This window comes from Dermacentor variabilis, chromosome 1 (genome assembly GCF_050947875.1).
Source record: "Dermacentor variabilis isolate Ectoservices chromosome 1, ASM5094787v1, whole genome shotgun sequence".
NCBI lineage: Eukaryota > Metazoa > Arthropoda > Arachnida > Ixodida > Ixodidae > Dermacentor > Dermacentor variabilis.
In genome coordinates this window covers 52,844,795-52,988,973 of record NC_134568.1, presented here as the reverse complement: position 1 = coordinate 52,988,973, position 144,179 = coordinate 52,844,795, and positions in this window count along the sequence as shown.

Here is a 144,179-nt window from a genome sequence, read left to right as displayed (position 1 = left end):
TTTTGCTGCACGCTGGCTCACTATATTAGGCCACGTTGTGTGCAAGGATGGTGTTCTTCCTGACCCCGAAAAGCTTCGAGCCTTCAACCAGTTTCTCAGGCTGACTACAATGAAGCAACTCCGCAGCTTTATCGGCCTTTGTTCGTATTTTCGATGATTTTCCCGCAATTTTTCCTCAATCATGCATTGCCCCATTGGCGTAATGTGTCGCGGACAACCAAGACGTTTCGGCTTGGTCTTCCACTTACGATGGCGCATTCGCCATTTTACACCATCTGCTAACTTACCCTTCTATTCTGCGCCATTTTGACCCGTGCGGTCCCACAGACATCCACACAGACGCTAGCAGTGTCGGCCTCGGTGCTATTCTTGCTCAGTACAAGTCTGGCTTCGACGAGTACGTCGTCTCTTACGCCAGCCGCACCCTCAGCAAAGCGGAAACAAACTTTTCTGTTACGGAGGAAGAACGTTTCGCCATTGTTTGGGCGAACAAAATTTTTACCTTATCTCTACGGCTGACCACTCGACCTTGTGACTGATCACGATGCCCTGTGCTGGTTGTCTTCCTTCAAGGATCCATCTGGTCGCCTGGATCTGTGGGCCCTACGTCTCTAAGACAATGACATTCATGTAGCCTACAAGTTCGGCCGCAAACATGCCAATGCCGACGCCCTTTCCCGCTCTCCTCTTCCCGATGTGCCTGGTGTTGCGACTGTCGTCAGCTACGATTATCTGTCCCTTACCAATGCCGATATGCTATCCGAGTAGCGCCAGGATCCTTGCATCGCCGCTCCTTGAGAGTTCCTGTCGCACCCGTCACCGCGAACCACCAACCGCACGCTTCGACGCACTGTTCATCACTTTACCATCCGCGATGGGCTTCTGTAGCCCGCTATTACTTATCTGGTGGCCGTAAATGGTTGCTGATGATTCCTCGTCGTCTACGTTTCGATACCTGTGGCTCCTTTCATGCGTACCCCCAATGCGTCCATGCGGAAGTATTAAAGGCCTACGCATGCCTGCGGATTCGGTACTACTGGAGCGGTATGTACCATTTCGTCCGGCAGTACGTCCGCTTGTGCTTCGAGTATCAACGCCGCAGGAGTCCACCTTACGTCACCAAAGGGTCATTCCAATCCCTGCCCTGACCCACCAGGTCTTCTATACTGATCTGTACATACCCCTTCCAAATTTTCCAAATGGCAACCACTGGGTTATCGTCGCTGTGGACCACCTTACGCGCTACGCCGAAACTAAAGTGCTTCCGTCTGCCACACCACGTGAACTCGTCTTGTTCATCCTCCATAACATCGCTCTTCGGCACGGTGCTCCTCGTGAGCTACTGAGCGATCCCGGACGTTCCTTCCTCTCCGAAGTTGTAGAAGCACTTCTACGCGAATGCAATATTGTGCATGCATCGCACTATAGTGTATATCATCCCCAACCCAATGGAGTTACAGAACGTTTTAATCGTACACTAGGCGGCATGCTTTCAATATACGTTTCCACTGACCATACTAACTTGGACCAGATACTACCCTTCATTACCAACGCTTTCCACAGCGCCACTCAGTCTACCACAGGATTTTCCCCGTTCTTCCTTCTGTACGGCCGTGAACCTTCCTACTTCAAGACCAAAAGAAAAATACTCAAAGCATCTTCGTCGTTGAGTCTGTGTAGCCTCAAGTCTGTGCCTCAACGCTGGCCGCATACACGCGTTCATAATAGTTCCAGAGGATTCTACCAACAACCTTCGTATTCTGATCAGGCAAGTTCTCCCTTTGTTTTACAACGAACCTTTCTTTGCTTCTTCTGCGCGTGGTTTAGCGTGTGTTAACGGTTTCTCGCTGGTTATATTTGTGGATATACGTGCGAACTTGGCATGTTCTCCCAATGCAGTTACCACAAATGTTCTTATTTACACCATGTAGGCTGACTACCACAATAGTACGTGTAAGCACGCCTGTGTTCTACATTATACAAAAATAAATCCCTACATAATACATGAAAACATATTGTCGGCGCCTAGGCATCTCTAAAGAACACCGATATTTTAATGGAATAGCCTGTTATATTTAACGTCTTCTTTGATTAACTGTCGCATGTACCGAATGGCTAGATCAGCCATTCGGTACGTGCGATTGAATGTGCGCCTACTGATGGTCGATCCTACAGAACGGTCATGTGCCACTGTGATATGAGAGTTATGGATGCCTTACACACATTTACAAGTAAATTTACCGCCAATGTGGTGCAAGGGTTATAGTAATTTTTACCGTTTCGGTGCATAAAAGTAACGTTTGCGTGCGATTACACGTTGGTTGGGATGAAGGTAAACACAAGTGCAATCGTTGTCGTTACTTGAATGCCCAATTATTTAACCACTTCATTCAACCTTCACTTCACGTAAATTCCCGCATGTGCCTTGAATGTGCATGTTTCTTTCTTTTATAAAACATCGCGCCTAATGGAACCAACGTAAAAGACAACACCAGAAAGAACATACTGATCATTGACGTTATCATGACTAATATTCGGCTGATAAAAATGAAAAGGGTCAGCACACACTTGTGACTTTTCCTGCTCTGAACTCAAGTTCAGGAGAACTCGGCAGAACTCACTTTTCTGAATGCGAACACTGAACCCAATTCTGGAAAGTCTGCAATCCTGCATGCGACCACGACAGCGAAACGGCAAAGAAAACGTCGTTGGTATGACGGTGATATTTCATTAAATTACACCTATATATAACAGCCAGAGGAACACTGAGAATGTCTGTTTCACTGAAAGCCGCTTCGAAAAGGCCTGCTGCACTGAGCACCACCTACGCCAAGTGACCCTATTGCCGGCTGTTGCGTCCTATACATACGTGCACAGACGTCAGAAATATCCGTATTTGCGTAGCGCACGGTACAAATTGCGCAAAAACTACATGCGTGCCACGCAGGGTGGCTGTATGGTTGCGCAATGGTTATCGCGTCCTGTTCCTAACTGCCTATATCATTTGCGGCTAGAGTTCAATTACGAGTGACGGCGGGCAATGATTTGTGTTTTCTTCGCCGTAATGTGAGGATGTCGGAATTGCATAGCGTGGCGACGACGACTGCGTAAAGGCTGACGTTGCCGGACGTAGAGAGCAAATGCTGGTTAGAGCTTGAAGTACCAAACAGTTTTTTTTCTTTTAAAGCTCCTGAGCTGCACCACCGCACCCGAAAAACTTGCCTAGCTTCGTTGGCCTTCTTTTCGAACCCATCGCAGTATAACTGCAGTTCCCCCTACACCTGAATTGACCCCTACACAAGCTAGAACATTTGCTGCTGCCTGCGTAGGGCGCAAACGGCAGAGGCGACCAGCGAAGTAAGGCAGTGACGATTTCGCAATGGTTGAGTGGGGGACAAAATTGCAGGTGCCACGGAGGGTTAAGATTGGCAGCTGGCCGCACGCTCTGCAATCTGTAGCCTGCTGCTATGAAGTAAGCTGGTACGACAACACCCCTCTCACTTCATCCCGGCTTCGACGTCCTCCGACAGCAACTTTGGCAGCTTATCAAAGTGTAACAGCTGCTTATTAGTCAGGGAGTAAGGGAGGCGAGGGCGCCAATTTGCTGCCGTTTTCCGCGCCAGCAAGACGAGCGAGGTTGGAAGCAATAAAGCCATATGAGACTTTCCCCATTTGCCTGGCTTCTGTCCGAGCTTGTGCAGAGTGCGTTATTAACGTAGGACAAATGGGGAAGGTGCAGGAACAGTAAGACACAATAAAAGGCAAATCACAGAGTACGTCACCAAATTACCACACGATTTGCGGTTTCCTGTATGAATTAGCGCGTTGTGCTTTCCTTCTAAGCGGCAACGCAACATGTGCTCGCATTACTTCAGTCAGCCTTCTCGATCGCGGTGTCGGCCGTACTGGAACGAATAGACGAAGATACGAGGATAACTCAGAGCTAGTCGGCTGAGGAGCCGTCACTCCTCGCCTTATGTTCTAAAGAAGCAATAGGGAAGTCAGCGCGAGGAATGCGATGGTTCTTTGTGCCCTGTAAACTATAGAAATGTTCAAATTTCACTCTAACCGAGACTACTTGTTGCCACACAACAAACTTGCGATAAAAATGAGCTACCAAATGTTAGTATTAAAAGTGGAAAGACCGTTCGATGTCTGAATGACATAGGCTAGCCTAAGTACTGTGTACTGTAACGTTGAGGTAGTTCATACTATTAAAAACCTCAAAGTGAAGGGTGGAATTGGGGAACTTAGCCTCCCTCCGAGTGCTTGCAGGGTGATTACCGCCGAGAGCATTCTGGCTGTACAGAAGACTGCGCTCATTCGACCTCTTCAATGCGGCTTAGCACACCGGCGCATACAACACCTTAGTGTCCCCATACGTACTATTTCAGCGCCTAACTACACCTTGAAGAGCTTATGGGAAACTACTTTTCGCAACACTGCAATCGAGCAACAAGCAGAAACAAAAAAAAAACATTCAATGAGACAGGTTCTCGGTCCCTCGAGCACGTGCGGGTACAATACCATTCTGTAATTTTATGAGGCAGCCTTATTGACTGCTTATGAAGAGCAGAGTGGTCTACAAGTAATCCTTCCGAGGTCACAGATCGAGAGTGTGCACACCAGGTTTAACCCTTTGATGGAGAGCAGGGCGTATCGGTTCCACTTTTCATGGCAACTTCACTGTGCATTAAGAGTGAACTATAACAAGTACGATTCGACTTTTCTGTGCAACGTATGTTTCTGAAGCTCGCTGCAACATTTTTTTTTAGTTCTGCGTTCATTGTGAAGACTCAACGGTTATTGTAGCGGTTGCATCGATTGTGCGCTTCCTCTTGCTTCCCCGACATGTTGGGATATTTCTTTCGTCTTTATTTTAGCCACCGCAACAACAAATTGGACTCTTTCTGGGCAAAAATGGCCAACACTAAATGAAAAACCTTTATTGAAGATGTGGTGACTTTTAGACATAAGAAAGGAGGAATGGGTATAAGGTAATTAGACGATGGATGCGCTTGACCAGAGCAAACAGCATCGTGTCCTGTTGTCGTTGGCTGGGGTGACCCATTCAGGCTTCTAAAAGAGGCCACATGTGACTAAGTATTTCTGCCAGAGGTATCTGCAGCAGTCCCATAGCATGTGTTGGCGGAAAGACGGGCGCCCATTGAGCACGGGGAACAAGTTACTGATTTGGTAGCCTTCCGCTTCTATCATGTCTTTAGTCTCTACGGCTGTGGCTGCACGCATTCCTTACGCGTCCCTCGTCTACTTAGTGGATAAGATGTCTTCCATCAGCCTGGCTACCCTCCGGCCCTTGTGTATGAATACTCGAGCACCGCGTGCTTAGTCTCTCTGGCAACGCATGCTCGTTCACCGGGACTTATGCTTTGAGGGGGCGGCGTCAGCCCTGCTTGGCCGCAGTTATTCGTACTGCGGCAGCAGGAGTTGCCCAGTGCGGACGTAAAATGGGGAGCCGAGGCGGAGCAGTCGTCTGATCCCTCGATAGTCGACGCATCCGCAACTTTGTATGACTTCTACGCGTATTAACTCGTGTGCACATCGGAATCCTCTCCGATTAGATTTGTGTTAGTTCATTTGTTTGTTCGTTCGTTGGTTCGTTTGTCTGTTCACTTATTTTGCAGGCTTAGTATGCTTCTGTTTGTGGGGTATATGTGAACATGCTCCATGGGGAAACAGGTACTGTTGATTTCTTAAGAGTGTCTCTCGACAGCCGGGCCTTACGTAGCCTAGCTTGTCATTTGTATTGTCACGGCTGGCATGTAGCACCCCGTGAAAAAGGGATGCTCGACCACCATGCCTCATCGAAATGAAGGGCGAATTCCTAATTCGCTATGGTTATCTTGAGTGGAGGCCGGTCTGGCGGACGCCCTGCAGTGTTCACAGGCCCCTTTGTGTTTGTGCTCCCTTTCCGTGAACTAGACAGGACCCCCGGACTCCCACCAGCGGAGACACGCTCGTGAAGACGTCAACTGGGACAATGGATCAGCCGCCTATGCACAACCAGACGCCCTTTCCGCGAACTGTCAAGCTCTCCAGGAGAACTTCCACGAACCAACGTCACCTAGAAGAAAGGATCAAGCCGCCCCTCCCGGACCTACCGGCTCACTGAAAGTGAGAGCAGCTGCAAAGCCACGACGAGGGCTTACCACGTCAACAGGGAGAATGGACCAGGCGCTCTTTCCGCGAACGGACGTCGCCTAGAAGAAAGGCTAAGCGCCTCTGGTGCCGGACCTGCCAGTTGGTACCTGCGGAGGCGGGCCCGTACCGCCTCACTGAAAGTGGGAGACGCCCATCCGCTAACCAGACTCAGTGCTGTCACGTGGCGTTGACGTGAGCAAGATCTTGCGCGCGATTCTAGAGAGCCTATTTAAAGGAGCTGCACAATGTACTTTCCCCTTCATTCTCTTCTTCTCATCCTTCACCAACCATTGAATAAACCGCGCAAGTTTCGCACTAGAAATCGTCTCGCCCTTGCCTGGTCCCCATGATCTACCGTATGCCTGCAGTGTGCCGATGACGCCACGCTACACAATAGTGCTGTCGGTCGAGCTTCGATAAACAGGCGTCACAACAACTCGGCAGCTGTGGGGTACGCCACCCTACCGAACGCAACAACTGGTTGGCAGCGATTGGGATACGCAACCCTAGAGACCCCAACTTTGGACGACGTCTACGAGATCGTAGCCTCTTCGTCCTGGTGACAATGTTCGGAAGGAAAGTTTCAGGATTCATGACTGGATATGGTGAGTGCACGGCTTTTCTTCACTGAGATATCCCTTGGCTTTACGTATATTTGGGGGGTGGAGATCAGTGATTTATCTTTAATCGTTTACGGAAGTTTGAGTACGTCAAGGGTGTTACGTCATAGAGTGAAGATTTAGTAGCACTAAGGACAGCCATGAACTTGAAGGCACAAAAGAAGCCGGAATTGTTGAGCTTGGCCAGAGAGTTTTGCCTCCAAATTGCCGAATCAAAGAGAAAGCCGGAGATCATAGAGGCGATCGAAACGACCGGGGCAGACGACAATGAACTGAAGGAATGCCTAGAGAGCATTGCGCATAAGAAGGAAGAGCGCAAGCGCCTAGAAGAAATGGAAGAGCGTAAGCGCCTAGAAGCCAAAGAATAGAGCAAGCGGGCAGCACGTGAGGCCAAAGAAGAGCGCGACATCGAAATGAAGCGCCTAAAGATTGAGCACCTGAAAGCTGAAAATATTGAAAGACCTAGCACAGAGGCACGTGAAAGCGAGCGCAGAATGACAGACTTGATGGCACCCTACGCAGCAGGAGGGGAATACGACTTTCTTTAGTGCAATTTGAGCGCAGGTGCGAGAAGGCAAAATTCGCGAGAAAGACGTGGCCGCGACGCTTTCTTAGTTACTGCCACGTGAGGTAGCTGATATCATTGCCCGCATGGGGAAAGAAGAAGCAGAGGACTGCGATGAAATCAAAGCAAATCTGCTTAAACAGTACAGGTTATCAGCAGAAGCATTCAGGCGAAAACTCAGGGAAGTCGAGAAGACCAATAGTGAGTCATACTCAAATTTTGCATATACCTTGGAGGTAAACCTGGAGGAACGGCTCAGAGAAGAGGGTGCACTCGGCGCCGCCGAGAAACAATGCAGTGCGTTGCTTTAGAACACTTCTACCGCCGGCTGCCAGTAAACATCAAGTATTGGGTTCAAGATAAGCCAGACGTAGACACTATCACAAGAGCGGCCAATCTCGCTGAGGAGTAGGTAACTCGCCGGGCATTCGAAGGCCACGAAGCTCCTAAGAAGGCGAGGAATAAATACAGACCCGACAAGCCAAAGCGATGCTCAAAGTCGAGTGCGTATAAATGAAAGGAAAGGTCAGATTCGGTGAAAAATAGTGACGAGTACAGCGACAAAAAGGAGAAGACACCCGAACGAAGGGCAGAAAGGCAAAATAAAAAAAGCTATCGAGGCCAAGAAACCAATAGTTTGCTACAACTTCCAGCAAACGGGGCATATCTCCGTGGGATGAAAAAATCCCAAACAAGTGTTGAGGTCATTAACTAGTAACGAGGAAAGTCTGAAATTGCTAGAACCGTACATTCGAGACCTCTCGGTAAACGGCAAACCATGTAGGGCGCTTCGCGACTCGGCAGCCACAATGGACGTGGTGCATCCATCGTACGTAGAGGAAGGCCAGTTGACTGGAGAATGTGCTTGGATAAGGCAAGCCGTAGAGACCTCCAGTGTATGTCTCTCTGTGGCCAAGATTCGCATTGAAGGCCCTTTTGGAGTATCTTTATTTGTTTTCTTACAAATCTGAGGATTTGTTGCGACGCAGGGGAATCGGGTTTAGTGAAGGAATAGTAGCCCTAAACTCCTTCCAAGGCAACCGAGCTCGCGGCCAAGGCAGTGTACGAATGTCCAGTGGTGGAAGAAACAGGTTCGACGGGGGATTCGTCAACCAGCGCCAAACGGACAGCCCTATAGTGGATTATGCGGAAAGTGCACTAGCTAATGAAGAGGTCAGGCAAGCGCAGGAGCCTGAATGGCCCGTGAGGCCGAATGCAGACGAAAGTTATTAAATGTGAGCCCTGCCACATTGATTGCTGAGGAGGAAAAGGATTCCACCCTGCGTAACCTAAGGCCGGGCGCTAAAGAAGATGTGGCCAAACAGAACGTAAAGTTCCTCAAGAGGGCAAGTGTCCTCTATAAAAAGTACACCAGTCGAAAGGGAGTGCGATTCTACCAACTCGCGGTGCCACATCCCTATCGTGAGCCGCTCCGGTACCTGGTCCACGGGAGCTTTTGGACATGGCATCTGGGCATTCGTAAAACAAAGGACCGCTTACTGCAGGAATTTTATTGGCCCGGCTGCTTTCGAGAAGTAGAAGCATTCGTAAGAAGCTGCGACACATGTCAATGCGTAGGCAAGCCCGGAGATAAGGCTAAAGCGCCAATGAAACTTGTTCCCATTATCATGGAGCCATTTTTCAGGCTCATAATAGACACAGTGGGACCACTTCCTGCAACACAGCCTGCATATTCTGACTGTACTATGCCCCGCAACGAAATTCCCAGAGGCAGTGCCCCTCAAAGAACTAACGTCGGTGGAGATCGTTAAAGCGCTTTTGTCTATCTTCGCACGAGTGGGGTTTTTCGCAGAAATCCAGTCAGATCAAGGGTCCGTCTTTACGAGCGCACTGACCTCGACGTTTGTGGAAACCTGCGGTATGAAAATTATTACAAAAGCAGTACGTTTGACTGCGTGTACCACACGCAGTTAAACGCGGTAGAGAAAGTCCACTCAGTCATGAAACGGCTTTTGCGAGCCCTTTGTTATGAGCACAAAGCCGATTGGGCAGTTTGCTTGCCTGCAGCAATGTTCGCGCTTTGAAGTGCACCGCACGAATCAACAGGTTCTTCACCTTCAGAGCTCGTTTACCGTCGCTGCCTTCGGTAACCTCTTTGAATTGTTTGAGAAGGTTGGGAAGGCCGGGGGGGGGGGGAGGGGGCGATCCTTCAGTTGTGGCATACGTGCTAGAGCTATTGGACCGTCTGCACACTTCTCATGAATTATCAGGGCAGGAAATGCGTAAGGCACTATGACAGGACGGCTCGAACGTGACGCTTCGAAGTTGGGGAAAAGGTAATGATCCTGAAACCCACATTGAAAAGCAAACTACGCGTTCAATGGGAAGGACCGATTGACATAATTGAGAAATTATCTGAAAAAACTACATAATCACGCTACCGGCAAGACGAAGGGGCTCCACAAGTGTACGATAGCAATCTACTTAGACACTACCGGCAGAGCGAGGCCATTTTGAATGTGTCCCTTAACCAACCTGAGGAAATATCTGTCGACTTTCCGGAGTTAACATCAGTCACGGGGGCAAAAGACATTCACGAGACCATTGACAAGCTAGTAGAGCCGGCGGAGTTGAATCCCAATCAAAGGGCCGAACTGAGGGATCTCGCGTTTGAATTTAAAGACCTATCTTCAGACAAACCTGGCATGACCACTCCGATCGTTCACGATATCGAGTCACCTCATCGGGCCCAGTTCGTTCGAAGGCGTATCGCGTTTCACCTCGTTAACGTCATGTCATGGCCGCTGAAATAAAAATGATGTTAGAGCTAGGTGTAACAGAGCCAGGAGAGAGTGATTATACCTCGTCTCTTATCTCGGTTGAGGTCCCAGGGAAGGAGCCCCGCCCATGTATCGACTACCGCAGGCTGAATTTAATCACGAAGGACCAGACTTATCCAATTCCGCATATCGACGAAAGGCTTGAGAAAGTGAGCAGTGCTAATTTCATCTCTATACTCGATTCAGTCAGAGGGTATTGGCAGGTTCCGTTGACCGAGAGGGCAAGCAGGCTTGCGGCGTTTATTTCCCCGATGGGGACCTTTCGTCCGAAAGTCCTGAGCTTTGGATTGAAGAATACTTCATATGGTTTCTCTAGCCTTATGGACCAGGTGCTACGAGGAATGGAGGACTTCGCACTTCCCTACCTCGATGACATAGCAATCTTTTCTTCATCATGGGCGGACCATATGCACCACCTGCGGACCGTGTTGTGTCGTCTACGAGAGGCCAACTTAACTGTCAAGGCTCCCAAATGCCATTTAGGGCGCGCTGAGGTAGCATATCTAGGTCATGTATTGGGTAAGGCTATCGTCGGCCTTCCGAGGTTAAACTGACTGCAAGAGACAACTTCCCGCAACCACGCACAAAGCGGGACATCAGGTCATTCCATGGCTTGGCAGGTTACTACCTAAAATATATCCCGCCTTATTCCGAGATTGCAAGTTCTTAAACAGATGCTCTGAGAAAAACAGAACCACAAACGGTAAAGTGGGATGACAGAAAAGAAAAGGCTTTTAGTATTCTGAAGAAAGCACCAACGAATCAACTTGTGCTGAACGCGCCCGACTAATCTAAGCCATTCATTCTTCAGTGTGATGCCAGCGACAGGGGTATGCGGGTGGTTGTGGGTTCGGTTCCCACCTGCGGCAAGTTGTTTTTTCATCCACTTTAATTTCCATTAATTTATCATTTCTTTATTTCATTTATTAAGAACGAGTAATTTCCCCTATGTTGTCCTTGGTGTCATTGTTTGTTGGCTTCTTATGATATGACTAATAAAAATCGGGACCCTCGGTTAACCCCCTCTCCTCGCTTATTACTTAACGAGGGTATCGAATCCGGCATCATTGATGCCTTCAGGTAGCATGTGTGGGTTTATTGACCAGTTGCCTTCACCCAAAAAAGATCCCGTTCTCATGACGCCTGCGGCAAAAAGGACGTTCCACGTCCGCCGCCAAGGTATTTAAGTGGTGGCGCTGGCTAACACTCCCAGGGTTCTACTAGGACACATAAATACCCAAATAAGTTGATGGGGAAACAGCGCCGCGGTAGCTCAATTGGTAGAGCATCGCATGCGAAATGCGAAGGTTGTGGGTTTGGTTCCCACCTGCGGCAAGTTGTTTCTTTATCCACTTCAATTTCCATTATTTATCATTTCTTTATTTCATTTATTTCCCCTATGTTGTCCTTGGTGTCGTTGTTTGTTGGCTTCTTATGATATGACTAATAAAAATCGGGACCCTCGGTTAACCCCCTCTCCTCGTTTATAATTACGCCAGGTAAATCCTCAAAGACTCCCGATTAGCTGTTGTCATTCGAGGGGGTTTGCAGGTTTGACGCTTCAAGGCTGAATTTCCAATGGCGGCGTGTTCGGAACCAGAGGTTTCTGGCGTCCTCGGCGGCGCAGCAGGTCTGACCGCCGCATCTGTCGGGCGTTCATCAGCCTCTGGGGACTGAGCCTGAGCCAAGGCTTACGGCGAGATTCTTGAAAGTACCGAATACTGGGTAGGTATAATGGGCCGATTCTATTCTAATGCGGCTTTTTCCTGTGCTGCGACAGTGAAATGGATGGTGCTCCAACTACTTTATCCCCACGATTAACCGGTTGTGACCAGGCAGTGATAAGAAAAGAATGCACTCGAGTGAACGGCATCCTTACGTAATACCTGCCCTGTTCTCACTAGGGAGTCTCTTGTCGTCGGTAAGTAAGCCTTCGTAATCTGGTTGCATATTGTAGTGTCTGGTGATCCGTCGGAGCAAGGAATGCTTCACCAACTGACGTGCAGCCATCTCGGATACTTACCATGCCTCAAGGATACTCAAGGCAAGTCAATCAATGTCACCTTAAGTCTTACAGACAAGCAGTCATGTTCCAGATCTGCGGCTTTTCGAACGCCCAGAAATGACAGCTCACTTCAAGACAACAGCGTCGCCCTCCGACTACCGCGAACGCGTCTCCCTATAATGACAGATTGACCGTCCGGGAGAGGCCACCAATTGATGACAGGGTCATTGTCAAGGACTTCCGGGGAAAGGACATTAACGGTGGATAGGCTCACGATTTGCCAAGTGGTTGCCTCGTATAGTGCAACGTTGGAGACACGAGAGCCGGGAAAGCAGTGGAACGTTGGCGAGAGGAGGTTTTAACGGTTCGGAGTTTGTAATTGGCCAATGAATTCCCTCGACAAGTCGAAGTGGGAAATAAACGGCATAAAATGCGGATCTTGACTGCTGTGGAGGAGAGACTCGGACGTAGACTGTAGCATGTGAAAGGAAAAAGGGAACAATTAGAGCTGTCGCAGAATGAGGAGAGGAGTTGGGAGAGGCAGGTAAGGCCAGAAAAATTATTGCATAAGAGCGCGAAGAACGAGAAAGTCTGCCGTCTCCTCATGATAGCGATAAGGACGGGCTAGGGAGTGCCTAATGTTTTTTTCTTCGTGTCACCAGAGCTCTCTCTAGTAAAAGTAAGTAGGTGCTAGGAAAGAATGTTTGAGTTTTCTGGTGGGCACCTGTTTTGGAAATTCTCCTTCTTTAAATAGCGAATTTTAGTTTCAAGGAAGGGGGAATTCTTAAGACAAGCAAATTCGCTATGGAGAAATTCAATGTGCAGGACCTCCTAATTTGCGAGGAGTTGGACATTTCCGGCGGCAGCGCAAAAATGAAAGTGGCCGTTCTCGAGGTCATGAAGGCAGAAGTGAATGTCGAGGAAGCTGACGAGGCTTGGGAAACCATTGTTGAAAGAAAGCAAAAAGCAGAGGAGTGCGAGAGGCGCAAGCGTGAAGCAGAAATGCGTTAGAGGCGCAAGGATGAAGAAGTAGAGAGGCGCGTGAGGTGCGAGCGTGAAGCAGAAACGCGCAATAAGCGAGGAGCAGAAGGCAGCGCAACGGCACGCTCTTAGGATGGAAGAGCCTGAGCGGAAAAGACAGATACTTAGATGGCAGAAAGCGCGACGCCAGCTGCACACTTTCAGGGCAGACGAAATTATATTTAATTTCTTCGCCGTTGTTGAACGCGCGTGTGAAAAAAAGGCTGCCAGCCGGGACTTGTGGACCGAGAGATTACCAGAGCTAATCTCGTTTAGTATCGTTGTTTCATGAACTGCTTGTCCGAGGAGAAAGCATGAGAGTACGATAGGGCTATGGATGCTTTATTCAGACACTTCGGTCTAGCATTTTACGCCGATTTCGAAGGCCAAAAAGAGAGCGCGGCAGAATTTGCCGACGATTACTGCCCACGCCGAAGTTACCGCAGTGCGCCGCGACGATTAGAGAAAAGCTACAAAGCGGTATTTGGTTCCGGTAAGCAAAAAAGGTAATAAGTCTTTCCATCAGAATGTTTAACCGGAGCCTTCCAATTCCCCCGGTACGCATCAGGAGAAAGCGGGTGACGCACAAAAGTAGCGCAAGAAACAAAGGCGCCCGCTGACGGTGTATGGGCGTTGGAGGCGCGGAAGAGAATTGTGTGTTACAACTGCGTAGAAAGAGGCCACACGGCAAGGGGCTGTGAGAAGCGGGTAGTATATGCCACAATTCAGGACTCCCACAACAAACTGCAACTGTTGAAACCGCATATGCGACAGCTTTCAGTGAACGGCCAAGTGTGTCCGGAGGTAGCAATTTCGGCCAGCCCGCCAGGGCAAGTCAGAAATGGCTCTTCAAATAAGTCGGAGCAAACGTTGACGGAACGAGGAGAATCCTACAATATGGGGGCTTTCAGGGCAAAAAAAAAAAAACGGGAGGAGACTCAGAGACTGATCGGCGTATGCCCTGTTGAGCAGAGATCAGAGGGCCATGGAACAATTTCCGAGGCAGCTGCGCGCACTGACGAGTCAAACGTGTTAGTGGCCGGAAGCGAAGGGAAGCCAGTAGAGAGCGGCGCTTCTGCCGCACAAGAAATGGAGGGCCCGTCAGGCAAAGTGTGTACGGAGGTGGCAAGTTCGGTGAGTTTGCCAGAAAGAGTCGCCTATGGCTGTTCGAATAGGTCAGACAAGATACTGAAGAAAAGGCGTAGGCGAAAGATAATAAAGGTGGTCGAGGCGTCTAAAATGAAACTTGCGAAGCGCCAAGGCGACAGAGGCAAATGCGCAAAGGTCAGGATCCAGCCGGAGACTGTGAAATAGCGAAGGAGGATAAACACCAAGCTTAGGCATTTGCGAAGATCGGGGATTGGAGCGACGCACGTCGCGAAAAGGCGAGTTTCGCGAAGGTTCGGGCGTAATAACCGTCGCCTAACCGCATTGTTGACGTTTCATTGTAAGCAGAGGGACAAAAGTAAGCACCCTGTAGGCTGCTACAAGAGCCGGTCACACGCGGGAACAAGGAATGGCAAATGACTTGCACATAAAGGGACAACGCGCGCACGCATCTGTGAATGTACCCCTCTCCTAGTACTTGGAGGCTGCTGTCCTCAAGTTGCAGCTACGAGGTGCGCCAGGCAGATTAGCGGCTTTTGCCTTCTTCGAGACCACCACCTTTCGAAAACCCCGGAATGCTCGACCCTCTCGAGCTCATCTGAAAGGATTGGTTTGAGGCCCGAAAAAGAAATCCGGAAGACGCATTGCAAATTGTTTTCTTTTTTTGTATTCATCGTGTATTCAGCTTAGTAGCGCGTTGAACGCTTGAGAAGCGTAAGGAATACCACAAAATTTAGTTCAGTTGTTAGCCACTTCGGCTCAGGTTAGAGCCCCTGTTTTTAATGGAAAGCTTACGTGACGACACGTGTAGCGTTGTAAAGCAAACAATGTCAGTGTTGCATACAGTTGGGCAGGTCACGCGCAGGTCGATAACTAATGTTTTTACGCAAGTTCATGACATGTCCTGTTTTGTTTGGCAGGAGTGTGTTTTTTTCTTAGCGGCACATTTTGTAGAAGGAGTTAATGAGCTTTAATTTCTTCGACAATATTATTTAGTTTTTAACGTTTAAGTTTTAGGAACTTTTGTTAAACAGAGAGAATAGTTGCTCTCTTCTGCTCGTAGTATAGCAGATTTTTGAGGTAGGTTGATGTTCACTTTTATAACAACGTGACAGCTGGTACTCGAGAGAGGAAAGCGTCAGTGTTTTCGTTTTCTTTAGTTACACGGAGATGTAGGCAAGTTCGCAAAACTTTTTTGAAGTTTTTTGTTATTTGTCAGATTGGTAATTTATTCTAATCACGCTGCGTCGTATTAGCACAATTTAGAAGTGCACTAGAAGAAAGGCGGAATAAGTCAGGCCTTCTGAGCCAACTTAGGAACGTGTTAAGGGTTAAAGGTGGTCTTCCCTTCGGTTTATTTCGCAATTGGGTATTATGGAATGATCATGTAGCTAACTTGTGCTGAGTGTTATGGATATGAATTAATATAGTCCATTTCTCCCTTCGGCCTCCTTGATCTGTGGAAGCTCTAATTAACAATTACTTAGCTTCATTACATAAACCCCGGTTGTGTCTATTTGCGCGCACACATATTTGGAAGTTTCTTGGTACTTGTCCAGATCAACGTGAAGCTCTGGTAAATGGCGGACTTGCTAAAGATATACGCCGCCGTTGGTGGTATTGTGTTACCCAGATTGGCCTTAGTCGCAGGGTTTTCCTTTATATAGGGGGTTGCCAGATTTTTTTTTAATTTGTCGATTCTGGCGATGAAAGTGGTGTGCATGTGGCGCTTGCTGCATTGTGTGGCTGGCAAAGCTCACTCCTTGGAGCTTGTCATCTTGCATTTATGCAGTCCAGTCAGAGCCCACCTATCAATATGCTTTTAGCCAGATGATCTTCATTCTTGGAAGCTGCAGCCCCATGGATTTGAACAGTGCAGGCATCAAGCCGGACGAACTGCATCGAACAACTCGACCTCCCAATGCACCATCTGGTGGCCAGGGTGTTGTTCTGCCTGTTGATCCCTCGAAGCAAAGGATGCTTCACCGGTAGACGATCAGCTTTCTCAGGTGCTGATCACGCCTCATCGTCCACTCAAGGTAACTCAGTCAGCTCACCTCAGTCTTACGGGCAATCAGAGCCGGCAAAACGGCGGAATTCTGGGGACAGGAAGTTTTCAACGGTTCGGCGTTTGTAGTTGCCAAGTCAGTTCCCTCGAAGAGTGCAAGAGGCATATAAACTGCATAAAAAGTGGACCTGGACTGCTGTGGAGGAGAGGCTCGGACATGCAAAGACTCTAGCATGTAGTGTGCACCGAGAGTTAGAGCCGATATTTTAAAACTTAATCATGTACTTTTGTTTATAAACCTCCTCCTCATCTCTTGAACATCACTCGGACCCTTTCTTTTTCCCGGCACCTGGCACGGCCCCATCCATGGAACCTTCGTGGCCGCACGGACCCCCGACTTCCTAACAACCTAGACCAGTACATAACCAACTGGCAATCGACGATTTTAAGTCCCAGGAATGTAGTAGCTTTGAGGGATAATCAGTATATCGAGGACCATTAGTACAGAAAGCATAGATTTTACCAACTTCTACTTCGTGGCGTCGCCATTTTTCTGGATCTGTATTCCTCTCCTCCACGCCATCTTTCTCTTCAGAAATGTGGAAATCGGTAGACGTGTGATTAAGAAGCCTGTATACGAGAAATATGTGCTCAGAAGTCCAGTGAAATTCTCATGAACAGTGAGACGTTGTGGAGATAGAGAAGAGCAGGATCTTGGAAGAAGGCTAATAAGGCGTACGTGCTGCTTAATGAGTATACCAAGATGAGCAGAAAAAGCGACAGCTCATTACAGGAACGTGCCCTTAAGCATCTTGTTGCAGAAATAGTCGCGGATTCTTGATTAGGCACTCTGGGAGCGAAATATTATGGTTACTTTCTAGCATGCTGCTATTGAAGTCACATATACGCCAAGGCTTCACATAGAGCCCACATGTTAAGAATGGCGCGTCTTTGCAGGCAATTTGCGTCTAATACCTGTCTGTCAAGCACTGAACAGTGTCGTACGTTTACACATTGTTCGAAACGTCTTAACTGAGAAATCCAACTGCTATGCTTTCTAGTTAATGATGTGTGCTGTAAACCTTCAAATAACACTTATTAATTGCTCACTGTGTTCCTGAGTGCACTTTACCGAGAAAAGAAGCATTGTAAGCAAAGCTTTCTGTGCTCTCTTCATTGATTGACGATATTTGGCGGTGATGTTGATGGCATACGACAGTCGTGAGGGGGATGATAAATGTTATCCTCCGTACACCACTTGCGTTTACCTACGTAGTTCCGAGAAAGCACGGTGAAACATGGTTGCTGGAAGCGCTGTTTTGCGTCATTGTTCGTAGCCTGCGAGTAGCTTAGCACTGTCATTGTCTCACATCGCACATCAAATCGTTGCTGACGTGTTGGTTAGCTTGCGTGTTACCATCTTGATGCTGCGGTCCTCTAATGCGGCTTTGGATCTGCATGTCCTGCATCAGTTGTCCGCATGGACAAACTGGCAGGGCATTTATTTTTTAGAATTAGCAGACACGTGTGATACCATACCTTGAATTGAAATTTTTCCAGTTTGTTCGCAAGTTTAGCCATGTCTATAAGTAGTATTTTCTTCATTATGAAGCCCCAAATGAGCCTTGCTTTCAGGGGAACCTATCCCTTTCCTTGCGATCCTCCCATGTACACAAGCTGTCATGAGCGAAGATTGACAACGTTGTTATGCACCCGTTTCAGGACGGCGTTGCTTTTACCCATTCTCTGTCTCCTCTCTATCTTCGCTATACACCATTCTATCTATCTTTTCTTGGACTGCTGCACGTGAGTACAAAGATAAGCGCTGCAGGTTCTGCAATGCCTTTACGAGGGGCTCACGAGTAATTACAGTCGTTCAAAGGGTATTTTGCCTTTGGCCACGGAGCTCCAGACGTCATTGTAACGACGCCGAGGGAGCTCTGGTTGAAGAGGTATGACATAACCCTCTCCCGGGCCCCTGCCGTGTACATTCCACACGATGTCTACCACCCCCTGAATCGGCGTGGCAGACAGCAGAAACAGCAGTCATGGAAAAGTCAAACGAAGGAGTGCAAAAAGTTCGCTTTAAGAGAGGGAAGGAGAAGGGAGGCTGGAAGGAAATATAGGAGAAAGTAAGGAAGAAAAAAGAAGGAAAGGAAGCAAGAAGGCAAGTAAAATAAGATTGAGTACGCTTAAGCTTCGCCTTTTAGAGTGGAATGCGATAGCATTCAAAGATCCCTGACTGCTGCTCACGCTTCCCTACAACTGGAGCGCATGTAACCGTAATGTCTAATGGGAAACGCTAGCCGCGAACACTATGCACGAAGGCGGGCTTTCTAGTAGAAACGCAGCCTCTTCTGTGGGCGGCAATGCGGCGGAGGCGAGCGCCGTGTGGAGGTATTGCAAGGAACCGAGCGCGCCGCGCCGTGGCCTCCAAGATACTCACGCGCGGGCGCGCGCAAATGTCGGACGCCGTGGCCGGTCTATGAATGGTATAAATGTTGGAAAAGGCGTTTCTTTGCGTTTACGCGTAGCAGTATTATGTTTTCTCGGATAGTGAAGTTACAATCCGACGCTTTGGTGTCTGTAGGTGGTGTGTAAGTCATAGCTTACAATTTTTCTACGTATTTTAGCTTGAGAAATTCAATTATTTCAGTAGCTTCCTTGCACCACATGGAGGGCCTGGGTTTGCTTGGTTGAAAAATCTTTTTTTCTGCCGAAAGGACAACCGACGTAGGATGCCGACGTCGGATTATCTGCGACACGGGGCCTTTGACGCTATCGTGTTAAATCTAATTACGTAGATCTCACCCACTAATTTGGCTCTTTGCTGTAGCTCCAACATAGCAAGTAGCTCAAGCGGAGCACGTTGGCCCAGCGTAGCACGTAGCTCCAGCGGATAGCAGCATTGCACGTAGCATCCAGCGTCGTTTGGGCTTTTCCAAAGCGTTACCAGATGGACGAAAGTGTTTGCATGAGGTGAGAAATTGCGTGTGCGATGCGAGCGCCTGTGTGACGGCAGTAGCAAGACAAGCAGGATGACCAGGATATTAGTATGATAGCGATGGTGATGCTATATGACGACTGATATTTTTTTACTGCGCAGCTAAAGCTGCGCGCTTATAGCCCCTTCCTGCGACGAGCGTCGGCGGCGTCGGCGTAGCCAAGCGCACGAGCGCCGCAAAGAATGAATGCGAAAGCGGAGCTCAGCCGGAGATGAAAGAAAGGCCATTGCGATCAGAGCAGGTGGAAATCGGAGGAGGAGCGCAGGGGCGATGGCCAGCGCATGCGCTGAGTTGCCGGCGGCCACAGTATCCGCAGCCATCTGGGCGATCTCATCAGCATGCCCTTCCGAAAGGAGGGAGGGAGTGGGCTCAGAGCTCAGGGCGCCTGGAGGTGGAGAGGGCTGCGCTTTTCCGTGGCGTGTGCCGCTGAGGTCAGTCCGCGGTACTAGCGTGTGACGGGGATCACTGCTGCTGCAAGGGGCATGGCGAGCGGCTACGAGTAAGGCTCGATGTGACGCTCCGTTGGGTGTTGTCGCTGCTGACACTGGTGGCTCGACTTCCCCGCGACGAAAGGCCGCTTCCTTCATTTGTGGAAGGAAAGCGTGAAAAGAAAAGCGTAGTGCCGCGTAAGACGGGCAGTGCGGCGATGATGGCTACGATATCGCGCGTCGTCTGTATGGAATAGCGCGCGTCGTCTCTATGGAAAGAGCACACAGGGCGCACAGGTTGTAATGTAGCGGTGCACAGAGTGGTACAGGCCTGGTCAGTAGAAGCTGCACCGTACGCGGTCGTAAGTACGCGATTCGCAGAGGTGGCCTGTAGTAGGGGTGTCGTGCAACTGCTCAAGAACTGCTCTCCGGAGATGGCGTGGAACAACGAATAAAAGTTCTGGTCCTTAAACGCGTGAGCGGGGACGGTGGAGAATTTCGTCGCGGGGCACGAACATGCGCAGCGTGGGCTTCGAATGTCCAGAAAGAGACAATGGATGAGAACACGTAAGCAGTCATCAAGCCGTTGTTTTGTGCGGATGTCGTGCAGGTCATAAATGGCCTGGACGAAAGTGTCGGTGTCATGTGCAACATATTCAGGGCGGTCGATAGGATGACGGCCTTGTACAAACGGCCTGACTTGTATAAACACCAAATGAATATACTTGGAGCCGTAGCGCCCACCTAACTAATCGTCCAGTGGGGTCTTTAAGCGAGGAGAGCCAGCACAAGGCGTGGTGAACGGTAACCACAAAAATGTGCGGCCGTGAGAGTACGGGGGGAATTTGGCGTCTGCCCAAACTAACGCCACGCACTCTCTTTCGGTAATTGAAAAATTCCTCTCGTTGGGTGACAGCAGGCAGCTGGCGTATGCAATTACGCGCTTTATGTTACGCTGTCATTGAACAAGTATGGTCCCGATTCCATGGTCAGTGGCATCCATGTGAAGTTCAGTGGCGCAAGATGGATCATAATGAGCCAGCAATGGGGCAGCCGTGAGTGTGTGTGTGTGTGAAGTGATTTTAGAAAAGGAAACGGAAGAGATAAGTGCAGCGCCGTAACTGTCTCTCACAGGAGGACACCTCAACAGCACTGCACGGGGAAGGGGGGAATTGGAAGAAAAAGATGAAGGAGAGAAAGACGAGACGAACGTGGCAAGGCGAAAAAAAAGTGAGTGCGGGGCTCAGAGCCGCGCTCTCAAGTGCGTCGCATTGCAGTAGTCTAGCAGTGCCGAAAAAGCGTGCTTCACGATGGACGAGTGGGCTGCAGGGAATAGCAGCGCGGTCGCCGTATCGCAAGTCAGTCCCAGTCGCCGACAGACTGTACACAAGTCCGTGCGCTCCACATCGAAGGCAGGGCAGCGAAGTAGCAAGTGGTCGAGCGTCTCCAAATCGGCGCAGTTGCTGCACGCGGGGTCGCCAATTCCCTGCAGCCTGTGTGTTCTAGCAGCCGTCTTGTAGCAGCCGACGCGCAGGCGAAGCAGGAAAGAGCGGTCCGCCCGGGAGAAGCCCACGCGGGGGAGGAGTCGAAGTGACGTACCTGCGGCGACGCGCTGGTCCGGGTGTTGCGCACGGAGCGTTCGCAGAATGGTTGTTTTGGCCACGTCGAAGCCGGTGACCGAGGTGGCGAGGGGGAAGCGCAGGGAGTGAGCCTGCTTTGCGAGAGCGTCGGCGGCTTCGTTCCCTTGCAGGCCGATGTGCGCTGGAACCCATTGCAACGCCAAATCGCAGCCCTGGCTGACGAGATGGTGGAGCTTTGAGCCGACGCGCTGCACCAACGGAGGTCCAAGGTAATCCTTCGCCAGCATACACAGTGCCGCGCGCGAGTCCGAAAGGATCGCGGCAGAAACAACACTGCGCTGTTGAAGCAGGAGATCAGCTGCTAGGTCGATCGCAGCAAGCTCGGCCACCGTCGACGACCACACAACACGAAGGCGGCACTGCCGTGCAGCGCAAATATCCGGCGCCGTGCACGCTGCAGCACCGGAACCATCACTCGCCACGGAGCCGTCGGTGTAAACGAGCAGCCGGCCCCCTAGGCGCTCGTGTAGCAGTGCGGCCGTTTCCGGCTGCATAGCACAAACAGCTGTTTGATGCTTGGACTTGACGCCTGGCACCGTGGTGTTTACATCGAGTAGCGCGGAGGTGTGCGGCGATACCGGCAGAGGTAGGAGTTGCGGCGTCGACGCGACGAGTGTGCTGAACTCGGTGGCACGCTGGCCCATGCCCGAGCCCTCGAGGGTGTGGAGGCGACAAACGAGGCGTTGTCCCTGTGGCGAACGTTGAAGGCGCTCGATGTGGTTCATCGCTTGCTTCCGTGCGCGAAGTGAGGGCGGCCAGTCTCCCGCTTCGGCGAGAGTTGCTCCTACTTGCGAGTTGCGAGGAAGCCCGTAAAGTTGGCGAATTACAGTGCGGTGCTCCATGTCGATGGCGTTCCAGTTGGTGGCTCTGGCGTTCGTGAGGGGAAGCGCATAGAGTGCTCGCGTTGTTGCGACCGAGTTGTAAACTCGAAGCGCAAGTTGCGGTGTACAACCACGACCACGGGCGAGCAGGGAGCGTGCGGCGCCAGCCACCTTCTTAGAATTCTTGCAGAGCTGGGAGACGGCGGCGTTAAAGTTGACCCGGCAGTCGATGTCAAGTCCGAGATAGCGCACTTTTTTCTGCCACGGGAGGGGGCTTCCGCGCAGCGTGAGACAAGGCATTTCGAAGCGCGCACGAGCACGGGGGTGTGCTAACAGCGCCTCAGTTTTTGACGCCGAGAGCTGGAGCCCTATGCTGGCGAGATATTCATCGACGGCGTTGATCGCCGACTGCAGGGATTCTCGCACTTGGAAGCCGAGGTCCGTGGGCCCGCACGCAAACAGTGCAATGTCATCGGCGTAGATCGCCAAGCGCACTTCGTGGGCTGTCATCTTGGGGATGTAGTCAGGTAGTCTTGCCAGAGCCAAGTTAAAAAGAAATGGGCTGATCACGCTGCCCTTGGGAACCCCGGAGGTCACGCTGCGAGGGGCACTGAGCGTGTCGCCAACTCGCACTCTGAGCGTGCGGTCACTGACGAAGGCCGCGATGTAGTCAAAGAGGCGGCCGGTGACACGTAGCTCACGGAGGGCTTGAATGATGGTGGTGTGAGGGATACCATCAAATGCGCGTTGCACATCGAGCAGCATGAGATATCCGGCTTCTTGGCGACTTGCTGCGTGCTCGAGCGTAGCCACGACGTCCGCGAGCGAGTCAGCTGCTGAGCGCAGTCGCCGGAAACCACTCTGTTCAGGGGCGAAAGCGTCGAGGGCGGAGGCAATCCACTCAAGGCGGCGCAAAGCCATGGCCTCCAGAGTTTTGTCGGCTACCGAAGTAAGCGATACTGGGCGATAGGAGCTGACGCTCGTGGCAGCTTTGCCGCGCTTGAGAATAGGGACGACTATCGCCTCTTTCCAGTCAGCAGGAATAATGCCACTGCGCCAGACGCTGTTGCGTTTCGCCTGCGACGCGCGGTTTTGCCGGCGCGACTGCGGCGGGGCGGCAGACATTTTGGCCCGTTCGGCGTCGCCGCAACGCTCCCCGCCAGGCGTTTCCAGGCGTTTCCAGGCATTTCCAGGCGTTTCCAGGCATGTTCCGATGCCACGTGTCTTCATGTGCGTGTGTGAGTGTATGTGCCATTGTGCCCGAACGGCGGCGATGCGACAGCAGGGGGTCACCCTCTCCTTCCAGTCATTGTGCCCGACCAGAGGCGCTTCGAGAGCCGAAGTTACCTTCTCCTCCCAGTCTTTGTGCCCGACTGGCGGCGCTACGACAGTGTGCATTGTACAATCACGTGCTCGTCTATTGAGGGGTTCCTTCTTGCCCTCAACGGCGAGAGTATAAAAACAGCTGCCCCCGGACGCCAAAAGGAGGGCTCCGATTTCTTCTGTTGAGTAAAGTGCACTCCCGTCTCTCTACTTCGGTCAACCTGACCGCCAACTCTTTGCAATGTTAAAATAAACAAGTTGTTTTGTTGTTACCAGTCGACTCATGCTTTGCCGGGACCTTCGGATGCTTCCAGTTGTACCCCAGGCCGCCAGGCCAACGCTACCCTTGGGGCTTGCGACCCAGGTACAACCACGGGCGTCAGCGCCGAGTTCCCAACAAATCGTACCAGCGGGTACGACCACAACAACTCGTACCAGCGGTGCGATTCAAACAACGCCGTTGAAGGCCTCGAGTAGGCAAGGGAGCTGCGCTGCATCGACGTTCCTGAGGACCTGATGTGTTAGTCCGTCGGCACCAGGCGCTGAGCGTCGTTTACGCGTGTTCAAAACAATGCGCAACTCACTGAGGGTAAACTCGGCCGAGCAAAGCACCTCAACGTGCTCCAAGATTGCCCTCGTAGGAAAGTAGCGCAGGGGAGCGAGGAGTTCAGCCTTGTTGTGCGGCGGTAGTTCGCAGGGTGCACTGACTGGGCGCACAGACGGTGGCGGTGGAGCGAAGGCATCGGCGAAGAGTTCGGCCAGTTGCTCTGTGCTCAAGCCCGTAGCCACCGCGATGGAGATTGCAGGATGGCGAGGGATCTTGGGACGGAGGAGGGAAGCGAGAATGCGCCAAGGGCGCGACTTGTCGCGAGTGTCCTCCAATGACACGCAGAGACTTTGCCAGCTCTGATTGCGGCGCTGCCTGGCGGGACGGCGACACGCAGCGTCCAGGCGGTTGTATAAAGTCCAATGCTCCACCTTGTCGCTCTTGATGGCACGGCGTTCGGCGCGACGACGGACAGCGCGCAGATTGAGAAGCTTGATGTCGGGGACCGGCGTTCCAGCAGGCACCGCGCACGATTTTGTAGCGGCATCCAGACACCTCGTAAGATGCGTAAGAAAGTTTGTATTTGCCGGAGGGGGTATGGCACAGAGGGACCGAAAATGAGACCAGTCCGTGACGCGGTACGTACATGTCCTCGTGCGGTTCCGGCCGAGCGGGTCGAGAGAGATCGGATAGTGATCCGACCCCTGCGTGTCAGGGCTGCGAACCCACTCGTAGTGGCATCGCTGACTCGCGAGCGACAAGTCTATCGCACTCCCGTGTACCCTCCGACGCACAAAAGTGGGACTTCCGGTGTTGATGATTAGCAGGACCGAAGCATGGATGGAACTTAGCAGGTCCCTGCCGTTCGGCTCACTGTGGGCGCTGCCCCACGCCGTGTGGTGGGAGTTGAAATCACCGCACACGACACAGTCACCACCGATGCGCGCGGTGAGGCTCTCGATGAAGGTCGTATCCCACCGTCGTACGGGTTGCACGTACACGCTGGCAACACAAGTGTCGGCCCCCCAACGCGCACGGTCACAGCCACACACTCTACGGAGGTGGGAACAATGTCGGCCACACGAACGACGGCTTGGGCAAGACGCGCACGGACGTAAATAGACGCGCGGGAGCGACCGGGTGGATGGAGCGGATCACAGCACTGCACGTTGGCGCAAGTCCGTAACTCGCAGGTGGTCGCACTGTGGTATCCCACGAATCCCGGAAGGTTGCACTCCCCGTCGCGCGTGTATGTCTCTTGCAACGCGAGCACGTCGTACTCGTGCAGAAGTAGGTGTTCGGAAAGTTCGGCGTGTCGTCGGCGCAGCGAGCGCACGTTCCACTGCAGGATGCGCGGCCGACGTTTTGCTGTGCGACTAGCCATGCTGATTATATTGCTGTTGACATGCCACTGCCTGCAGGCAGATGGCCCGGAGCGGATGGTCAGCTGGCAGCATGGTGATGACTGCTTGCATGGTGAGCAGCAGGTTTTCTACCAGCTGATCCATAGCAGTTTGGGCGGGTGGAGCAGCAGTATCCTGTGTCTGCTGGCGTTGAGAGGCACGAGGGGCTGGTACCGGACGCCTGGGTGCAGGACTGGGGCCCTTCAGCACGCTCGCATAGGACCGCACCGGAGATGAGAAGGACTGCTGTGGCTGCTTCTCCTCCCGTACTGCTGCCCTGACAGCACGCCTCGACAATGCCGAGGTGGAGGAAGCCATGATGGTGGCCACCTCCCGTTCTTCCTGCCATTTGGGGCAGGCGGGAGTGTCGGCCCTATGGGGCCCCCCGCAGTTCCTGCAGCGGACTTTCTGGCAGGAGGCGCCCTCCACGTGGCTTTTGCCGCAGGAGATGCAGTCGGTAGGCCATCTGCAGGACTCCAGCACGTGCCCGAAGCGACCGCACTGCCGACATTGCACTGGACGGGGCCTGGCAGGTCTCACCCTGAATCCGAGCTTGAAAAGGCGCACGTGTTCAGGGGGGACCGGTCCCGCGAATCGGATGGTGATGGTGCTCTCCTCCCTCGTTGCCGACAGCACGGGAACGCTCGACTCGATGGCTCCCAGCAGGTCTGCGTCCGCGGGTAACCCGACCACCCCGTGCACGAAGCCGGTGATCTTGCCGCGCTCGGCTGGTAGTCGGGCAGTCACTGGAATTCCGTGCAGCTCAGTGACTGCCAGCAGCTCCTCCAGGCACTCCCGGGTGGTAGTATCGGCGGCCACGATGTTGCGCTTATGGTTAACGCGAACCACTGCAACACCGGGCCGCGAAGAGAGGGTTGCAGCGAGTGAGAGGCGCGGTGCTTCTCGGAAGGTTCCGCCAGGCGCCGATGGACGGAAGAGCACCGTACCGACGACCGCTGGGTCAACCGGGAGTGCAGCAGTCTCCAGGGCTCGTGCACGGCGCCGGTCCCTCTTTGACTGCACCAGCGTGAAGTCGTACGTGGTGGACTCGCGGGCGGATGGTGTCACTCTCTGTACTGCGGCTGTAGGCACACTGGGGGTGACCAGGGTAGCGGGTGGGCGCCGCGAGTCGTCCGTTGCCCCGGGAGACGAACGGGAAACATGGGCAGGCTCCTTCCTCTTGTTCTGCTTCTTCTTCTGCCCCTTTGGCTTGGGTCGCGAAGCAGGCTGGCATGGTGGGTCCTTCAGGAACCGCGCCGCGGGGTGATCAGGGCCCTGATGTGACGAAACAGTGGGTGTTGCGTCCGTCACCTCCATCTCGTCGGCAGCGCTTTCGTTTGTAGCTGATTCGCTAGCAGACGCTGCAGGGGACGCGCCGCCATCAGGAGCAGACGGCGCGTCGAGGATGGGTCCGGGCGCGCCCTTGCTCGGAGGGGGCGCGGAGGCGGCGGCTGTAGACTCGGCGGGATGTCGAGAGGTGGCGCTCGCGCTTCTTGGAGGGCCTCCGTCTTGTGCGGCAGGCGGAGAGGAGGTGGCGGCTGGTTCGCCCGAGTGTGGGGAAATGGCGCTGCCGTGGTCCGGTTGCTGCACGTGGCTGCTGGCTGCCGTGTGCTGCTCCGGGCTGGGGGGAGAGCTCGACGGCTGCTTACGTCGCCCGGTTGGCTCCTCGTCCTCGCTCTCCGTCTCGCGGGCGCGTTTCCGGGAGCTGGACATATCCATGTCCTCGTCGTCGGAGGGGGGGAGCGGGACCGAAGCATGGGGCTCTTGTACTGGGTGGCCGTCCTGGAGAGGCTTCGAAGCGGTAGTAGGCAGGGGGGGATCCACAGGGAGATCGAGGGTGGCGGCCCGTTGACTGAGCCACTGGCCCAGCATACGAGTGGCACGTGCGGCATCGAGCGGTGTCGGACTCCTTTCACGCGCCGTGTGCCTGCTGCACGTGCGACAGGTGTTCTCCCCGGCGGACCGCCGTGGTCTTGCGCGGCGTTAGGCGTAGCAAGGCGCCGGGTGGTCGAAGATGAAGCTCGATATCTTGACCAAAACGCACTCACATTTAATGTAGGTGGTATCCGCTGGTTCCTTGAATCTTGCCGATTCTATCGGTGCAAAATGAAAGGGGTGGGTGGCCTTTCTAGTAGAAATGAACGCAGGACGCAGGAGCCCATATGAAATGAAAGAAATACGAGCATAGCCCAACAAAGCATCTTACATCTGCGGCGGAAGACGCAACAGGAAAGTTCTGGACAGCGCTAATCTTGTCAGGGTCGGGTTGAACACCACCTGCACTGACGAGATTTCCAAACACGGTAATATGACGTCGTCCAAAGTGGCACTTGGATGAGTTCAATTGCAGACCGGCGCGTCGGAAAACAGCAAGAATAACCGATAGACGCGTTAAATGACTCCTGAAAATTGGTGAAAAAACTATGACATCGTCTAGATAACACAGACATGTGGGCCAGTTATAGCCGCGAAGTAAGGAGTTCTTCAACATTCTTTCGAAGGTTGCCTATGCATTACGAAGGCCGAACGCCATAACCTTGAATTGGTAGAAGCCGCCAGATGTTACGAAGGGAATTTTCCCACGGTCCATGTCATCTACCGAGATTTGCCAATAGCCTGATCGGAGGTTTACCGATGAAACGTCGTTTGGTCCGTGCAAGCAGTCCAAGGTGTCATTTATACGCCGCAAGGGGTCCTTACGTGTGATTTTGTTGAGGTGTCTATAATCCACACAAAAGCGCCAACTGCCGTCATTATTCTTGACAAGGACAACAGGGGACGCCCACGGACTACATGACGGCTCGATAATGCCTTTAGTCAACATCTTAACGACTTCTAGTTGTATCACTTGTCGTTCAGAATGTGGAACACGGTACGGCCGGCGGCGTATCGGATTGACATCTCCGGTGTAAAAACGATGGGTGATCAGCGTTGTTTGGGCTAAAGGGCAGGCGTCAAGGTCAAACATGTCGCAGTAACTTTCTAAGAGACGGCGGAGGTCAGCAGCTTGTGCCAGAAGAAGATCAGGTGCAATCAATTTTCTAAGTTCCTCTGTGAGAGTCGGCGAATCGGAGGTTCCTGTAGGTGGCGACGGCATTTCGGCGTCAAGAGCCGATATCTCGCAGTCGTTCACAGGCGAGATGTCGCCCAAAGACATGCCTCTGGGAAAAATTTAAGTCAAGCAGGTAATGTTAAGGAGAGGAAGCGAAGTCTGATTGCCTCTAACAGTGAGGACGGAATGGGGAACGGCCAAATTTCTCTCAAGCAGTATGTCAGCGGTGGGACATAGTACATAGATGCCGTCAGGAACAGATGGGAATGACAGTAGAGTGACGTACGTAGTGGTTTGAGGCGACAAGCGGATGTGTTCGTGGACTATAGTAGCCATGGAGCAGTTCAGGCTCAATTACACTAGACGCTGAATTAAAGAGGGCTGAATGGTACAATAAAAAGTCTAAGCCGAGTATGACGTCTTAGGGGCATTGTTTCAAAACGCAAATAAAACAGTCGTTACGTGCCCCGCGGTGCCAATACGAGCGGTGCACATACCCAGCACCGTAAGCGTTCCTCCGTCGGCGATGCGGGGGTGCACGATCCAGCGGGTGAGCATGATCCAGCGGGTGTGATAACTTTGTTCAGGCGTCGACGCAATTGGGCACTCATCCCGGATACGTGCGCGCCAGTTTGAATCAGTGCTGCAACATTGCTGCTATCGACTAAAACGTCAATCAAGTTCTGGTTGGTCGGAAAAGTGATAATAGAGCTTTGCGGTGGAGTCGTCAATACAGTGTCACCTGCGGGAGCTGCATCGCTTAGTTTTCCGGAGTCGGTCTTCGGGGCTGCATCGGGGATGGTGGGCGACGAGCCTGCAGCGATAGGGACGATAGCCGACGCGCTGGTGGCGAACGGGACTAGCGACGCCGGATTGACGACGAGGGACTGTTGTTCCAAGGAGCACGAACGTCATTGTTTTGCTGTCGCGGCGCCAACGGAGGCTAGTAACGACACCCGCTCTGTTCGGGGCGATAATAAGTGGGAAATGGCGGTCGCACAGGGGAAGAGACAGTACGGTTGTTACAATGGCGAGCAACGTAACCGATACGCCGGCAGGCGAGACATATTGGCCGACCATCTACGGTTGGCCACTCGGCTGGATTTCGGCAGGGTGCAGGATACCTCGGACCAGTCTATGGACAAGGAGCATGACAACTGTGAAGCGGCAATGGCACATACAGAATGAACTTTAAGATTAGCTAGTTGTTCACGGACTATTGCCTCCACAAATGATGCTGTAGGTAAGTTGTTCGACTCACTTGGGCGGGATAAAAGGGCTGCAGGAGCCATGGCTTCAAGTTCTCGTCGCAGTATACGTGTCAGGTTATCTGATGATGATTGTCACTGCACTCCTAGCCAGTCGTCACAAGAGGATGTCGCAGCTGTGTTCGATAGACGTGTGAACCGCATTGAAATGCGACGGCTCTTGGCCTGCTCAAAGCATTGACACTCTTTTATGATGTCCTGTACTGTTGCACAATTTTTGCACAAGAGCAGGCGGAAAGCATCCTCAGCGATCCCCTTCAGTACATACCCAACCTTGCTGACTCAGCCATATCGCTGTCGGCTTTGTGGCACAGAGCCGCACGTCTTGGATTTAAGAGACGTATGATTCTGCGGACGTCTGGGCGCGGGTCGCTAGTTCGTTCTTATCTGTGTGCTTCCGCCCGGTGGGACGGCCGAACAAGTCCTTCAGCTTTTGTTTGCACGTGTCCACTCGTTAAGCTCTTTCTCGTGGTTGTCATGCCACATCTTTGCCGTGCCTTGTAGGTAAAAGACCAAGTTAGCCAACATAATCGTCGGATCCAATTTGTTGTAGACACCCACGAGCTCATACGTGATGATCAAGTCTTCCACGTCGAGGTGGTCGATGCCGCAGAACGTTCCTGGATCCCGCGGCTGAGCCAGCACTACCGTCGGGGTTCTAGACGTTGATGTGGGCCGCGCCATGTCGGGTCCTGCTTCTTCCGCCATGTTGTCCAGTCTGAGGTGACGACCACTGTGGAGCTCGGGTGTTGTTTATTGTGGGTACCCAGCACCTCCACGAATTTGTTACTTTGCAGAAGTCACATATAACGATGTACTTACAGTATTTACAGGAAAGACAACGATGCGTAAACAAGATGGCTGTTAAAACCGATTCCACTTACACACGTTAAACCGTCTATGATTGGCGCCACTCTTGGTTGCGCCGTAACAATATGAACGTGATTCTCATGCTCTCTAACATTGCGTTACTACATGTCTCACAACGTCATTTTGAAAAGTGCCCGAGTTTCTGTAATCGTGCGGCAGTTTTGGACATTGAAAAAAAGAGTATGAAGATCGCCTTGCAAATATAAAACGGCACTGCCCCCCACTCCCCCACTCCCCGGCTTTAGAGTCGTTGGCACGAAGCACAATCTGTCCCATTTAAATGGAACGGTGACGTTCATTGAGGTTATCGTGAAATGATGAATGGTTGCGAAGGTGAAAACTCCGTGCAAAGGAGACCGCCTGAGAGACCAGTATCAAGAACCGGTGCTTTCATTCGACCATCCAACGATCAACGTCCTCTACACGCTCCTTGATTTGCTAGAACTCTCGAAAAAAAAGAGAATGATCAGCAATGGACAGCGGGAAACTAACGAAAGCGACCCACACCAAACAACACAGTGGTTCCTTGACTTTACCAGATATTGCTTTTACGATCTCACGTTGTGCTAAGTTCTACAGGGAAAATTTGAAAGCGACTCATTAGAAAACAGCTTTGACAAATGCGGGTAGTCAGCTGGCGCGCAGAATCACGTGTCGGTCCCAACTGTCAAGATGATATTGTGCCGACTTCGAGGGTGCTCCAGACGTCATTGCGATGACCATCGATGGAAAGCTCCAAAAGAGTTTTCCGTGCTACCTTTCCTCTCTGCCACCCTCCTGCCATGTATATCCACCCCCTCCCGACGCGGCGTATAAGACAGCAGCAGCAGTGAGAAATTCGAAGGAATAGTCAAAGAAAGCTTCACTTTAAAATTCAAGAGAGCATAACCGCCGTAGGCGTTTGTCGTCTCGATATCGTTTTCTTTGTCCCTTACGCAGCCTCTAATCATGCTCGCATTGCCTAAATCTGGCAAGAAGTCATACGGCTTCTGGAAATGTTTCCAGTTTATCCTTGCTAGCCGGAGGCCCCGACTTTTTTTCTGACAGCACCGTATGCGCTGCCCTGTTAAGCACTTTTGGTAAACAATGAAGACATTTAGATGTATCGTTCCGTGTAGTTTGGTTTCTTGACAGTGTTAATTCTCGTGCGGCAATAAAAAATGTCGCATACCGGCATGATCGTGACGCGAGCAGGACCCACGGATAAACAGCAACGCAGGAGCATGGGCGGTGCAGGCATATTGGAAACCATAGGCTGATGTATTTATAATATGTGTAATATGTATAATATTGTCACGAGCTGTCATGAACCACGGCTGCCGCGCAGACAACCAGATGGAAGAAAGAGGAGAATGACGTTAGCCAAGCTGCTGCGGGACCGCTCTTCAAAAACCGCGCCTATCAACCAGATTCATCTGGTTCTGCATTAAACACCTCGTGTGTAACATTTGGTGGAGCTGTGCGGGGTAACTCCCACGACCTACAATGGACGAATCAGCACAAGAACTACGCCGAAGCCGTCGCCTCACCGGACTATCGCTGTCGCGCTCAATCATGGCCACAGAGCAAAACACCCTCACCAGCAGTGCCTTGGCGAGCCCAGTCCCTATTCAGCACTACCGAGAGCCACGCACGTTCTCGACGAAGACAGAGGAAGATTTGGATGAGTGGCTAACCCCTTACGAAAGGGTAAGCCAATACAATAATTGGAACGCTGCCAGTCAGCTTAGGAACGTCGTTTTCTTCTTGGCCTGCACGGCGTTGGTATGGTATGACAATCACACGGACATACTAACTACATGGACACGCTTCGTTGAGGAGATCAAGAAGTGTTTCGGTGACTCGGACGCAAAGAGGAAACGTGCGGAATTCACATTAGCCCAGAGAGCTCAGGTACCCGGCGAGACTTGCACTACCTATATCGAAGTAATTTTGAAGCTGCGCCGAACCGTCAATCCTCAAATGACAGAGGAATATAAAGTGGGGCACGTCGTAAAAAGAATAGCTGAAGACGTGTACTACTTCCTCATTGGTAAAGAGAACTTGAACACTGCATCAGACTGATACGGCAGTGCCGTACGTTCGAGGCGCTGAAGACTCGCCGAATTACACCAAAGTTTGGGCGGCTGGCCAATGTAACGACCGTAGCAAGTGTTGACACGAGTCCTCCGCTCCCAGACCTTTCGTCCGCCATCCGCCAGATAGTGCGCGAGGAGCTCCAGCGGCATGACGAAGAGGCACTTTATGCGGCACCACGTTGCAGCTCCACCGTTTTCCGAGACACTCTTTGGGAACCCCCTTCAGCTACTTGGAACCCTCGGTGAACGTCGCGGATCTTAACGGTTCCAGAGACGAACCGCATTACATTACGACCGAACCACCACGCAATGATTCGCGCCCTCAACGTTTTCATCCACGCCCACGCAACTTTCGTCCACGAAGATTTTCCGCTACCTACGACTTTCAACGGGAAGAGCCTCGTTACCCTCAACCGATGTCTTCGGCAGAATACTTCGATCTGCATTCTGAAGTTCGCCCTTTTCCAGTGTGTTACTGCTGCGGCATGCCTGGCCACATAGCTAGGTATTGTAGCCGACGCCGAGTATCGAACTACGGACCGTCAGCGCCGACTATGCGGTCAAGCGGTCGTACACTGCGCACTCAGTCACCAGGGGACTCGACTTCAGGAAGCCACTTCCCAGAGGACCGATGCACCGCCCAGGAGACTTACTTTGGAGAAGAAAAAACCCGGAGCCGCTACCGCTCCTCTGCCTTGGACCGTACTGTGACGCCACCACCAGCCTTCCGAGCCTCCCGATCACCGTCCCCTCGGCCGCGATTCATGTCACCATCGCCTCGGCGCCGTTTCGTGTCGCGCCGGCCGGGAAACCAGCCAGCGCGGCCGATGGAGGTGAGGTCGCTGGAAAATGTGTGCTACCGACTCAACTGCCTCCGACTATTTTCATGCTGAAGAATAAGGTTCATGTACTGATTGATGGGGTCTCTGCAATGGCTTTAGTTGACACGGGAGCAACTGTCTCGGTCATGAGTGTGGGGTTTAAAGGCCTTCTGTGCCGCAAGGTTATGTTTCATTGGGACCAGTGCAGAAGTTTCCATGGAGTCAGTGGTGCATCATTGTACCCTGTTGGTGTGTGTAACGTGGATGTGTCTTTGTATGGGAAAGTTTTTAATGCAGAGTTTATTGTTCTTCCTCGCTCGTCGCATGACGTGATTCTGGGGATTGACTTTTTGCAATTGTGTGGTGCCAGTGTTGACAGCCGGACGGGACAACTCAGTGTCGACACCAGTGTTTCGCCTGTGCTCTTTGAAGGTGCAGCTTGCTTGGAGAGTGTGTTGTGCGTGTCTACAGTTGTGCCCGCCTTATCCGCGATGCGTGTTGCCGTCGCCTGTTCATCTCCGACTCCTATATCGTTCGATGGTGCATTGGAACCTGTACATCAAAACTGCCTCAAGAAAAACGTGTTAGTTCCGCACTGCGTGGTCTCAGTGACCAATGGATGCGCGGGTCTGTGGGCGCTAAACTGTTCTACTGAAGCGGCAGTGCTACCTCAAGGCCTAAAGATTGCCACGTTTCAGGAAGACTCGCCCGTATCGGCGGCAGTACTTACAGAGCTACCCGATGGAGGAGCAACCAGTGTCTCGAGCCGCGGGAGCTCGAAGATACTTTCCATGATTGATAAATCACTCAGTGATCACGAGCGTCGAGTGTTGGTGGCCCTGCTTACGAAACACACCTCGGTATTCGACTTTGCGCAGCACGATGGCCCGCCATCAATTCCTGCGTCTAGAACTCGTCACCGCATCCACACAGGAGCCGACTAGCCAATCCGACAAAAACCCTACCGTGTGTCCCCGTCAAAACGCAAGATAATCAGTGATCAGGTCCAAGAAATGCTATTCAAAGGCGTCATTCGAGAATCATGTAGTCTTTGGGCAGCCCCCGTGATAGCGGTGAAGAAGAAAGACGGTACGTGGCGTTTCTCTGTTGATTATCGTCGCCTAAACGCCATTACTAAGAAAGACGTATATCCGCTCCCACGAATTGATGACGCCATCGACTGTCTCTTTGCGGCATCTTTTCCTCAATTGTTTTACGGTCAGGTTACTGGCAAATTCCTATACACAAGGACGACAGAGAAAAGACAGCATTTGTAACAATCGACAGACTATTCGAGTTTAACGTGATGCCTTTCGGGCTGTGTAACGCGCCCGCAACGTTCGAAAGGTTCATGGAGACGATATTACGCGGCTTAAAATGGGAAGTTTGCATGTGCTACTTAGACGACGTTGTGATCTTCGGGCGAACGTTTAGTGAGCCCAACAAACGTTTGGACTTGGTCTTCAACTGCTTGGAGAAAGCGGGTCTTGTGCTCAATTCAAGGAAATGCTGTTTTGGAGAACGACAAACTCTTGTGCTAGGACATCTGGTCGCTAAAGAAGGCATCCGACCAGATCCGCAAGAGACTCCGGCCGTAGAAGCATTTAAGGTACCCAACTCTGTCAAGCAGTTAAGAAGTTTCTTGGGCTTGTGCTCCTATTTTAGCCGATTTATTCCTCGGTTTGCTGACATGGCTCATCCCCTTACAAGCATTCTCCAGAAAGGCGTTCCCTTTGAGTGGACTGCTGTGCGACTCATCGTTTCGCCAGCTCAAGTTCCTGTTGACGTCCCAACCAATTCTTTGCCACTTTGATCCTTCATCACCAACTGAGATTCACACCGATGCCAGTGGCGTATGCATCGGTGCTGTGCTAGTTCAGCGTGTTGGCGACAGTGAGCACGTGATCTTGTACGCTAGCCCGTCCTTGAGCCGCTCCGAGCGCAACGACACAGTCACCGAACAAGAGTGTCTGGCGGTCATCTTCGCAGTGAAACGGTTTCGTTCGTATCTCTACGGGCACCCCTTCACTGTGATCACAGATCATCAATCGCTATGCTGGCTTGTGAATCTGCGGGATCCCTCAGGACGACTAGCGTGCTGGGCCCTCCGTCTACAGGAATACGATTTCGTTATTTGCTACAAAAGTGGCCGGCGACATGCTGACGCTGATTGTCTTTGTCGGATGCCACTTCAAATAACTGAATGTGATGCGGACAACTTTGATGAATACATCGCTTTTGTGTCTCCGGAACTTCCGGATATCGGTACTGTCATATCCGAGCAGCACAAGGACGACAGCTTACAACCGCTCTTCGCGGCAGAACAGGAGTCACCTGCAAGCAGTCGCTCTGTATAAGAAGAGCTACTCGACCACCGGTGCACGCTACCTTTTAGTTGTCCCCAAGAACCTTCGCCACCAAGTATTATACGCCATGCACGATGACCCAACTTCCGGTCATCTTGGTTCCACACGTACGCTCTACCGGGCCCAAGAACGTTTTTACTGGCCTAAGATGCGGAAGGATCTCGAACGGTACGTCACCAGCTGCTCTCAATGCCAGCGCTACAAGCGTCTGCCACAAGCGGCACACGGCCTGCTTCAACCAGTTCCCCCTTCTAGAGTCGACCCCCTTTGAGCAAGTTGGCATAGATTGTCTGGGCCCTTTCCCGCAATCCTCCAAGGCCAATCGTTGGGTTATCGTTTGCGTAGATCACCTTACCCTATCAACCAGATTCATCTGGTTCTGCATTAAACACCGCGTGTGTAACAATATGTATAGATAGGACACAAAATAGCCTGATGATGAAAGCGAGTGATCATTCACAGATATACATAAGTGGCAAAATAAAAGAAACATGACGACTGAAGCAGAAAACTTTGTCCTTTTCGCTCGGCGTGTAGTCCACCTTTTTTCTCCGCTTTTTTGTGTTCTCCATTTCTTACGAGCACTTAGCGAACGGGTTAGTCATCTGTGCTGCCACTTAGAGATGCATTGCTGTGCAGGTGATTGACGTCATTGTTTTCGGACGTGATTAATTGCTGCTTTAAGGTCAAGAGAGGGTGCTTGTGTTTCGGCGACTAAGCATGCCTAAGCGTGCGAAAACGTGCGCGCACCGTATCATAATATAGTCACTACACCAGCGTAAAATAACCGGGCGACACTAACGGCGATAAGAATAGATGTTAGCGTATTCTGGCTAGTTAATGAATAAAATACGTCAGACTCAGATACGCGTCTCCTACACATGCACCGCCCCGAAAGATTTGCAACCCGCTCTCGGTAGTTGCAACCAGTGCTTATCTCACGGACAGCGTCTGAGTGATGTGTTGCCTTTGCCCCTCTTCGCCTGCTTACAGCTTTAAGGCGATCCTGGCCAGTGGAGAAACATGGCAAACTCCTCACGCGCTGTGAACACGCTTCCGGGCTCTCTAACGTCTGCAGGATTTACCGAGGCTCTGTAAATAGCTCCAAATATGTGTGCGCGTGCTATGCCAGTTGCGTAGGTGTTTCCCGAGCGCGCATCATATCATATTTAACTCTACATCGTTAGCGACATTCAAGCCTTCCTGCCAGTCTAATGTCTTGCATGACACATAATGACCCATAAGGTCCGGAATATCTTTGCCTACGTAGAAATCCGAGAAAAGATTGATACCATAGCTTAAGAAGCTTTCCCTTAGTGCACTACTTGAGAACACCTTATCTCTCCTTTGTCACTGTGCAGTGCCTATTGCGAGATTGGACGTCCTTTCCTGCTTATTCTACCCCGCGTCATTGCCATATAAATTTGGCCGTACCCTTAGTTCCACTCCTTTCTTTTTAAAGATGTATTTTCTCTCAGGGGTTACAGCGTGGACTTGACTGGTCGCTCCGGATGCTGTCGTCTCAAGGTTGTGACTAATGAGGCGCATATTTCGATGGAAAATGCTCATCTATCATTTGTCTCCACTATAACTGAAGAGAGAGAGAAACGAAGAGGGAAACGTAGGGAGGATATCCAAGGACGTGCCCGGTTGGCTGCACTTGGGGAGGGAGAAAAGGAAAGAACATGTAAGGGAGCGGAAATGGGGAGGAAATGAAACCGCAAGCGCCTGCTACAAGAAATAATACGGGCATGCCCTACAACTTGAAGCGCAAATACTCGCACCTGTGCTTTCAATTCACACAGCTCGCAGATTCGCGCCATTTCCAGCGCGTGATCAATGAGACAACGAGTACAAGGCAATGGGAAGAGGAGCGGCAGAATATGCGGTCCAGCAAGATTATTCGCGTCGGTTGCAGGGAGAAAAAGAGGAAAGGAAGACTTATTTTGCAACACCATTGCCACTGCCTTCTCGCAAATTGTCGCTAATGCGAAGATACATTCGCTGCCATGTAATAATGACATTTTTTTAGCTGTAAGGACATCGTTCAGTCCGCGCATGGTCCGGAGCTATTGGCTGTACACCTGAGCGCGCAAAAGTTTGGAGACCACGACGGCAGCAAAAATTATTTTCTCCCATTTCAGTCATGTAGCTTGGAACTGGGACGTCCTCTGCATCGCGTTCAAGCACTCGTCTTTAGACCACATGTCGACGCTGCGAAATAAAACAAAAATGTTTCTTTTTTTTATGCCGGCGCGTATGGAACATTTGATATATGAGACTGCTCCTCTTGATCACTTTCTTCCGCATTGCCCCAATATCAGCTAGCGACTTATTTTCAAAACCGTGTAGCCTTAGAATGTCGGGCAATATTGTCTTTTCACGTCTTCTAAACCCAACCTTGTTTTTTTTTTCTTTTGTCAGCGCTATGAATATTCTCTGCCTCCTCACCATGCCGTGCTCTGAGCCAAAGCCATCTTGCCGCTATAGTGAAACGCGGACGCTGAATTAATACGTAAGCATAACGTATCGATACACTGAAAACTTAATTAGAACTTCGTAAACTGCTACTGACAAGTGTGTGAAGAAGGCCGCATCTACAAGTCAGGTAAGGCTCGTAGTATTCTGGCTATGAAAATATCGCTTGTTGAATCACGCATGCGTGGTTGCATAACAGACAACAGCCGAATTAATAACCAACGTTTACTTCGTAGTGCTTGGAAGCAAACATTACGCACCAAGCACAATATATTTTGGTGTATATCTACCAAACTTGGATTTTCTCACTTGGCAACCTGTGACGTCCATCGGTACACTAGGGCCACCATTTTCGGTTGTCATCGTGCTCGACCTCATCTTTCTATCTGATGTTTCTCCTTCGTGCTTATCTTGAAGTTAAGCCCCTTAAGTTGTATAAAATCCAGTGCAACTCATCGTATCTGCTAAGTTCCTCTCACTGCCAAGTAACAGTGTAAATCAAGTTGAACAGCAATTGATGAGATTATTTTCGTTCGTCGACGCCTTTATTGTGCTTTATTAGTGGATACTTCCGCGCTGCACTTTTTGTTATCCGCCGCAAGGGCATGTGAACCGAGCAAACAAAAACAGTAGCCTACACTACGAATGCACAGAGTGTGTGTGTCTGTGTGTCTGTGTCTGTGTGTCTGTGTGTCTGTGTGTGTGTGTGTCTGTGTGTCTGTGTGTGTGTCTGTGTGTGTGTCTCTGTTTGTGTGTGTCTGTGTGTGTGTGTGTCTGTGTGTGTGTGTGTCTGTGTCTGTGTCTGTGTGTGTGTGTGTGTGTGTGTGTGTGTGTGTGTGTGTGTCTGTGTGTGTCTGTGTGTGTGCGTGTGCGTGTGCGTGTGTGTGTGTCTGTGTGTGTGTCTGTGTGTGTGTCTGTGTGTGTGCGTGTGCGTGTGCGTGTGTGTGTCGCTGCATTACGCAATTCCTAATCGCTTTACCATCGACGGCTTGACGGACAATGGTACGATGACTAGTGTGTGAAAACGATGGCGCGTCCACGATGGCATGCCGAGAATCAGATGACGAAGGAGGGGCGGTAATCTAACGCTGAGTAGACCATAAATATCATCGCTTGGCGCAAATAAGAAGGAACGGAATGGAACAAGGCAAGCGCTTCCGTCCCTCCTTGTTTGCGCCAAGCGATCATATTTATGGTGTACGCAGCAATATGAACCGACTAGCGCAGCAGCATGAACTTCTGGGCAATGTAATGACCGCGACGGCATCACGGCGACTGTTCGACGATGACTGCATGATGATGAGTGTATGGCAACAGCGCAATGGCGATGATGGCATGACAATTGTATGAGAACAACGTGATGGCGACAAGTGTATGACGACAGTGGCGTCACGACAATGACCTGACGACAGTCGGATGACAAAGGTGGAACGATGACGATGGCATGACCACGACCACATGACAACGGCGGAATGACGACGGATGCATACTAGCGGATGTCTGACGACGACGCCATGTCGAAGATGACATGGCAACGGAGACATAATTACGATTGAAGGACGACCGCATGATTGCGTCAGAATGATAGAGGATTGGCGTAGATGGAGCGACGAAGCCCGTATGAAGACGACTGCATGACAAGAATGAGATGACGTTACTGAAATGATGACGAAGGTAAAACAGCAGCGTGGCGACGACTGTGTGATGAAGATGGTGTCATGGCGACGGCATGACGAGTGTCGAATGACGAAGTAAGAATGATGACGATATAACACGACCGTATGATTGCGTCAGAATGATAGAGGATTGGCGTAGATGGAGCGACGAAGCCCGTATGAAGACGACTGCATGACAAGAATGAGATGACGTTACTGAAATGATGACGAAGGTAAAACAGCAGCGTGGCGATGACTGTGTGACTAAGATGGTGTCATGGCGACGGCATGACGAGTGTCGAATGACGAAGTAAGAATGATGACGATATAACGACCGCGACGGCATCACAATGACTCGTTGACGAAAACGGAAAGACTACGAGGGCGTGAAAACGATATGAGGACAATGGGATGGACAAGACGATCATATGACAACAATGGTAGGACGACGACTGTATTACGAGGACTCTATGACGACGATGACGTGACGACGAAGGTGCGATGACAGTCGGAAGACGTAGCTGGAGTGATGACGATGGAACAACAATGGCGTCACGACGGTGGTGTGACAACTAATACATGACAGCTGTGTTACGACAACGACGTGATGACGACGGCATTAAGAGTGCCGGTTTACAAAGCTGGAATGACAACGATGCAACAACTACGACGACATCGGGACAACGAGCACCCACCTAGTGGCCAAAGCTACTAGACAAGTAAAACTCTTGCTTGGGCTAGTTGGTTCATACTTGAATTAGTAAAGGCAACGCGCGGAAGGCAAGGACTCAAGAAGAACAAAAACGACAGCACTGGCGCCTTTGAAGCCTTAGAATCTAGAAGCCTTAAAAGCCTTAGAGGCCTTAGCGCCGGTCCTGTCGTTTGTGTTCTTCTTGAGTCCTGGTCTTCTGCGCCTTGCCTTTACTACTAGACAACTTGGGTCACTGGGCACAGAGGAAAGAAAGCTTAGGAGAGGCCCCGGCCAGCACAGACGTGTTGGAGAAAGTGTGGCGATAGTCACGTGCTGTTTTTGCAAAGGAACGCTGGGACTGTAGTCCAAAACGTCAACGTTGCCAAAGCAACCGTGCTTCTCAATATCTCGCTGCAGCTCTTTGCCCCTGTAAACGAAGACATTTGCATATGGACATCGAACAAGTCTCTAGAAGTTGTCAACCATCGGCTGCAGGAAGCTTTGAACGCAATCGGTGATTATTTAAGAGAACGGGGCATGAAGATATCTTATGCCAAACCAGCGGTTCTGCCTTTCACAAGAAAAAAAGGTTCGAAATTTTGATCTTTCAACAGACGGCCATGAGATTGAGCTGGTTTGGAAACATTGTTTTGTCGGCGTGATTTTAAGCCACCAGCTTCGATGCACTCATTATTTGACCGCCCTGGAGGACCAAATTAGTTGTGTTATAAATGTTCTCCGCAGAATTGCAGCCACGAAGTGCGGTGGAACAATTGCATCCCTGCTTCACGTTCACTCCGCACTTGTGCGTCAGAGAATTGCTTACTCCGCCCCTATATTCCCCAAATTATCTGCGACGTCCCTCCATCGGCTACAGCTGTTGCAGGCTCGGAGTTTGCGAGTGTGCCTAGGAGTTCCGCAAGCTACGACCAGTCACCTCACCATTGCAGAAGTGCGGGAACCGCATTTAACGGTGATTCGCAGCCTGGAAACATGCCGACATCTCTTCAGAATTCCTACTCAGCATTCTGCGCACCCCCTTCCCTCCCTGATAGAGAACCGTCAGAGTGCACAAATACACGCCATGTTTCAAGAGCATAAATCACGACTCCCGCGATCACTTTTTTGGCACTCAGACCTTTACTACCCACCATGGCTTCTGCAAGCGCCGAAAATAGAAACGTCAATCGAAGCGCTTAAAAATAAAAGAGACGTTTGCACATTAGCAGCAAAACAATTAGCATTATATCACCTATTTGACAAGTACCAGGAATCTATTCACATCTATACGGACGGTTCTGTAATCAAAGAAAGTGCGACAGCAGCTTATGGTATACCATCCTTAGAGGTAGAGTACGCTTGTCGACTGGGACACACGTCGTTTTCACTTACACCATTATTTTCATGGGCGTATAGACTGGTGCTGCGGATTTCTGACCATATGAAGTGATTTCTTTTCATTTTGCTACTTATTTTTGTATTGTTTTTCCGCTATGAGAAAAGGAGTAGCCGTCACCATTATAAGGTGACTACGTCACTTTCTTTTATTTTCATTTCAAGTAGAAAGAAGATATTTCGGCCCGTGTCTTTCTCGCAGAATATTCTGTTCGCGAGAAAAGCTGACTTTGGAGTGCGGTGTGCAAGCTTGAAAGTTCTGTCTAGGGTCTACGAGTGTGAGTGTCAGCCAACAACAGACACACTCAAGTAATCACGGCGCGGGTCTTCATCGTCTTCTTCAACGTGTCATGGAAGAGCATAGGAGCCCGTCTGCGTCACTAAAACTGTTACAGAAGTTTCATAGGCTTTGTTCTGATGCGCGTCAGCAGCACACACTCTTGGCAGCTCGTAGCATTGAAAATTCAAAGCTCGCGCCTATTTCACCAACTGATTGAAGGCGCAAAGGGAGATGGCACACCAACATGGCTGCATTTCCGGCTTCAAAAACCGGGAGTCAGCACCTCTCCTATTTTGTTTCTTTCCTCCGTGGTAACTGGGTTATTGTAGAGGGCAGGACGAAGACAGCATGACGAGAGTCAGATCCCAAGTGGAATGACGACACTGGAACGGCCACGACGCATCGTTTGCGTGATGATCGTTTGCGTGAGCATGCGCACTGTGTCAAGAATAAGACTGGCAGTAATCTGACTGTTAATTGTGCAAAGTGTGGCAGTTGACCACTCCTGAACGACACACGTGGGTTGAAAAGGTACAGCAATCAGATGCCCAGAGGCATTTGAGGCATTGAGGCATTTTCCTCTTTGAGGCATTTTGAGGCATTTTCTCATATGCCTCAATTTGAATCTTTGAGGCATTTTCAATGTGTCAATTAGGAGCCACCTGTGTTATAGTTCCCCTTCCATAGCTCTTTGTGATAAAGAACTTAAGTTCCTTAGAAGTTAATCAGTTTGGCCTGTATCCACTATGTGTACGGTTACATTTGGATTGTTTAATGTTATTGACGCATGCGCAGCAGGAGTTGACCGACGATGACTCGCCTTGCCTTTCTTCTTTTACTCTCTTTATGCCAGTTGTGAAGTGTATATATTTCCGCAGGCTTCAATAAAGGTGTTGTCGGTAGTCAGCTCTCGTCCGGTGTCCTCCCTTGTCCGTGTTCTTTTTTTTGACGCTGTTTTAAATATCAATAATCCGTACCAACTAGTTCGCACCCAAACCATTCTGAATAAACACGCTCTGTTAGGAATGGCCTGCCTAGATGGCAACATTTTCTCAGCCAGCTGCAGCTGCGAGCGTTGCGAACTTCCCCGAAGAGAACATGGAAGCCTTCAACACCCACCGCGGTAACTCGTTTCGTAGGGGCGGCGAGGTGCCGCGTCAACAACCCCTCGGCGCCGCATGACTAAACGGGATCAGCTATGGTTAGTGAAATCGTCAACGCCTTCACGGTTCGACTGAAGCAGGGAGATTTCCTGGAAGGAGATGCCTTGCGGTGCCTTTTCACGGGCCTTTGAAGACGCCAGCCAATGGGCAGCGGCAGAGGCCACTGTGCGAGGTCCGCTCTGGAATTTAGAGGCGCCGGCTGGGGTCGGGCGTGACCACCTGGCTACGGGGACGCAGGACAATGGACAACACGACGGCCGCGTTGCGAAGGTCAACTCCGAGTGCAGTGAAAGTGCGTACGTGTGTGTGTTAACCGTCCCGCAGAGAGGCGGCTTGTTTACGATAACGTCGAACGACCTAGGGATCTAGGGAACACGAAGCGTTTAGAAAGGGCTGTTGTCGCCTGCTAGTTTGTGGTCGTCGTCATGCTCAGTGCTCGTGCTGAGTGTTTGAAGCTGTGTGCTCGTTTGCTGTATGTTCGTCTTGCGGGCTCCATTTGAGAGTCACGCTAAACTGTGTAAATGTATCCCATGTTTAAAATGTAAATACTGTAAATAAATCCTGCTCGCCTAAATCCCGACGAACAGTCAAGGTCCTCCCTATAGCTACGACTTGCAACTCTTACATCTGGATGGCAATGGTGAGAACGGCCTACGGCTCCTAGATCGGCCTACGACTCGGGAGACAGCAACGGTAGCTCACGGACTTTGGCACAAGGTGACCGACCGGTATCCTGATGAAGTTGGAGGTGACCTGGGATTGACCACCTCTTGCAACTGACTGGATACGGCGGAGAAGGACTGGTGATATGGTGCTGCTTCAGTGGGTAAGCGTTTGGTTTAGGCTGTGAGATTTACCAAGCTTCAATTTGTCTGTGTTTGCAGATTTGATTCGCTAGGGATCTTTTTACTTGTATTCTGATTTGCGTGAGTATCGCAGCAAGTATTGTGTTACAGCAGAGCCAAAGCTTAAAGTAGCGACCATGGTCCTAATGTGTTTGACGAGAGCTGACCTGTTGTGGTTGTGTGAAGAGATCAAGGTAGACGTAGAGGAGAACTTGACGGAATGAGAGATTCGTAAAACCATCCTAGAAAGTAACAATGATTTGAAATTCACTGAACAAATGGGCAAACGAATTCTAAGTAAAGAACAGGAACAGGAAGCAATTAGGCAAGAACAGGATCAATTTAAACAAAACAGGAAAAAGCTAGGCAGGAAATAAAAAGTATTTCACAGGAAGAAGGCCTAACAGAAGTAACGAGGCAGTACATTGATGCACTGAACAATGAGATTCAAGGTTTAGAGCAGGCAATCGAACTTAGTCAACAGCGGCTTGAGAAATCTGTAGGCAGGATGCAGCGAAAGTGGCAGGAAATTAATAGCAGATTTTGGTTGAAAGCCGAGAAAACTAGTAGTACCTGTGAGAGTAGCAGCACGTTCATAGGTGAACTCGAAGTGCTAGCAGCTAACAATGCCTTAGTGGCAGCAGAGGCCGGTAAAGGCCATAGTGAGAGCAACGTGGTGCTGTGCCAACAGAGCACTGTAGAGACAGCTAGGCCAGCTGTGAATGAATTGGCACAATTACCGCGCGTGTGCGTCGCTTGTAACGTTAGCGAGGTACAGGATACTGCGAACCCGACAGACGTGAGCACCCATGTCGAGTCAGATCTGCGCGCCAAAGTGAAGTGCGAGCTGGACGACGCAGTCGAGGGTAGTTCTCAGGATTGCGAGCTGCGCCGCTCAGATAGGCCAGCTGTGAATGAATTGGCACAATTACCGCGCGTGTGCGTCGCTTGTAACGTTAGCGAGGTACAGGATACTGCGAACCCGACAGACGCGAGCACCCATGTCGAGTCAGATCTGCGCGCCAAAGTGAAGTGCGAGCTGGACGACGCAGTCGAGGGTAGTTCTCAGGATTGCGAGCTGCGCCGCTCAGATAGGCCAGCTGTGAATGAATTGGCACAATTACCGCGCGTGAGCATCGCTTGTAACGTTAGCGAGGTATAGGATACTGCGGACTCGACATACGCGAGCACCCATGTCGAGTCAGATCTGCGCGCCAAAGTGAAGTGCGAGCTGGACGATGCAGTTGAGGGTAGTTCTCAGGATTGCGAGCTGCGCCGCTCAAGAGAAGACAACTGCATTGTCTAGGGATCGATCGGTGCAGCTCTCCGCCAATCTAGGTAGCCAAGAGAGGAATGATTTAGTTAGGAATCATTCAGACTGTGCGCGTGAGACAGCGATCGAGACCGACGGGCTGTGTGCCGAGGCACAGCGTGAGCTGGACGATGTAGTAGAGGGCAGTTCGCAAGAGTGCAAGTTGCATAGCTGGTGTAAAGACTGCTGCATTGTTCAAGAGTCGCTTGAACTCTCCGCCAGTTGAGGCAAAGAGAGAGTAGATTTAAATAATAATCACTCAGACTGTGCGGGTAAGAGACCGATCCGGGCCGACGAGATGTGTAACAGCCAGCACGAAGCGCGAGACGACGGCATGAAAGCGAGTTCAAAAAGAAAGGGCCGCAGAATTGAATTAAATTATAGGGTTTTACGTGCCAAAACCACTTTCTGATTATGAGGCACGCCGTAGTGGGGGACTCCGGAAATTTTGACCACCTGGGGTTCTTTAACGTGCGCCTAAATCTAAGTACACAGGTGTTTTCGCATTTCGCCCCCATCGAAATGCGGCCGCCGTAGCCGGGATTCGATCCCGCGACCTCGTGCTCAGCAGAATAACCCCATAGCCACTGAGCAACCACGGCGAATAGAAAGCGCCGCAGAAAGAAGCGCCGAAAAGATCAAAAAGCGGTAATTAAAATACTGCAGCCAACAAGGGCAAGAGGCGCGAAAACCCAAGGCGCGAGGAAAGGGAAGGAAAGGTCATCATTGACTATGTTGGCGCATCAAACACCATCGAGCCACCGGTCTAAAAGAGACCGAGGAGCATGTTCTGCACGGACGCGGACAAAGGGCACGGGGCAGTTACGTTCCCCGTCGTTCCGTCGTTCTTTTCGGAGTGCAGCATGTAATACGAAGAAGCGCAAGGTGGCAGGACGAGACGAGGTGATAAGGAGTTGCGACGCGGTCAGTCGAGTTCGTGATGAAAGCGGGGCGCCAGGACGCAAATTGGCAGGAGACTGTAACGTCTTGGAGGAGCTGATAGTGTGCCAGCCCTTTTGTTGTTCCTCGGTAGCCAGAGTTGCTTTCGAACAACGACCACCTCGAGTACGGCTCAAAAGTATAAGTCAGTGGTAAAGATTCGGAACTGGAGGCCAAGAGAGCTTCCGTAGAAGTGAAGCGTTTTGTTTTAATTTTGAGCACTTGGAAATTTTCGCGATTTCAGACTAGGATTTATTTCAATGTCTAAGGTATGAGCTTTATTGGTGTTTTCGTTTGAGAAGCTCCGAGGTTTGAAAGAGGTGTTGTATTTACACAATTAGTTTCGCGAGTGTCCATTAATGAGTAGATACGCTTTCTTTTTTGTATGCGTGAGTAACCTGAAGGTCAAGGTTATCGTTGAGAGGCCTATCGTAACTCGCGTGTGTATTAGTTTACCTTCCTTTTTATGTGTTTTTTTTATTTTCTAAGGTTAAGTGCGTAGGTTTTCAGAAAGTGCGTGATTTGCACTAGGAGTTCATAGTTCCATTAGCGCATGTCCTGTGCGGACGGAAGGAAGCAGAACGTTTATGACTGGGCTGCTCATGTGTGTTAAGGGCAGCCGTATTCTGACTTCTCTAGTACGCGGGCGTAGAACGAGTTATTAGCAGACGCAATTTTTTAAGGGTTCTGCGGAGTGCGTAAGTTACGCAAGTTTAGTTGTTCGTTTAAGGTACGTGTCCTGCATGGACTAGAGGAAGAAACGTAAGCGTGAAGAAACGTTTGGGTGCGACGCAAGCACGTGTTCTGAATAGGGACCACAAAGCAAGCGCGATTGTGATTACGTACCTGTGGAGTTGGCCAGACTGTTCAGTGGCAATAGTACATGAAATAGGTACGCCACTGCGATAAGGTAAGAAAAGGCTGTTCGTGAAGTTAGGCTGCTTATGTTCGGGTATTGTTGGTTGAGAGCCTTCGGTTTAGTTCTACGTAAACCTTTACTCTTATGCAGCGCGACGGTCAGGTTTGGTCGAACTCAAGGGGAACGTGAACGCTCGCTTTGGCGGCACAAAATTTTGGGGCGAAATTTGGGTTCCCAGTTGAGTGGTTTGCATTGAAAATTTTGATAGGAAGCCTGGTAGGTTAACAGCTGATTCCAGGCGTTTGCACGCTGAGCGGTATTGTGTTGCCGGGATAGACTCTTCTGTGCCGGTTGTTGTGAGATCGTTGCAGGCATTCCAAGTGCGCAGGGATTGCAGAGAGCAAAGCCATCTTCTTGCTCGCCAGCCATTCTCTTCCTGTCCAGCGGTTGTCAGCACTGGCCAGTCCAGATTTTCCGGGCCATGGAGGAACTGTTAGGAATGGCCTGCCGAGGTGGCAACATTTTCTCAGCCAGCTGCAGCTGCGAGCGTTGCGAGCTTCCCCGAAGAGAACATGGAAGCCTTCAACACCTGCCGCGGTGACTCGTTTCGTAGGGGCCGCGAGGTGCCGCGTCAACAACTCCTCGACGCCGCATGACTGAACGCGATCAGCTATGGTTAGTGAAATCACCAACGCCTTCACGGTACGACTGAAGCAGGGGGATTTCCTGGAAGGAGATGCCTTGCGGTGCCTTTTCACGGGCCTTTGAAGACGCCAGCCAATGGGCAGCGGCAGAGGCCACTGTGCGAGGTCCGCTCTGGAATTTAGAGGCGCCGGCTGGGGTCGGGCGGGACCACCTGGCTACGGGGACGCAAGACAGTGGACAACACGACGGCCGCGTTGCGAAGGTCAGCTCCGAGTGCAGTGAAAGTGCGTACGTGTGTGTGTTAACCGTCCCGCAGAGAGGCGCCTTGTTTACGACGACGTCGAACTTTTGGCCTGACCTAGGGATCTAGGGAACACGAAGTGTTTAAAAACGGCTGTTGTCGGCTGCTAGTGTGTGCTCGTCGTCATGCTCAGTGCTCGTGCTGAGTGTTGGGAGCTGTGTGCTCGTTTGCTGTATGTTCGTCTTGCGGGCTCCATTTGGGAGTCACGCTAGACAGTGTAAATGTATCCCATGTTTAAAATGTAAATACTGTAAATAAATCCTGTTCACCTAGTCCTGTCGCCCCAAGTTCCTCCGAATGGCTGACAACTCCTACAACTGGTAACAGCCGTGGGATCGTCCGCCAAATCTTACAGCTCGTGCACATGGATTTAGAAACCTAATCGGGAATTTCCCAGAAACATAATGCGCAATCTCCCACTACGGCGTGCCTCATAATCAGATCGTAGTTTCGGCACGCAATTTTCATAATTTATTTATTAGCAAAAGTACAGATAATTACATGTGCGTAGTATACATAAGGAGGTCCCATAGTCAAAGACTGTATCGGGACCTCCTGTTAAAGACACTTATGATGTTATACAATGTTTAAAGCAACAGTAGTACAGATGAGAGCTTAAAGTAATATCAAAACATGTTTATAGCATATGAGTAATAAGAACACTTGTTAACAGAATGATAATATAAAAAAGAAAAAATTATCAAGAAATGGACAATTTCAATATGTATTTAATATGAATGATTTTAGTTTTCTTTTAAATTGGTATAAATTTTTTGCATTTTTCATTATAGGTGGTAGAGTATTCCAAAGCGATATCGAGGAAAATTCTGCAGTCTGTTTACCATAGTTAGTTCGCACTTTAGGTAGACGGAAATTATTATTGAGTGCAAATTTAGTGTGACTATGAACTATCAGGTCGCAAGGTGGGAAGCAGATTGATGGTAGTTCCTTAGACATATATTTGTAGAATACAATCCCTAGATTATATTTGGCGAGTTCTGAAATGGTTAGGATGTTGTTTTCATGTAGTAGGGATTTTCTATTTGCTAAGCGTGAACTGCTTGTCATAATTCTTATGGATTGGTTCTGGATTACCTGGAGAGATGCCAAGTGAGTGTTATAAGTGTTACCCCAGCATAATATACCGTAGATAATATGGGAGTGAATGAATGAGTGGTATAGCGAGATTAATGTATTATGTGTAAACTAGGGACGAGTTTTAATTAGAACGCGAATACCGTATGCTATTTTCTTTTTGACGTGAGAAATGTGATATTTATATTTCAAGCTGCAGTCAAGAGAAATCCCAAGAAAAGATCAGCATGGACTGGGAGAGATAGAGTGTGAGCCAAAAGTTAAAGAAGGGGAGGATGCCGAATGTTGTTGATGTGAGGAAAGTACAACAAATTTAGTCTTGGTGGAATTAATAAATAGGTTAGCATTACACCATCTTAAAACATTTTCTAGATCTGTATTTAGCTTGTTAATAAGAAGTGACATGTTTTTATCAAAGGCAAATATGGTAGTATCATCAGCGTACAGAATGCACCTAGTAGAGCCGAATGCACTTAGCAATACTGCAGCTTCTGAAATTAATTCTTCCATCTCTTAGAGTAACTTACAAAAATATTATAGCTGGTTGATTTTATACCTGAAGTTTCCCTGAGAAATATTCAGAATAGGGGAAGCCATGGCGTTACTACGCAGAAAAGAAACAAAAATATTGGTGTGCACTGCACATGTCCATCGTGTGAGGAAGTCCCTTAGCACCGTAAATGGCACTGGTATTTCAGAGGAGCTCGACACGTGCAATAGAAAGAGCATCACCGCCTTAACGGCCTTGTGGCTTACAGAGCTGCCGGCTCCGTAACAACGGTTACGTTATTTTGGAACTACAGTAGGCATACAATGTACAGTCTACACACAAAAAAATGTTTCCATTGCTCGTACAGTGTTCATTCCTTGATGTTTCATAATAGTTGATCATCTCTTTCATATTTACGGCGTCTCGCTTCGATGACAGACGATGAGCAAAACCTCCACACTTTTCCAAATACATGCTCCATTCTCGGCAGTAGTGGACCTATACGAAGTAACTATAAAGAGACAACTTTTCATATCATGCGGGACAAGGGGCTTGGAAAACAACAACAATCGATATATGTGCCATGATTTTAGTAAAAGGCGTATTCGTACCTTTCAGACAATTGATAGAAAGGCCGTAATACTGCTTGAAGCTGGCAGCACATTTCTATTGTTCTTTTTTTTTGTTCTTTTTCGTTATTGTGAGGGGGGCTTATGCGGCCATTCAGATTTCGAAAAGGTACTGTGGACAACGGCAACCCGGAGTCCACCGTACCGGTTATACATATGTAAGCGCAGAAGTAGCCGGTACCTTCTATATATGCCAGCGTTTTTGTATACATGCATCGCATAATAATAGCAGAGCTGTGTTGACGGCTTAGCGCGTGAACTGCTGCATGCATCCCTCTTCTCTACGTTCTTGTCTGCCACTTTCGGTTGCCTATTTTCTAGTCTATGGTAAGAAGCCGCATGTTTCATCCTGGTCCTTTGCCTACCTTCTACCTATCTGTCTATTTGTTTCAATTTCGGGCAATAACAGTCAAGCAAAATTTTTTGCGCCGGCAATAGAGATCGAATAGGCTTATGAAGATGATGGACGAAGCACGACACAGATCGTTTGTCGAGAGTGGTTGGACTCTTCAGGGTTGTCACAAGAAGTATTTGTGCCGGCCGCTTCCAGTATTTAAAGGTCGCTCGCTTTGCTAAAGAAAAAGAATGAAAGAAAGCTAATTGAAAATTAGACCAAATAACAGGTGAGAGCTGGGGCCGCATAACGTAAAACTATTCTAAAATGTTTTTATTCCAATCTCCTGACGTCAAATTTGCGTAACCGCCGACGCAAGCATCGGGCGGTCACCCGCAGGGTTGTCTAAACAGACCAATTAAACGCTATCCTCGTTCATAGAAGGTCACTTTTCTTTGCTTCAAAAACGAATAACATTGCATACGTTGAGCGGCTTATCGTATCTAATTGGCTGACAAGAGGTGAGGAACACGCTCAAGTGGAGAGGGATTTGATGGGGCCGAGCCACTGCACTAATAATCGATAACCGGACGAAGCCCTTATTTAACTCGCGGTGGCTGGTCGAAAATCGCGGCGGCATGCAACAGAAGCTTAAGAATGACGCTAAAATGGATCCAAAGCAAAGAAGAGTTGGCAGAACGGTGTCGTTCACGTGGCGAAAGTGCTCGAAAACGTAACGCGGCCACACAAGAAGTTTTATTATACGGAAATAAACTCATGCTTTCCGGTAGGTGCGACTAGCCAGTGCCTCGGCGATCGGCGGCATCCATCTTTTATTCCTTACAACGGGGCAGCCTGCGGCTATTCAGAAGAAAGCTCAGTTTTTTTCTTGGCATATTAATGCATCTTTAACGCGTACACGTCAGTTCGACGAGGTGATTTCTTGTGGTTTTGTGATGTCGCGTGACAGGCAGGTGAAGTGGGTGCTGCCCGAAAGCATTTGACCAATAGACGACGGCTAACGGTGAAAGAAGTCTTATCAGAAATAACTATTTTTCTCTTGTTCGGTCAAGTCATGCATAATCAGTGGGCATACGTCATATCAGATGGGGAGCTATCGCGGTTTTCGTGACCTCCCGCGACAGCCAAGCGAAGTGGGGGTGGTTCAAAAATGTTTTTAACCAATCACGTAGGGCTGACTGCAGAAATCGAATAGAAATGTTTGAAATAGTTTTACGTTATAGCGCCCCTGATGCATTGTTTGCATGCTCTTGCTCAGTAAACAAAGCTAAGCCAAAACGCCTGAGGGTGCGGAAGATCGATTTCACGAGATTATGCCGCAAAGCATTCTAAGTGTAGTTGACGAATACTCTTACCATTCCAGCTGTTCTTTGTTTCTTTTCTTTTTATTTCTCATCACTCATCAGCCACCCCTAACTCATCACCCCCCCCCCCCCCATATGTTGTCATAACACATTTTTTTGTCTTTCCAGTCCACAAGAGACGCAACTAGCCAACTACACCACTTGTTAGGACTCAATCTGTGCCTGAGCCTATTTGACTGCTTCTCCGGTCTTTTAGCTAAGTTTTTGCATGCATCCACGGGACTACCATTTTCAACGTTCGCGTTGGGAATTGTTCCTGCCGTACAAACGTCCGGCTGTGTTCACTCGAATATCGCGCGGACATCAACTTCGTTACCAAATGGACCGCGCTCGCCTTTTAATTTATCCCGGCCTTTTCCCTTACACATTGAAAGGAAGGGGGGGGGGGACACGGCTCATTTCGTTACATTTCATTTACTGCATCGCCTTAAAGGCCCCAATCATTACTTAGGAAGGGGTACTGGTTTGGGCTAGTTGGTTACAATTCATGATCAATGTTATTAGCGCACCACTTGGAACGAGGACGAGGACTACCACGAGGACTACGAGGATGCACTACCAATAAAACCAGTTGAAAATTTGCACATGTGTTTGTCGTTTCCCAATCCTCGTTCCAAGTGGTGCGCAAATAACATCGATCGTTACATAAGGTGGGGGCTAATACAGGATAGTACAACTATATTCGTAAAATAAATACAGTGTGAAGAAATACAGGAATGGTGACACTAATTGTACAAGAGTAAGTATATAATTCAATCTTATAACAATCACGCAAGAATATATAGCGAGGAAATGTGAATTCGCAACGCAATAGTTTAGTAAAAAATAATTGCGTGTGTTAGCAAATTATCGGTGTTCAAGTAAGTTAGAAGGAAGTAATGACGAAGGTTGTCTTTTAATAAATGTGACTGCATAGTAATTGTCGGAAAGATGTTCGGTCGCTGCTCGAGGCGATGCTGTCAGGAAGGGTGTTCCACAAGGCTATAGCATTGCGAAAAGAGTTAGTCGCTCATTGCTGACGTGCGTCTACGAATGTGCGCTATAGGTATAGCTTGACTGCGGTTAAGACGCGATGATGTTCTTGGCGGTGATTTGAGTAAAGCGTGCCGAGACGGCGTGCTGTTAAAAAAGGAGTGCGAAAGGTAGACCGCGGGAAATGATTCTACGACGCGACCGAAATGGTTTTGGATCGCGCGTGCGTTTGAGTGCAGTGACGCCAGATCCAGGGGTATATCCAGAGGCGACAAGCCGCGGGGCGCCATTTTGCATATCTTCTATCGCATTAAACGTAAAGAAAGAAGTCACCGAGGGGCCCGATTTATGGAACGAGGATGTTCCACATTCACCGCCAAGGTTCGTGAGTTGTGGCGCTGGCTAACACTCCCAGGGTTCTAGTAGAAAACATAAATACCCAAGAAAGTGGATGGAGAAACGGCGCCGCAGCAGCTCAATTGGTTAGAGCGTCGCACGTGAAATGCGAAGACATGGGATCGTTCCCCACGTGCGGCAAGGTGTTTTTTCATCCACTTTCTTTGCCATTAATTTACCATTTGTTTAATTCAAGTACTAAGTACAAGTAATTTCCGTTGTGTTTTCCTTGATGTTTTGTTTAAAACTGATGGTAGCGCTAAAAAGGACGGACACACGATGAAAAGACGACACGACGACGAGGAAACTCTACTGACAACTGGTTTATTTTTCGAAAAAGCTCTATATGTAAAAGAATCACAACACATGCGCACAACCGAACTGCACAAGCCTTCTTTATCGCCATATCGAAAACATGCACGCGAAGTGAGATGATAAAACACCCGAGCAGCAAGAAGTGAACACATGACCAAATGAAGAAAAGCCATACCGTTACGGTTTTTCAAATTTCCCCAGAAGTGTGCGCTCAGCCGAGTACAAATTTATTGAAGCATCGCTGATGCACAGACCCGCCTTTTTTTGTATGTGGAAAGCTTCCAGCAAAACTCTAGCTTTAGCGCTTGCACTTCTGCCCAGAACCTTTGCTTCTTTAAACCGTGGCACGCACTCGCAAACCATCACATGCGAAACTAAATTCGCAAGTTTGTCTTGTTTTGTTAAGTTTTGAGAGTGTTCCCTTAGGCGGGCATTGAGGCAACGCCCCGTCTACCCGATATAGCACTTGCCGCAGGACAGGGGAATAAAGTATACCACTCCTAGGGCACACCTGACGAAGACATCTTCATGCTGCTTTTTGCAACCGCGCTGACCTTCACCGCAGATGCGGGTGCGCAGCCTCGCCAACTTGTTTGGCGCAGAAAAAACAAGCGGCACGTTGTGCCTGCTGGCCACCTTTTTGAGGTTGTGTGAAACCTTATGAATGTAAGGAATCACCTCAGGTTTGGTTTTCACGCGTTCAGGTGCAGCCTTCATTCGTCGGGGCCCAAATTTCTTGAGGAGGGTATCAGCGACAGCTACGAGGACCGAGCAAGGGAAGCCTGCGGCCAATAGCCTGCGAACCTGATAGTCGAAGCTAAAAAGCATTTCGTGCGGGCACGGCTTTTGAAGCGCCGATTCCATGCAGAGTGATGGAATCGGCGAATGAGCGATCGGCGCTTCAAAAGTCGTGTCCGTACGAAATGCTTTTTAGCTTCGACTATCAGGTTCGCAGGCTATTGGCCGCAGGCTTCCCTTGCTCGGTCCTCGTAGCTGTCGCTGATACCCTCCTCAAGAAATTTGGGCCCCGACGAATGAAGGCTGCACCTGAACGCGTGAAAACCAAACCTGAGGTGATTCCTTACATTCATAAGGTTTCACACAACCTCAAAAAGGTGGCCAGCAGGCACAACGTGCCGCTTGTTTTTTCTGCGCCAAACAAGTTGGCGAGGCTGCGCACCCGCATCTGCGGTGAAGGTCAGCGCGGTTGCAAAAAGCAGCATGAAGATGTCTTCGTCAGGTGTGCCCTAGGAGTGGTATACTTTATTCCCCTGTCCTGCGGCAAGTGCTATATCGGGTAGACGGGGCGTTGCCTCAATGCCCGCCTAAGGGAACACTCTCAAAACTTAACAAAACAAGACAAACTTGCGAATTTAGTTTCGCATGTGATGGTTTGCGAGTGCGTGCCACGGTTTAAAGAAGCAAAGGTTCTGGGCAGAAGTGCAAGCGCTAAAGCTAGAGTTTTGCTGGAAGCTTTCCACATACAAAAAAAGGCGGGTCTGTGCATCAGCGATGCTTCAATAAATTTGTACTCGGCTGAGCGCACACTTCTGGGGAAATTTGAAAAACCGTAACGGTATGGCTTTTCTTCATTTGGTCATGTGTTCACTTCTTGCTGCTCGGGTGTTTTATCATCTCACTTCGCGTGCATGTTTTCGATATGGCGATAAAGAAGGCTTGTGCAGTTCGGTTGTGCGCATGTGTTGTGATTCTTTTACATATAGAGCTTTTTCGAAAAATAAACCAGTTGTCAGTAGCGTTTCCTCGTCGTCGTTTCGTCTTTTCATCGTGTGTCCGTCCTTTTTAGCGCTACCATCAGTTTTAAAGAATGCATCACCAACTAGCCCAACACCAAGTTTTATTGATGTCTTGGTTTGTTGGCTTCTCATGATACAATTAATAAAAATCGGACCCCTTGGTTAACCCTCTTTCTTCTCGTTCTTACATAACGAGGGTCTCGAATCCAGCAACAACGATGCCTTCAGGTAGCTTGTGTGGATTTATTGACCACTTGCTTTCACCCAGAAGGATCACGTGCTCGTGACGCCTGCGGCAGAATGGATGCTCCCCATCCGCCGCCAAGGTTTTTGAGTAGTGGCGCTGGCTAACACTCGCAAGGTTAGGCATAGGAGTAATACATAAATACTCAAGAAAGTGGATGGGGAAACGGCGCCGCGGTAGCTCAACTGGTTAGAGCATCGCACGCGTAATGCGAAGACGTGGGATCGTTCCCCATCTCTGGGAAGTTGTTTTAGAGCGCAGCTCTTTGGCGTCCGTTCCTGGGTTTCGCGTCGTCGTCGGCGTTGTCGTCGGCCTCGTAACCAGCTCCGCCCCCTTTCATCCCCCCAGCGCTAGCAGCGACCGACTGATACCGCTGGATGCCGCTGACGCCGCTAGAGAGTCAAGATAACGTGACTGCATAGAACACCGTCGCCGCCATGCAGAAAGAGGAGGAAAGGGTCCCCCCCCCCCTGTTCTTGTGTGGCGGATAGGGTGCTCTTCAGTTGCCGACGCGCCGGTTATTTCACGTAGGCCCCGGCACGTAGACGAATACGTGACCACCTTCCCACGGCTAGACCTGGTTCTTAGCGCTGCGGAAGCGAGGGTATCATATTGTTTGTGTCGGCATCGGCGGCGTTGTCCCTGAAACCAACTCCGCAGCTGGGGTTGACTCACTATCGGCGTCAGCGGCATCAGTCAGTCGCTGCTATCTCTTCCCTCCTCTCTTTATCGTGTTGTCCGCTTGCTGCGCGCGCTTCTGCCCCCATCATTTGCCGCTGGGTGTACACGCCGCCCCCCTACCCCCTCTTCCTGCGAGTCTCCGGTTGTCAAAGCGCCGGCTCGAACTTAATTCCTTTCTTCGCTCCTCCTCCAATGCAACCCCTGTGCGGTGGCAATCAGAAAGCCAGATCGGTGGCGGCGGATCTGTATATGTGCACCGCCCGAGCCGAAATTGCCGCTGCCGTTCGCCCTGTGCGGTGGCAATCAGAGAGGCAGATCGGTGGCGGCGGATCTGTATATGTGCCCCGCCCGAGCCGAAATTGCCGCTGCCGTTCGCCACTGCGAAATTATCTGCCAGTTCTTTCTGAGCCATGAGCGAGACGACCGATGGAAGTCCTCCGTCTGCTGCTGCTGCTGCTGCTGCTGCTAAACGAGCTGCCAGAGCAGAGGCCCAGCGCCGTCGCCGTCAGAATCCAGAGGTGCGTGCCGCCGAAGCAGAAGCTTACCGTCGCCGCCGTCGAGATGATCCAGGAGTACGCGTCGCCGAAGCAGAGGCTAAGCGCCGCCATCTATCGAAAAGGTGAAACAGCTTATTTGCTGCGCTCAAATTTCGCATTAGGAAGTAACGTAATCGTCGGTAATTTTTTTCCTCCACTTTCATTGCCATTAATTTATGATTTCTTTATTTCAGTTAGTAAGTACAAGTAATTTCCCTGATGTTGTCCTTGGTGTCTTTGTCTAGCTGTTAGCTTCTCATGATACGTTTTATGATGTTGGGATCATAACTAGCAGCAGCATTTATGTAATAAAATGGATGTTATCTTAGTTCCCACCTTCATGATTTGTGTCTCCTTGTGCGAGGTCCTTGCGCAGAAACTTACCATTAGGATGCACTCTCGTTTCAGCCAAGGTCAACTGTTAGAAATCAAAAGTCACAGTCTTTTCTCCAAGCGGGTTCACAGAGGTGCGAAATTCAAACTGAATTTGTACTTAAATGTGTGCATATGAATTTACGAGGCCTAGTCGTAAGTGTAGGTTGTATTTCAATGTTTTGGCAAGGTCAGGGTCTTGGCATGAGTAATGCGAAAAGGTCAAACTTGCGCAACCCTTAGGTTATAAAGCCACCAAAAAGGACAGGTACGAAAAACAAGGTACAACTAACTTCCCAGTAAAACTTGAAGCAGTGCGAAGAAGACGAAGACAATATTAGAAAACAAACACAACAGGATGAGCGCTGTTATTTGTTGCTAACTGGTTATTCTTGCTAACAAGTTGTTGCTAACTTTTCAGAATCCACATCCTGTTAGGTATGGAATGCGCTAGCTCACCTGATATCCGTCGCAACGAACCGCGGCCAAAATGCGTAATGCGTAATAAATAATTAAAGAAACATTAAAATTGTCTAGTGGCAGGATTCAAACACAGAGCCCCTAGCACGGAAGCCCGACATTGAAACCATCAAGCCACGGTCGCATGCGCTGACAAGCAACATAGAACGCACTTATGAATCCATCACAGGCAAGCCAGTGCCCTGAGGCGCATGGCGCGTTTCGATTTGGCCCCCTCGAAACCCTGAACCGTTGCAATTAGTAGTGATTGTGCGGGTTGCAGCGTCTTCGGTACTTCTAAAAGTATATATTGCTCCGAAATTTATGACAATGAAGGCATACAAAGCATAATAAACGAAGCCAAAAGAACGTTTTAATCCCCAAGCACGAACATCGGACAAATCCATGTAGTTCCCATCATTCCCATGGTGGCTTAACGATTGCAGCGCCAAATTTTCCTATAGTAAATATTGGAGGAAACTATATTTCGTACTACGTTACGATTGAATTATTGTCATGTTGTTGTTCTTTGACGTCTTCAGGTCAGGTGATGGCACTGTAGACAACACAGACATCGGCAAGTAGCCTTAATTCTGTTTTTTATGCCGTTCGGCCGGTCGTTTCTGTAAATGAGAAACAATAGTGGCGAATACTAGCGTTTAAGAACGCCAGATGTAACGTTAGCCAGTGGGGAGTCGTAGTTGTTGTCGGACGTAAGTTGAACACGACCATTTAGAAAGCGTTCCAGCCAATTGAGTAAATTGTCGGGTAAGCCTAGACGCGAGAGTTTAATGAGCAATTCACCGCGGTGGCTTAGCGGCTATGGTGTTGCGCTGCTAAGAACAACTTCGCGGCATCAAATGTCGGCCGCGGCAGCCGCATTTCTATGGCGGCGGTATGCAAAAGGCCTGTGTCCCGTGCATTGGAGGCACATTAAAGATTCTTCGGTGGTCAAAATTAATCCCGAGTCACCCAATACCGTCGTGACTCATAATAAAATCTTAGTTATAGCCTGTTAACTCCCATAATATTATGAAGTGTTTAATGAGCAGATGGTTATACAATACAAAGTTGAACACTTTGGGAAAATCCGAAAAGATAGCGTCAATTTGTGCGTTGCCAGCCATGGATTGTAAGATATTGTGCTTAAGTTCAACGAGCTGAGGGTTCACCGGGATAGACGTTTCCCAAATCTGTGCTGGTGCTTGTAAAAGAATTCCATGGATTCTAATTTGCCTATTAGGTTGGAATGTATAACGTGCTTAAGTAGTTTCGAGCTTGTCAATGATACTGGGTGATAGTTACACTGGAAGCGTTGCCTGACTTGCGAATTTGGATTAGTTTTGCCTTTATCGAATCGTGGGGTACGCCACCGCTGTTCAGTGATTTCGTAAACAGGAGACACAGTATTTGGCTTGGCATTGGATTCGTATTTTTAACAACCTGCTCTTCATATGCTCCGAACCGGCAGAGGAGGAGAACTTAATGGTGTTGGTAAATTTAGCTATGCCAACGGGGTAGAAGTAAATTTCCGGCATTGCCACATCAGAGGAAGATGGGGCACTTTCAGGGGCGTGATCGTTTCTAGGTAATAAGACTGATGCAACATATTCGTTCACAGATGCAGCGCAATGGTCACTTTTTATAGGGTTCAAAAGCTGTCTTCAAATTAGAGGTGATAATGTTGCAAATTCGAGCAGAGGATCTGCCAAAACTTCCTGCGGTTGGAGCACAGAATAGAAAACGAGTTACAAATAGAGAATTTATCTTTAGAAGCAATCAATCCTTTGATATATCCCATAGCACGTAATTTGTATAGCTCCGATTAAACGTTATATCGTGACCTCGTTCGAGAAACACTGGCGCGTGTGCATGTTGGTTTTGATCGACAGGAAGCGGCTTCCTGTGCAGTCACCGCTGTTCTATTCTCTTTGAAAGAAAATGTTTCCAGACGCCATGGGTGCTGCATTGTTTCTGCTTGGTCCAGAGGCGATAGAGGAGTACGTGTGGCCAGATGCTGCAGACGCGCCTTGAACACCCCAAACGCGCCGTGGTGGCTAAGTGGCTATGGTGTTGCGCTTATAAGCAAGAAGTCGCGGAATCTAATGCGGGCCACAGCGGCCGCATTTCTATGAGGTCGAAATGCAGGAACGCCAGCGGCCTGTTCACTGTGGGCAGAATAAAGATCCCCAGGTGCTCAAAATTATTCCGGAGTCCCCCACGCCTCATAATCGAATCATGTTTTAAAGTGCAGCTCATAGGTACCCATTCGTGCGGCGAGCCTAGTCGTTTTCCGACGGCGTCGGCGTTGCCGAGCGAACGAGCGCCTCGAAGAATGAAAATGGACGCGGAGCGCAGCGGGATATGAAACAAAGGCGATAGCGGAGGAGGACGGTGCAGCGGAACCATGATGCTGAAAGCGGTGGAGGCGCGGAGGGGAGACGGTCCACGCATGCGTAAAGTTGCTGGCTACATAGGCACCCGCAGCCGCTTGGGCGATCTCATCTGCGCTCCCGAGGGAAGGGGGGCAGGGTGGCGTGAGGTGGGGAGGGCTACGCTCGTCCGCGGCGTCAGCTACTGAGGTCAGTCCGTGGTACTAGGGTGTATGACGGGGACCACTGCTCCCGCAAAGGGCAATAGCGAGCGTACGAGTAAAGCTTGATGTGACGCTCCCTTGGGTGTTGTCGCCGCTGACACTGGTGGCACGATTTCCCCGTGACGAAGGGCCGCTCTCGTCGTTGGAGAAACGAAAGCGTGAGGAGGAAATCGTAGTGCCACGCAAGATGGGCTGTGCGGAAACGATGGCTACGGTATGGCGCCAGAGTGGCGCACGTCGTCTCTATAGAAGCGAAGCGCTGCATGAGCGGAGGTCTGTCTGCGGCAGCTGCTCTGAATCGCTCTCACGCGTCACCCATGCCTGTGTCTTACGATCTCCAGATTAGTGAGACAGTCGCGCCACACTTCGCTCCATTTGGAACGTGCCGCACGAGACTGATTGTCAGCGCTAGCCAATATGTCGGAAATGGGTTCACGTATAGAGCTGCGCTCAAATTTTGCATTAGGGAGTAACGTAATCTTCGTGAATTTTTGGCACTTCAAATCCCAGAATTCAATTCCTTGAGTCTGAGAGCCTACACTTGCTTTCTGCAATACAAACTTCAATGAGCAAATGGTGCTCCCGAGGGGTAGCAGCGCGGATTGAGACTTGTGGAGGGCAATCGCGTCATGTGGTTTCACGTGGATGAGTTGCGAACTCTAAATGCGTATATATTCTTTACTCATTTTGTGCTCCCGTATTATTGAAGGCCGAGGACTGCAACGCCACCGCACGTAAGGGACGGAAAGCGCACTGCCATCGCGTATGTGCGCCTTCATAATCGGGCTTTATCAAGTTGAAGGCTCGAAAGAGAGAGCGCTCATTCGCATTTGCGCAAGTGCTAAGTGTAAACAACGTCTCATTACTTATCACACTTTGTTGGCCTCTCAAGGATACCAAAGGGGCAGCGGGGAAACCAAGATGGTGCTTGGACTGGACCGTTAGTTGAGTGTTGACTGAGGGCCGCCGCATGCCGGGGGTACATGGGCACAAGATCCCTAGTCCTAGATCGGCCCAAGATCGCTACTCGAACTGAGTAGTCCGGGGGTGCGGAGCACAACGACGAATCCACTGGCAGCATTCAGGATTACAAATACCTGCTAATCCTTGCCGGGAAGACCGGTTTTATGGAGCTTGGTCTTCTCCTTTGGCGAAATAGGAAAGCAACGCGGTTGACGACAGCACCGGTCCTGCCTCGTTCCTGCCGACAATGAGACGCCCGAAGGGATTTAAAGGGATACTGAAGCGAAACAATAAATCAGTTTAGACTGATGAAGCATTGTCTCTGAACCCTGCAGGCAGTGATTTAAAAAAAAATTCTTTGGTTATTAGATGAGAAAATGAAGGTCCAAGTATCAGTATTTGAATTTCGCGCCTAAACCCCAGCGCCGGTACGTCACGTGACGTCAGGGCTTCCAAAGTATGTTTTAGCATTTGGACCGCGTTGGCTGAATAAAGGTTCCCGAAACTTGCCATGTTTAATACTTGGTTCCTTTAGAACACAATGTGGTCAATCTGTACCGCTATATATAGTTAGTAGGCTCTAGAAGACGCCATAAATATCCATGACGTCACAGCCCCCAGGTGCGGGAACTTAAGTAGGCGTCGCCACCCGTATTTCGTTCTTGCGCTTTTTCTGGCTTACCAGACGTCTTATCGTTGTAAGAGTGGTGTTTTTGGTGTTGTAGAAAGGTAATTTACTGATGCAGAAGAAATCATTTTTCACTTTAGTGTCCCTTTAAGGCAGAGCCGGCCTATTGTTAGCGATAGAGTCGCCACTAACCACCCCGTCGATATGGTGCGCACTGCGGCTCCGCTACTGTATGCTATTACCTGCTATTTTGTACATGCAGTATAAAGCTTTTTGTCTCCTCCTCCTCCGCTTCAAGAGTCCATCTCTGGTCTTCCACCCCGAGCCGCAATTTTGAATGGCAGCTATGGGATTTGCGAAGCAGTATCTCAACAGCGGATGGCAAGCTGCGAGATATGAGGCCAGGAGACGCTTGATACACCGCTCGAAGGCAACGACGAGATCGACTGGCGTCAACCACTTCGGCTGGGTGAGTGCTTTCCTGCCGCAAGACCTCTCTATCGCAGACAGATGAGGGTGTTTTGTTTTTGTTTTTCGGTAGACTATGAATTAGTGGCAAGCAACACGAGGAACGAGATCGCGATGGAGAAATTCAAAGTTCAGAACCTCATTAAAATTTGAGAGGAGTTAGGCATCTCTGCCGGCTCCACAAAAACATGCAAAGCGATTCTCGATGTGATGCGTGTAGAGGACGTGACGGTCGAGAGGCGAGAGGCAACGCGACTGCACGCTCTTAGGATGAAGGAGCTTGATCGGGAAATTGAAGCGCAACATTGCCAGAGAGCCTGAGGCTATCTTCACACCTTCAGAACAGGCGGAGATATTGTTATATTTATCTATGATTTTGAATGAGTGTGTGAAGAAGTGTCAGCCGCGTTACGCGTCAGCCGGGACTTCTGGTCCAAGTAGTTGGTCACGTTGCTCCCGTCTAAAGCCACGAGTGTTTTGGAACACCTGCTTGGTGTGGAGAACCTTGATGTGGAGAGCCAAGCCGACTGCGAAGGCCAAGATAGCAACAACCGCCGAGCTTGTCGAGGACAGACGGCCTGTTGAGATAGCTAATAGCTGAGGAGGCGCAGGAAATTTTGCAGTGCCATGGGTAAACACGCTATGAGAGCAGCGCGAGCACAATGTTGTTTCGCTGTCTAGAGAGGCCGCTATAGAAACAGCGGCCGACAGTGGCTCATTTGATTTTGATGGCAGCTATAAAATCCGGCAATTTGAGGAAAGACCTCAGGGCGCACCGGCCAACGCAGATGGTGTCGGATGCAGTCAGGTTCTGTCAGAGGCACAGACACCTAGCAATGACCATGAGCCTGGCTTGGTTTTGCCGCCCGGACCGTTATCGTTGCGGCGAGAATTCAGCGTACCTGGGAGTACGAGTGCCGAGACCGCAAGCTTTGTCAGCCGCACCGAGGGCAAACGATGAAGGCGCAAGCCGAGAAAGTTGGACACGGGCGGCGTTCCAAACCGGGTCAAGCGCATCAGCCACCGAGACATTAAGAAAAAAAAAAGCCGAGCACGGTAAACCCTGAGCTTAGGCGGTTGTCGAAATCTAGAATAGGCGTGACGCGCGTCAGGAAAGAAATATTTTCACAGAAATACAACCGCCACAAATGCCGCCTATTCTCAGGGGTGTCAAAATATTGTAGACAGAGAAACGCAGCGACGCGTCGAGTATGCTCGAAAGTCCGCTTCAATCGCCGTTCCCGTCCTGTCGGAAAAGAAGGCGACTGCCTAGAGGACGAAGGGACAGCGTGTAGGCGGGTCCTTGAATGCTCCGCCCGTCCAGAATTTGGAGGCCGCAGGTCGAAGGTCGCAGGTGCTTCGGGCAACTTAGTTTTGTTCTTGTCTCGCGATTGGACAGTGCGCAGACTCACGATTGGTCGACCCACTTGAGCGCGTCTGAAAAGGTGTCTTTGCGCACACCGACCGATGCACGGTACGTTGAAAGCCCCATCTGTTATTTGTAATTTATGTATTCATTTCTTTTTTTTTTCTTTGCGCAAAGTTGAGTCCAATGTTGAGCGTATGAAAGGATTGAGGTGTTAAAAAGAACATACTGTTTTATGCTCTGGTCTTTTCTGTTCGCGAGACACAAATATTTTTTAGTTTGTGAGTGAGTGAGCGAAGCAACTTTATTATGAATGCCTGCAAAGCGATTAGCCTTCCCCTGTAAGGGAGACGTCACAGTGACGCGGCCATGATGTCTTCCCGGCGTGTGGCGCCTCTACTCCGGCCGTGGCCGCAGTACTCCTTTTGTTCGACGGCGCCTGCCCCTCTTTTGGAGTGGCAGCCTCCCTCCGGTTTCGCTCGGTCGTTGCCTTTCGAGGGCCGCCGAGATCTGCTGGACAGCCTGAATTTTTTTACTGAGATCTGTTTGCTGAAAGCTCGAGTAGAGAAAGCGGCAGTTTTCCTTTTCTTTGTTTTATTTACGCATATGTACGCTAGCAAGAGCCTAAATGCTTAATTTTGATTGTAACTTGATCTATATATCGTATGCTTTGGTTGGAAGTGTCAGTGTAGAATTTAGATTCACCTTTGTTCTTATGTCGTTCGTGGGAGTTTGAGTATTTGTTTCATTGTTTGGTAGAACAATTTCGTGCTTTAAAAATGTGGTACTCATTTTTCCGAATGCATTTCCGAATGCACTAAGCGCAGGGTTATTTCGATTGGTGCTTACAGTTGTAGGATGTCGTTCGGTACTTTTGCGAAGTGGCGCCCAAGCACACAGATTGGCAGCGCCCAACCTTTGCCTCATGGCTTTCGGGGGCAAAATGAAGTCATCTTGGGGAATCTTGCTTTTTAACAACCCACCCGCGTTACAGCCGAGAATCGCTTACAAAACCATTCAGATTGGATTGGTTCTGTCACGCGCTAAAAATTAGGGTACGTAAGGTATGAGGAATTTTCTCTCGGATACGCGTCTCGTGTTGTTGGAATCCATTTTTTTTTTTCGTTTAGCGCTGCCAGGTTTTGGACAGTTCTTTGTTTATTGATTTTTGTCTGGCGGTTTGAAGCGCATTCGGAGGGTGCTTGCTTTTGCCGAAGTGGTTTGGCGTTGTTGATTCTCGGTCGTTCCAGTGGACCTTCTCAGGGCCAAGCAGCAGGGAGGATCCCTGGCGCAAGAAGCGGCAAAGCCTCTGCATCCAATGCGTCAACGACGTCGCTCAACTAGCGCATCCGATCGTCCGAGCTGCGTTCGACAGCTCAACTTCTGGATGCATTATCGGGCGGCAGGGGTGCTGTTGTGCCCCATTGCGTGCCTACATCGAGGCAATGGGCGCTCCCCCCTCCCTACCTCGTTCTTCTGATGTGGATGCCCTTGGTGACAACCGGCGAAGTTCGAGGAAATTGCCGAACCTTTCCCGTGGGTCCAAATGAGTATCCCGGAGGCAGAGAGCACAACAACGAATCCACTGGCAGCATTCAGAATTACAAATAACTGCTGACCCTTGCCTGGGAGACCGGATTTATGTAGCTTGGACTTTTCCTTCGACGAAAGCGGAAAGCGGCGCAGTTGACGTATCAGTCCTGCCTCGTTCCTACCGGCAATGGGACGCCCAAAGGGGTTTAAGGCAGAGCCGGCCCATTGTTAGCGAGAGAGTCCCCACTAGCCGCCCCGTCGGTCAGCTGCGCTCGAAGGCACCGCTACCTGTTTGCTATTACCTGCTATATGTACATAATGTATAAAGCTTTTTCGTCTCCTCCTCGTCCGCTTCAAGAGTCCGTCACTCATCTTCGACCCCGAATAACAACATCTTACAGCCGAGCGCAAGCAGCAACTACGTACCGAGGATACGGCAGCCTACAAAGCAGTCGTTAAATGTACCATTGTGATTAACCCAGTGATGAACACCTGGGCCGTACGTTTCAGCTTTGCTGGTTAATCATCTGCGCGGAGTGCTTGGGCGCGGATTTTTTTATGTGTTTTTTACGTGTTTCACAGCGAGACAACGAGCATATCGAATGAGCTACTCGGGGCATTCACGTTGTAGGCACAAGGCGTGTCGGTGTGCTTCCCTTCCCTGCCCTGCAGTGGCGCTGTAGTCGTCAGTCGTCCGCAGTTGAATAACGACCACGACAAATGAAAAGAAATGAAAAAGGAAAAGATAGCCTAGGTAGCGAGAACAAACGTATAGCTTTAAAGTTTCGGAAGAATAATGATCGATAAGCGACAGCAGCAGCATACTTAAAAATTAACGAAAAGCAAATAACAGGGGACACAAAAAGCATACAGACAAAAATTGAGTCTTTCCTATCGGTCGGCGATTACAACTAACTGGTAGGTGTCACAAAGGAAGAGATAAGACCAACATGGTTAAAAAAGCGTTAGAATGGAAAGAGAAAACAGCGGGAGGGGTGGAACAAGGAAATAAAGCAAGCTATAGAAGAGCGTTAGCAGGAGTCTGGGGATAAACAGAGAAGCCGAAAACTAAGGCTTATATGTGGAAAAGGTACTGCTTAGATGGAACAAGTATCGGGAAAAGAACAGGGTGGCGAGTGAACTAGTGCAAGAAAAATATTAATGTACAAGATGGAAGGCGTTCGGCCGAAGGCTGCCGTGCCTGTCGGCGAGCGGCAAAGTGGAGATAAACTAAAGAGAAAGTTAACGAAGGCAGGGAAAATGCCCCCGCTCGCCAAGGAAGACGCCAAAATCATAATTCGCCCCATGGGCGGGCTCGAAGTATCCAGGGTCGGAGCAACCACCGTTGACAGAGCAGTAATGGAGGCGACAGGGATCAAGGATGCTAAGGCAGGGGCCGACGTAATCTGCCCGAACTTGCAGCAGAACATTGTGGTGGTCAGCACTCCAGATCGAGAGAATGCAATGAGGTACACCAGAATCAAGGTGATCGAAGTGGCGAACAACTCCTACGCAGTCAGCGCATACGAGGCGGTTCCGCATTGTACGTGCAAGGGTGTGTTCAGGGGCATCTCGTAGGTGACGGTTCGGGGAATCTAGACAGGAACAGCGTTCACGAAAGGAACCCCCTGGCGTTGGGTGCCAAGAGGATCAAGAACACGGGAACTCTCATCGTGGCTTTCGACGGCTTGAGGTTGCCGAACTTTGCGCGTTACGGACCAGTGGTAGTGCGATGCTTTTTTGTACCGCAAGAAGGTGGACAATTGCAACGCGTGTGGCAAGCTGGGTCATCGAGCCCGGCTTGGCTAAGTCATTTGCAGGTTTTGCGAGGTTATGGTAGGCTTGGCTAAGTTGTTTCTAGGTTTTGTGAGGTTATGCTAAGTTGCTGCCTTGGCGGGCTTGACGCTGGAAGTTTTCGAGCAGTCGCTGGCCGGGATCGCTTTCTTGGCGACGTCGAGCGTTCAGGCGTAAATTCTCGCGTTCCATGGACTGAAACTCGGGATCCTCGACTCGGCGTAGCCTCTTCTCAGCCAAACCTACGACACAGTGCTCCAGATCAACTCGGCGGCGACGCATCGCTTCTCGCTTGGCAGGACGGCGCACTTCCTGGTAAGCCGCTTCTTCTTCAAGCATCTGGACTTTCTTCAGTCTTCCCATGGCAGCAGCCCGCACGCACGGAGTAGAGGAGGCGAGAGGTGTGTCGCCGCGCCGGCTGTTCAGAGCTTTTACTCGCCTGTGACGTCACGACTCCGCCCTACGTGCGTGGGTGCTAGGAGGTTACGTGGCTCGGTGCTGTCGTAGGTGGATGCTAGGTAACGCGAGGCGATGCACAGCTGGGCTGAGTTTTCTGGTAACGCTCCATGGCGGAAATAAAAGCTTAAACAGCTCCGCTGTTAAAAATATGCGTCATCGGAAGCGTAACTTTTTAATAAAGCAAACCTTTCTGTGTACTTCCCTAACCAATAGGTAGGCACAAAAGATCAGACTATCGCCATCTCGCTGATTTGCCTAATGATGATAGGGCGACGTGCGTGCAAGGGAGAGGATTTCGCTGGATCCCAACAGCAAACACTTTTGTGTTTAAAAAACAGGGAATAAATTGATAAAACCCGAGTCGTTACAGGCATACGTCTCTACAATATTGATGTTGAGGAAGAAAGAAGATCCAGGAGGAGACAGGCGGAGTGCTAGACTCGGATAGCTGTAGTAAAACCTGATTGGTCCAAGCAGGCTATAGGTGTTTCTTGTCGCCGTCACGTTGCAAAGGGGATGTTAATAAAATGTTCATCACCATCGTTCTTGGAGCAGGTTGTCATATAGGCCTCCGGGGCACATATAAAGCAAATTAGAGGACCCAGTTAAAACCATTGTCGAGTAGGAAGATTAAATGCGCTTTCTTAGCGGTGTCACAGAGGCCGCGCTGGTCCATTGTTCAAGGTACAAATACATCTCACAGCACACGGCGTGATCTGCGACGTACCTTAAGTTAAATCGAGTAACAGCGCAAGAGCGAGGACGGACAGAAGGAAACGGACGAAGCGCTGGTTTCAACTGCGAAAGTGGTTCTGAGGTGTATAAGCCTGTTGCAAGGGTAGAATAAGTCAGCAAATCAGCTTGTCATCCCGTTTACTGCACACAGGGCAGGGGGCATGGTGGTGATCTTAACCGTCCAACTTTAGACAGGTAGTACTTTGGGCTTCCAACATTCGTAAAAATACGGCGTAGGCCGCAGGATCACGCGTGTGGAGATTACATGACCTTAATAACTGGTATACTGGACCATAAGGACGAATAAAGACCCTGCTGCTTCTCGCTGTCGGCCCCGATGGCACGCCTTTGAGTGCCGCACGGAAAAAGCACAACTGCTATAACGCCACTTTTAGAAAAAGATGTCGGGAGTTGCTTTGAAGACTTGTGCGCTGAACCATCAACACTGTCAGCGTGTACATTCGCCGCTATGCCAGTGTGACAAGGCAGTCACCGCTGTGCAATTTTGTGCAGCGAACCACAGGGTTCAGTATGCAAATAGTAAGGTGCTTGATAGGGTGTTTTGACTTCACACATAGAAGTGCGGTTCGACAGTCTGTAAAGATGCAGCATCAAAGACATGCCATTCATAAATACAAGCACTCATTATCTTCGACGAGAGTATGGCAGTTAGAATGCCTAAATCATGCTTACGACATGATTTGAGGGGCGGAAGAAAGCGCTATGTACCAATAAATAGGTAAATTCTAATAATTAACCATTGCTTATTTACTTTCGGCTCAATTTTTCTATAGCAGAGTTCACGCTTGGTGCCTGTCAAGCCACGTACACCTAACAGGAATTCCGAGGCCGCCAGCAATTTTCAAATATTAATCCGCCAACGTCTGCTGCAAAATACATTTGCGTGTCATTCTATATTTTTCCCTTATAGCTCATTCAAGCCCCGCTGGAGCACAAAACACAGTAGTGCACGTATTAGTGACGGTGACGAAAGCAGCAAAAATGGGAATGACGGAACTAGCGTTTTATTCTGTGAACCTATGCTCTCAAAAAAAAGCCACACTCAAAGTACGGCTGAAGCAGTGAACACAGTCGGCAATCGTCAAAAATCTGATCCGCCGGTCAACCGGGTCGGCTTTTATGCACAAGTCATCCAAGTTTCCAGAGAAATCGCTGGTGCCCGCATGTGTTTCAGAAAGCTCTACACAATTAGCGTCGCACACTCAATCACATAACACAAGCTTCGGTGACCACAGAACCATCGTTAACATTCGAGAAACTTCAGATACATGCGAACGCGTCCCGCGCTCAGCGATAAAATTTGTTAGACGGTGAAAAGTGCTCACCCGTAAAAGATAAACAAATCCACGTGTCAATGCCCCCTCTTAAAAAGCACCGTCCTGATGCTACAACTAGGCAAGCGAAACACAAAAGGACACTTAATAAACAAAAGTAACAAAACAACAAAGAAACAAAGTCCAAAGTAACATAATCCAAAAGAAATCTAAAGTTCAGCTATGCAAAACTCTAAAGTTCGTTAGCACTAGTAGAACGGCTTAAGTAACACAACATGGACTGCTTCAGGTCGTGAGCGGCGGCGCTGTGATAGCGAAATGCTGTCTGACATGACCTCATATAGTCGAGTGCGCCAATGTATCGGATGATCTTGTAGCGTCCGAAATAGTGGCGTAAAAGCTTCTCGCTAAGTCCTCGTTCGCGTATTGGGGTCCAAACCTAAACAAGGTGACCAGGCTGATACTCGACGTAGCGGCGCCGAAGGTTGTAGTGTCGGATATCGGTCTTCTGCTGGTTTTTGATCCGCAGGCGGGCGAGCTGTCAGGCTTCTTTGGCGCGCAGGAGTTAGGTGGCGACGCCAAGATTTTCTTCGTCGGTGACGCGCGCCAGCATAGCGTCGAGACTCGTCGTCGGGTTCCTGCCGTAAACCAGCTTGAACGGCATGATCTTTGTTGTTTCTTGCACCGCCATGTTGTAAGCGAAGGGTACATACGGCAGGATGGCATCCAACGTCTTATGCTGGACGTCGACGTACATTGCTATAGCACGTCGTCCAGGGCTTTATTCAGGCGCTCCTTAAGACTATTCGACTGCGTGTGGTAGGCAGCTGTCCCCGGCCTCGGAAACGCCGCCGCTTCAGTGGCAGAGGTAATTGGCGCCATCCATCAGGAGGGCGGGAAAGCAACTCCGCTTCCTTTGCACCACATCCTAGATCGGCACGGATGGGCGCGCGCCGATCTAGGAGGCCGTACCCTTTCGCCCCTGCTCTCAACTCATCTGCCCTTGCCCTCCCCCGCAACTCCCCTCACTCTACACTGTCCGCGCGCGCGCCCGCCAGCCACGCGAGCTTAGTCTGCTGCATGCAGTTTCATGTTTCGTTATCTGCTGTCATTGGGAAGCGTGCGCCATAGAGTAACGTAGTAAACGTAAATAGTGGACACGCCCATAGGCGCCTGCGGCCGACTTTGGCTCTCAGCGCACCTAGCGTAATCGGCGAAACGCGTCAGACTCCAAGATGGACGCGCACGCCGCCGAATCTCGGAGGCCCTAATTTCAGTTTCGCTTTTTTTTGTGACCCTTAATGTTGCTTAAATGGAGTGATCTTATGCAGGCGCTTGTGCCGCTGTTTATATGTTGTGACGACGAGCGCGCAAAGGTGTTTCACTTCATGTTAGTTTCATTTAAATTCGCATTTACTATTTCAAGCTGTAACTAAGCGCAACAATCATGCAAACTGTTGAGGAAGTAGAACTTTATCGTTGAAGATATTGTACGTGCAGTAACTCACGCCAAAAGGTGTATCGTAAATAAATATCTCATGTTCTTTAAAGGGCCACTAAAGGTTACTATTAAGTGAACGTGGGCTGTTGAAATACCATCCCAGAAACCTCGAAACGCTTGTTTCGGGCCAAGGAGAGACTTATTTTAAGAGAAAATGCGTTCTGAAGCATCCGCGTACCTCTAGCGCAGTTCAAATCGCCCGCCCTCCGATCGAGGAGTACTGACATCATGGTCTCATAGTGACGTTGCGCCATCGGTGAATAGAACGGCGTCCGCAGACGGCGCTACGGCTTTTCTGCGCAAAACGCAAACGCGTGGCCAGAAACAGAGCCAAGACAGAGCCGACAGCAGAGCGAAAGCGGGAGTATGGTGGCTAGCGGAAGGAGAAACGCGTGACCATAAGCTGGTACTTTATTCTATGACGCAAACTTCGACGATCGTCGCAATGGACCCTGACAACGACAGATTGGCTCGCGATGCTGGGCTCAACTTCCGCCATTTGAACACTGACGATCGCGACCTGCTGCTGAGGGCTCGCGCTGCCGGCGTCGTTGCGTACTACGACGGCGGCCTCGACACCGGCTCTCCGGAGCGGGAAAGCAACGAGGGCTTCCCACGACATCACAAGGACGTGGCATTCTCACTGTTTGTTCGAAATGAAAGTTTCGCGAGCCAGCAGAACCCGCCCAGCACGACGCGATAATGAAACTACTGAAACTCCAAAGCGTGCGCGGCGCAGAGTCGAGCGCGCAGAGTCGAGCGAAAACGAATTCGACCACCCATACTACTGAAGGGCAACGTCAAAATGTTTTTTTTCTTAGAATCGAATAGACGTAGAGAAGTAGCATTTTCTTCCGTCTTATAATCGAATGAAATGATATTTTAATACGAGTAGTTGAGTATTAGTAACACAAATTATGAGGAGTGCTTTCGTCATCGGGCTGGTACCGGAATGTCGCTGGGGGGTCTCAAATCGTGTCATGCATTTACCTCGATTTCTCGGTTACTAAAGCTCTGTTCGCGATTAGATTGACGCCTTAGACGTTCTAGAACATTGCTCTGCCACTTTAACTTGACTTTCTGGTAACCTTTAGTGTCCCTTTAAATATAAATCAACTTGATGCAAAGTCAATAACAGGAAAATAGCAGACAATGTATTGCAGAAAGACTGTAAGAAGCAGATACATCAAAACGGGAAGAACCAGCGAAATGCAATAGGGGTGTCACACGGTGCACTTTTAAACGCGATCAAGCCCAATCCAATTTGAATTTCTCGGTCGCGATTGGTTCTTTTGCACAAGCTGCACGACGGAGCCCATAGCAGTCGAGAATTTCGATCCATATCGGACTTGATCGCGGTCGAAAGTGGTCGTGTGACACCGGTATAATGGAGAATAGATGGAAATTAATGGCGTTATGGCAATAACTTTGCACAAGCAAAACGCATACAAGGCGTGTTGCCACTATCCAGATAATAAAAAAAAAAGATACTGCAAATACATTTAAGGCAGAAAGCTGGGCTAGTTGGTGGTTATTCGTATAAGTGGCCATTGCACTAGCGCGTAAAAAAGGACACTGAGAGGAACATAAAAAGGACACACCGAACGCTACTGGTCGGTGTTCTAGCGTTCAGTGTGTCTTTTTCCATGTTCCCGTCCGTATCCTTTTTTAGGCGCTAGTGCAATGTCCCTTCATACGAACATGCACATACACGCCAGCAATTAATTTGCCCAAACTGGGATTGTTTCCGAAAGAAAAAATTATGACATTTTTTTCTTCTATTTCTGCGAAGGAGGGTGAATTAGAGTAGTAAAATTATGTGAATGGTTGCGTGCCGAAATAAAATGGCTGCAACCAGCGTGCTCATCTCGAATAAGTAAGCCAGTGTGTCCGTCATTAAACAGCTGCAATTGAGCACTTAGTGTTGGAGGTCATCACCTGCTGTCTTCGAAGCCTTGCAATCGTCTTCTGATATTTGAAATTTTGCCATTGAGTATGCATGATGTCCTTTGGCTGTACAGTGTATTTTGAGGAAATGATGAGATTTCTGCAATACGTAAAATGACAGACAGAAGATAAGCAATACTGGAAGCTTCAAAGCTACTGAATGTAGACGCTACGTTCCTTCGTATAAGCAATACTGGAGCCTGCAAAGCTTTATAATGGAGATGCTGCGTTCGTTCATGCAATGCGTATTTTTTTTTTGTTAAGGAAGCACTGTTATAAAGGCTAAGAAACAAGGAACTTTCTACGGTGACGACTCCATACACAATTAAAACATGAGAACACGTATTTTCAGCCCAATGCAGAACAGCTAACAACGCTCGAGCGCACATAGCCTGCTACAGAGGTTGGGAGAGAGCGCATTATTGCCATACTGCAAATATTGCACGTGTACCGCTTTAGAAATAGCTGCATTTCTCTTGCAAAAGTAGAGCACTATACTTTTTTAAGCAGTCGCTGCGCGTAACATAAAGCTCTCTGCCCCGAACGGCATGTGTTCGTAGGGCGCATTTCTTAAGGAACCATTTTATTTTCTAACTACGTCATTGTATCGAACGTGCCTCGCAGCTCGAATGCTGCCGCGTCGCTGTTATCGATAGCATCACTGCTCATTGTTGGCATAAAAGAAAGAATGCGAAATGAAAGTCAGTGTAGCAAATGGGCAGCAGCTGCTCATGGCTGCAAGGCCGCCGTCACTCGTTCATGCGGCTAACAGTGACATAACGAAATGCGAAGAGAATAAGCCGTTAGCAACGCGCAGAAGAACTTGCTGTGGCCTTACCATGAAACGGCAACGAAGCAGACGCTGGCAGAAGAACCCAACAACAATCCTCAGGTGCATTTTACAGAAAGAGCTCCGGCGGCGCGGCCTGACTAGGCTTCGCACGTGTTGGGTCGTGCCCAGTGGTCGTGCTGCCTGTCAAGCTGCTAGTCGCAGCCACAGCCGCGTTTTTCTTGATGTGCTCTGCCACCTGGTGGAATCGGCGAAGCTCCATAGCTCGGCCGCGAAACGGCTCGAGTGTCCACTCTTGTCGTTCACTACGTTACTCCATGCGTGCGCTGCTGTGTCTTGACCAACGGGGGCAGTTTCGTCAGTTTCGTGGTTCTCTGCAGCTATGTGCTTCTGCTCCGCGATGTTTCTCCTGTTCCACCACTTGCACCGCTCTTGAATCGTGTATTGGTGCACGAGTACCTCAACAACACGCCCTGCAAGGTTCTTCCGGGAGCCTAAAGACAACAGCTGAGCGCGCAGACCCAAGGACATCAGGAGGCGCATGCACATTACACGAACACGGCCCTGTGCACGTGTGTGCTCCATGATGCTCCGTACATCGTTGCGCCTTGATTGTGCTACACTTCCCTCTTAGCGGTAGAGAAAGCTGACAAATACATGTTCCTCATCATTGTCACGTGGTCTATGACTTGTTTTTCTGTGCCACGTCTCATTCTTCAACTTCAGTAGCTCGCCCAGCTTTCAGTCCGCCCTCAGTGCTTTTTCTGTGTGTCACCGTTTTGCAGATGTACCAACAGCTGAAAAATTACTGTTCGTGTTTATGTATTATCTCTGTAATTGCCGATGGGAAAACTGCACGAACAACCTTCATGTGTAGGCATGATACGCTTTTTTTTTTCTGGAAAGCATGAGTATTGCAAGTGTCCTACATGCAGATATTTGCAGTTCGTGTTTATTACACAAAGGAGTACCCACTAGGTATGACTTAGTGCCTTAAGTGACGTAATTTTACGGCCAAGCATTGCATTCGTGGTGAAAGAAAAGTAGCGTCCTTGGCTTCTTTGACCTCGTCTTTAATTCATTGAAGAATAGGCCTTTCTGCGACCGTTTTCTATGTGCTGCTGTAAAAGCTGACTACCTTCTGTTCCCCTTTGCCGCCTTTACTCAAGTAGTGGCCAAGTGCAAAAGAATGTGGTAATGTGAATTTCCGTTTTTAGTACAATGGTATTTTTGTTCTGCCATGTCGTTTTCATTTTGTTCAGTATTATTGAACATGTCACGCATTTCATACGCGTTTGTGCAGGTTTACAAGTAAGTTTTTTTTTTCATGGTATGGCTGTAAATAAAACAATCTTGGCATTTCATTCAATTTTTTAAGTATTTTGCTTGTCATTGTTTTTGCCATTACCAGTGAATTTTCCCTTTCTTTAGTTGTCAAGGCATGTCATACACGTCGTCCGGTTTCGTGTAGTATCTCAGTAAGTATATCAGATTTTCTGAGTGCGCATGTCAAAAGCTCTTCTGCACTTTCGTCTTTACGTCATTATATAAAAATCTTTTACATGTCTGTACATGAAGCGGTCTTCGCATTTTCTTGAGTTTTATTTATTTTGTGTTGTTTTGTTTAGCAGTCATGTACATGTCATGCATGTCTCACGTTTGTTTATTTTCTGAGCGTGTATCATACCAAGTTATGCGAAAATATTTATTTTCGGATACGGAAATCAATAAAACGAGGCCAAAGATCTGTTGCGTTGGAAGTGCAATTTATATATGTTCTGGCATACGCTGGCATACTCAAAGTATGGACAAGACTGCGTGCGTTCTAACGCATGAAGAAGACACGGCGCCCCACGCCCCCAGTTCCAGTTCACAAACAATGCCTGGGGCAGCGCGCGCGCGATAAAAAAAAAAATACGAGCCGCCGCGCCGCGGACAGGCACAATATTGAAGGTCCGCGGTGCATGGGGAAGGGTGGAGAGGGAGAGGGTCGTCACAATAAAAAACAAAGACAAAAAGCAAATAGCGCTAGCGTGCGGAGGCCCCGCCGGGGCGTCTGCGTCAGCAGGCGCTTGGTGTGTTGCGACACCATGTACCCGAGCCCATGAGGCTTGGACCCTCCTGCGTGTAGCCGTGCGCGGCTTAGCCACGTCTGGGGAAAATGTGCTCCTGGGGGTTGAGCTGATTCCGAGTGTTCAGATCTTCAACGTCCCCCGGCGGAGGCAACACTCCTCTTTGGCCTCTGCTTCACACAGAGGGCAGCCCCGGACTGGCCCACCCAGGGAAAATCGGCAGTGGCCTTTTGCTGTCCCCCTATTCAATATTTTTCTTTCTTTCTCACTTTCAATCTATTCTGTCTTCTACTCACTTATTCTTACTTCCGAATTTCCGGGCGACAAGGATTTTCCCCTGTGAATATATGCAGCCTTGGGTATATACATTAGGTTATAGTGGCGGTGTATAGCTGGCGTCTGCAGGTTCTTTGGAACCTGTAGCGTCCCCTTGTTGGGCTCCGTGGTGGGTGGCTACCACCGTCACCGAATTTTGAAACCATCCAATGGCAGAAGCGTTGCCGCGACTTTCAGATCGCCCTCTGAAAAGAGGTCGCACCGAAGCAACTTTCCAGTTCTTTTTGAAACCAAACGAAGGCACATTTCCAACATACCATGTTCTCCCCAGTGAAGGCAACACAACCGTAAGTAAACTGTCACCATTTCTTGTTTCTAAATGCCTAGCAAACACGATTGGACCAGAGCTAAAAAAGCTCGCTGACCTCACCAGTATCGGTGACATGAAAGTGGCAATCTCTCCACATCGCTCCCTCAACACAAGCAGGGGTGTCATATCAGAAGAAGACTTCCTGAACCTCAGCGACGAAGAGCTCCTTAAAGGATTTCAGGAGAAAAACGTAATTAAGGTGCAAAGAATCACACTATGGCGAAATGACCAAAAGATCCCGACAAAATATATGATATAGAAATTGGGTAGCAGCACTGTACCTAGTTCACTTGACGCTGGATATCTTAAAATCAAAGTCAGACCGTACATTTCGAACCCGAGGCGGTGTTTCAAGTGCCAGAGGTTCGGGCATGCATCGCAATTAATACAGAAGCAAAGAAACATGCGCGAAATGTAGTGCCAATGACCATCCTTCTGATAACTGTAATGCTCCCCCACTATGTGTCAATTGCAAGGGCGATCATCCAGCTTACTCGCGGAGCTGCCTTTGCTGGAAAAGAGAAAAAGAAATAATCACAATCACTGTAAAGAAAAGATCTCATTCTAAGAAGCAAGGAAACGGCTAGGACCCTTACCTCAAGTGAGCTACGCCAGTGTGACACGGCAGGGGGCAGCGCCACACCTGTTCCAGGAGTGTATAGGGTCCACGCCTGGTATCCTTGTAGAAACACCACCCGCCACCTTTATGGCTGTAGCCAGTGCTGCTCCATCATCATCGAAGACGGGCAGGTACCACAGTGCCGCAGTGCCGCAGGGCCCGAAGTTTAACCGAACTTCACGGCGCGATACGCACGTCCCTGCGCCTGGCTCTGGATCATCCAGCGCCTCAGAGAAGGCGATGTAGGTCGACCCGAAAACCCCGGCGTCATTGACGCCAAAAGATCCGCGCTCCTTGGAGCGCTCCAAGAAGGAGAAACGTCTTGTAACTCGGCCGAGAAAAAGGGACAGGTGGTAACCTGAACGGTTACCGCCCTTCATAAGAGTAATCAGCTTTTTAATACATGTCACCTACAACTTCTATGCTCACACTAAGTATTTTTTTTTCAATTCCAATAAAATGGCATCCATCATTCATTAGAATTGCAGAGGCCTAATTCACAGTCTAGGTGACATCAAATACATTATAAATAAGTTATCACCAGTAGCATTATGCCTTCAAGAAATGAGCCTAGGCCCCAAAAATACACATTCTCTTATAGGCTCCACTGTCGTAAGAAAGGACCGCGAGCACTCCAGCCTTCTATCAGGAGGTGTCGTTATTGTTGTCCAAGGCGGCATCCCCACACGGAACCTTTTATTAAATACTCCGTACGAGCCAGTAGCTGTCACCGTTTTATCCTTTAAGACTGTCACCATCTGTTCCTTGTACATTCCTCCCCATAGCAATTCCAGGACTTGATACCTGGAAAATTTAATTGACCAGTCGCCAGAGCCTTTTGTTTTAGTTCGATATTTTAATGCTCATTGAACTCTTTTTGGCAGCGATAAGAATGACCAAAGAGGACAACTTACCGAAGATTTTATTTTGACAAACAACACCTGTATTTTTAAATCAGATGCGCCAACACATTTTTCACCGAGTTCACGTAATTTTAGCTGCCTTGATTTAACGTTTTGCTCTCCGGATATTTTTACCAATTTTAAATGGGACGTACTGGAGACTTCATGTGGCAGTGATCATCTACCTGCTATAATCAACCTTAAATCAACGCTACCCATTATATCCCATAAACAGTGCCATTGGAAATTACAAATGGCAGACTGGTCTGTTTTAACAAAAGTGCCAGGCTGGAGGAGCTCATTTTAACAGACCTAGGCATTGACAAAATTAATGAAAATTTTATAACTGTATAATTTCTGCAGCTGAAAAGACTATTCCTCAATCTTCTGGCTTTGTTCGGGAAAAGCTGAATCCTTGGTGGACACATGAATGCACCGAAGCAAAAACGCAGCAAACTAGTGACTGGAGAATCTTGCCTAGATACCCAACACATAACAACTTTCTGAATTTCAAACAAGCCAAAGCGAAAACTCGGTATATTCGGAGACAGGCAGAAAAATTGTCTTGGCAGAAATACATATCTACAATTAATAGCACCGTCCCATCCAAAAGGATGGGGGAACAGGTCGGGAAGTTTACGGGGGACTGCAATTATCACACACGATACCCTTAAACCTTCAGGCACTCAGACAACACTACAAGAGCAAGCGAATATACTTGGGAAGCATTTCAATAACGTGTCCAGCTCAGCTGATTGTTCAAACACATTCTTAAAATACAAACTGTCAGCAGAAAAGGAGAAACCACCAGCTCATTCTACGTCAAGGGAAGAATATAACGCTCCACTCACTTTACAGGAACTTAACAGGGTACTCTGTGCTGGCAAAAAAACTGCAGTAGGTCCAGACCGGATCCATTATTCCATGCTTGCACACCTGTCCCAAGCATCCGTAGATGCCCTGCTTAAATTTTTTCAACAAAGTATTTGAAACTGGAATCATGCCAAAAAGTTGGAAAAACGCAATGGTTGTGCCTTTTTTAAAAACAGGTAAATCCCCCCCATCCCCAAACAGCTTTCGACCCATTGCCCCGACAAGCTGTTTAGCTAAGTCGTACGAAAGTGTCGTAAATGCGAGCTTAACATTCACGCTTGCCATACCGAAATTAATTGATTTTCGTCAGTGCGGGTAGAAAAAAGGGTGTTCAATGACAGACCACCTCGTCCGACTTGAACACGAAATACGGGAAGAGCTCTTACACAAACAGCACTGCCTAGCAATGTTATTCGATCTAGAAAAAGGCTATGGCACCACTTGGAGATTTGGAATCTTACCTGACCTCGCTGCTTTAGGAATCCGTGACAAAATGCTAAACTGCCTCGCTGATTTTATGTCCAACAAAACATTCCAAATCTGTCTAGGCATTGTGCTCCGCGCATATTTATCCAGGAAAACGGCGTGCCACAAGGTAGCATACTTAGAAAAACACTCTTTATAGTAAAAATGAACTCTATTAACAAAGTCATTCTCCACTCTGTTATGCACTTCATATACGTCGATGATCTGCAAATAGCCTGCCGCGCCTCAAACTTACCAGCATGTGAAAGGTTGCTCCAGCTAACAATAAATAAACTAATAGAGTGGGCTGAGAAAAATAGCTTCCGCTTCTCTATTAAAAAACAGTTATAGTGTTATTCTCGCAAAAACAAGGATTGTGCTTAGACCCGGATTTAAAATTGAATGATGTCACGCTGCCGGTAAAACAAGAATATAAATTCTTGGGAGTAATATTTGACAAAAAACTGAACTTCCTAGCCCACATTAAAACACTAAAGATTAAGGCAAATAAAGCGTTGAATATCCTCAAAGTGTTATAAGCACTTGGGTTCTAACCGAACATCTCTTTTACGTATTTACTGGTCTCTTCTGCGTAGCCTTTTAGACTATGGCTTCATGGTTTATGGCACAGCCAGACAGTCCTACATCCGACGACTTGATCCAGTACATAACCTTGCACTGCGACTGTCAAGTGGTGCCTACAGAACGTTGCCTTTTCAAACTTTCTACGTTGAGTGTAATGAACCCTCCTTACCGGAGCGCAGAGCATTACTCCATTTTTCCCTAGGTACTCAGATTTCAACCATCACCGCAACACATATGCTACAACATTCTCACACAATGCAACTCGCGCTTACACTATACAAATAAACCGAACATGATGAGGCCGCTTGTCCTGTGATATGAGGAATATTGTCGGGATTTTGACATTCCTCATGAAGTCCTCCAGATTGCCAAAAAACCACAACGGTTGCCCTCGTGGTACCATTTCACAAAGTTATGTGACTGGACGTTAACACATCTAAAGAAAACAGACACCCCATACGAACACAGTATACAAGAATTCCGTGCTCTTCAGGACAAATATCAAAATAACATGAAATATCACACTGATGGCTCTAAAACAAAACACATGGGTGTGGGGGGCGGTAATCGAAAATTGGGAAACAAGTATTCGATTACCACAGCACGCCTCTGCTTTCACTGCTGAAGTTAACGCTATATGGGTGGTTGTTAAATATTATCACTGACAAAACACCCCCCCCCGCCCCCCAAAAAAATGCTGTAATATACATTGATTCCTTAAGCACACTGAAGGCTCTGCATCTGAAATGTGAGTGTGAACCCCTGAAAGGAGACATTTTAAACATGGTGGCGCTTAACAAATATGGGAGGTCAATTCGTTTCTGCTGGGTTCCAAGCCATATTGGGATATATACCGGGTAACGAAGCAGCTGATAGATGTGGATCGATGGCAGCGTACAAAGACATAACAAACACAACACTTCCATATAAAGATAGTATCCGTGCGATTAGGATAGCCTTAACGTCAAAATGACAACACGAATGGGACCGTTGTGCTGAGAACAAGCTACATCTCACTAAACGCATACTGGGTGAGTGGAAGTCATGTTATCACCAGGAGCGGTTCTTCGAAGTAGTTTTATGTCGACTACGCATTGGGCACACACGCCTCACACACAATTATTTGCTTACGAAGCAAACATGGGAGACATACCAAGAACCATTAAGAGTTATGCATATATTACTAACATGTACACATATTGAAATACACAGACGAAAGCTTTTGTACAACTTATATCAACTACACATACCCTTACACCCTGCTTTAATTTTAGGTGGTGATCCGCTACTCATATTATCTGGCGTGTGTAAATTTCTAGACGACACTGAATTTTTACATAAAATATAGATTATTAACAAAGACTTTTTCTTCCTAAACTGGATTTTAAACCACCTCGTGTTTGTTGCAGCATAGCTTTAGCCGCCATTGCGTCATTAAACCACATTTAACTAACTAGGGGGAGGAGGCGCCGTACAGCTGCTGTTCCTATTGCCATGAGAACGTAAATAATCGTGTGCGCCGCCATTTTGCCAAGGTATCACCCTCCTGCTAAGGCCTTACTGAAGGGGACCTTAGCGCTAGCGTCGAAAGAGTGTCTGCTTCAAAACAACCAATGGCAGCCATGCGGAGATTCACCCCTGGGGTTGTCCTCCTGTGGCGTCGGCTTTTATACACGATTTGATCGAAGGTTCCAGAGAAATCGGTGGTGCCTGCGTGTCTTCTAGAAAGTTCTACCCAATTCGCGTTGCACATTCAATAAGATTACACAAGCTTCGCTGACAACAGAACCATCGATAACATTCGAGAAACTTCCGATACATGTGGGTGCATCCCGCGCTGAGCGATAAAATTTGTTAGACGGTGAAAAGCGCTCACCCGTAAAAGATAATCAAGTCGACGTGACAGCACAAAAATGACGTTTTTTCCGGGAGAATTTGGAAAGAGGGCCGTTATTTACAGAAAACTCTTAAAGCCCAATTGTTTGTAAGGCGAAATTCCAACCAATCCTGACGTAGGACATATTATTAGCGCTGACGGCCAGCCAATGGCAAAGACCACATAAGAAATAAAATCTTTGTAAATTTGGCCCCAGATATCTCAAAAACGGCATTTGAAAAGGGGATCAAGTTCCCTTGTCGGAACGTTGGCTCTATTGGAATCGCTTGCTCGACCACTAGTGTTCCCTATGTGTATATGAGTTTCATAATGTTACGAGTTAGAGGGAACAGAGTTATTAAGTATAAGTGCGTGTGTGAAAGCGGCATATTCGTGGCCGCTGTAGTCAGGTCGTTTTACCGGGTACTGCATGCTGACGGCCCTTCCAGTCGAGTTATTTTACAGTTCTTTGTTTTGTAAAGCTTGATGTCCCGGTGCCAGGTAAACAATGCTTTCAAAATGGCTGCACTAAAGCTTTAGGAGCACGAAATCTAGCAACGCGTGTTTCATCGAAGCGTCGCTATTTACCTGGATTGGTATGTACGCTGAATCGGCCACCGCATGGAACAAGGAGAAACATATTGAAACACACGTTGCGCATGTGTTATGTATCAAAAATGTTCAGACTTGACTCGCCTGCTATAGCAAGCAGTCAAGTCTGAATGAACTATAGTTCATTCGCGGTCAGAGCTGTGGCAGCACCTCTAGGCCAGTCGCCTTTCGATACTGCGGCCATATTCAAGATTAATTTATTTCTCCAAGAGAAAAATAGAAATATTGAAGCTCACAGCTTATTAACGACACGCTAAGAAATTTGTCAATAGCTAAAACCTGGTGAGTCATCTCTGGAAAACGAGAAATCTTTGCAACTCGCCGTTAATAGCACGTTCGCGGTGCACCCTCCAGCGAGATCCCCCATACCAGCATGGCACCAGACAATAGGCTGCGCTGTGATCTTGATATAGTGGCGTACTCGATAAAATGGTCTATAAAGTAGTCTATAACACTCCACGGGACTGATTTTTCAGCCCAGGCCCGGCGCAGGCCCCGGCATTTATTAGTAAGCTTAGCCAGGGCCCGCGTGTTCATGGCCGCTTCCAGCCTGTAAGCAGAAAGAAAGCCATTCTTTACTGACAGATTTTACCGTATGTGCCAGCATCACCTTCGCTGGGTCCATCAGCTGCAGTGTATAAGCAATAAGAGACCGAAATCTTTGTTTCTCCCATGCGAACGTCAGTGATCTAACCCATTGCCTGTGCTGCTATTCTTGCCATGGTGGGCGTGATATATATATATATATATATATATATATACTTTAGCGCTAATGCCAGGCGTGTCTCTTTCTAATTGTGCGTTCACTTTATGCGGTGTGCTAGTGCATTTGCCTGTTCTATATATATATATATATATATATATATATATATATATATATATATATATACATAGCATAAGCGAATTCAGGAGCACACCGCATAAAATAAACGCACCAGTAGGAAGAGACACCCCTTGCATCAGCGCTAAATAGGGCATTGAGAGTTGTAATAGTGCAATCGGAAAAGCGGTAGTATGGAAATGGTTTGAGGAGCCATATTATATTTAAATTATTTTTTTACGCGGAAACAATGTTCGATTTTGTTGAAAAGACAAAAATTCAAACTTCATCTGTTTTTCTATTTGCTTTGCAAGGTATAATAAGAGCCAGCTCCTTGCGCGTGTCACATTATATTAGAATGCCTTGGACCATCCAATGGACAGTGTTCGTGTGTGCTCGAAGGCGTGACTTCGGCCCTTCAATGAGCGGGCCCGAGTCCGGCTCGGGCCCGTGACTTCAAGCTCAAGCCCGGCCCGCAGTCTCATGTATGAACCCCGCCCGGGCCTACTGAAAAACACTTCGGACGACCCAGGCTTTCGGGTCAGCCCGAGCTTTCGGGTGGCCGGGGCCTTCAGGTCGACCCGGGCCCGTTCAGTGCTTTATATAGGACACCAGATCAATGGCGTTGTCAATGCACGTACGGCCAAGTTTTGCACTGCTGAAGGTACTATTTGAGACGCGCGAGCATCATTGGTTCAATTAGCTTTCCTACGCAGCTGGTGTGCGGCTGGTGCTATATGCCGATATGATGCGCGCCCTTGCATTGCGACTGCACTCGTATTCTTGAGGAACAACATCGTCTTGTCATGACCTATGAAGGAGGTTTAGAAATGCTCATCATTCTTCTTGAGATATGTGGCGTAGGGCAGCGCATGTTATCTTGTCGGTCCTAGGGAAAACGAACGCCTACAGAGTGCCATAGGCTCTTCAAGATCATCGAAGGGGTTAACATCGCATCAGAAGGCCGGGCAAGCGCTACTGCGCTTCATGAGATCCACCGGTCTTTGTGGGCGCCTCTAGTTTGAATGCCCTTCCTGATACCTGCTAAAATTTCGTTATTCTTTCTTTCTCTTTTTGCTCTCTTTCCAACCAATATTTTCCCCACCCCAGTGCAGGGTAGCAAGCCGAAAACTTGCATCTGGTTAACCTCGACTCTTTATCTCTCTTTCTCTTTCTCTCTCTCCATAGAAAACGGAGTGTCCAAACTAGTGGTTCGTGTGGCAGGAAGATCGTGTGAAAGCACGTCGATGCGTAAAACTGTTCCCTCTGCAATTAAAAAAGTCGCAGACTCACCCGAAAGACGTACCATCAGCGCGATAGCAAATTATTAGATAGTTATAAGAATTAAGGATAATAGTGTTTTCGGCCGTATAAGCTTGTAAACATTCACTTATAACCAAATTAACAAGCATGGTGCCAGTGCCCACAAGCAAACATGCACATATCACACTCGATCATCGCGGACACTCGCTGTCAGAACGCTGGCCTGAGGAAGCATGGCAGCCGCGAGCAAACTGACCTTCGTGCTGTCTATCGCTTCAACGCAAACTGAGCTGCGAGAACACGGGATACGCAAGGCTACCAGCCGTCGGCACATCTAGATTCTGGCCCAAAAGCAGATCGCTTCCTAGATAGGGTACACGCGGCCGCGCTCAGCCGTGCAAACGCAGCCACAACCGGAATAGAACGCCCCCCAGGTGCCTTGCGCGGGACCGAAGATTGCGGGTTTCCTCCCCGCATTCCTATCTTGCACGCGCGAGATCAAGCCGCCATCCTCGGCTACCATCGCACGCTTTCACTCGCACACAAAGCATGCGGCGCGGCCACGATGTTATCGCAATTGGACTTTATAGGGAATATGACGGCGACGCCTGCCTTGGGAATGCGCCTGCAGTGTCCTTATAATTGCTATCGCAAACTATAATCTGTCGGTATCATGTACCTCACGATAGCTTTGATGCAAGGGCATTTAACTGGTGTATTTGGTGAGAAGAGCAAGACACTTTTTAATGAAATGTGTCTTCAGCGCTTACAGCTCCTTGAAAGCAACTTGAGCGTCCCTTCTTTAATTGGTTCGAGGATATTGAGAGACCTAGAAGATGCAACCACGTAACCAGCACTTAATACGTATCTGAACCTAGTGCTGTGAACTCGTGGGGAAAAGGTAGAAAGAGCACAAAAACAGAACAAGTGTAATATGTTGTGAGCGCTAATCGACAAACGAAAATACAAACACGTATACGAGCTGTCTTGCTCTTAGCCAGAAAGAAATGCCAGAGCACAACCAGAGAGAAAGGGACACTCCATCGAACTTTTGCACATCTATACAGCAAGCGTTATTCAAGTCACTGGAGAAATGACCATGGTCTGACCGTGGTGCACCTACAAAGGTCGCCTGTACACGTATGTACCTAAAGCATGTACTATAGCGCTCAGAATGAGCTACAACTCGAAAGCGTGTGGCAAAAAGCGATCGTGCGTTGTCGCTCACAGCGGTATGTGCGTCGTATATTTAAACGGAAGGCGCGTAAGTTTTACATTTTTTTATAAATTCAGTTCATGGAGCACCGCACCGCCTTTGCACTTCGGACTCGCCGCCGCTTAAGAAGCGGCGCACATTTTCCCTGAAAGCACGGCGCGTACATTACGGAAGAATTACGCCAACGTCGTCACCTCCCTCAAAAGCGATGGACCTCGCAAAGTGCGGCACTTCGTTAGGCGCGCGACGCCCAAGCCAGAAGGGCTGTCGCGGACTGCACCGGAGGAGGCATCAAATCTTACTTTTACTCGGTCTCAGGCGCTCTACACCCTTCTTCTTACGCAGGACACTACCGTGGGACAGTCCAAGTGCCGACCCTAATGCGAGGCAGTTCAGATGCCCGCGATATTTCTTCTTAGCCTTTCGTTTATTTTATGGGTCAAAGAATAAACCCCGACATGTTTACATCTTTCGGCGCTAGCCGTTTCCCTGGGATGCAATTTCACGTACTGTTCTTTATGGACTTCTTGATTCAGCCGCGAACGTTGAATGTTCCTCATATTTATAGACTGCGGAACTGCGCTCCTGAAATCTGAATAATAATAATAATAATAATAATAATAATAATAATAATAATAATAATAATAATAATAATAAGAAGAAGAAGAATAAGAAGAAGAAGAAGTAGAAGAAGAAGTACTTCGCGTCTCTGCGCGGAACGCGTAATTAGCCGCATGGCGAACTAGCCCTGGAGATAGTTGATAATAATGGAGCCTGTTCGACAAGGTGGCACTTTCGATTCCAGCTGCGGAGTCGAATCTCGGCAGAATATAACGTGTGTGGCATTTGAACATGGGCAGGAGATACTTGGGGTGGGAAAGGGTGTTAAGGGTTTGGTGTCGCACAAACGACAAACGTCTCTGTTGAGAAAAAAAAAACACGCAACAACAAAATAATTTGGCTCGCTGGTTTTTCCAAGCCTCGCCAGCGACACACAGGCCAAGTTTGTACTGCGAACGTTCCAAACGCGGGCCGTTGTGGTGGTTCGGCAGATTAACAACTGCGCCCTTTTGTTTTAATGCGTTCGCATTCTTGGGTATGAGCCATAATAGGAGGCCATCATCATCAGAAGAAGAAGAAGAGATTACACAGACAACATCGACGTTGACTGTCAATGTAAGCGAATAGCGAACCGCTTAAAAAAGGTTTTCCGTCTTTTTTTTTAAGAACGGTGCGCTTGACGGCGTTTATTTGTTGCATGTGAGCACACACATAGGTAGCGCTCGTTGTTTCACTGCATAATTCCGCAGAGAGGAGAGCCGTTGACCAGCACTTCTGTGGTGGGGGTATAGGCGGACAACAGCACGTGCATCTCAAAAAGCTCTTATAGTTGGCGTTCGGCAACGAACGCGCCCCGCAAGTCGATTACACGAGCGCAAGCGCCGCGTGCGTCGACGCCTTTGTACCGGCGGCGAAAGCCCAAACTTCGCGGCCACGAAGACGGGCGAAAGTGCCAAATGAGAACGCTATTAGCTTTACGATATTGAAGGCGCTCGCCGAAAATACCGCGGCGTAAGTTGGTATTCTAGAAGAGTTGATTGCTGGGCTAGTTGGTCGTCCATAATTGAAGAAGTAGCCTAGCGTGGTAAAAACACGGAAACAAGAAAGGTGGACAAGGACAAACGCTACTCACAACTGTTTAATGGAAAGAAGGATAGTGCATATATATAATCTTACCACGCATGCGCATACCAAGCAGAACAGGCACATGCACATCAAAGGCGGTTCCGCAAGAAGTCAAATTCAGCATCTAGTAATGCGATAGAAGGCTCACTTGTGAATAACGTGAATAAGGTGAACAAGAATTTCGTTCCTATTAGTAAGAGTGCCGTTAGAGTCAAGCCAAATTCATTGAGTTCTGCAAAAGTTTGAACTTGATCACCCTTGCTAAAAGAATCAAGAATAGCAAAGAAAGCTGTTTGACGGTTTTCTTTACCGCGAATACGCACGAGATATTCCTTTCCGAGCTATTGCTAGCGAGCGCGGGGCGTGGCAGCAATGCGTGAGCCTTTTTCATTTGAATAAGCTTAAGAAGCTACATGTGAACGATCTTCGGAGGTTGCGCAATTTGTTAAGTGTAATGACGGCATTTAAGTGTGGACGTAGTGTGGACGTAGATGTTAACTGTGGACGTAGAATATCTATTCTACTCAATTCCTCAGGGTAAGCTTCTGGTTTTCTTAAGGGAATGTATTGAGAACAACGACGTGGTCGACTTCCAGAACTCAGCGGGCCTTTCAGTGGACAGCTTTTTAACATTGCTCGAGTTTTATTTGAGTGTCACTTTTATTCTTCACAACGAGCAGCCATATGTGCAACGCCGGGGGGTGTGTATAAGGTCTCGCGTTGCTCCTATATTGTGCGACATTTTTTTGTCTTTTGTTGATAGGTCTTTGGAGAATGCTTTTTAATGAGGGACAGGTTTTAAAATCTTTTAGGTATGTTGATGATCTTTTAGCGCTTTTAAACAATAAGGGTGACTTTACATCCCCTGCTTTTATTCTAGAAGCTTTTACCAACCAAGGACTTGTTTTTACCCACGTACTTCCTGACGCCACAAGCCTGCAGTTCCTAGATTTAAAGCTGTCTTTGGAAGCTGGCCACATCTGCTGGGCATATCAACCGCGAGCCATGAAGCAATTGCTGCCGTACGATTGCGCACATTCTAAGGTGGTGAAGCGAGCAGTAGGTAGTCTTTGCTTGGAATCGGCTTTGCGGAAATCGTGCGTACACCAAATGCAGTCTAGTTTTGCGTACCAAGTTGGACGCCTTTTGGCTGGTTTCCCTTTGACTGTCGTCACCGCTATAGTAGAGTCTCTTCCACAAAAAGTAAAGCTTGGAGCACGAATGACGAGAGCAGAGGTCAAACGACCGAAGGTAAGACCAGAGGTTATACCCTAGGTGCACAAGGTGTCACACAACCTTAAGAAAGTTGCTAACCGTCATGGTATTCCTCTGATTTTTTCTGCGCCCAACAAGCTTTCGAAGCTGTGCTGTCGAGTTTGCTGTGAGAGCACGCGGGGCTGCCGCACGAGGCATGAGAAGCCCTTTGTTGAGTGCTCCAGAGGGGTTGTATATTCAATTCCCTTGACCCTTGTGGGTAGCTCTACATTGGACAAACCGAGCGTTGCGTGAATGACCGTTGTTGGAATCGCACCGCTGGCGCGAGTTGTTGGGAACTCGGCGCTGACGCCCGTGGTTGCACCTGGGTCGCAAGCCCCAAGGGTAGCGTTGGCCTGGCGGCCTGGGGTACAACTGGAAGCATCCGAAGGTCCCGGCAAAGCATGAGTCGACTGGTAACAACAAAACAACTTGTTTATTCTAACATCGCAAAAAGTTGGCGGTCAGGTTGACCGAAGTAGAGAGACGGGAGTGCACTTTACTCAACAGAAGAAATCGGAGCCCTCCTTTTGGCGTCCGGGGGCAGCTGCTTTTATACTCTCGCAGTTGAGGGCAAGAAGGAACCCCTCTATAGACGAGCACGTGACTGTGCCGCTCGGGCACAATGGGATAAGGTGACGCATACTGTCGTGTCGCCGCCGGTCGGGCACAATGGGGAGGAGAAGGTGGCTCACACTGTCGTGTCGCCGCCGGTCGGGCACAATGGGGAGGAGAAGGTGGCTCACACTGTCGTGTCGCCGCCGGTCGGGCACAATGGGGAGGAGAAGGTGGCTCACACTGTCGTGTCGCCGCCGGTCGGGCACAATGGGGAGGAGAAGGTGGCTCACACTGTCGTGTCGCCGCCGGTCGGGCACAATGGGGAGGAGAAGGTGGCTCATACTGTCGTGTCGCCGCCTGTCAGACCCCCTCGCTTCACAGTTGTTGGGAGCTCCTCTCCCCGGCTGCCGCGCTTCGACAAGCGTGGGCACCAATATGCACATACACTCACACACGCACATGAAGACACGTGGCATTGGAACATGCCTGGACGCGCTTGGCGGGGAGGCGTAGCGGCGACGCCGAACGGGCCAAAATGTCTGCCGCTTTGTTGCAGCCGCGCCGGCTAAACCGCGCGTCGTAGGCGAAACGTAACACCGTTTAAGGGAACATGCGCAAAAACTGAAGAAAAAGGAGGATAAGGGCGCACATTTGGTGGCTCATGTTAGAGCGTGTGGTTGTGACGCTCGATTTTCTGCGACTACTATTTTGGGCAAGAACGGCAGTGCCCCTTCCACGCTCGCTCTTGAGGCATTCTTTATCAAGAAGAATAGAGATAGGTGTATAACTGAGCCTTCTATCTCATTACTGGATGCCGAATTAGACTTCTTGCGCAACCACCTCTGATGTGCATGTGCCTGTTCTCTTCTGTTTGGTATGCGTATGCATGACAAGAGGACATATATGTACTATCCTTCCTGCCATTAAACAGTCAGTTGTGAATAGCGCTTGTCCTTGTCCACTTTTCTTGTTTCCGTGTTTTTATCGTGCTAAGTTACTTCTTCAATTAAGAAAGTTGGTATAGTTAACAGCTGACAGCCAAACTCGCACACCACAGTAATAAAAAAGAAGAAGGTAGAGCACGGTTTCAGAAATGCACTTAAGACTATATACAGGGTGTACCAGTTAAAAGTAGCGAATGTTGTCGAAACAACCGAGGGCGCTATAGGGGGCTGAAACAAACTCAATGGTGTTGAAGATCACGCTGCCTAGTCTACGGTATATATCTATTTTTTCGTTTTGCAAAGTCAATTAATTAGTGTAAACTAATCCGAATGTTTTTAAAATCTTGGCTTCACCAAGAAAGTGGCAATTTGAAAGCCGTATATCACATTTTAAAAAATTCAACAGCCCTTCCACTCTGTGAAGAAGGGCGAGCAGCTAATCAGTGGTACGTTTCACCTCAATCGATGCATCTGTGTATATATAGGTATTATTATTATTATTATTATTATTATTATTATTATTATTATTATTATTAGTGGACGACGTCCTCCCCTTGTCGACCAGTAAGCACGCGCACCGCTTTTTTTTTCTCCGCAAGACTACGGCAGCACTCAGCTACCCCGGGCAACGCTAGTGCGCGGGCGTCTCTACTTGCTGCGGGTTGCCGCTAAACGTAAAAGTGCCTGCCTCGCCCCCTGCTCGTCATAGTAGTCGCTCTGGACTGCTCTCTGCGATGCGACACAAGCTGCCAGTTCCAGTGACAGTTACGGCGCGCCAATAACGATTTCTGCGCTCGCCTGGTCAGCGATACTACGTGTGTGGGTTTCGACAAGAATTGCTTCAATGAACAGTTTTCCCCTTCTAACGCCTGTAGTGCAGATTAGTTTCCTGGCTGTTGTATATAAGCATATGTTTATATTATCTAACTTGTTTGCTTGTACAATGGGAAAAGATGACAGCTGCATTTCCTGTTATAAGGCTCTGCCTACTGATGGAAAAATAATGATGTGTGCTCAATGCAAATATTCGTATCATCTAGGACACTCATGTTCTGGAATAGCAGCTAACACTTTCACTACTATGGGGAATGCTAAGAGAGATGCGTGGGTCTGTAAAACGTGCAGAAGTAATAAGAAACTAAACAGCGGCACAGAGACTGAACTTGAGGAAAATAGTGGTTCCGAGTCTTCACTGTTGGATGAGCTAAGCGAAATCAGAAAAAGTTTGCAATCGTTGCCGATTCTGCATAAGAAGGTTGATTCTCTCCTAGGAAGAGTTCACGGCTGTATCGAAATCAGTTAAGGAACTAGAAGGATCGCTGTCGTTTTTGTCAGAGAAGTATGATTCTTTTTTGAAACAAAAACAGGTCATTCAAGAACGTCAAATGTCTGATTGCGCTGAACTGGAAGCTCTGAAAACAACGGTGTTAACTCAGGCAGTAGTAATATAAAAGCTAGAAGAAAACCAAAATGAAGGTGAGCAGTACAGCATACTAAGGAATCTTGAGATCCATGGTTAGCCAGTGAAAAGTAATGAAAGCGTAACACAAACAATCACACAAATGACAGCAAATCTGGACCTCTCAGGGTTTTCTTCTGACGATATTGCAGCCGTAAACCGCTTAAAAGTCAAACTCAGTGGTACACCTGTGGTCGTGATGCGCTTTTAATCTGTAATTCGGAAGGAAAAATGGCTTGAAGCGCGGGGAAAACTGAAGAAACTACGTGAAAGTGCATCATTTCCAATGATCTACTTCAATGATAACTTGACCAAAGTTAACCGTGATCTCTTCTGGGAAGCGAGAACGAATGCAAAGGAGGACGGTTATCGGTTTTGTTGGACGGAAGGAGGCAAGATCTTCGTGAAAAAGAATGAAACAGCGTCTCTTGTTCGAATTGGTAAACAAGCAGACCTGGAAAACATTGCTTAGCCAACATGCCTTTTTTATTCAGTGAACTACCGGACTTCAGTTCATTTAAACAAGAATTTCCGTGCTGTTCTGATGAAGATTTTACCATTGTGAGCGCTAATATTCGAAGTCTGCGTAAATACTGGGACGACTTTAAATTTCTGGCTGAATCGGCAGTTAACTTTGTAGACGTATTTGTGATTACAGAAATCAATGTTTCCCAGGCTTGCCTTGATACATTTACCTTGCAGGGCTTTTCCGCACATTTTGTCACACGAAGCGGGCGTCGTGGCGGAGCAATTGCTCTCTATGTAAACGGCAACTGTGAAGTATCTTCTGTTGATGCTTCTTTTGTACATGCCGAATCTATGATGGTCAAAGTTTGTAAGGGTTCGTTTTCTGTCCACATCTCATCGATTTATCGACCACCCTCATGCAGCCTTTCACGGTTTCTTGTTGAGCTTGAAGAAGCTCTGCGGCAGTGGAGCTCAGCGGACCAATTTTGCTTGATCGGAGACTTGAATATCAATATTTTATGCCCTGAAAAAGTGACTGTTTGTGATTATTTATCTACGTTGTCCGCTTATGGTCTGGAATGCACAATTGCGGCTCCTACTAGAGCGGAATTAATTAATAATAGCCTAGTGCAATCTTGTTTAGGTCACATAGCGGTGAGAGCTCCCAGCTGTTCATTTAGGTCATGTACTATTCTAAAACGGATGGCGGACCATTATTTTGTAGCATGCCGTTTTGTTTTACCAGACGCGTCTGGAACGTCATCGGTGGAAACTGGATCTGGGCAGCGTAAATACATTGTTCCTACTGTTAATCAATCCAAGCTAGATAACCTTATCGTTTTGTTTGACTGAGCATCCTTAACCAAAGGAGATTCTTCGGGCAAAGTATATGAAAGGTTCTGTATGCAAATGAAACATTTTGTATTACGTTGCACACGGCTGATAGCTAAGCCGATAAGAAAGAGTAACACATACCCACACTTGTCTCGTCTACACGCAATCTACCCAGACAGTTATACGTCCCGAACATGTCCCTGGTGTAGCAACCACACAGCGACACTCGCGCACATAACACACGAATGCACTGACCGTCCGGGCGACGCAATTTCGCCACGAGTCACAACACACACACTCACTACGTGGTCTTGGGAGGCGAGACTCTCCGAACTGGACCTGGGAAGCCAACTGGCGACCCTCGACCAGGCCCGGCGAGCCGCGATCGCCAGTGGAGCCCTGTCAGAGGGAACCACCCAGGAATAAACCGCGCCACGGTTTCTGCAATAATAAAGTTTCTCCTCCTCCTCCTCACTGCTGGATGAACACGGAAATTCTTGCTTCCATTTCGTATCGAGACAACTTGTGGAAACGCTGCAAAAGAAATCCCAGGAACCAAAGACTGCGATTAGAATACAAGTCGGCAAGAAATGGAGTTGTTGCTCTTCTGCGTGCCGCCAAACGCCGTTACTTCTTTTAGAAATTCCAAAATCTTCAAATAATGTAAGCAAAACTTGGTCTTTGGTAAATCATCTCAGAGGAGTGAGTTCCAATAGCCGGTCTATTTTCGGTGCTTTTCAACAACCTCCCACAGAATTGGCTGATGCTTTCAACAGGCACTTTGTTAAAGCGTCCCAAAGGGCCGTCTCTCCATATACAAGCACTCCGCCGTTAGGGCATTCCGTATCTGCGTCGGCTTTTCTTCCGAGAATTTTGAAGGGTGATCTGGAAGAAATTATTTTCAGTTTTCCGTCCTAACAAGCCCACTGGATATGATGGAATTTCTTTACACACCATCAGAAGGAATTTCAATGCGCTATCAGATATTATCCTGCATATACTGAATGGTTTTTTGGAAGGCGACGAAATTATAGAATGCTTAAAAACTGCAGTTGTTGTACCACTACACAAGTCAGGGAAGAAAGATCTATCGGCCAATTTGAATATTGCCGATCATTGCTCAGGTCTTAGAAAAATTTCTTTTCCACACTATGTCTTCTTTTCTTAACAAATTTTCTATCCTGACCAATCGACAGTTTGGCTTTATTTCAGGGCGTGGTACTGAGGCACTGCTTGAGGAATTTTCAGATGAACTGTTCTCGGCATTCGATCAGAATCTTTTCACATGTGCGCTATTTTTAGATGTAGCGAAAGTGTTTGACACCCTGAATCATCAAATCTTGTTAAGTAAACTGCATTTTTGGGGATTTCGTGGGCCTTTTTACAAAGTTCTCGAAAATTACTTGAGCAACAGGTTTCAGCTGTTCTCTACCGATGATAAGGGCGTATTTAGTTCTAAGCTGTCTGTAAAAGCTGGAGTTCCTCATGGGTCCATTGTGTCGCCATTGCTGTTTAATATCTTCGTTAACGACTTCCCTTTGGCAATTTCGAAATGTTCAGTATTCCAGTATGCTGACGACACTGTATTATTAGCGAAACACCTTTCTTATAAAAAGTCCACTCAAATGTTGCAAAATGACGTTTAGAAGGCAATGCTTTGGTTCTCTAATAATGTAATTGTTGTAAATGCCCAAAAAACAAAACTTGTTTGTTTTCGCTCCCCACTTAAGACTACTGTTATTAACATGCCTCTCTATATACTTGCATGAGTCAGACTGTGTTCATTGTAAATGTGCGCCTATTCCATGCGTGGATTGTGTGAAATATCTCGGAATCTATTTCGATAGTAATTTATCTTGGCAACATCACTTATCACTTATCTGTTCTAAACTGAGGTCAGTAGCGTGGCTGTTGTTTAATATCAAAAGTATTGCACCCTTGTCTGTAAAAAAGATTATAGCACATGCACTAGGTTACAGTGTGTTGAGGTACGGCATTACAGTCTTTGGCTTTTGTTCTGATCGTTGGAGATGCAGGGTAGACCGGATTATAAAAAACATTCTTAAAAATGTTGCATACAATTCCCCAATAGTAACATCTGCAAATATCTTCCGTTAACTTGGTCTACCGAACTTCCATTCACTACTTATAGAAACAGTTCTCGTTAAACATTTCTGGAATTCCGCTTTCAAACAAAGAAGTGCCGCCGCAAGGGAGCTTAGAAAACATGTCCGTTATGTAGTTCCGCGTTCAGCCACAAGGTATGGCGCGGCCAGACGCTGTGCTTATATTTAACAAATTGCCAGAAGAAATTTTTAACGCTACCTCAAAAAGCACGCTCAAACACTTCTTAAAGCAGCTACAGTAAAATTAACCTCCTGTACATTTTTTTTGCATCGCAATATTTACCGCTTCAACTTTTGTTATATGTACATAACCAAATGTTATCTTGTTCTTTTCAATTTCTTGCTATTCGTTCTTTTTTTCTTCATGTCTCATCAATTTATGTATATTTTTCTGCCTTGTCTATCTTATTCATTGGCACGGTCCTACAAGCCAACTAAGGCTTAGACCGGCCTGCTTGTGTTGTTTTGTATATTGTGTGGCAATAAGCATTATTATTATTATTATTATTATTATTATTATTATTATTATTATTATTATTATTATTATTATTATTATTATTATTATTATTATTATTATTATTATTATTATTATTATTATTATTATTATTATTATTATTATTATTTAAGGACACAGACAACGAATACATCTTCTGACTGTGGAGTGATTTATTCTTTTGTGAAAGAGGGATGTCTGCAAGTACCGCCGCACGGCGCAGACGGAAATTCCCCACTATTTACAACTTCACTGTGAACTACGTAATCAGGAAAAGTAGATTTAACTAGGCGTAATGTAACTAGGCGTAAGTATAATTTGTTAGCGTATAGTTTTGATAAAACAGTAGTTGCAGCCGTTTTCTTTAACCATACATCCTCAGTAGACGGCCATGTATTGACAGTGGACGGGAATTATGTAACGTTTACAACTTCACTGCGAACCAACTAATTATTACAAGCAAATAAAACTTGTCGTAATGATAGAGTCGTCTTAGCGGTCAATTTCAATATCATTTTTCCTAGATATCTGCGTCAGATCGAGAGCTACACAGCATTCACGAGAAACTGGAGACGAAAATTTTTCATTATCACCGCGACGCGTATACACGGACGGACATCGACCACCGCTGGAGGCTAACTATACATACAGCTTCGCTTTAAAATGGCTGACTCAAGTGTTTGCAATTAAGTACCATTGATGGCGCCTCTTCTGCTTACCTTTCATAAAAGCCGGCAAAACACAAGAACGAGCGCGTGATAGCAACACTGGGCTTCTTCGATTTTCACTTCTGGCTACCTGCGCGCTCTCAGAGCCAGCCAGAGCGCCTTCGTTTTTTACGGGTTGCCCCGCCCACCGCGCCACGCACTTCCGCCGGGCGTTCGTTTTACTCAAGCGGGACGGTTCTGGCTACCTGCAGGCTTCCAAAAGCAGCCAGGTTGGCCTAGCTGCTGGGCTTCTTCAATTTTCAGAGTTCTGGCAGCCCGCAGGAATCCAGACGGCAGCCAGCTAGTTCCGGTCCTGATAGGAAGTCACGTGGGTTGGGATCCCACGACAACCCGGAGCTGCCCGAAATTTGCAAAATCGAATGCCGGCGTAGCTGGCGCACGCCCGGTGTAGTCGGCCCATTTATGCGTTCCCAGCTTGAAAATATGTGTAGTTGCACTCAGGGATACGATCACTTTCGCGAAATTTCGCGTGACACGGCACAGGACGCTCACTGGGCCAACCGCGCTTTGCACAGCGCAACCGACGGCCTTCGACGTGTCCAACGGGAAGACGCGAAACCGCGCGTAGGTGATTGTATCCCAGAAAACGATCCCTCGACGAGGCCTACGCGCAGCGATCACATTGCCCACCGGCGACATTGATGAGCTGGTGTTTTGTCATCAGTTCGCAAGACATGAAAAAGCAGGATATTGGGTACGCCTTATACGGATAAAATTTCTGCGGACCTGCTTGGGCTTCGATTTGAAAAAAAAAATTTTCGGCTGATGGTGCTTCTCTTATAACCCTAAGGAGCTGGGGACGCAGCTGGAGCATGAAAATGCACGCCGTCTGTGTCCAGCGAGAAGTTCCACGCCCAAAACTATGTTGGTCGCGATCATGAGTGCAATAAGCTAATGTACGTATGTCTAATGCACTCAACTAGTGCATTCTTAACATAGAAGGCCTGCAATTCGAACACATATCGGTTTCGAGCTGCCACCAATGCACACGACGGAGCGAGCATGGGCTAGGTGCAACGCCTTCGCTTGCTGCAGAAAAAGGAGATATATCACCGCATATATACGTGAGATATGTGAACAGGAACACCACCACAGGGAGGTGAATCGAAAATGCACCGCAATGTGTGTGAATGAGCGTCTATACCTTGCGCGGAACACGATGCTGACAACATGCACGCGTCAGAGCGCGGCGCGCTTTGACCACACACACACACACACACACACACACACACACACACACACACACACACACACACACACACACACACACACACACACACACACACACACACGCACACACGCACGCACACACGCACACACAAACACGCACACACAAACACGCACGCACACACAAACACACACACACACACACACACACACATACGCAAAGTTTCAAATAGTTAACCACCGCTCGTGTCGCACCGCCGCTTAACAGCGGAGCGGTGCCTTAGAACCTAAGAAGATAATGCTAGAAGTAAGGAAATCCAAAGATGACTGTAGTCAGTTGGCTGAGAGAGGTAAAAATCATCAAGCGCCCGCGTTGCAAGGACAGAAGAAGGAGAGGCCAAGGAGCGTGTACGTTTTCATGTCGGCTCTGGCTTTCTCTAACGACTTCGCAGATTTTTTCTGTGATTACCTATCTAAAGTTCTCACCAAAGGATTCGTCAGGTTCTCCGGACTCTGTGGACGCCTCGTCTTCAGGTGGGACTTTCCATTTTGCTGGGAACCGCACTTTCTTTCCACACGCCACGTCGCCACCGCGCTATGCCTAGCTCGCCGGTCGTTAGGCCTCCGACTGCGCCGGCTGCGTCTCGGCGGCGCGTCGCGCCATGGCGCGCGCTGTTCACATCTCCCACTAGTGTGAGGCCGCACCTCTGTCTTCGCTATAGATATTTAGGTCGCCTGCCAGAATATTTCGCTGGAAGAAGTGACTGCCCAGTCTGACTGGCTCACTGCCCGATCCCACCGCTCAAAACGCGGCAGGGACAATTCAAGCCCGACCGATTAATCATCTCAAGCCCCAAGTAACCGGCCCCGCTCTCGGGCGAGGCAGCCCGTTAAAGCTCAAGTTTTGAAGGCAGGCCGCAAGCCACCGTTTCCGACGGAGGATATCAAGATTGTCTTCCGCCCCAAGGGCGCGCTTCATATAGCCAAGATCGGCAGTGCCGTGGTGACCGCAGCCATTCTCCAAGCAGCCAAACTCACGGACGAAGAAAGCTGAGAAGACGCTGCCTGCCCGAATATGCAACAGAATATCGTTGTCGTCAGCACACCTCATCCGGACTATGCAGACCTGTACGCTCGCATCCGCTCTCTCCAAGTGAACGATGTCACCCACGAGGTGAATGCCTATGAAACCGCAGCTGAGCACGCGACGAAGGGGGTCATCCGGGGGATCCCACTCCCGGAGACCACCCAGCAGATCCACAACAAAATTGACACTACCCGAGACCTGACAGCCTTGGCAGCCAAGCGCATCGCCTCTACTGCAACAGTGATCATCGCTTTTGACGGACTAGATGTGCCTTATCAGGTCCGCTACGGTTCCACGTTACTCCCATGTTCGCCATATCGGAAGAAAATTGACATTTGTTACCAATGTGGCCGCCTCGGGCACCGTATGCACGTTCATCCCTACCCAAATAACAAGATATGCCGGGGCTGCGGTGTCCTCAACCCACCCGCTGACCGCTATTGTAACCCTAAGTGCTCCCTCTGTGGTGGTCCCCATCTCACTGCAGACAAAAGCTGTGCCGCTCGTTATAAAACCTCGTGCGTCATCGGCAAGCATATCGGGAACGACGAGCAACTAGCCAAGCCACCTATCAACAAGCAGGCCCCTCCACCCTCAACACCAGAACCAGGCCACGCTCCCACACACCGTCAAGGGGGAGCCGTTCCCGCTCCAGAACTCCATCTCGATCCAGGCAACAACGCTCAAGATCCCGGTCGAAATCAGCTTCACGCATCACATCTACCAACAAGAACAAGTTCAGCTTCGCAGGGGCCCTCAAGGGCACCTCGCGAGAGGGTCGTAACATCACCAACACACAAGCCACATCCCCTCCTCTTTCACCAGATAACCCAGAAATAGCTCAGCTTAGGCGCGAGAACGCCATCCTACGCGATCTTCTAACTAAACTCACTCATGAAGTTAGAGACCTCAAACAATCCCCGAACACCAGCCCCTACACCTATCGCACAGAACGCCCCTGCCCCTAGTCAGGAGGCCCCCCCGACTCCCGCCCCCAAAAAGAGAGCCCTGCAAGTTGGAGCCACGAGCCAGGTCCGCTCTGAAGTTAAAGACATCCTCATTTCACTTCAAACAACTATTAGCCCTTTCCAACGTGCACTGGAGTCCATCCAGCACGCCTTCATTGGTATTGTCCAATGAGTGACCAACCTGGAAACTTGTACTCTCACGCCTCCCAGCCATGCACCCCCGTGTGCGGTCCTTCTGGGGTGCCGATAGCGACATCCACCATCTCTTATCGTGGCTCACACTAATCAAGACGCCCTCATTTGGCAGTGGAACTGCCGAGGCTTTCTCCAGAAACAACTGGTACTCAATCAATACCTATGCCAACATACCCGCCGCCCGGATGCTATCCTACTTCAAGAAACCAATAACGACCCCACCACGCTTCCCAGTTATCAAACCTTCCATATCACCCACCCTCTTCAGCGGATCTCCACCCTAGTACGGCGTCGTATCCCTGCATTCAACATGACCTCCATAGTCCTCACATCTAACGTCTATTCCACAAATTAATTCCTAATCGTAAACGGAAAGAATGCATCTTCTTTCTGAACATTTACAATAGCCCCAAGGACAAAGCGAAGTGTCGCTTTTTCACCCTCTTCAAGAAGCTCTTCACGTAGCTGGAACGCATCCCCTACTCATCAGCGGCAATTTCAACCTCGCCCATACAGGCTGGGGCTACGTACGCACGGAAGCTGCAGCTCGCAACCTCTGGCAAGATTACCACGACTTAGGCCACATGCTTATCACGGATCCCTCCTTTCGCACACGCCTCGGTACCTCCACTACCCGGGACTCTACCCCTTACCTCACCTTCATCAAACATATCAACAATGCACACTGGACCAATATCCAACAAGGCCTGGGCAGCGACCACTATATCCTTACTATCCCTTTACCCCAGCTCGCTGCCGCCCCTTCCCCCACTGAATAATTCACCATTACCGACTGGGATGTTTTTCGTAAGATACGCCATGGTGCTACCTCAGCAGAAGGCAATGCTGAGATTAACACCTGGATGCAAGCGCTACGCACTGACGTTCAAACAGCCACTTGCGTGGTAACTACAGATGCCCCAGTTGAATAGCAGCATGGATAGCTGCAGCATGGATAGCTGCCTCGCCCATCTTCTGGAGGCTCAGGCCTCCATCCTAGCTCGATGGCAGGAACAGCGCCTAAACCGTCGCCTCAGAAGCAGAATCTCTAAACTAAAAATTGAATAAATTGATGGGTTTAACGTGCCAAAACCACTTTCTGATTATGAGGCACGCCGTAGTGGAGGACTCCGGAAATTTCGACCACGTGGGGTTCTTTAACGGGCACCTAAATCTAAGTACACGGGTCTTTTCGCATTTCGCCCCCATCGAAATGCGGCCGCCGCGGCCGGGATTCGATCCCGCGACCTCGTGCTCAGCCGCCCAACACCATAGCCACTGAACAACCACGGCGGGTGAGATCTCTAAACTCAATACAACCATTGAGGAGCATTGTCAAACCCTCAGCCGGCAACAATGGACTGAGTTGCGTAACGCGGTTGATGGACAACTTCATCGCCCATCCTCGTGGAAAGTCCTCAAACATCTGCTTGACAATACCACCACCCGCAGCATCCAACAGGATCGGCTGCAATTCCTTTATACGAAGACCCTTAAGCAAGGTCTACAACAGGCGCTACCTCTGCACCAGGTATATCTCTAGGGGATAAGTCAGTCCACGCAGCAATTACATCGGTAATGCCAACCCTACCATCGGTAATGCCAACGCCGATTTCAGCGTATCTGAAATACATGCTGCCCTTCGCAAGCTTAACGGTCGTTCTGCTCCAGGCCGAGATAGGGACACTAACAAAACCCTTCGCAATCTCGATGACGAGTCCGTGTCCCATCTGGCTGACCACATCAACGACTGCTGGCGTAATGGCGCCCTCCCAGCTGCCTGGAAGACGTTATCTCAATCCCAAATTCTAGCAAGCAAACCATCTAGCCTCAACAACCTAAGGCCCATCTCCCTCACTTCATGCGTAGGCAAGGTGATAGAACACGCCTTCTTAGCACGCATCAACACTCACCTCGAAGACAGCTCTATCCCCACACCATCATTGGATTTCGCCCTTACCTTTCTACTGAAGACGCTATATTGCAGGTCAAACATCAAGTGCTAAACGACCGTTCCCGTAAAATGAAAGCCATCGTCGCACTCGACCTCACTCAAGTCTTTGACAGCACTTACCATGCAGCTATCCTAGACCAGGTCTCACACCTCCACCTGGCAGAACGGACCTACAATTACATCCGTTACTTCCTCTGCAATCGCACGGCCACCCTCTCGGCCGGGGATTTACGATCCAATCAGTTTCCCATTGGCAGCAAAGGCACCCTGCAGGGTTAAGTTATCTCTCCCATGCTCTTTAACTTAGTCATGATTGGCCTTGCCCAGCAACAACAACGAGTCGACAATATCAACCATACCATCTACGCCGACGACATCACCATCTGGGCGTACCGATGCAGTGATGGTCAAGTGGAGTCAGCCCTCCAAACGGCGATTGACATGGTTGAAGCCTATCTCCAAGGAACCAGACTGCGCTGTTCGCCGGCTAAATCGGAGCTTCTTCTCTACAAGTCCATTCAGCGGGGTCGCCTTCCTAAACACCACTCTGATCGCCGACCCTGTGACGCCCTCACTCTACGCTTTCAAGATGGCAGTCCTGTCCTACACATCCCTAGCATCCGGGTCCTCTGTCTCACCATATCTACCAACGGCTCAAAAGGCTTGGCTCTCAGCAAGATCTGTGCCCATTCTCGTGCAGTCCTTTGTCATATGTCATATTACCTACGTTGCTGCGTACCTCAACTGGTTCCGGGCTGAGCAAAACAAGCTCGACACCCTCATACGAGGGGTATAATAGAAGCAAGCGCTTGGCCTCCCGCATTACACCCGCACTGAGCTCTTCAACTAACTGGGAGTTCACAACACCCTTGCCGAACTCATTGAAGCCCAACAACACTCTCAGCTTGAACGGCTCACCCTTACTGAAACAGGGCGCTTTATTCTATCCACGCTTGGCTTCACCTACCATCAGCAACAGGGCCCCAAACAACCTATCCCGACTGACATTCGTAACTGGATCTCCACAGACCCTATCCCTAGAAACATGCACCCTGCATATGACAGGGCCCGGCGCAAAGCTCGGGCCGGAGCTACCATAAACGCCCTTGCTCACGTACCTGGCGTCACATTTGTTGATGTAGCATAATATTCCCATGGCACACGATTTGTGGCCGTCGCCACACGCGATGGAGTCCTACACCCCACCTCCAGCGTCACTACCCCCCCTGCCAAGACGGCTGAAGAAGTGGCCGTCGCTCTGGCCACTCAAAATCCCACTTCACCACACCATCGTGTGTGACTCTCGCTCAGCTGTCCTAACTTCAGCCAAGGCCGTATTTCTCCCCAAGCTATTCGCATCCTCTGCCAGGCACCACACTCTAAAGAGAGCATGATCTCCCTGACATAGATCCCGGCCCATGCGGGCCCTGTCCAGCCACACCTCCCCAATCTCAACGAAGTCACCCACTCCATCGCGCGAGGCCTAGTCAACCGCGCCGGAGTCACTGGAGACGAGTTGGACACCAGCGACAATCTGACCTCTTATAACGATCTCGTTAAGGCTTTTTACCTCAGTCGCCGAACCTTCCTCCCACCTCACCCCAAGTTCAGCCGGGCGCAGGCTACCACCCTGCGTCGGCTACAAACAAACACGTACCCTTCACCCGCCCGCCTCCACCTTGCATTCTCAGAGGTTTACATTACCCCCCACTGCCCGTACTGTGGCATTCACCCGGTTTCGCTTCCGCATTTGCTGTGGGAGCTCAGTACACACACATTAACACCACGACCCTCTCGTCGAGGTTACATGAGACTGCGGAGCTCCGCCCTCGACGACCAAACCTGGGCTATCCAGCACGCCCGTGAGGCGGCGGCGAGGCAAGCCCTCGACGTCCCCTCATGGAAAGCTTAGGCCCGGCCATCATAAAGTGCTGGTTCTACAATAAAAGTTTATCCCTCCCCGCCGCGTTGCAATCAGTCAAGTTCCCACAAACATGGCGGCGAGCACTCATCGCCTCTTTTAGTCGGCTGCTAGGAACTTTCAGAAAGCAGCCAGACCAGTCATCCTCGCTGGTTTTGGCAGGCCGCGGGTGGCCAGAACCGTCCAGCCCGATTGAAAGGAACGCCTGGCGGAAGTGCGTGGCGCAGTGGGCGGAGTAAAACGAGAAAAACGAAGGTGCTCTGACTGGCTCTGGCAGCCCGCGGGCAGCCAGAAGTGGAAAATCGAAGCCCACCATTTCAACGCTCCTAGACGACCGATCAAGAAACTAAATACACTCTTCTGTGCAGCGCTGTGCGGGAATGGCTTGGCGTTTCCGGATGCCGCAGGATACGCGCCAGCAACTCTCGCTAGTTAGATGTGATCATGAACGAATGGAAGAACATGACAATTGTATTTTCCATCCCAATTAGACAGTTCTGCGGTCAGCTTTTACGAAAGCCCAAGCTTTTTTTCTGTTTTTCATTCCCTTTGTGTGTTCCGGGTTCATTCCCCAAGCGGAGCGAATGGTATGTTTATGCACGGCCATTTGATAAAAAAAAAGGGGGGGGGTGCGACCTGCGGCGTGCATCGAAAATGGCGTGATCCACCGCGGCGCCACCAGTCGAGGACTGTTGTGTGGGATCGGCATAGAAGAAACCCAGGAACGCGCTTGGAACGCCGTCGCCCGTGAAAGCCGACGCGTCCAGTCATCGACAGGCAGCGCCGTTCGGGCCAGCCAAGCAGCCGCGAATGTACCTAAGTCTCTCACATTCACTCCCATTGCAGCCCGCCTGATGCAGCAGCCGGAACATTTACTATATTGACACTCCAGATGCATTTCTGCCGTCGGTTCCGAGAAGAGTCAGGGCGATAAAATTGTCGCCGCGCGCCGTGGGCTGCATGTGCGAGAGAAAGCGTGCGAGGGTGAACCGGCGATCGCGGCTCCATCTCGCGCACGCAACGGTGTAAACGGGGAGGAAGCGCACCGCCATGGAGGAAGGAAAAAACCGAAGAGCGGCCCTGAGGTCACTCTTTGTGAAACTAAGTGAAGTGAAGTTGGCGTTGCTCCGCCATCATGTCGGGCCAGTTAACCTTTTAACGCGATAGCGTTAAGGAGCTCGTGTCGCAGAAAAGCCGGTGTCGTCGGCGTCGGCGTCCGCGGCGTTGGCCGTGAGCGATAAATCACAGCAGGCACTTCATAAATAAAAAGCAACTTTCAAGATGGGCTGGGTGGGAATCGAACCAGGGTCTCCGGAGTGTGAGACGGAGACGTTACCACTGAGCCACGAGTTCGATCCTTCAAAGCGGTACAAAAGTGCCTCTAGTGAACGCGGTGTTGCCTTAGATACGAGCTGTTTCTAAGGCTCAGGCGTCCGTCGCTTGCTCAGGCGCACATTTCGTTGTCGCGCCGAACGCTGCGTTGCTCGACGCTCACCGCGTCCGATGCAGGGCGCGTAGTCGGTGCGCCGTAGCCCATTGTCTTACACCCCTTGGCGGGTCGACGGGAACGCTGGCGCGTTCCACTCTTGAAGGCGAAGCTTAAGCGTCCTCCAATTTTTTTCGTTTACATTTCTCGCGAAACCACGCCGCGCTGCGCGCAACCGGGCTGCTGCGACGCGCGCGCTCCGCAGTGATCTTATAGCAAGGTATGTAATTGATATGTCTCATCGCATTACTATTGTCGAAGTACATAGAAAGAAGTTCATAATGAACTTCTCAAATTGGGCCGTGAGGTCGGATCCACTGCTTTTACCGGCTTTTATAAAAACAAACATGCTTTGTCAGCCCTGTCATCTGAACTGTTCTCATCAACCGCAGGTACTGGCCGCTTCCCAGTTCTTGCGTGTATTTAAAAAAGATCCCCTTTATCGCTCCCCTCTACTTGCTTTTCTCTGTTTGGACTTCATGGGGCTCTCAGACAGACTTGCAAGCTTGACATCTGGCAATACGAAAAAATGTACGCATTGTCATGGCATTGCAAGAATGCACTGGAGACACGTACGACACACCGAACCATTTGCGATCCATCTGCAGTTTATGAGCACAAACACTTATTATCGCTGTGGCTTTAGGAATCGTCGTACTTTATTCAACAAATTTCGGGTCGCGCATCACTACTACCGCGCGCCGGTGAGGTATTTCTGACTCCGTGTTTAGATACATTGACGGTGACCTGAGGTGCCTTCTTCCCACGGTAAGCAAAGCTTCACGGAATCAAAGTTTTGGGATAGCCGGCGCACGGTGCCGAACAGTACGTGCGGAAACACGGCCTACGTGCGACCATGTAACAACCTTTTGCTCTGTTCGCAGGCGTGCGTTGTGGGGATTCTTGCTCATTATTGCAGCGCTTCCGCTTACCTTCGTTTTCGTGCGCTTCCGTGCACAAATAAGATACACATGCGGTAGGGAGGATCTGTTCCTTAATAAGTCAAAGCAGCCGTGCTTTCCTATATTCCCGGATGAAGCGTCGATTCTGCGTAAAGCTCTGTCAACACGTGTATTGTGGTACACCTGTGCAAGTGTGCATGACCCTCGAAAGTGGTCTGCTTAAAGGGCCTCTGAAACGGTTCGGACAAATTTTGTAGGCGCGTAGGGTACAGCTTAAGTAGAACATTTGCACCACAATTTAAGTGAAGCGTTACGTATTAATGGAGCTACAAGCGATTAGAAGCTACCCTCCTCCCTAGCCATGCTTTTCCTCCTCAACTCGTTCGCCGAGCGAGTGGGGCTAAGCTCCGCCTTCACTAGTTCAGCGTCACGATGCGACGTCACATCGTCCACTTCCGGTTGTTTTGGAGCCCGCCCCCGCACACGCGAGACCGCTCCGCTAGCCGCTTGGCCGTCGACCCCAAGCGAGAGCTATCGAAGCAGCGTGCGTTGCGAGCATTATGTCGTAGCGCCGAACGTGTCTTGTATTCCGGTAACCACAGGCAAGCTGGTCATTTCGGCAAATGACTGTAGGCATAAACTCAAGCTGATGAACGAACTTTAGCGTAGACGTACGTGAGTGGCCTGATCGGTCTGCACGGTCCATACACTTGTTGGTGCAGCGCTTAACCAGCCAAACAAAGCGCTAATATTGCTCTAACCAAGTGTAAAACATTTTAAACATTTATAAAAACAACGTGTTCATTATTACAGTCCTGCGAAAAATACACACCAGCAGCAAAGAAGAATACACTTCGTTGCTGCTACTGTGTATGGTTGAGCTCTGTGCCACCAGGTGGCTGCACCGTGCAGACCATTCGCATTTGCCCTTCTGCTCATCTCATGGCTCATCCCGTTACGGCAAAGTCAAGCGGCCAGACTCTGTCCCCTTGCGCTTGCGTTTTCCCTAATACCGGACTCGGGAAACGCTATTGCGTTAGTAATCTTCCGGTGTAAAGTGACGGCCACAAACGCGCAAATCCTGGCGCCGATCGGATAGCGGCAGTCCGATGCGCAGCAGCCAGTTCGCTCGTACGCCGCCTTGCAGAGGGACATGATGTCGCAGCTTGACATATTGCCAGTCCCTACGTTTGCATTCCACAAGGCAACAAAGTCGAATCATAGTGCTTGCGAAAAGACTGAGACCGACTCTGACCGCGGAGCTCTCTTCAAGATGGAGTACGTTGTAACACAAGCAGACGACACATGCTGTGTGCCGGAAGTGCTTAAGTGTACTGAAAAATTATTCTTGTGCATTCTCTTTATGTTACTTTCTTTTCATAAAAACAAATGAACTAACATTTCAACTATTACGAAGATCATTTGTTTACCATAAAGTTGGAAAAATTATCGATCACGCGCTCTTGTCAGCCAATCGGATAGCTCGCCCCACTGACGTCGTATGGGTGATTTCGGTCATATGGGTAGGGGCGGCTTAAAATTCCGCCGAGCAGTGCGCTGCGATCGGCAGCGATGTGCATATTTAAAACCTTATAATAAATTACACGCTTTACGCGGAGCACTTAGATGTGTCAATTAATGATCAGAATGACCTACTCTAACGACTCAATACGTTTGTAGAAAATCGTCAGAAGCGTTTCAGGGTCCCTTTAAAAAAGTTCGAGATTTCGCTAGTACTGCGAGAAAGAAACAACAGTTGAGCAAAATGTGCTTTAATGTGCACAAAAATTATAAAACCAGGATTACACATTCCTGAATAATGTGCGTTCTACGTGCCGCAAATGCACCATGCGCTGTCTAAAGCAGGAACCACTGACCTGCAAGGCGTTCATTGTACAGATTCTGAAACGCATTGGTTTCGGCTTGCGATGGCAGGTCAACATGCGCGTTCGTTTCAGGAGTTCTAGTTCCTCCTATCCCTCCTGGCCACAGAAACATCACGGTAACAGCACGGTCCAGATAAGACATCGGAATAAAATACGGAGACTATTATAAATAGTAGAACGCAAACCGCGTGTTCTACTACGAGCGGCCCGGCGCGTGGTAGAACGCTCCCCCCCCCCCCTCGCTCCCCGTAGCCTTGCGCACGATGGAAGGCGGCATGCTTCCTCCCCGTTTATGGCACATTCACACAGAAGGCGGAGCTCACAAGCGGATCCGGCCAAGCGGCCGCGGATGTTTTACGCTTTGCGGAAAATGCGCAGCCGCTTGGCCGGATCGCGCCCGGACCAAATTTTTCCGTGCGGACAAGTTGGCCGCTTTTGCCACATCCAGTCAGAACCCGACACTGCGGAAGCGCTGGTGAACGAATGCAAACGAATGTCTTTCTCTGAGCTTTTCGCTTCTGTTCTTGAAAAGCGTCAAAACGGCAAGTTGGGCCAGTTGGTTGGGATTCATAGTAAGGTTTGCTACAGCGCCACACAAAACAAGGACAAAAGAAGGTATAAAACGACGACAGGGCGCCATGTCGTCGCTTTGTACCTTCTTTTGTCCTTGTCTTGTGTTGCGCTGTAACAAATCTTGAAAAGCGACTAGACAAGTGCCGAGTAAAATGCCAACGATCACGTCTTCTTCGTCTGAACTTATCATTTTGCAGAAGTAGATAGCCGACGGGAGCGCGCCAACCCACGACGAAAAAAATATCGAAAGTGCGCGTACAAACCCAAAGTGCCGCGAGATGGCGGCACGTCCCTGAAATTGCTAAAGAAATTGCGAGATGCCCCGCCTTCTCGGCGGCGCAGGCAGCCAGACAACCCGGCTGGTCTGAACAGGCGCGGGCGCTCGCCGCCTCGCCGCTTTGAAAATCCGCTTGTCCACTTAGACTTGAAAATCCGCTTGTCCGCTTTCGGTGTGAATGTGCCTTTACTCTGTTGCGTGCGCAAGATTGAGCCGCGATACGATCGCCGGCTCACCTTCGCACGCTTTCACTAGCACATACCGCATACGGCGCGCGGCGACAATTTTGTCGCCCTTGGACTTTATACGGAACTTCACATCGGCGGCGACGCTGACGGCAGAAATGCGCCTGAAGTGTCCATATAATTGTTATCACAATAAAATTAGAAGTAAGAGAGAAGTTCACACTTTGCATTGCGGAACAGGGGCCCTGTAACGTAAAACTATTACAATCTGTTTTTATTCCAATCTCCTGATGTCAACTTTACGTAACCACCGACGCAAGCATCACGCGGTAACCCGCAGCGTCGAATGAAACGCGCAATCGAATGCGCTCCTCATTTATTGGAGCTCACTTTATTTTTCTTGCTTTCAAAGCGAGTAGCGTTGCCTACATTGAGCAGATTTCCTTATAGAATTGGCTGACAAGAGGCGGGGAGCACTCTCAAGTGGAGAGGGATTCGATGAGGCCGAGCCGGCACAGTGAGAGTAGATAACTGGCTGGAGAAGGTGGTGGTGGCGTCTGTGATTCATCCGCTTCCCCTTACTTAGCTTGCGGTGGCTGGTCGAAAATCGCGTCGTCGTGCAACAGAACGTTAAAAATGCTGCCAGAATGAATTCTTAGCAAAGAAGAGTTGGCAAAGTGATGTCGCATACGTGCCGAAAGGACTCGATAACGTTGCAGTGCCATGGAAACGTTTTTATTATGCTTAAATAAATCCATGCTTCGAGGCCGCTTGCAGTAGCTAGAGCCAGAAACATCGGTAGGCAGCCATCTTCTGTTCTTTTCAGAAGGGAGTAGTCTCCGGCTATGCGGAAAGAAATTCAGTTTTGTTCAGCATATTAATGCGTGTTGTCTTTATCGCGTACACGTCGGTTTGATGGTTGAGTTTTCGTGGTTTTGTGACATCGCGTGACAGACAGGCGAAGTGGGCGCTGCCCGAAAACGTTTGATCAATGGCAGAGTATTATGGCGAAAAAAGCGTCGAATGCGCAATAATTACTTTTCTTTCGTTCGGTCTAATCATGCATAATCAGTGTTCATACATCATATCAGTTGGGGGCGTTTTCGAGGTTTTCGTAACGTTGCGTGAGAGACAGGCCAAGTGGGGGTGGCCCGCAAATTTTTTGACCAATCATGGAGGGCTCATTGCAGAATTGGAATAGGAAAGTTTGGAATAGCTTTGCGTCATAGTTCCCCAGGACAATGTCATCTTCAAATAGGGGGCTGAGATATTCGCTGTTAATCCTCACCCCGGGAAGAGTGGCCATTCTACGTGCTTGATATTACACAAGAAGTATATTCTATAGGCAACGTTCAGAAAACTATACGGTACAGATATGCAGGATCACCCTTGTCGAGTTCACAGGCATGCGAAAACTGCCCATCGGGGCGTAGGGGCGGATAGGGCAGTAGTAATAATAGCCTGACTGGTGCAGCCAGACGCCCGCATTTGGTCAGCGTCCTTCTGATGAATGGCATTACTTATGATCATCGCAAGCACCGGCTAGATCGCGATACGGACCGTGATCCCTCTCTTATGATGCAACACCCAGTGGCATTGTCGTCGTTAGCTCTGCCATCAGCGGGTATTCATGCCCTCTGATCTCAATGCCATTGGTCGTATAAACAAAAGTATGTGGCCCTAATATGTTGGACATAATACGCGAAGGCGACTCCAGTAATTTCAGGTCACGCTCGCGTGTATACGATAGTATACTGACAGCCCCTCGATCGAGTGTCAGTAAATAGGCTTGGAGCTGCGGCAAAGCTACGAAGCTCTTTTCATTTAACGCCTGCCTTCCTTTCTTATCAATTAAACGTTCCTTTTTCTCCTTTTTAGATTATCATCATGCGTTGCTTCATAGACACTGTAACAACAGCGCATGGTGGCAGTCAATTAACTGATGGTGGTGTGCAGCGATAAGGGCGGGGAAATCGGTGTGATTTTCTTGGACATTGAAAGGGCATTCTACCTGACATTGCACCGAAGTTCAATCTTCAAGCTTCGATATATTCTGAAAACACTAGAAATGATACGATGGCTGGAAAGTTTCCTCCAACAGCGACATAGTAACGATATAAACGAGTTTACGTAGGCAGCCCTAAATCTCGCTTTGCTTTAGTTCACGGCGGGATTCCCCGCGCTATAGGCACTCGTGCAACTCCTTCTTGTACTTGTACTTATTGATTTGCAAGTAAGTTCTGCTGCGCTTTGTGACTTTTGCGCGCATGACGGCGACGAGTCGATTGATCAGTGAGGTAAAGATTAATTGGCGGACAACGATTATCTGGCAGCAGGTAAAGACTGAGGCTCCCGGAGCGAAAAAAAAAAACGAGACTGTCATACTACATTTGAATGTGCACGGATAATAGCGACCCGTGAAATAAAATCGTCAATTCACGCGCGTGGGCAAAGTCCACAGTATACGGCAGCCAAAGTTGTCGCATAGTTGAAGTGCATAGGAATAATAATTACCTACCTCTCCGCTAAACTTCAAAAATTAAAAGCTAACGTTCGTATTATCTACGGCCTCAGAAAAACTTGGTAGATTGCAGCGTTGCCTAAAGCACCACGCGACTAATATCGAATTTGTCAGACCGATGCTCCTAGTTAATGTCCTATTAACAAACACAGACGTCAGAGACGGCGGCACCAAACGAGATATTAAATAAACTCCTTTTGTTTTCTGTTTTCTTCAAAGACGAACATTCCACAACGTATTTTTCTTTTTTTTTTTTTTGAGATGCAAAGGAAGAGAAGAAATATCACAATTAGGAGTCGACGCCGGCTATGAGTACGAAGTTAAACATAACATTCAAAACGCGCACAGGGCATAACACTATAATATACTTCTACCTCACAGGGAGCAGGCCCTCATGTGTTAGTGGCCTTGATTATGCAGTTCCCTTCTCACATTTGAGTCACACAGCAATTAGTCCATCTGCAAACTCTGTTCAATATGCTCAAAACCGGACAAAACCACAATTCAGTACTTCCTTGTCATTTGCCAGAAACAGACATGCGAGAGAAAAATACGAACAGATTGTGACTTCTTCCGATCAGAACATCGGAACTCTTCGCCTGAACCATAGCTGTGTGAAAATCGCAGCTGCCTGAAATGGTAGAGGCAAGTTCGGTTATAACCAGTCGATTAATGTGTACCAGGTGCGAAGCCTGGTCATTCATAAATCACGAAGTTCTTCACTTTGCGCGCGTATCTGCATGACTTTGTTTACGGTTCCTTCCGTTCAGTCGCAAAGACGTGAAAGTCGCAGTGATAATGCTTTTTTGTTCATAACACCGTAGTTTCGGTTATTAGCTTTCCAGACATGCCCTATAATTGTGCTCGATGTGCTTCTTGCCTTTTAGCGTGCGTGCAATTTTCTTCTTATGCCCTTGTTTCGATTGGTAAAGACTTCAATCATTGCAGTTCAGTGCACTAAATCTTTGCCGGTCTTTTTTATTGCTATTAAATGTTTTGTTTGAAACATATATCTCGCTTCTTCTTCAACTCAGTTTACTTTTATGCCGTTTCGCATTGGTATTGTTTATTGCTTGAATTACGTTTTATTATTATTAATAGATAAGATGTTTAAATTTAAACAATTTTCTATTAAAGTTAAATGATGACCTGTTATTCCCATACATTCAAATTTAAAGGATAAAATGCGGTGGTTAACATTATGAAATTTAATCAACTGTCTTGTGGATGGTGCTTATATGGGCTTCGATTTAGATTTAACCAAGCGAACCTTGTCCTGGCCGCCAAATAAGTGGTATAAAAGGGAGTAGATGACTGAATAAATAAATAATAAATATGTCGCACTGATTTTAGGATTGTCGCAGTGGATTGAAGTAAGGTGGGAGTGCTCAGAATTATTGCCTGTTGAGCATTACATTAAATTCTCCATTCCGTCAAAATTGAGTGACAATAGAATAGCATAGCACATGCGCGTCACACTTTTCCGCAGAACTGATTGCGCTACTACAGTGCGCAGTGCCGCTGTGGCCGCGCTGATGAACATATCCAATACACCTCCGGCTCGAGTGCCCGTGACATGATGCTGCGTGGCGAAGACTAAAGGTTTAAAAATTATGTTCAAAAGGTACGTTCAGACTACGTACGCAATGTGCACATATTTCGCAAAAAGCGCAAGCGCAAACGCCAAAAGCGCAACTAAATTGTTCAGACTGCAAGCATTAAGAGCCCAACAGTCGTCTCACACGCGAGCGTATTTGTTGGGAGGCTGGATACTTTTACAGATAGAGAAACGACAATTATGACGTGGCCAACAAGCGCCGTAGTTTCGGTTGTAATTTTCCCGTGACGCGACTTCCGACATCCCCAGTTAGAGCAACGGAGCAAAAGCCATGACTGCGTATCCACTGAGACGCAAGTCGCTAGCTCACGTTTTGATTGGCCGGTCTTAAGAAGCGTACCGCATGCAACTGAAATTGAAAACGATCAACATTGTTAACGGCCATGGAATATTGGTAACGATGACAAGTTGGCGCTTTGCTATAGCGTTACGACCACAGTCTGAATATACCTATGGACGCCTCGATCGGTATCCCTGACGAGAAGTGCTTGGCCCATGGCCCGAGATGCAGCTACAGCAAAGGTCACCCACGACATTAAAAATATTTTGATAACACTAGAACATTATCCTCATACTAAATGTTTAAACCTGAGTCCACTACAAAAATCATTTGACTACCACCGATCGTACTTCTGTTGTTCACGTTTTATTTTGTTTTCACTGTAGCGAGCGGCAACTTTTTTGCCGACTTGAATGAATAATGGGCGACAGTTTAGCGACCTCAAATTCAGAAAAGTTCCTTCATCGTTGGCCTTCTAGATCGCAGTTTATTATTCAAAAGCTCAATGTAGGAGGCCGAAATTTGCTGTACGACACATAAAGGCTCCGTTACGGCGATGAAGCAAAGTTTGCCTTCACATAGTGATTGTGCTTCAACGCACAAGGGTCCATCACAGACTTGCCTCTGCATTCAGAAAATTGATGTGTTTTTATTTGTCACAAAACCGATTTGCCTGAGTTTAAACGTGTGAGTTCTGCGGTGTTAATAAATGGATTCAGTTGGTGGACCTTCGCAAGTGTAGCAGTAAATTAATTTACCAAGACCGATTGGAATGAATATGTTCACATTTGGGACACAATATGTGAACAGGACCGATCGACTGTATAGAAATACATTGTAGGAGCGGCTGAGCTTGTTCACCTGAATTTCAATAACTTGCCTCTCTTTCTAACAGCCTTCGGACGAATCAATGATTCACGGCGAAACCCGCCGCGGTTGCATAGCGGCTATAGTGTTGGGTTGCTAAGCACGAGGTCGCGGGATCGAATACCGGCCACCGCGACCGCATTTCGATGGGCGCAAAATGCAAAAACACCCGCGTACTTAAATTTAGGTACTCATTAAAGAACGCCAGGTGGCCTAAATTATTCCGGAGTCCCCCACTACGGCGTGCCACATAATCAGATCGGGGTTTTGGCACGTAAAACCTCAAAATGTCTTCACGGGGCCTTTCAGGTAAATCAAAGGTGGTAGCGTATTATTTGTAAAGCTCGGGTAATGGTCATCGCCGTGCTTACAACATGCCCACAGGCGCATTCCGCCGAATTTAGTTCTATCACGAACGTCGAGGCGCAGAATAAATGAGATAATATAGATTGGCTGTCTTTGTGTGCTCGGAAAATGATGTCTTTTGTGTTCTTTCGAATCACGCTGTATCTATAACCTGACAATTCGAGAGTGAAATGAAAATTGAAGCTGTCATCATCTGTTATGTATACATAGTAAGGTAAAAGCCCTTTATACCCTGCTGGCTAATTCGCTGCTTATCGGTCAACTTCACCGACATTTAAAAAAAAAACTGAAGTGTCTAGGTACGCAATTTAGTTCGTTAGCCCATATTATATAGGCATAGTTCGCCACAACGCCTACATTGTTTAATTTGCACTTGACAGTTTTGCGAAAAACTTTAGTGACTATATATATATATATATATATATATATATATATATATATATGAGTGTGTGTGTGTGGAAACAGACAGAGGGCGTCCCCCCTCTCCGCTCGAAAGGCAGTTCGTACGCCTCATGGTTCTGGAAAAAATTCTGAACGTCTATACTGACACTAGACCTCCGCTCTAGAGTGACGTCGTGCTACATTCTAAACGAAAGCAGGAGTGCCATCTCAGGCACCGTACGGTTCAACGAACCGGAGATCAATGATATGCGATAACCATGTCCCAGCGACTGCCGCCGCACACAATCACCTTCTCTCGAACAGAGTAGTAGGGCAAACTTGCTGCGGTCCTTGCTATGCAGCAGGGCAAGCGCCGTTAAGAAAATCGTTTGGTTTTCATTTCATTGCTCAGTTTGTTCGTGCGTTTGATATCGAAATTCACTTCCATCTGCTCTTACGAATAGTTGTATTGGGAGAGCTCCATTTGTGACTACGCTTTCTGTGGCCGAATCCAAATAGTGTTTGGCTCGTAAAGGGTGCTTTCCTTGGGTGCGCGACGCCTTCGGTAATGCCAATATGGCAATTGCTTGGTCCGCATCTGCTCTTACGAACAGTTCCAGCGGCAAAACATTTTTTGGCGGCCGGAAGGCACGCACCATAACAGGCAAACTGGGAACTGTGGCATCGACTCCACAAATTGCACAGACGTACCTTAGTAGAGATGGCGGAAAGAAATTGATTGCAAATAAATTTATTTCCATAATGATAAAACTAAACAAATTGAAAACCCGATTACTCAAAATTCGCCTTGACTTTTCATTTACATAATGTCATTGCACATTAGATAACCATAAAGTAATGTTCGCGATCTCTCCAGTGTTTCTTGTGTAATGGCGTGCACCTATTGTGTTTACACTATACTGTGCAAACACATAAATTTAGCCCATCTCGCTGCGCCTATCTTAATGCGCAAGCATTTTTTGACGAGTACTCCAGCAAAATATATGCATTTCGTGACGTCTTATACTCTTAACCGATTATGCAAATGAAATGCATACTCGGCCGAGTCGACACATGTAATCCTAATAATAATAGTATATGATTGGTAAAAAAAAGCTGGTTACGTAGCCATCGCCGCGTGAAGGTCGTAACAAAGAAAGGAAAATAAAGGAGTTAACACAGTTAATCGTTATAAAAGTGTAATAGTAGATGATTGGTAGCGTTAAAAAACGTACTAGAAGTCGCCGTCGCCGCGTCAAATTTGTAACAAGAAAGGAAAATGAAAGAAAGAAAATAAAAAAAGCTGTGGTGTGGCAAAAAGAAAGAAAGTTGTGACGGCCTTTAGGCTTAGTTAATACGATATGTCTGCAAAATAAATGCTGAATTGGTCAACTTAACACATGTAATCGTTATATTGGTGTATTAGTAGATGATTGGTAGTGATTGGCAGACATGCATAAAGTAGCTAAATAAGTAAGCAAAACCGAAGTAGCAGTCAAGTCAAACAATGCTTACGCATTAGTAGACAATTATCAGAATTTCTGTGGGTTTTTGTTAGGGTGGTGGGTTTTAGCTACAGGTGGCTTTCGACAGGTGCTCGGGAGGGGTAATTGCTCCGCCTAAGCGTTTCTGCAGTGTCAATGGGGCTGGCTTTACCGCACGTATTCATTCAAAGCAGTATCTCTAGGAATCCAAGAAGAAGGGACGAAGCTTCTATGAGGGCTATAGCTGACTCCTCTTGGAACGCAATATGTTGCAAGCCCACATGCGGAAAGTCCTTTTGCATTTTCCCAACAAGAGAGTCGCGCAACAATGCTTTTGTATGAGCAGATCCTGTCGTTATTTATTTATTTATTTATTTATTTATTTATTTATTTATTTATTTATTTATTTATTTATTTATAAGTACTGCAACTCCAACTTGCGGTTTTAGGAAAGTGCCATTACGTTTGTTGGGTTTTGCGAATTGGCAAACAACTGTAACAACAAAAAATACACGGAAGGAAAGTACAAATTTTGGCAATGTAACACAATACTTCACTGTTACCAAACATATAGTAAGCATAGCACGAGATGCGAGACAAATCACTGCTTGCGGTATACAGCAAAGAGGTTTACGGATGGTTGTGAAACGACTTCAATAGTAAGTATATTCCACTGAGTGATTGTCCAGGGAAATAAAACTAATGCTTAAAGTGTTATTCTGGATACAGAAAGGAATGATTATCAAGGCGTGTCACTGCCTTGTGGCAGATGCTGTAGAGCAAGAATATATCTGCGATATGTCTGCTTTATAATAACATTTAATTGTTTATTGTGTTAGCCTTGGTAGGTGCACTTTTGGTAATAAAGGTGTGATTGAAGTTCGCCCAAAGCGGTTGTGAATAAATCTTACCACTCTCTTTTGTGTTTTTTTTTTTCAATTTGGTTAACATGTTTTTGAGTGCAAGGGCACCAAATTATAGGCGCTTAACCTAAAGTCGCTTGAGCCACTCTCTTAGATGCCATAAAGCGAACAGCGGGAGTAGAAGGTTTAAGAGCTCTTTTTAAATAGAAGAAGTTAATTCCACGAGCTAACTACTATGTGTGTTTCGTCCAGCTAGGGTAACGTGAAATCTAATGACCAAGATACTTGTAGTGTTCCACTTCCAACAGAAAAACATTACAAGCTGAATATGTGAAATGAAGAAGGTTATGTTTATAGGAAATTTTCATGAAAACAGTCCATTCAATATTAACATATATTTGCCATTTATCGTACCAAGGAATAACCCTTTGAAGGACCTCGTTCAAACGAATTTGATACAGCTGGCTTTCTATTTCTTAGTAAAAGATGCAGTCGTCTGCGTATAACCTAACTTTTACCCAGGTATGTCATGTATTATATAATTTATAAATAACATAAACAAAACAGGCCCAAGCACACACCCCTGAGGGACACCAAATTCAACTGTTACTGTTTGAGAACAGTGATCATTGAAGGAAACTGATTGTTTTCAATTTCTAAAATAAACAGAAATTCAATTTGCAAGCTGAGAGCTTTTAAACATATGTAGTTTAAAGCGTAGTTCATTGTCAGACACTTCATCAAAAGCTTTAGCGAAATCCGTAACAATTGCATTAATTTGTTTTCTGAAATTTACAAGTCGAGCGAAAATACGTACAGTAGTCGCTGAATAGAAGTAGAAAACGCTTTCCTGAATCCATGTTGAGAACTTAACAAAGCAATATGCTTCTCTAAAAATTTCTAAATATGCCGATGAATTCTATGTTGAAGAATTTTGCAAGAAGTGGAAATTAAAGAGATTGGGCGATAACTAGTAACGCAATGTGTGCTTCCACTCTTGTGAAAGCACACAGATGACTGGGTAACTGGCAGTTACCCAGTAATCTGGAACTCACTCTTCCCTCAAAGATTTAGAGAATAGAATTGTCACATACCTTAAAACCCACTCTGCATAATGGTCTAGGAATTCGTCTTGAATTCGACCTGGCCCAGCAGATTTCTTTACATCAAGTTCCAGAAGTAAATTAAAACTCCCTGCTTACTAATTGTAATGTCAGTAATAGGTAGACACGATACATCAAAACTTTCGAGGACTCCGTTATGCTTAGTGAAGACAGATTTAAAATGATAATTGAAAGCATTAGAAATAACAAAATAGTCGCTAGCTTCTATACCGTTCATTTCAAAAACATCACAGATCACAGTATTTGGAGAAGTAAGCCTCCAGAACCTCTCATTAGACGACGATATGAAGTTGGGAAGCCACTCTCCGTAATAGCTTTGCTTGTCAGCCGGCATATTTGCCTTGACTTCACAAGAATGTTCAGTTATTCGCTTCTAGAGAGCACCTACGTTCTTGAAATCGTGCTTTTCTTTATTTTTTAACCGTTTTCCTCGTTTTTGCAACTGCCACGTGTCCCCAGAAATCCAGGGTTTCTTTTTTTCGATTTATTTGCAATCCATGGAACAAATCGTTAAATGCACTCTTTTGTAGGGTCGTTAAAACGATTCCATAAGGAATGAATATCAGCAGTACTACTTGAAAAAAATCGTATCGAAATGAAAGCAACTTCAATACTGAAGTATCATCTGCACGTGAAAGCATAGGGGTAGCGACCCTCTTGCGATTCTTACTTAGAATATCATCTTTTCGCCCACTTTAATTTCCCTTTTCCCCTTCATTATTTTTGACATTTCAATTTCAACTGCAGCTAATTTCCCCGATGCGTTCCTTGGCTTCATTGTCTGCTGGCTTTATATTCGTTACCAACAAAATCGAGCTCCTCGGTTCTCCTTCTTCTCTCGTTTATACATAGCGATGCTCTCGAATCTGGCAGCCTTGATGTCATTATAGCATGCGAGGGTTTATTGGCCACGTGCCGACTCTCCTAAGATCACATGCCACGTTACGCCACCGGGCAAAAAATAGGATGTTCCACATCCGCCCACATTGGCTCTGAGTGGCGCGTGCTAGCTCACCTAGGGCTAGGTCTAGTAGAACATAAATACCCAAGTTAGTGGACGGATTGATAGCCACCGCCGTAGCACAATTGGTAGTGCAACGTACTCGTAATGAGGAGGTTGTGGGTTTTGACCTACCCCCCCCCCCCCCCCGGGCGACAATTTATCTTCTCGTGCACTTTCGTTTTCCTTTTCTTCAGTATTTTCAAAATTCTAATTTCAACTACAGGTAATTTTCCCGATGCTTTCTTTGCCTTCATTATCTATTGGCTTTATATTCATCAGAACGTGTAAGTATCGCAGCCTGATGATCAGATATTCCGGGGAGGCCATCACAGCTAGCTTGAGGAGCAATTCTCCTGCTTATGAAAAAAGAGATTCAGTATTGAACTAGAATTTCTCTGAATTCTGGTAGAATTCATCGACAGCTTCTAATAGGAGAAAAAAAATGCAATTCCGATCATTTTTTCAACAATTTTTCATTTGACAGTTTCAAAGAGAAAGCGGACAAATAATATGCGGTAAATTAAGATCTCCGGCCAAAATAATTTGATCTCCAGGCTTTACATCTGCAACAAGATAGTTACTTAAGTCATCAAGAACATCAGTGGAAGTGCTGGGTGGCCGATAAATAGCCCCGATGACATACCTCGTCTTTCCGGAATACGCTATGTAAAATATACCTTATGTATGTGTGGCACTTTTTAACATTTGTAGTGATTGTGTAAAAATAATCGCGACTCCCCCACCTTTACTGCCACGTTCATTTCTAACACGCGGTAGCCCTGTGGAACAAATTTACTGTCATCAATTGCGTCATGCAATCAAGTTTCTGTTAGGACAATAATATGAGGATTATAGGCTAACAAGATTCGTTCCAATGTTCAGTTTTACTAATCACACTCTTACAGTTTGCATTTAAAATTTGCAGTGATAGAGGGTTTCACTTCTTTCCTCATTTTCCATTCTTCTTTATTTTAACAGGTGCATTTTTCGTTTCATCCCAACCAAACAAGTTGCCGTCCACTCTCAGTCGATTGTAGAGAAGTTTTACTTTATCATCATTCTCTCTCTCTTTTTCACAAATTTTTGCAATGTCCTTGCGTGTTTCACTAACCCTGAATGAAAAATCTTCTGATATGGACAACGCAGATCCCTTTAACTATTACGAAACCTTTAATATAGACAGCTTCTCACGATAATCAAGGAATTTAAGGATAACGGGTCTGTTTTAGTTTTCGGTTGCTTGGCCAAGCCTGTGGCATCTTTCAACAGCGGTCGTTCTTATACCTAATTTATTTTCAAGAATTAGCTTGATACGTTTTCGGAGCATCCGAGGAGTTTCCTTCTTTGGCTCTTTCAGGCCATGAACAATCAAGTTATTTCTATGGCTATGATTTCTGAAATCATCTACTTTTTCCTCGAGGGATGCTAATTTGCATTGTGTTTGAGTTTTTACGTTCTCTATTTCTTTCACTTGTTTAGGCAGTAGGATTAATTTGTTCATGTGACGCTCAATGGCATCAACGCGTTCGATTAGCGTGCCGAATTTCTCTACGATGTCTCTTAGATTGGCCTGTATGTCTTCAATAGTTGCTTTCGTTGTTTTTTGAACAGCGAGTAAGTCAGATAGCATTTCTTTCTCCGTAAGAGGACCAGTATTAGCTTCAGCGTCACCGCAAGTCAACATATCAACGGGGATGGGTGCGACACAAGCAATAAGGAGCTTAAGATATAGTGGGCAAGGCAGCAGCAGCCAGAAACTGTTATCATCACGATAACATGGAGCACGAACGTACATACTAACCGGAATCGCAAGGCAAAGCGGGTTACCGAGCATGCCGCTTCCTCTGCTGCTGTCATGCCCACTGTCGTGAATCGGTACACAAGGTATATCTAAAGGCTGCAAATTGATCGCGGGAACCGACGTGACTCGATGGTAGTCCCACGCTGATGTTACGGCGAAAGGGGTCCTGTCTTCATTCTATATTGAAGCGATGCTCCCTCCGACAAAGTCGCTTAGTCACGCAGGGCGCATGTGGTGCAACCCAAAGCTACCGAAAGTGCATACGGACGTCAAATTTTGTAACTTCATAACCCTTAGGAGCCTTGCTTTAAGAGGATGAAAGCGCACTACGTATACAAGATCACCTGCTTTTTAATTGCTAGCAATAGCTGTGTGGGGGGGGGGGAATCCACTGAAACTTCATCGAGAAGCCTTTATTGCTGAGTTCGTTCACCAGGGCTTGTGACTTGCGCGGGAGCTTGGGGGACGGTAGACCGCGACAGAGTTGTTGCAATGCATGCTTCGAGTCTCTAAGAAGTGTTACATTCTGTGCAGGGCAAATTCTCGAGTTTGTGTAGAGCTGCAGCTGTTTCGGCACCCCTACACAACTGTCGACGAGGCCAGAGAGTCCTGACGGCCACACCATGCAAATACAGAGACCATGTGAATCTCAGAGAGAAAATACAGAACATCTTATTTGATACTAAGCATTCTGTAATATGCATCAACTAAATTTATGTATCCATAATCTCTTTCTCACGGTTTTCTTGATACTTATTTGTTTACAACTGAACTGTTGTGGCTTGTATCAACTTTCACACTTGCATTTTTATTCAATATGTGTAGAATCTGTCTGCCCCAAATCTTAATTGACAAATTCTTGTTTATTCATGTAAAAGGGGGCGAGAGCCCATCAGGCATTACCCGCCTATTGCCTCAGCTACCACCTACACCTTCTCTTCAGAAAAAGAAAACATTTTGTTGTGTTATCACAGACGCGTTGTGGCGTTCACTCATATGGCGTCGTTTTGTTGTACTATCAGAGATGTGTTCGTGGGTCTGTTACGTGGTTCGTCGCTGCGCAGTTGTGCGCGCGCGTGTCACGTGTCTGCAGGCGTTCTGCTTGCTGGCACACCTATATAAGCGAGCACCCGGCACTGCTGTGCCCGTGGTTCATCCTTTCCGTTTCAGCCTAGCTGGCTGAATAAACAGTTTGATTCCGTTGCTCTGGTATGGGCATTGCCCGCCGCGGCCACAGCGCCTATAATACCTTTTCCTCAATACCGCTAACGGAAACCACCCCTTATATATTATAGTCGAAACGTCGTGCACTCAAAACTGGTTCAAAATCATGTATCTCTCCAAGCGCTACTATTCCGTTGGCTTCGCGGTCCTCTCTCAGCGACAGCAAGAGCAGCTAGAGAGAGAGAAAAGCAGGGAGGGTAACCAGACGCACGTCCAGTTTTCTACCCTGCACTGACTTAAAAATACGGGTTTTGGGGTGCAATACCATGATTTTATTATGAGACACACCGTAGTGCGGGACTCTGGAAATTTGGACCACCTATAAGGTTATTTACCGTGCACCTAAATCTAAGTACGTGGGTGTTTTCACCCCCATATATATGCGGCCAACGTGGCCGGGATTCGATCCCGCGACCTTCTGCTTAGCAGCCCAACACCATAGCCAGTAAGCAACCACGGCGGGTATCGTGCAGTGAGGGGAAGGGGTTTAGGGATGAAAAAAGAGAGATAGAAGACACAGAGAGCACGGTGTCGAGCTCATTTGAAGGTTCGCGCCGAGTCTACGCACGGTCGCGAAGACCTGTCGACTTGAGGTACTGCAACAACGTTTTCGTGGCGTTCTGTGCCATCGACGTGTACGGCCACGGTCCAAGGATCTTTATTTCTGAAAATATTCTAAAGCTCCGTGCTGTCCGGGGAGCTTCACGCTCGACGTCGTATTGGGGACAGATACATAGGATGTGTGCAATCGTTTCTGTTGTTCCACAAGAGTCGCACATGGGTGTATCCCCCATTCCATTGCGGAAGGATTAGGCCGTCGTAAATGCCACCCCGAACCAGAGGCGGTGCGATACTCGCGCCTTAGAGCAGGAAATTTTTGACTGCAAGTAAAACTCTTGCTTGGGCTAGTTGGTTCATGCTTGAATTAGTAAAGGCAAGGCACAGCACTTGTTGCTTTAGTAATACATAAAGTCTATGAAGGTGACATTTCGGGATGTTCGAGGAAGACCAGTATTTGTGTGTCATAGCTTTACCAATGATATGAGGTTTTCTTGCAACGTCAATGCTGAACAACCGAATCGCACCTGGTCGGGTTTCCAGATGCGCAGACGCGGGCGGTTTCATCGGCGAGCTCATTGCCAACAAGACCGGTACGGTCCAGGTAGTGACTGGAATATAATTCCATGCCCTTTAGCGATAGCTTGGTGGTGGCCTCCTCTTATTCTATATGTCAGCTGTCCATGAGTGCTGTGATATATGGCAAAATAAGGCTGGTGACGCACAATGACAGCCGGCATCTCCACCTCTCTAATGAAATTAATTTGTTCACGTCTGAAATATTGTGGGCAGCGGAGGGATATTTGTCAAGCATCATGTTCTTAAATACTTCATGCAGCATGTTTTTTCAAGTATTCGGAAACGTTTGTTCTCTGGTACCCGAAGGGCACGCGCGTCTTCCATTCGGGCGTGTTCTGCGCATACATTAAAGCAACTGCAGCAGTGGTACCAGAGGTAGCGAGAGGAGCTCTTTACCAGTTCAGTGGGACGCCTATTCACTATACACTCGCAGCCGTCGCCCCGAAATAGCAACCACAGGGTCGGGGTTCCTTTTACCTGTTGACAATGGCTGTGAAATCTCGCCCTCTGGCCGCCACAGCATGTCTGTCGACACTATAGCACCGTGCCATGGAACTATCAAGGTCGGCTACATCAACATTGTTCTTGCGCAATCAACGACGACAAGAAAAAAAAGCGTACAACTTTGCGAAATCCTCAGTAACTTTAGAAATAAAATCTCGAAAGAACCGAACGCGGCTCCTCCCTTTCGGGCTGTGTTGACAACATGCATGTTACACGCACCACCAGTCGGTGAAATGAATGTCTGCAATCCCACAAAGCAAATATATACATCGAATCAATATTTGTGCGCGGCATAGGGGAGACCCGCGTTGTTCTTACTGGGGGGACGAAGTCGCCTGCCGCACAACGCCTCCCCTCCGGGGGCGTGGGCGAGCTCGAGAATCCATTCCTTGACAAGACGTGCAGCGCACCGGAGCCACGCTGACGCGAGACTGTCGTCGCTGACCCGACAGTTTTCATCTCGTGGCCAGAGAATTGGGTCGAACAACATAGTCGCCACGAAAAGCTGCCCCTCACTACCGAAACGGGCTAGACATCGAAACGAAAAAATATGATACGACGAAGCTGTCAATGTATTTCCTGCACGCTGACTTATCAGGCCGGTGTTTGCGAGCAAAAGTGGAGAGAAAGAAGGGAGGGCCCTGTCTCGTAACGATTCTCTTGCTGATCAATTCTTTTGCTGCGGTTGCACTGGCCGCCGAGCAATAACGCTCCTCACGTTAGAATGGATATCGCAGATGTACGCCTCACCATATCACGGGATCAAATAAGCCGGCTATGCCTTTTGAAAGAATTCATCGCTATTGCCTGAAGCTTTTCCATTACTGCTACATTCTTTCCGTCGCAGCATTTGTTCAGGAGTCAGTAGCTTCGGCACCACCATGGCGGAAACCTTGTCGTTCCCAAATTTTCAGTAAAAATTTGGCAAACGTACAATTTTCCCAGGCCAATTGAGTGCTTCTGATTTAACTCTAACACTCGCCACTAGGGGTAGGCGAATAAGTTTAGAATACGAATCGAATACTACGCAATAACCATTCATATTCGTATACGGGAAACAAGTACTCGGTATTTTCGAATAGTCGAAAATAACCAATTATTTTGTTACAGCTGAGCGTTAGAGCCTGGTTACTGTTCTCCCTCTGCTAAACAAAGTATCACATTATCATAAGGGAGACAACTACAAGAGTTTTCGAAGCAATACAGAAGCAGAATGTGTAATGCAAGCTTCTCAGTATGTTTCGTTCGGAAGCCTACAAGCAATATAGGATTTTTGCTTGTAATCTGTCACTGAGTATTTTTTGTAGCCTATTCATCTAGCTCTTTTATCTTTTGTGCTATCAACTGTGATGTTTTCCTTGAAGCGGTCCCTTTTACATGTATTTACGGCACACAAGTCCTTCAGTAACTTTATTTCTGCTTTCCACACAACTTCTGATTTATTTATTTTTTCAGCAAACACTTATTTAGCCTCCTTGAAAGGCTAAATATACAGCGGCCATTCATTCTTGGAGAGCTTCTTTGCCATCAACTACGCTCTAATGTTCCTTAAATTCCATAAATTATAATTATTGAGCATGTGTTATAAACTTGTACTTTGTTCCTTATATTTGGCTGTCCTTTTTGTTGTATTCAGTACTAGCACATTACATAATAATACTGAAATAAATATTCCTATGGTAAATATGTGCATCCTCATTTGACTATGCGTTATGCGATTCAGTATTAAATACGTACTATGCGGATTCGATTCTTACTAGAAAAATTTGATATTCGCCCATCTCCAGTGGTCACTGAATTGGAGAGAAGGCACACGATCCATGTTTTCATCTTCGCACGAGGTGTAGGGGCGTCCTGATCCTGCACGACCTTAAAAAAGGACGCTGAACCCACTTGAACACAGTTTTTTCCTGTACTGCATCCTTTGCGCAGGACTTTTGAAACTTTTCATAAATTTCTGAACCATTCTTTCCAAGTTTCACAAGAAATTTTATGGGGATCCGTTTTCCCGTCTTTTCGTCCATCTGCATTTCGAGAGTTTCCGCATTGACAGCAGAAACCAGTGTGCAGATCCCACGCAGTGTGGGAATCTATGTTATGCAAAACATTTTGTAGGTGCCTGGACTTCCAGAATTGTTAGGGGCTCTTGGTTAACCTTCAAGATTGTACTCCATGTGTTACTACGCCAGAGAAAACACGGCGAAGGCGGGAGATGGAAATTCAAGACGATGAACAAAACGAAAACAAGGTAAAAGCGGAAGCCAGCGGAAGAGATGGCAAATCTGTTTTCTGGTAATGAACGAGGCCCGCTGGCCGATTAGCAATGGTCATTAAGCGAATTCATTACTTCGCAGAAATCAGCAGCGCGATTTTTTTTCCATGTCTGCAAGCGGTTATCAAATTTCCGGATGACGTGCTTGTATTCCTGCATCATACGTATGCGATAGATCATCTCAATCTCTCGCTTAAAAGACATTGCTTTAATTTTTGTAATCAGCTCGAGTTATTTTAACATGTATATCCTCCTGTGGCCAAAGTAATCCCGAGCTATTTGCTTAGTTACCTCACCTTCCGTACAATAAATAAATTTCGAATGCATATATTAAGGTGCCCACGATAACAACACCGAGATGAAAGAGGTGAAGTCGGAAACAAAGCGTTCCATAGTAGAAAAGGCACGGAAACAAGAATAGAGATTTCAAAAAGCAGATCGCTCGCTTGCTGCTCTAATGTTGTTTCCAGGTGATAACGTGCAAAGCGGTGTTGTGAAGTTGTACAGCGGTAGTAATGCACCAGATATCGATATCACTGTTGCGCACTCTTGAGCGAAACTTCAATTTCTGCATCACTTGCCGCTTTTGACCCAGTGGCAACGATTCTAAAAACGCTCAAGTCCTACAAGATTTTTTCTCTCTCTCTCTTGTTTTGTGCTTACCCCCTTTTTTAGAACTCGCATACGTGGCCACAGAAAATGAGAAATGCGAAGTGCGCTCTATTGGGCTGTTGGTTACATGTTGTAACATATGGAGCAAGGGCCTTCACCAGCAAAAGCACCTCCTCCGCTTATTGTACAGCCAAGCACCGTTAGCATATCTCTGTTCAAGCCAAATGGCTGGATCCCCGGCAAAAAACCGCCGTTACTCGGCTGTCGTGACACTGTTTCAGCGTTCATGTGTGAGTGCGGCGGCGACGAAAATGCCCTATTCTGCGGAGTGATTATGATTGGCCGTTTTCACATAGCCAAGTGCGATAACTTTTTTCGGCGCTTGTATTCGGAAATTATTACTTGAAGTAGCTTTTCTTTTTTAAAATATGGGTGTCAGCACAGTGTCAGTGTTTACTAAAAACGCAACGCCAGAGACGCTAAGTTGTTGCTATTGGCCACTGGTTGGCAGTGCCATCATGAGGGCATAAAGTTGTTCAAGTTTAAATACTGCTTTCTGCTAATAATTTGGTAGCATCGAGGGGCGTGGAAAGGAAGAAGGGCGTTCTCCGAAAATTACAGTGCAAGCGAATATCAGCGTTAAGGCGAGTGGCATTGAGTCAAAGGAGCGACACACCGTATAGCTACGAGGTCACTCTTCCTTAAAATTGTATCGTGTGTTTGTATATTTTAGTAAAGTATAGTAAAATTACTGTTGAGATCTTTTTCAATGCTAATGTACTAATGTACGCCTAGCCACGTAGCCTGCTCTGCAAAAACAGCAAGGGCCCAGATATGACAGGTAAAAAAAATAAAGGTTTTGCGCCTAAAAGAAAACACCTGGTATATACTTAATACCCCGATGCACCGCGCGTGTACCTGTCTACCTCGCGGTGTGATTACGGCAAGCAAAACATTCGTTGAATTGCAAATAGGGGGGGAGGGGGTGAGGAAGGGGGCGGTTGGGGAGGGGCATGCTCATCTATACAAGCCGCGGCTGAGGTCGCTGGCACGAGCAGAACACGCATCCGAGGTAGAACTAATTATTTCTGGTTTTCGCAGGCCCTCGTAGCGGGCTCAATTTCACGCTCCGTCCAGCTTGTCTTGCGCGGCGATCTCGATGAAAGCTGGCTTTAATGTGCTCTCTAATACGAAATATAGGACCGTATAATCAAGCATGTGCACGCCAGGCTAAACGAAACGAGCTAAACCAAAAAGTGAGGCAGTTATAAGAGAGGCACATTTAGGCGAAGCAGCCTGTGCCTGCATGGGATAACAGCGATGCGATAGGTGAAGCCAACAGCCCACCCCCGTGCCTTAACCAGCCGAAAGCTCTGGCGGTGAAGTCAACTTAGCAGTGTGTATGCATGCCGCGAATTTTGAGCTGCTGAGGAATAATGAAATCCTTCGTATGTGAAAAAGTAAAAGCTAATGCCTTGTTTACGACCCCATATATTACAAGCAGTAAACCGGAGCTACCGTATACTGCCAACCTCAGGGTTGAGTGAACGCAGTTATTGAATACACGTTTCAATGATAAAAAAAAGGAGGGGGCTCGAATGGCGGGCGTATACTGATGCAACAGCGCGCAGGATAGTAAAATATGTATTTTGCTGAATTTGGTGCGCTTTTTCTCGAGGCAAGTACTTGAGCGTCACGAGTCTGTGCGCGAGCACGAGCCGAGTATAAAACAACGTGTAGATGGCTAGATTGTTTGCATCATCACATCAATACTTGCACTCATAGAGAAATCGGTTGTACATTTACCGCAGTTGTACAGAGTGACCTCTTGCGATTATTTTTGGCATATTATAGTGCCTTTAGACCGCGTATTTTACACCGATGCCATTGTTTTTTTACATATCTGAGGAATTCGAGCTCCTTTTTTGCATACGAGAGTATTTTGGTATAGTTTACATAATGTCCTATCTAATGTAAGTCAAACTGCATCAAAAAAAAAAAAACGATATCATATGTAGGAGGATAAGGCTATTCGGTATTCTCAAGAGTACCTGTGCGCCACGGCGAAAGTATTTTTTTTGTGTGTCGCCCTTAGTCTTTCAATAAAATATAGGTTACTTTTATGTTACTGACCACAGAGCCGTGAATTTCTTAGATGCTTGCTGCTCGCCACCGAAAACATACCGGAATCAGTCATTTCCATCGCGCTGCCTCTCGCTCATAATCTTTTCACACCAGTGCACCAAGAAATTTCGCCCCGCGATTCACTGAATCTTTTCTTTCGGCCTTCAATAAAAGCACCAAAAACGAAAAAAGTTATGCCACTGCGGTCCACACTGGGCCATCCTTGCGCAAAGTTCATTTTTCCAGCAGCGTATGGGCATGCATAGTTTGCCCGTGGATACTCGATTTCCTCGAGGTATTACATAAGTGTTGCTACAAGCACCCTCTCGAAATGCGGCGTTGTAACCCTGTCATGCACTTGTGCCTATGGCACACGTCGCTATAGCAGTGACTGCTTCATTTGACCTTCTTTCCGCTCAGCGCGATATTCGTTATGGATTCATGCATTTGAAGGAACACTAGGGCTGCGAAACATTCCATGGTAGGGGACTGAGTTTGAGCACACGGGGTTCTTTAGCGGTGCCGAAGTGTTCTAGCACTCCGCTTCCATCGGCATGCGGCCACTGCTGCCGGGAGTCGGACTAGCGACCTCGTGCTTTGGAACACAACGCCATTTGCCCTGGCCCATCGTGGCGGATATTTTGAGGCACAACACATGCGTCATAAATCGTCGTAAATGTTCATTGTTGGGCGCGCACCTCACTCAAGGTCTCCAGCGAATGAGAAGCAAATGTTGTTGTTGTTGTTGTTATTATTATTATTATTATTATTATTATTATTATTATTATTATTATTATTATTATTATTATTATTCAAAAAAGACCACAGTCCAGCGGGCGTACACTGACAGCTACGTCTACATTTCATATAGACAGAAAAGGATACATTAAACAGTTTTAGGGAAAAAATTATTCAGGGGCCCTATAACGTAAAACTATTCCAATATGTTTTTATTCCAACCTCCTGACGTCAAATTTGCGTAACTGCCGACGCAAGCATCGGGCGGTCACCCGCAGGGTTGTCTCAACAGACCAATCAAACGCTCTCCTCGTTCATAGGAGGTCACTTTGCTTGAAAAACGAATAACATTGTCTACACTGAGCAGCTTCTCTGGCGCACACGAGGCGAGGAGCAGGCAAGTGGAGAGGGACTCCATGGGAACGAGCCACTGTACTGAAACTTAATGACCGGATGAAGAGGGCGGTGCAGGCGTCAGATTGGTCCACTATCTAACGCGACAGCGTTAAGGAGCTCGTGTCGCAGAAAAGCCGGTGTCGGCGGTGTCGGTGGCGTTGGCCGTGAGTGAAAAATCCCGGAGGGCAATTTATAAATAAAAACATCTTGCAAGATGGGCTGCGTGGGAATCAAACCAGGGTCTCCGGAGGGCGAGGTGGAGACGCTACCACTCAGCCATGAGTTCGATCGTTCAAAGTGGGACAAAACACCTCTAGTAATGCGGTGTTTCCTTACAAACGTGCCGTAGAAAGCTATACTGCTGTGTATATCGGTATTTATGAACATGTAAATTACAGAAGTCGCAGGTAAACGCGTAGCGATGTACGTTTCCGTTACATTTCTTCTGCGCTTTCCGCACACGCAGAGAAATCTTGCGGCCAACACAGAAGACCCCCTTCTTTCAATGTATGGCGCTGCCCCGACAGGTGGCGCGCCACGCGCGCATTGGGGCTGTGCGGGGACCGGTGCGAGGCGCGTCGCGGCCCGGACTCCCTCTCCCCTGACGACGCTTCGCCGTGCTCCCTCACGGTTTGCAGAATCAAGCGTCCTTCCTTTCTTTAGATAAGATAATAGATAACTATCTATCTATTTCTCTGCCCATGCCGATCACGACGTTTGGCTGGCGTAGATCGTTTCCCCCTCCGAGACACCGAGTTCTGTGGTTCGTTCCGCTTGCTCAGGCGCACGTTTCGTTTCCGCGCCGAATGCTGCGTTGCTCGACGCTCGCCGCGTGACTGGTGGGTGCAAAGTCCGATGCGGGGCGCCTCGTAAGTGATCGCTGCTCCGTAGCGCATTGTCTTACACCCCTTGGCGGGTCGACGGGAGCGCTGTCGCATTCCACTCTTGAAGGCGAAGCTTAAGCGTCCTCTAATTTTTTTCTTAGCTTGCGGTGGCTCGTCGACAATGGCGGCGGCACGCAAGGGAAGCTTAAGAATGACGCTAAAACGAATCCTCAGCAAAGAATAGTTGGCAGAACGAGGTCGTAAACCTGCGGAAAGTTCTCAAGAATGTTACAATGGCACGCAGAAAGTTTTATTAAACGCAAATAAACCATGCTGTCCGGCAGGTGCGAGTAGCCAGTGCGTGAGCGATCGGCGGCAGCGATCTTTTATTCCTTTCAGAAAGGGCAGCCTGCGGCTATTCAGAGGAAAATTCAGTTTTGTTCGGCATATAACCGCATCTTTAACGCGTACACGTCATTTTGACGTGGTGAGTATTGTGGTTTTGTGACGAGCTCGCGAGACAGGCAGGGGAAATGGGTGCAGCCCGAAAGATCTGGACCGATAGCCGAGGGCTAGCGGCGAAAATGCGTGGAATAAAAATTACTATTTTCTTTTGTTCGGTCAAATCATGCATAATCAGTGTGTACACGTAATTTCAGATGGGGAGCTATCATGGTTTTCGTGACGTCGCTTGACAGACAGGTGAAGGGAGTGTCGTCCAATAAAGTTTGTGGCCAATCGCAGAGGGCTGATTGCAGAATTGGAATAGAAAACTTTGGAATAGTTTTACGTTATAGCACCCCAGATCCCACGCACTGTCGGAATCGATGCAACAGAAGCTATCTGTGCTGGTTGCTTTGATTGACGGCAATTAGCGGTGATGCTGACGGCAAAAGCTTAATTCATTTAACGTTTAGTTTAACACGAGAATGGCGAGTTGGTGTTAAACGTTTCTCTTGCGTGTACCACTGCTGCTTGTCGGCGTAGTACACAGAACACAAAGGGATATGTGCGTTGTTGTGTGCCATATTTTATAACCTCTGAGAGGGTTGAGCTTTGTTATTTCCTCGCATGGCACATCGCATCGTGGTAGAAGTATCAAACTTGAATGGGATTATGGGGCTGTACGTGCCAAAACCACAATCGGATTATGAGGCACGCCGTAGTGGCGGACTCCGGATTAATTTTGACACCGCGATGTTCTTAAACGTGTCCCAAAATCTAAGTGCACGTGCGTTTTCTATTTCGCCCCCATCGAAATACGGCTGCCGCGGTCGGGATCAAATCCGCGACCTCTATAAATGCCATAGCCACAAAGCTATTGCGGCGGGCACAGAAGTGTTGACACAGAAGCGGCGGCGGCAGCAAAGGCAGTGGTGGTGGTGGTAAACTTCATTGAAAGGGGGAAGGGGAAAGGGGGAATTGGCTGAGGGATCGGGCTCAAGTAAGGCCCTGGGCCTGCTTGGCCTTCTCCGCCCAGTCCACCAGTTCAAGCTGTCGGTTGACGTCCCCGGATCTGAGCCAGGCTGTCCAGGCAGTCTCGCTGCTGACGGGGGGATGAGAAAACGGGAGCGAGGTGCATTCCCACACTATGTGTGTGAGCGTCCCTGTTTGTGAACGGAGCTTACATGCGTCGCCTTCCTTGGCCCCTGTGACTTTGTCAATGTACTTTGGGTGTAGGTATGTGTTTGTCTGGAGTCGCCTAAACGCGACGGCTTGCGTTTTATCGAGTTGCTTTGCCGGTGGTGGGAGTGCGCGACGCTTCAAGCGATGCCTGGGGCTGTTTCGTAATAAGTCTCGTGGGGTTCCTCGTGTCTTTCCTCCTCGTTCACGCCGTCCGCACCCGCGGACGAGGCTCGGCGCGCAAGACCTCGAGCCATACTGTGAGCCGACGCGTTGCCGGACACAGTCGCGTGAGCCGGGGTCCACACGAGGGTTTTCCAGCCGCTTAGGGGGCGCCGCGTAAGGACACGGTACGCCTGTTCGGAAATTCTACCGCGGACGAAATTGCCGATGGCCTGCTTGCTATCGCTGATGAGGGTATTCGCTTCCGCACGCATGGCGATGGTAATCACTGTTTCGTCCGCTTCCACCACTCGGCCAGCCGTGATTCTTGTGTGTTCTATGAGTCGTCCATCGTGATCTGCTGCCATCGCGGTCATGAGGTCTCCACGAGGGTGTCTCGTTGCGTCTTTGTAAACTACTTCATCTTGCCAAGGCAGTGGGAAAGTCCAAGGAAGAGGCGAAGAAAGCTTCGCTTTGAAAGGCGCGTTGTGAAATTTGCAGCATTCACATTCTCCGAAGTGGTCACTAAGATATTGTTTATCATGCCCAAACCGTAAGAAGTGTGCCTATTAAAATGTCTCTTATGACAGTATCTTAGTATCTTAGTTAAGAAAACGCGTTTGTTGAGCTGAAGGAGAAAAAACACAAAGACGAATGAAAAGGCTTGGCCATCATTTTCTTACTGTCTAGCGAGAAGCAAGGAACCCTGTGGAGGAGATGTGAGCACTACAAGCTCTGCGTAAAATAGCTCATTTGCTCAAGAGTACCGCAGTCTGCACAGCGAAATAAAAAGCAAATAACAGCTATAATCATCGAGCAAGTCACTTTTCTTGGTATCATGTTCTGCTGGCAGTACTATTTGTTTTTGCGCGTTTTCCGGTTTCCTGACATCTCTTAGCCGCAGCTGTTAAACAACAGCTTAAGATACATCAAAGGAATATGGAAAATATTTTCTTGAGTCCGACCCTTACGCATGCGCGTCCTAACAGAGGAGATATACCGAACACGATGTGTGAAAAAAATACCCTCGAAGCACACAGCGAAGCGCCTGTTTAAAACAACTATATCAGCGTTCTTCAGTAAATATTTCACGATTATACTTATATACAAAGGAAGCCAACTCTGGGAGATAGCAATATAAGGAATCCTCAGACAATTTTAATAGTTCACGTCGAGTGGGAAATTTCCCATTCACTTGATGTTCGCTTTTATGCAGAGAAACCGGCACTCAGAAGGTCAGATGACGATATTGCCATCTCAATGGTAATGGTTTAAAAAACATCGTGGCCTTATACCCCCCGAAAAAAAAATCGCTTGCAGGCACCGCCAAGTGCTATTTTGGTATCTTCCCAGGTCAAAGCCTCCTGAAACTGAAGTCGGCAGGGGACACAGTAATGCTTTTAGGGCGCTGCTATAGGAATTCATAAATACTTCTTCGGTTCACTCTGCGTTCAGTGCCTTTAATGCGCGCTTCATTTAGCGTACTGGGCCTGACAGAAGCCCTATTTTACTAATAAGAAAAAGAATCCCGTTGACCCCAGCTAAATGTATGTTTTTCCCCAGTTGTTCCTCTTCAGTGCATCTCTGTAGAGCGGCATCGAGAACTTCAAGTGGTTATGATGTAGTGCCGTTGTGTCTAATTTGTGATTTTTCTCTGCTGGGTGTCGAAAGAAAATCGGGACCACAGTTAGGTCGTGGCCGCAACTTTTTCAGCCAGTGTAGGGTCTGCCAAAATAAGAACTACAGATTTCAGAATACTGCCCGCGACCGTATCGCAGACATTTCGGTAAATTTTGGCTGAGATGCGGTGCCACTAAATTATAGCATCAATATTTCATCCCCGCTAAAGAAAGCAGTTCTGGAGCCATGGACCATGAAATGGCTTCTCTAGATGAGAAAGAAATTCTTCCGCTACGCTGAAATTTTACACCATGCAAGTGAAAAAAAAAGTTATAAATAAAAGGATGCTTGCGCTGCGCTAACCCGAACTTCCAGAGGACACTATTTTATGGGAAAATTTTAATGGAAACGCCCGAGTGATAATATTGTGGTGCATTAACGTCCCATTGAAAAGTAACGGTGAGTTGTGTGCAATGACTTTTTAGGCTTCTAGCGCAGCTCAGAATGAGGAAAGAAAGCAAGGTGGAAAGGGTACTGAAAAGGGGTATTACAGCTGGGGGGATTCTTGCGCAGCACTGCAAAACGTGTGGTTGCGAACCTGTTTTAGAAGAATTCGTCATTCTAGGTAGTAGTCATGATCAGCTTACAAGAGAAATCATTGAAGCAAATGCTACCATAGGTCTCGGCCATGCATGTGTAAGCTCACCTTCATTATCGTTATCAATCAATGAATTGGCGTATCTCGGGCTGCCGCCACAGGCTGTCTGAATATATGTTTTTTCACGTGGTTACTTTTGCTTTTGTTGCTTGGTTTTTTGTTGTTGTCTCTTCATGTCACATGGTTCGCTGAGTGTTTAAGTAGCCTTCTGAGTCACGGAATAAGCCATCAGTTGGAAGTGAGCGCTCACCCTGTTCTCCGTTCCTTTTCATTACCCCTTCCACCTTCCTTTTTTGCCCTTTCTGAGCTGCGCTACAAGCCTAAAGAAGTCATGACATACCAACTCGCCCAAACTTCCACGCTGTTGTGTACAATGGGCAAGTGGGCGTTATTCACCGATCCCTGAACGAGGCCAGTTTAACAGAGAACCGTAAGGATGCGCTATGGCTAAGCCTCTGCACAAAGCAGACGACAACGCAAATGTCAGACTGTCGGTTGATTTTGTTATCCTCTAACAGCTTGTAAAATTTTTGAAGATATAGTTCATAAGCACTGAGAGAAAATTCCTATCTCTGTATCTTACCCTGCCCTGTTCCCCTGTGCAGAGTAGCAAGTATTCAGTTCTTCTTATCCTCCCTGCCTTTATTCTTTCTTTTGTTCCTCTATCTTTTTCCTTGAAGAGCATGATGTACTAAGAAATGCCTAGCATTTAATGGTTTAGCCGTGGTTCTTCAGCCAGGGCACATTAGTTGAAATGACTCAATATTTTACTGTCGTTACAAATGAAGGAAAAGAAATAGATACCATTTAAGGATTTGTTGTAAAAGCATTAGACAAACATTTTTTTCTAACAAACTTCTTTATGTATTAGGTTCTATAGTTGGATAGAGAGAGAGAGAAAAGTGGAGGAAATACAGGGAGGGAAGGTCGCTGGTAATGTTACCTTTCAAACCGGTAACAATTTGTCACTTTAAATGATGCTTGCTCTTGCAACTTCCCGTGTTTATTTTAGCATCCCGGGTGCAAGGCCCTGCGGTGAGACCAATTTCGTTTTTGTTACTGATCTATAATAATGTAAAGTTAAATTAAATTGTGCGGTTTTACTTGCCAAATCCACCATATGAATATGCGGCACGCCGTAGTGGGGGACTCCGGATCAATTTTGACCAGTTAGGGTTTTTGACGTGTACCCGTTGTACGATAATAATGTTGCTAATCTTTCTGTTTGTATCATGTTGTACGCTGATGATTGTGTGCTGTACGAACGAATATCTTCCAATGTAGGTCAAACGAAAATGAATTGCAAAGAAACTGCATGCATGAAAGTTACACAAGAACACCTTCTGCAGCTTGTACGCACATCACTATTAACAAAATGAAGCACATAATGCAGTAGAATATAAATAGGCATCGCTATAAAAGTTCAAATTTCAGAAAAGTTTTGGGTCGATTCTGTTTTTCTGTGTTATGCCACAGAGGCAGGAGTAGACAAGGCATTTCGGCTCACCAGCTATGTTCTTCTTGTGCATTCTCGACCTGCATAACTCAGACTAGGGACGATATATGCGTGAAGAGACCCGATGTCAACGTTGTTCAGAAGATCAACAACCAATGTTCCTGAGTGCGTGGCGTGGGAAGTTAGGCTTGGTCGCGTAAACTTCACTATAATAGGCGTTCATCTGCAATATCCACATATGTTTTACTTTGTACTGTGATGGAGCTCTGTCAGATGCACAATCACGCTGCAATAGCTTGTAGCGCTTTAACACTCGCAGCGGAATATAGAGAAGCACCCCCTGAAACTGTTTTCAAAACGTCCTGCAATAGGCTATTAAAAATTGTTCATGATCGTCGAACGGCGGCTCAGTGACATTCTTAGGTGGTCTTATTCCCCACAGAAGTTTAGACCTCACAGTTTTGTATAATGGACTTGCAAGTAGGGGAGCATGGCGATTAGACATCAAAACATTGCGTAGAGATCAATTCGTTACCCTAAGATAACATTCTCGTCTGCGATTTGAACTTATAGGCACTCTGTAGTACTAATTTGCAGGGGCTTTGATAACTCATTGCTTGCCAAGCTCAAACGCTCAACGATGCAGTTAATCTATTGTCCCTCGCCCAATACAACATAACCTGAGCTAACACAAAATATCGACACGCTAATCTTAAATCGGATAACGGAGAATTTCAAAACACTTAGTCTCGTATTCATCGGCAGGAGGAGGAGGAATAAACTTTATTTGTGCACAGCAGATTTGAGACCTAGGCCTCTCCATCTAAATGATGGCCTCGAGCCCTTGGGCCCTGGTGGCATCGTCGGCCTGCTGGATTGCCTTGAGTTGTTCTTCCGGTGCACAGCTGAGCAACGCGGTCTCCCACTGCTCTCTGGTCTTATTTATTTTTTTCTGTGTGGGTGTCCGAGGACAAGCCCAAACCATATGTTGTAGGTTCGCCCTTTCTTGGCAGAATCTACATCTATCCGTGTAAAGGTCCGGGTAGAAGCGATGGTAGGCCACCGGGTTCGGATATGTATCTGTTTGTAAGAGGCGCCATGCCGTCGCTTGCCGTCTACTTAGCGAGGAGTGTGCCGGAGGGAAATGGGCCCTCCGCAATTTATAGTGTTTGGTGATCTCGTTAAAGCTGGTCATCCGGTCTCTCTCCGTTCCCAGTATTTGTTGCGTGTCACCTGCTCGGCCTGTCAGTTCTCGAGCCAGGTTATGCGCTGTTTCATTCCCGGGAAGGGAGGAGTGTGCGGGTGCCCATATAATGTGAATTTCGCGATCTTCACGAAAGTTGTTTAAAATTCTCAATGCTTCTGGCGAGATTCTTCCCGTTGCATAGTTCTTGACGGCTGTCATGCATCGGCAACTGCAAAGATTGGGCACAAGGCGCTGGAAAGTATTGTGCCCTTCAGTTACGCCCTTTTCACCTCGCTCATAATTACGCGGCTCTCTGCGCTGCTTTAGTGGGCCAGTAAGGCAGCGCCCCCCCCCCCCCCCCCCCCCCAATGCACACTAAGGATCTCAACTTTAACTTAGAGAGTTTTGGAAACGACCATCGCGGACAAATTATGGCAGCTGAGTACACGCCCCGGTACAGTGTCGAACGCAGGCGAATTCATGAACTCGTGCCTGGTTGACAGAAGACTGCAGCAGGATCTCACGGGGTCCTATGTGCCGCTTTGTGAAATCTAAAACCTGAAAGCGCTCATATCGCGTTGAAATTAAGTAATACCCCTGTCACACGGGTGCCTGCAAACTCCTTTTAACTCCGCCATAATTATCTAGAGGGAGAGGCACTCGGTGTCACAAGGTCGTCCTTGCGTTAAGGAAGTTGTTACGGCTCACTTTGTGCGGCCATCAATGGAACGGATGCCAAACGCCTGATACATGAGGTGCCCAATTGTCACGCTCGTCAACATGAAAATACTTGTCCGTCGGGTGTGTGCGACGGAATTATGCACCAGTGCAAATCCTCATCTACTCTGTCTTCCGTTCGCCGCCTCTAGGCCAGGGAATGGTTCCTCTTCGAATTCCTCTGTGTGGGCTCACCAATGTGCTGACGAGGCCCTCTACCAGAAAGCAAGAGAGAATGATGTTGACCGGCTGATGTCGGGTATAAAAAGTCCAGCGAGACGCCACGTGAACATTCCTGCCCTTGCGTGCAGAAGCACGCACGCCGAACGTTCTTGTACTTTTTATTTTGGAGTGCACCGCTCACCCGTAACGATCTAGTAAACGTCTGTTATTTCGTTTTACATACTGTCGTCTTCCCAGCTGTTGAAGGTCACCAAAAACCCGTCCCCGTAACACAGTTTAAAAGAACTGTTGCTCAAAGAAGATCGGCGATCTCCCTTGGTGGCTTAAAGGAGCACTTTCGTGTCGATACTGATTGTTATGAAAATGAGAATTTAATGATTATTTTCGGAAAAAAGAATTTTACGTATATTTGGAACGTTTCTACTGAACTAAATAAAAGTTGAAACACACTTTAACAACAGTTATGCTAGATGCTGCGCAGTACTTTTGACCTAGGCCGATGGCACCATGTTTATCTCGTTTTTCAAGACGTTTACATGAACCCGACAGAATTGGGTCGAGTGGGCTTGTCAAGCTTGAATATGCCTGTCGAGTTCATGTAAACGCTAGCCGGTCGGTCTGAACAAGCGTCGAGTCTGGTGGGCCCAGCCCCACCCGTTTGCAGCGTGCATTTAAAAGCGGACGGGTCCTGCCCGCCAGCGCCGTGACTTGCACGAAAAGACCGGTACATTACGGTTTATGCGTCGGCATCGGGAATAGTATCAGGACAAGACCAAGACAAGGCACTGTACAGTTTAACCTTATCGTATCAATAAGACCCACTAAGTAGGTCTCTTGCAGATGGCAGCGGGAACCGGAAGCCTAGTTCGAACCTGTTGATGTTTAGGCTCGGCACTGAGTGCCGTCGTTGTGCAAACTCGTCAAAAGCGAGCTTTGCAAACGCGCTCACGTTGGGCTCGGTCAGCCTGATTTCTCACTCGACCCGCTCGCGTCGGTTTGATGTAAACTTGGCCTTTGTCGTGGTAGTCGTGCAGTGCTCGGTGTGGTCACTCATGACTGACACCGGCACTGCCGACAAAATAAAAGGAAAGCTCAGGAGATGCGAAACCTTGCATTTTAGTGCAGCTTGCTGCAGTTCGGGGAGCAGAACGCAGAGCCAACTCGCCATGCCACAAAGGAAAACAGATAAGCACAGGGTGGATAGCGTCTCTGTCAGTATTGCAATGTTTAGGGAGCGCACTTTGATCTTTAAGGAGGTGTATGTTTTTCGCGTCAAGTATATAGAATAATATTTTTTATAGAGTGAGCGTTCATTATGATAGCTACGAGCGTAATTAGAAGTTACATTCTTGTGCTTGCACAGAAACCAAGCATTGCTGAATGCGCCCCGGGCCGCTACTTTTAAAAACTCATTATAGGCCGTGTCCCACGACCACAACTTCCTTGAGGTCGAACTCCCTTAGGAAGTCTCGCGCTCCCTTATCATAAAAGAGTTCGTGGGAGCCCGTATGACACGGCTATAACTCACCTATAGACGTCAGAATGCACTTCTTTCGCCTTGAAAAATTGGCGGGACATTTCTTGTATTCAAACCTAGTGAATCTCCCCTAACTTCAGATTCCCTTTGTTCTGAGGCGCCTTACTGCCAGTGTATGCTTATGGAGATTACGATCAATGCTAGACTGCAGTGGTGGTCAGAATGCGCCCATGTACTACCTGAACGCCTGTCAGGCTCACGCAGGCCTGTGCCCTGTGACCTATAGACGCTATTAATGGATCTTGTGACGCATGTAAAGCAGAAACGAAGCTGCGATAGTACCACCGTTACTGTGTCTGTTGACATCAAGGGGGAAGTTGACATAACGAGACACTCACGTGTGCGTCACGGCACGCTCCAATTTGATCATGTCGATGTAGTCGGTCGAACACTGAGACTGAAAAGGGACAGTAAAAGATTTATTGAGGCAGTTGTAGGTAAATGTATCAACCTAGGCATCCCGCACGGAAGTATACTCAGGTTACTTAGCTATGTAATGTGTGCGGTTGCCCCTTGCATACCACTCTGCATCATTCCCACTGCGCCCACGACTTGTGCACATAGGCATTTCGCTCGCGTGTTCAAGTCATGCAGCAAAACCTACATAAAGGATTAGTCATCGCTTACGAGTCCTTGCAAAGGCATGGATTTGTTACATGGTGAAACAGCTTGTCCGTCTTATACCAAAAAATGTATGAAGAAAGTCACAGTTCCAACCGAATGGCGAAGCATCGATTGCGATAACAAATTTGTAGACAGCTATACGAAGCAAGGACAGTAGTTTTATCGGCCGTCTAAATTTGTAAACATTCGCTAGCTAGCTAAATTAACAAACACGGTGTCACGCGCACAGGTGAACATGAACACATCGCGCTCGATGACCGCGGAAACTCTCAAGAGTCAAAACGCTGGAGTTAGGCAGCGCGGAAGCCGTAGCGAGAGAATTTACGTTCGTGTTGTCTCTCGCTTGAACGCGAACTAAACGTCGAAAGCACAGTGCATACGAAGCTAACGGCACTCGACGCATGCACTTTCTTCACAGCGCAGATCGCTTTCAAGGTACGACGCCCGCGAGGCCGCACCATAAGCAGCAGCCGCTGGAGTGGACGGTGACCTTCCGCCCTGCCTCCCTCCGTCGCGCGCGCGGGACTGAACCGCGATCACTCCGTGACCGCGATCATCGGCTGACCCTCGCAAGCTTTCAGTCGCTCCTACAGCGCGCGGCGACGATGTTATCGTGTTTGGACTTCACACATAACACCCCGGCGACGCCGGCGACGACGGCTACGGCAGAAATGCGCTTGGACTGTCCATAATTGCTATCACAATAAAATGTCTCTACAGAGCTACATTTTCAGCGCTTTCTGCTGTGCAAGTTATTGGACGTTGTTCTTGACAGCTGGTTGGGATGGTCGCCGCAGGCAAAAGCACTACATTAGAAAATTAACTCTCTCATTCGTACAGTCGTACAGTTCTACAGTTCAGTACAAGAAAAAGGGTAGCACAAGGTATAAAAATGCTATAGAAAGGGTGGCCACTAAGTTTCGCTTGGGAACTCAGCAAGCTATTCATATCATTTTTAAACAATTAGGGATCTAAATGCGGCACGCTAATATTAATTTAGAGCACAATGCCGAAGCATTCTTTTGCATTTAAAATCACACATATCCTTGTTTCCGTGTTTCTATTGCTGTTGCGCGCATCTTTGCGAGTGCTGTGTTCGGAATGCGGCACTCACGAACGACCCCGTTTGTACTTCGCCGTGAACATTTCTATTTTCTCGGGAGCCGAGAAATGTTTCGTTTTTCCTCTGTGTCAACTTTTGGACAAGTACGCTTTCTCTCAATTTTGTATATATTTCATCGTGTATATTTCTGTGCCCCCGTCGAGTCAGATAAAAGGGTTATCTGTGGCGGCCTACAGGTGTCAATATTACCTAAACACAGTGTCAAAAAAAATATTTCCACTTTCACTGTAGCGCTAAGAGAATTTTTGAGGGATAAAAAGTAATTGGAGACTATCAGACGTAATAACAGAGATTGATAAATTGAAGTCTGCGAATTTGAAAACCGCGCCAATTTTAAGAAATTTTGAAACTAACATCAGTTTCGACATGAGCGCCATTAACTTGCGAAAAAATTCACTTGCTTTCTTTAACAAAAGGAACTCTTTCACAGTGCAGGACAAACTTTCAGTTGCTCGCACAGTTTCGTAGGACTGAAACCAGCCTCACTGATCGACCCTGGGATGGCTCTCAAAAAAAAAAAAAATACAGCCAACTGACCATTTCTATGCTAAATAAATTTTCTTCCTCATGTGCAGCTCATTTATTTGCGTATTTATAAACAATGGAGATGGCAAGTCATTTGAAAAATTTGTTACATCAGAGGAAGCTGATCGCGGATGTTGGTGTCGTCGCCCTCCACTTTGAATTCTTCAGCGTTCGTGTTCATCGCGCGCCGGATGTTTTTCCGAATTATTTCTTGTTTTTTTTTTCAGGCATGCGTTCTGCGAATTCAGAAAATTCAGATTCTTTAAAAGGAAATGAATGTAAAGCGATGTTCACGCCTCTTAGGTGCGTCGTCTTCTCCTTTGCTCTAACGTACGATCGAAAGAAAACGTAACACTTAGACGCTACATCAAAGCAGTTGAGGAAACCTTCGTGGGAACAGTTTACTAACACTTGCTCTCACAAAAACAGTGGTTGCACAGCAGCCGTATCAAAACACAACTTCAGTTCGACCACTATTAGAAAATAAAAACATAGAGACAGCCTTGCTCAACGAACAGAAGCGTCCCCCCGCTACGCATCACATCACCACTACATACAGCGTAAACAGAAGTGAACCTGCTTCTGCTCACTTATGCTTAATTCGCAGCTGCCTAACTCCCACATGCATCTGGGAATTATGGACTCTGTAAAAACAAACTTATACAAATGGCCCAAACACCAACCCATTGGTTTGGATAAGTGTCAAAACTGTACGAGAAAGACCCACAGATTCAGGATAATTTCTGAATCTCTAATAATTCTTGTAATAAGGGGGCTACTGCGCTATAAACACAAAGACTGCAGATGTAGAAGTAGACAGCAAGCGTGCAGTACCCTGTACTGTACCCAGTACCCAGTACTGTTGGCCGTGTGTCTGTAGTGCAGTAGCCCCATTATTACAGGAATTCTTGGAGATTCATAAATTATCCTGACTCTGTTGTTCTGTCTCGTACAATTTTAACACTTATCCAAGCAAATGACTTGGTGTACCCGACGCATAGCGCAGTACGCCCCTTATTACAGCTTGCCAGCACTAACCAACGCAGGCAAAACGGATCTCCGCACAATGCGAAGTGTTCAGCTTTAAGCGCTCCGGATCTGTCTAGGCCTGCTTCCGAGTGCATCAACAGTGGCGACTATAGCAATCGCTAGCGACCCCATTGTTAAGACGCACATTGAAATTGAAGCGCTGAGGACCCGTATAAGGCATCTTGCCAAGACTCCTCGCCACCACCTAGCCTCTCTACCAATGGACAGACCACGCCCCTCTTTCAGCAAAACGATAACCGAACATGCTGAATCATTGCCAGCTT